The following is a 144,179-nucleotide window of genomic DNA, read 5'->3' as shown; positions in this document are numbered from 1 at the left end:
TCCCTGGAGTCTCCTGGGACCTAACCCTAAATATAACTGAAACCCTAACAATAACCCTCAACCGAAACCTAACCCTATCTCCAAACCTAACCCTATGCTTGACCTGCACCATCCCATGGGCCCTCACTTCAGCCCTCCAGGGAGATCACCAGCCTGGAGTAGCTTCGGCCCTGGCGGCATTCCTGGACCAAACCCTAACCCTAGCTAAGGCTCTCTCCCCATGGGGACCCAATACCAAAGTCTGACAATACCATGCACATGGGGTCCAAGAGCGGTGCAGGATCACTTGGCACAGAACCTGGAACATCAACATGTCATTTCCAAGGCCCGGAAGAAGCTGCCCAGGAGGATTCCTGCTGCCAACCCGACCAGTGGCCCATACAGTTGTGTGGCCTTGGAACCCAAAGACTAATCCTGACTGGCACCTTCCCATGTGTACTCCACTCAGCCCGTCGGGGAGACAACTGCACTGCTCTGGGTTCAGCAGCTGGAGCCTCCTGGGACCTAACCCTAACCCTAACTGTAACCCTAACCATAACCCTCACCCTAACCCTAACCGTGTCTCAAACTCTAACCCTACACTTGATCCGCACCCTCGCATATGCCCTCACTTCAGCCCTCGAGAGAGATCACGAAACTGGTGTCGCTTCAGCCCCGGCGATGTCCCTGGACCAAACCCTAACCCTAGCTAAGGCTCTCTCCCCATGGGGACCCAATTCCAAAGTCTGACAACAGCAAACACACGGGTTCCAGAATCGGTGTAGAAATACTCCGCATGTAACGTGGAACATCATGTCATTTCCCAAGCGTGACTGCAGCTGAAGGAGAGGATTCCTGAGCCTACCCGAAGAGTGGCACATACATTTGTCTGGCTTTGGAACACAAGGACTAATCCTGACAGGAACCCTCCCTTGTGCAGGCCACTCAGCCCTTCAGGGAGACAACTGCACTGCTCTGGGTTCAGACCCTGGAGCCTCCTTGGACCTAAACCTAACCCTAACTGTAACCCTAACCATAACCCTCACCCTAACCCTAACTCTATCCCTTACCTACACTTGACCTGCACCCTTCATGGGCCCTCGCTTCAGCCCTCGAGGGAAATCACGAGACTGGAGTCACTTCATCCCTGGTGATGTCTCTGGACCGAACCCTCACTGAAGCTAAGGCTGTCTCCTGATGAGGACCCATTCCTAACTCTGAAAACACCATGCACATGGGTCCCAGTAGCGGTGCATGATCAATTTGAGGGAATGTGGAAAATCACCATGTCATTTCCAAAGCCCAATTGGATTTGCACGACGGGGCTCCTGACGCCCTGCTGAAGAGTGGCCCACACAAGAGGCTGGCCCTGGAAGCCAAAATCTAAGCCTGACCGGCAGCCTTAACCTATACCTAACCCTAACCCTAACCCTACACCTACCCTAACCGCTACCCCTACCCCTAACTTTAACCCTAACCCATTTCAAGTTTCCCCACTGGTGCCCCAGGTAGAAATAGACAATTGGGAACAAATTAATGAATGAACACAGATTGAACATCTGTGTTTTATTTTTATTTATTTATTTTTAATGTTTTTAAATGTTTTTATTTATTTTTGAGACAGAGAGAGACAGAGCATGAGCAGAGGAGGGGCAGAGAGAGAGGGAGACACAGAATCCAAAGCAGGCTCCAGGCTCTGAGCTGTCAGCACAAAACCCGACATGGGGCTCGAACTCATGGACTGTGAGATCGTGACCTGAGCTGAAGTCAGACCCTTAACCGACTGAGCCACCCAGGTGCCCCGAACATCTGTGTTTTAAATGGACATCTGTGTTAAATGAACACAGATGGAACATATTTGATATTGAAAGGGATTTGATATTTAAACGTATTAAGTTTGTTGGTTTAAGATAGACGTCTTTAAAGTTATCATTAAGTAAATAAAACTTTTTTTTAAAAAAAATTTTTAATGTTTATTTTTTGAGGGAGAGACAGAGTGTGAGCGGGGGAGGGACAGAGAGAAAGAGGGAGGTACAGAATCCGAAGCAGGCTCCAGGCTCTGAGCTGTCAGCACAGAGCTTGACATGGGGCTCAAAACCACAAGCTGTGAGATCATAACCTGAGCCGAAGTCAGATGCTTAACTGACTGAGCCACCCAGGCGCCCCCATAAAATTTTTTTCTACCTAATGTTTTCTGAAGGTCAAATAAGGTCTTGTTATCTCTGTTACAATTTGTCAGCAAAAAAGGTGACTTATAATGATGGTTAATTTTGTCTGTCTCAAAGTTTTCATGGGTAATTTTTACGATAGCTTTCAAAGTTTTTGGTAACCTAAAATGTTAAAGTTTTGCTTGCATGATAAATTGAGAATTGAGATTGAATTAGTTGGATATCAGGCGAGATAAGAGGCTAATTACTAATTACTAAATGTAGGTTTGTGCTTCTGACTTGTTGCAGAGAAACAAAGGATATTTGGATATGTGAGGAAACATGCTTAATAGATTCATAAGTTTGTCATCTAAAGAAATTCTGCTGTAACGTAGAGTTCACATTTGGTTACTACTTAGTTTTCAGTGGAGACTAAGATTTCTAAGAGTTAAAATTCTGCTAAATGTAGTTAACACTGATGGAAATAAGAAAAGGAACTCTGTAGAGAAGTAGGAGATATGAAAGAAAGATATAAGAAATTGAAATATATTTTTGGTGAAGGTAAAAGAAAGTAACCTTGTCCTAAATGAGACTGGTTATTTAAAATTTTTTTTTCAACGTTTTTTATTTATTTTTGGGACAGAGAGAGACAGAGCATGAACGGGGGAGGGGCAGAGAGAGAGGGAGACACAGAATCGGAAACAGGCTCCAGGCTCCGAGCCATCAGCCCAGAGCCTGTCGCGGGGCTCGAACTCACGGACCGCGAGATCGTGACCTGGCTGAAGTCGGACGCTTAACCGACTGCGCCACCCAGGCGCCCCGAGACTGGTTATTTTAAAAGAAATGGCTTGGGAGAAAATCTAAATGGAAAGGAAAGTTGTAGAAGGTCTATGTGGGGAAATCTTTGGAAAGGAATTTTATGTGTGGTCAGGATGGGCTAAGGTTAAAATAATTGGATTTTAGGGGCACCTGGGTGGCTCAGTCAGTTGAGCATCCGACTTCAGATCAAGTCATGATCTCACAGTTCGTGAGTTCGAGCCCTGCATCGGGCTCTGTGCTGACAGCTCAGAGCCTGGAACCTGCTTTGGATTCTGTGTCTCCCTCTATGTCCTCCCCTCCTCCCCTTCTCAAAAATAAATAAACATTAAAAAATTTTAAAAAATAAATGGATTGTAAATTGCACCGTGTTAAGATTCAATTCCTCCTCCTTTGATCCAAACAAAGGCTTGGAAAATAATAGCAATACCCTTGGTGTCGGCCTCCAAATTCTCCACATTTGTGTTGTTTCTGTTTAGCAGAGAATGGATGCCTCTGCCATATGAGGAATGGATGATATATAAAGGGCTTTTACTGAGATACATGGGAGCCATCTTACTAAACTTAGCCCGTTGTATGCCGAAATTGATATCCACATGGCTGGAACATATGTGTGTGGGCATTGCTAAAAAAGGCAGGGAAATAGACCTTGGCTTTGGCCCTTTAATCCCCTCCCTCAATGGTGGGTGATCAATATGTAAGTTCCTGTTGGGCAAAAATAAAATTAGTGCATTCTATGACAACCAGGGAAGTCTCGCTTGGTCACAGTCCATACCCCCAAGGTCCTGCAGACAGGAAACGGAGGGGTAGGAGAAATTGGGGAAGAAAAGGTCAGCTCTCAGGGGTAAGGTCAAGCCTGGGTAAGAGTGGCTACTCCCAGCACCTCACAAGACTGACAGGGCTTTTGGCTGCCAGTCACATAGCCAGCCAAAACACGGGGTCAGAAGATCAGGTTTCTCCTGGCCGGCTATAGGAAATTGAGATAAGGGACGCCTTTCTTCCTTTTTCTTATAGATGGATAATTCCCCAACCAAGGCCATTATTCCTTTGGAATGCATTATGATTCATTTCCTATTGCACAAAGCCTTGGCCCCAATACAAATTGGAGGAGAAAACATGGCTTCAGAAGGAAAATATCAATGATAATACTATCCTACAATTGAAGTTGTTTTGCAAATGTAAAGAAAAATGGGGAGAATCCCCCTATGTTCATTGTTTTGGGGCTTAAAAAAATCAAAATATATGTAAGCAATGTAAGGTGGATTCTGATTTAATGGCAAACCTTTCTAAAGCCCAGCAATCAAGAGGGGAAACAATTAAGGGCCCCTTACCTGTATCCAAAGCAGACCTAGAGAAGGAGGACAGAAAGTCTTCCACCTCAACCTCCTCCTCCTCGGGTCCTCAATCTATATAAAAAAATTCAACTCTGCTCCCTGCTACCCACCTTATCCAGGCATGTTTCCCTTACAAGAAGCTAGAATGCCAGAAGGGGAAACCATTACATTATAAGATTTAAGACAGATAAAAAGAGATCTAGGTAAATTTTCTGATCAGATAAAAATGTACAGACTTTTCAGAATATTGCGTATGTTTTTAAGTTGACCTGGAAAAATATAATGCTTTTGTTAAATCAGACTCTTAAGACAGAAAAATGTGGGGTTCAGGTAGCAGCTAAGAGATATGGAGATGAGCAACTCATTAATTACCATGGGACTGGAGGTCCTATAGGCAACTTTCAGCTCCCTACTACTGGAGCTCAGGCAGTTCCACCCCAAGATCCTAATTGGGACCATGACCATCCCAATGGGGAATGATATTGCTCCACCTCCAAGCTTATGTTTTAGAAAAATTAAAGAAATCTAAGATGAAGCCCTTAAATAATGCTAAATTAGCCACTATTTTACAAACACAAAATGAGAGCCTGATGGCCTTCCTGGAGACGTTGAGGGAAGCTCTCATTAAATATATGGGTATCTCCCCTGACACCTCTAAGGCTGAGATGATTTTAAAGGACAAAATTGTCACTCAATCAGCCCAAGATATTCAGAGGAAATGCAAAAATTGGCTGTTGGTCTGGAAGGGACACTGAAGGAGCTCTTATGAGCTACCAATTGGGTATATTACAACTAAGATTAAAAAAAAAAAATCTTGAGGCCTTGGTCATGGCCTTATGTACCATGTCAGTACTATGTAATACTAGACTTCCAGAGGTCCTGGCACCAAATGCCACGTATGTGGCCATAGAGGGCCCTGGAAATAAGACTGCCCTCAGAAGAGACAATGAAGTCAAAGCCCTGTAAGCCATGCTCCTTGTGTGGAGACAATCACCGGAAGCCTGAATGCCCCCAGGGACCTCTATCTGCAAGGGCTCAGATAACCAGTGTCCCTGGAAGGGATTGATGGGGTCTGGGCTTTTCGGGATGGCTCCCAGAACCAATTGTCTATTGGAAGCCCAGAGCCTCAGGTAACTCTGGAAAATTCAGGTAACTAGGAAGCCGATTCAGTTTCTTCTTGATACTGGAGCCACCTTTTCTGTCCCCCTTTCCACTCCAGGCCAACTATCCAAATGCCAGCATTACAATTAGAGGCATCTCTGGAAAACTTCTAACTAAATATTTTTCTCAGCCCCTGGGATGTATGAGGGAAAACCTAATTTTTTCTCATTCATTCCTCATAATGACAGAGAGCCTTACTCCCTTGCAAAAAAGGACATTATAACTAAATTAGAGACTATAGTGCTACAAACTCCAGGACAGATAAAAAATTATGTGAGTTGGGAAATTACTGTATATTGTAGGCTGTGGATACCAGGGTTCAGAAAATAGCTCTCCTGCTATATCAACTATTCCCCCCCCCCCCAGGGGAGTTCTACCAGACATTTATTTTTTTATTATTATTTTTTTCATTTGTTTATTTTTTATTTTTTTATTCTTTATTTTTTTTCAATATATGAAATTTATTGTCAAATTGGTTTCCATACAACACCCAGTGCTCATCCCAAAAGGTGCCCTCCTCAATACCCATCACCCACCCTCCCCTCCCTCCCACCCCCCATCAACCCTCAGTTTGTTCTTAGTTTTTAAGAGTCTCTTATGCTTTGGCTCTCTCCCACTCTAACCTCTTTTTTTTTTTTTCCTTCCCCTCCCCCATGGGTTTCTGTTAAGTTTCTCAGGATCCACATAAGAGTGAAAACATATGGTATCTGTCTTTCCTTGTATGGCTTATTTCACTTAGCATAACACTCTCCAGTTCCATCCATGTTGCTACAAAGGGCCATATTTCATTCTTTCTCATTGCCACGTAGTACTCCATTGTGTATATAAACCACAATTTCTTTATCCATTCATCAGTTGATGGACATTTACGCTCTTTCCATAATTTGGCTATTGTTGAGAGTGCTGCTATAAACATTGGGGTACAAGTGCCCCTATGCATCAGTACTCCTGTATCCCTTGGGTAAATTCCTAGCAGTGCTATTCCTGGGTCATAGGGTAGGTCTATTTTTAATTTTCTGAGGAACCTCCATACTGCTTTCCAGAGCAGCTGCACCAATTTGCATTCCCACCAACAGTGCAAGAGGGTTCCCGTTTCTCCACATCCTCTCCAGCATGTATAGTCTCCTGTTTTGTTCATTTTGGCCACTCTGACTGGCGTGAGGTGATATCTGAGTGTGGTTCTGATTTGTATTTCCCTGATAAGGAGCGACGTTGAGCATCTTTTCATGTGCCTGTTGGCCATCCGGATGTCTTCTTTAAAGAAGTGTCTATTCATGTTTTCTGCCCATTTCTTCACTGGGTTATTTGTTTTTTGGGTGTGGAGTTTGGTGAGCTCTTTATAGATTTTGGATACTAGCCCTTTGTGCGATATGTCATTTGCAAATATCTTTTCCCATTCCGTTGGTTGCCTTTTATTTTTATTTTTTTTTAAACGTTTATTTATTTTTGAGACAGAGAGAGACAGAGCATGAACAGGGGAGGGTCAGAGAGAGAGGAAGACACAGAATCCGAAGCAGGCTCCAGGCTCTGAGCTGTCAGCACAGAGCCCGACGTGGGGCCCGAACTCACAGACCATGAGATCATGACCTGAGCAGAAGTCGGACGCTTAACCGACTGAGCCACCCAGGCGCCCCCTGTTGGTTGCCTTTTAGTTTTATTGGTTGTTTTCTTTGCAGTGCAGAAGCTTTTTATCTTCATAAGGTCCCAGTAGTTCATTTTTGCTTTTAATTCCCTTGCCTTTGGGGATGTGTCAAGTAAGAAATTGCCACAGCTGAGGTCAGAGAGGTCTTTTCCTGCTTTCTCCTCTAGGGTTTTGATGGTTTCCTGTCTCGCATTCAGGTCCTTTATCCATTTTGAGTTTATTTTTGTGAATGGTGTGAGAGAGTGGTCTAGTTTCAATCTTCTGCATGTTGCTGTCCAGTTCTCCCAGCACCATTTGTTAAAGAGACTGTCTTTTTTCCATTGGATGTTCTTTCCTGCTTTGTCAAAGATTAGTTGACCATACGTTTGTGGGTCTAGTTCTGGGGTTTCTATTCTATTCCATTGGTCTATGTGTCTGTTTTTGTGCCACTATATCAACTATTAAAGGAGACTCAATCCCACCTACTCTCCCAAGGAAATAAACTGGGGTCTAACTAATGGATACTGACTCCAGCCCTTGGGATGTTTATGAACAGAGCAGGGGTAATTACTGTTGCTGAGCTAACAGAGCTAAAAAAATCATTAAACCACTGCCTCAGGCCCTTCATTTAGGGAGGGATAAAACTTATCCAATAGCACAAAGGATGTTTACTAAAAAATTTGTCAAGGACAGTTCACCACATAGTATCAACCTCTAAGATATGATAAATGACTGCCTTGACTCTTTCTCTAATTAGGACTCCCAGCTCCTGGAAAAGTTTTACACCTCAAAAGAAAACAAACTGTCTGCTTATACTCAGCAAAGCTATAAATAACACCTCATAAGCATTAGATGCTTTAAAAAAATTAAATAAAGTTAGGGCCAAACTCTTGGAGAATAGGGCCATCATTGATTACTTACTGCTTGTCCATCACCTGGGATATGAGAGATTCCCTGACATATGTTGTTTTAATATAACCAGTAATTCTCACAGAGTCTTAGAACTGATAGATGACATTTGGGCATAATTGGACAAAGTTAGGGTCCCTTCTAGATTGTTTGACTGGTTTGGGGACTAGGAACATTATCTTTTTAAATTTTTTTAAATGTTTATTTATATTTGAGAGAGAGAGAGAGAGAGAGAGAGAGAGAGAGAGAGAGAGAGAAACATGAATAGGGAAGGGGCAGAGAGAGACACACAGAATCCGAAGCAGACTCCAGGCTCTAGGCTGTCAGCACAGAGTCTGACATGGGGCTCAAACTCATGAACCATGATATCATGACCTGAGCCAAAGTCAGACACCCAACCAACTTAGCCACCCAGGAGCCACTAAGAACATTATCTTAAGTTGCCATCTTGTTGGTCAATATAATTTTTATGTTTTTCTCTTTGTGTCTGCTAATGTTTATGCCACCTCATGCCTGCCAGCCTTCCTGTAGAACCATACCGTGGGCCTCTCGACTGACCCTTGAGTAGACTCTAACTGCTGTACCCCCCAACACCATCCCTTATCAGCCTAAAGAAGCCAGAACGGTTATCATCCCTGTTCCCTAACAGCAGTTACGGGCCCTCTTCCAGGGGGAAATATGGATAGACAAATAGTTAACATTAGTCAGGAAAAGACAAGGCACCTTCAGAAATGCAGACTTCAGTTGCAAATGGGAAGCTAAAGCAGCAGATGGGGTTCTCCCCTTATAAAATCCTTTATGGGTACCCTCCCCCCATTATCAAGGGCATAAGGGTGGGATATAAATAAAAGTAGACAATCTAACCCTAAGGCAACAGTTGTGGGCCCTTGGCTCTACCTTAACCACCTTACACCACTGGGTTAGAAAACAAATCAACAAACGGAAGCAGAAATTAGCAGACTTATGGAACTCTTGGAGCAATATATAAAACTGGGCATCCTGGCTCCTCCCTTTAGCTGGTCCTCTCCTAATACTTTTCATAGCCCTCCTGTTTGGTCCTTATATTCTTAATATGCTAACCAGATTTGTTTCCTCTAGCCTGAAAGCTATAATACTCCAGCTGATGCTCCAGTTGGACCATTCTAGCTGTAGCTATTGTCCTTTAAATGGTGAAAAACCCTAGTTGTCACATTCCTCCCTTCGACATCCCTGTCTAGCAGGAAGAAGACAGAATGGTCTTCACCCCACCTCCCGTGGCAGCAAAGGTTTCCCTGGCCCTCACAAACTGATTTTCTCTAAGTCTACTACAACAACTTGAGAATCAAGAGTGGGGAATGAGGAGGAAAGCTGATAAACGCAAATAAAAAGGGCCAGCCAGATGTCCAAGGCCGGATACTCCCCTTACATGCTTTCGGCCTCTGCAATCTTACTTGCCTTTTGCATCAGCCAGCGTCCAGGAACCAGAAGTTTGACTATACTAGTCTTATCCAACCCAGAAGCACATATGTATACAAGATCAGTAAAACCTGAGCCAGATGCTCAGTCTTTCGAGGTGACTCTGCAGGGCTGGCACCAGTGTGAAATGAACAGTCTTTTCTGATTGCCCGAGTGCTTGTTGCTTGTCTCTTCCTGGGCGCTGAGTATTTGCTGTAACATAGGTTGTGTGGCAAAGTGTTCTGACCTAAGTAGCTTTAGAAATTAATGGAATCTCTAAACTAAAGGAAAAATGTACTTAACATAAACAGTGGACTCTATAAGATTTTTTCCCTTCTGGGTGGATCTGAAAATCCCACATCTGTAATCTGGAAAGGAGCAATGAATTATAGAAATGGCAGGTGGTGGGAGCCAGGTATCTCACCGCAGGAGTGGGGAGTTACAGACTAGCAAAGGCAGAAAATCACAATGTCCATGTGATGATGGAGAGTTTGGGGACATCAGTATAAACTCATCTTTAATTTAATATAGGTACAGACAGTTCCACATAGAAACCTTTATAATTAGGTGTGTATATATAGGTTGGAATACATACATACATTTCTTTGCATTGTCCACTGAGCACATTTAGCTCCCACATTTAAGTTTTTTTCATACCATTCCCTAATGAAAGGAACAAGGGCTCCTTGAAGAAATTGCTGACACCAAGACTGAGACAATATAGGAGCCATGATAATCTTGAATATTAGAAAGTAAGGAAGTACCAAGGAAAACCCCACAAAGATGGAAATATGTCAAATGAAAACATGAGCCAATGGAAAGTGCTCTCAGTGGCTAAACAGGAATGAACCAAGGAGCAAACACTATACTGCTGGAGTATACAACAGCTTAAAGTGACTACCCAGGTGTCCACACCGGTAAAAATAAATGATTAGTTAAAAAACAAACCACAGGCCTCAAAGTGGACTCACTTATGTTCAGAGACCCAGGTCAGCAAACCAAGATGTACTATCTAAACTAACTGCAGTTTCACACACATGCCCCAGGTAACCTGGAAAACGTACTGAATGGCCTCTTCTGGTTCCCTTAGGGTGGCGGCCTTGCCTAAAACAATGCATCCTTTGCTAATAATTTCCTTTTTTCAATTCTCCCACTGTCTTTAAAAGCCTTTCCTTCCCTGTAGCTCAAAGGAGTTCCTTTTTGTTTGCTAGATGGGATGCTGCCTGCTTCATTAATTGTTCAATGAAGCCAATGGGATCTTTTAAATTACTCAGTTGCATTTTTATCAACAGATTACACAGGTTTGTTTTACAAATGGGTTCAATAGACCTCTCCTATAAAATTCCACGTAATAGGTGTAGACATACAGCCATCCATCAAGGAGGCAAAGCTAACTCCCCTCTCCTACAGTATAGGCTCCACATAGTGTATTCCTGCTCAAGAAGACTCATCATACACACATGGGAAAGAGTAATTCATGGTGAAGAAGTCTGAAAAACACTGCCTCAGCCAGGTGACCATAGTGAACACAGTGATAAGTGGCCTCTAGAGTGTATTCCCTTGATATAAAGTGATGACAGAGCACTTTACCTCTGTGATCTGCTTCCTCAAAACCCATAACCCCAGTCTAATCATGAGGAAATCACCATCTAAATCCCATTGCGGGACTTTCTACCAAATACCTGAGCAGATCTCCTAGAAACTTCCAAGGTCACTGAAACAAGACAAGTCTGAGGGACTGTCACAGCCAAGAAGAGCCTAAAGAGACATGGTGACCACATGTCATGTGGTTCCCTGCATGGGATCCTGGAGCAGGAAAACGTAGAGCAGAGGGAACCTGAATCAAGTATGGACTTTAGTAAATAATAACATATCAACATTTATTCGTTAATTGTGACAATTCTGTAGAAAACTATAAAGAGAGTAGATATTAAAGGTCAAATAAAAGAAATGTATTGCATCACACTGGACACCTAGAGGAAATGGGTGGATTCATAGTAAATATACATGTTAACAAAATGGACCCTAACATAAGGAAGAAACAAGCAGACCAATTAACCATCCAGGGACCTCTTTCTTCCTCCTGCTGGTTCTCCTTCCACTTTTCTGGAGTTTTCCTCTCCAGGGACAGAGAAGGAACAGGAACAGAGCTGTTCTGGAGGTCCCCTTGAGACCTAATGCCACCTACTGTCCTCTCCCCAGCTATGGCCACTGTGCACAGGGAGTCTCAGGGACTGTTGATCCCCATGTGTCAAGATTTTGGATTGCAAGGGACTGGACACACTTAACTGCAGTAAAATAAGTTAATATTTTTAAATGGTGGAAAAAATTAATGCTTGTAAGTGGCAAGAGTGGATTTGGATTTGGCAGATCCAGGGGCTCACAGTCTCATTTGGATCTGGCAGACCCAGGGACTCAAAACTCTCCATCCTGCTAAGTGCCTTTGGGGAGGCCCCATTCACAGGCACAGTCTCTCTCACTGCATCTGGGGCCTCCAGCAACTCCACGCTGACACTCACTCACTGTCCATTCTACTGGAAAGGGATTCTTTTTCCCTTGGGTTCCATGAAAAGTCATGGCTTTAAATGTCTTTGGCCACATTCTCATCCTTGAAGCTATCAGAGCACCCAAAGGCTGGAGCATGGGTTTGGCTAGATTTGGATAATATGCCCATCTTCAAGGTGGGTGGAATCTGGGGGCTGCCCTCTGGAGCTGCTTGGATGGGAGGCAGGGGGAGATACAGTTCCTAAAGGAAAGCCATAGTGCTGGACTTAGGCATGAGAACAGATGTTGGGGCAAGGAAAGCAACAGATTCCACACCCTTAAGGGCCCACTGCACGGTTGTAGAATCTGAAGACCAAGGAAGAAAGGGTTTCACTTAGAGTCAGGGGCTGCAGCTGCCCATCCAGTGCTCTTGTCCTCCCACAATGGCAAGACACTCTTCCACTTGCTGAAAAAGCAACTTTACTGTTGGTGATAAACTCAAGGCTCCTGCCTTGGGCATTGGGTCCTCACATCTCAGATACTGGAAGGCACACAGACCTCAGTTGCGTCCCTGGGAGGAGGGAGCCCAGGAGTCACAACTGCTCCCCAGCCACATTAATCACCCATCCTCAAAAAACAAAGTGGCCCATTTTACAGTCTCTTCTCTCTCCTTTACTAAGAGCGGAGACCAAATGTGAGGATGGTAAGGAAATTATCGCTCAGTGAAGCAGTGGGAAACCCAAGGACTATTCCACAACACAAATCCACACTTGGCAGGCCACAGGCCCTGGGTCATGCAAGTGGTTCTCTGAGACCATGCAGCTTCAGTGAGAAACTGCTCACTGGGAGACACAATCCTTGTTAGGGATTAGGGTTAGAGGATCAGGATTGGTGGCCAGAAGTCTGGGTTAGAGACTTGATATCCTTGATTCTTAATGAGTATGCATGTTAAAGGTTTACATTACAATCGGGAGGCCAAAGGACTGCAGGGCCATTCTGCTTTATGGCTGTTGTGGTCAGGGCCACATTCAGCATTTGAAGGATTATTATCTCTCTTGGCAGGCTAGAAGGCTGTGATAGAGGAGGTGTTTTTCTCAACCACACAGATGTTAGGAATGGAAATATCCTGAAGGGTTGTCTACACTGCCCATGGGCCTGTTAAATTGCCAGGAGCATAGCCGCTCAGTAATTGGCCATGGGGGTTGTCAAGACCCTGGCTGGCCCAAGCTGGAGGACCACAGATGCCTGCCTGGATGGCCAGAGACCAAATACTGTCCTGTCTGAAACCTGACTACTGCTGCCTACTCATATGGGATGAAGGACCCAGCCAGTCCCAGGATGGCCCCACCAGCCCTCAAGAAGTCTGCATGTGGGGGCTGGAAGTTTGCTGCACTCTGTCCTGTATAAATCGACATGTCTACTGAGTGCCCTCATGTGTTAAGGCTGTACTGGAACCTGGAGATGCCCAGAGTGTGGCAGCAGCACCCTTTCTTGGAGGGAGGGTAGGAGGAAACCCTGCATGACTTTTGAGGCCTTCCACAATTCTTGACCCTTCTACAACACTTGAGGTTGTGTTATATTTGAAATAGGCAGTGTCCAGACAGGCATTTCATTTTTCTTCTAAAAGAGCCCAGTACTGGGGAGAAGACAGGCAATGGCCCAGCCCAATCCCTGCCTCATGTGTGACCCTGGGTGAGTTCTGTCCATCCTGGAGGCCCAGAGAGATGGAGAGAGAGAAGGGGGAAGAAGGCTAGTTATGACTAACTATAATCCTAACCCTAACCCACTGACCCTAATCCTCTAACCTCTAAATGTAACTCCCTAACCCTTGACCTATACCTCTAACCCAGACTTCTGGCCACCAATCCTGATCCTCTAACCCTAATCCCTAACATAAGTAATTCTTGAGTCCCCACAGCATTTGGGGGAGGTTAGTGGGAAGGGAAGGGAAAGTGAAGAAAAGACAAATTCTACTTTTTGGCACTAAAATTGCAGTGAAGCAGGAGGTAGCTATGATCTTTAACTGTGATAGGAAATAAACTGGGAGAGAGCTGGAAAAAAGAAATCACTGAGGGGTTCTGACAGTAAAATGAAGAAATATCTCTTTTCATATCAAAGTTTCTTGAAATATTTGATTTCTTTGCTAAGGCTTTGAAATGCATACTCTATTGTGACATTTGTGTGACATTTATTATGGGGAACTCAGTATAAAGAATGGGGAAATAGAAAGGAAACCCAGAACCTAACCCCTAACCCACTACCCCACCCAGCCCAAACCTAAACCTTAATCCTGAATATTTAGCCTCAAATGCCAACAGTGCCAAGGGTGAGAAATCCTGGTCTAGGCAAGACCCTTCTGAGTATTCTTCCAAATCGCCTGTGAATCATGAGATTTTTCCAGTCTGTCTGGTAGGTACAGGAAAAATCCCTTGCCCTGTGTGAGTGTAGGATACTGTTCACTGTAATCTTTTGTGGATTCTTTCTCAGGCATTTGAGTAGTTTCCTAAGATCTCTAGAGTCCTCTCTCCAGGGCTCTCCTCTCCAATACCCAAGTCTACAAAGACTATGTGTCTTTTTTTTTATTTATTTATTTTTGGGACAGAGAGAGACAGAGCATGAACGGGGGAGGGGCAGAGAGAGAGGGAGGCACAGAAGCGGAAACAGGCTCCAGGCTCTGAGCCATCAGCCCAGAGCCTGACGCGGGGCTCGAACTCACGGACCGCGAGATCGTGACCTGGCTGAAGTCGGACGCTTAACCGACTGCGCCACCCAGGCGCCCCAATGTGTCTTGATCTCCATGAAAATCTCAGTCACGTCTCTACTTAGGGAATCTTCCAGGCTCTTCCTGGGTTCCTCCTCACTGTATAATTGTCTGGGTACCCTCTCAACATAAGCTGGGGCAGTTGCTGTGTTCACCTCTTTGAAGAATCACTGCCTTACATTGCCTAGAGTCCAGTGTCTTAAAAACTGTTGTTTCATATATATATTATTTTCCTCTGTGGGGTTATTTCAAAACAGAGGATAATTACAGTCCTAGTCACTTGCCTAGAAGTGAAATCTGTAAGGGGCACTACTGAATTTAATGTTCTCTCTGTGTGCATGAGACCTTCAAAATTTTTCTTTATGCTGTTACAAAATTGGAATGGGAATAAAAAGGTATATCAGGGTGTCAGCCTGTGCATATGAATTTTCTCAGAGTATTGTCATTGTTTTCCTTCTCTTTGGAAAAGAGATGTAAAAAATCACAACATAGCTCAGATTTAGGTAATGTTTTGGTTTAATAAGCAGCATGAATCCAGCATAATTTTGCACAATGTACCCTGACCAAAAGAATGTTTTAACTTGCCCAAAAGGTCTTTCTCCATAAGGTAAAGCAGTTGAATTGATATTACAAATGAATCTAGGAGGAAATTGGCTGTCCTAACTGGAACCACTGATCTTCCCAGAAGCTGGGAACTTTATAGAAACTTCTTTACCTATATACTTTTAGGATTATATTTTGCCAGTGAAATGAACTCATGTGAGACTTGGAAAGCAGAAAGGAAGTAGAGGCCAATACTTTCTGAAGGTCAGGGCAGTCAGACACAAAGATGATAAAGTGCCTGGTGTGCCCCAGATTTTTCTCATTCTCTTCCAGTCCATATCCACTTCATCCTCCTGTCTGCTGATCCTGCTGACCAACTGGGACCCCAAGCCAAGTACTTCACATCAAGCTTCCTGAGGCTGTAGCTTCCATAAATCTTTCCACACCATCCTCTTCACACAATTGCTTTGTCAAAAAGATATGTAGGGATTCTCAGGTTTTCCAGCAAGTTTCAACCTGCCCACTAGTGCTAGTGCTTCAAGTAGAAATGCTTAGTACTATTCCTCTGGTTCCCTTGCGCCTCCCTTCCAGATCTTCCCTTGCCAGTTTTTTAGACACTTGTATAAGCTTAAATCCTGTATTAAACCCCCTGCTTCTTTAATTGTCTTGATTCAGTTTTCCTCACTGAATTCAAATTGACTCATAGATCAACCATCACCACCACCACCACCACCCCACCTCATTTATTACTCTTAAAAAGATGGAGCAGTCAGTAACAGACCTGCTTCTAATGTAGAATACTGTAGTAAAGTCTAATGCTGCTATTATTTTTGTTACAACCTTCAAGATACTCTAAGAAGCAATCCAATTTCTTTATCTATCTCAAGGCTAGGAAAGATAGGTACTAGCAGAGTTAAGCAAGGAGGAACCATTATCTGATGTAAGCCATAACCATTAATTCAGAAGGAAACATATGGATTGTGGCAACATTTGGCCTTACAGTCAAGGGTTTGAAGTACAGAGAAAGAGTTATTTTTGTGCCACTTCTTTCTCTGTTAATAGCCAAATAAATAGCCATGATTTTTTTCTGTAAATGTCTGATTAGGGATGTAATACTTCAGTTGAAACCTAGAGGAAGCCTGGGGAAAAGTTAAATGGGTTGTTTAGAGTTGCCTTAGTCTAAAAAAACAAACAAAATTCTACCATTCCTGACTTGTTACCTAGGTTCAAATAGCTGATTATTGTTTTGTTGTGGCCAAACTTCTTGTACATTTGATCTTGGCCCTTCTTTTTTTCTGTTTAGCTATCCCTGTCTGTCATAACGAATGATTGTCTCCCACCACCTTTTGCCTTTCTTTGAGCCATCTCATTCAGAGCCAATCATGCAACTTTAGATAGAAAGATTTTTTCAGAATTATGTTGAATTAGATTAAAATCCCCGTTTTTGTTTTCAATTATGTCTCAACCATGGTTTAAGGATGATATTTGCAGAGGTTGTGTGGTCATTTCAGTATCTTTCACTGGTTTCAGTATGGTATACATATACATTTTTTAAAACTTTTTCTGTGTCTTTTCATTTTGAAGAAACAAAACATAGCTGAGACAATGCCCTTTATGAAAGTTTCCAGGTCACATTTCTTCTTCTTTGTTTCAAGTTTTTATTTAAATTCTAGTTAGTTAACATATAGTGTAATATTGGTTTCAGAAGTAGAATTTAGTGGGGCGCCTGAGTGGCTCGGTCGGTTAAGCGTCCGACTTTGGCTCAGGTCATGATGTCACGGTCCGTGAGTTCGAGCCCCGCGTCGGGCTCTGTGCTGACAGCTCAGAGCCTGGAGCCTGCTTCGGATTCTGTGTCTTCCTCTCTCTCTGACCCTTCCCTGTTCATTCTCTGTCTCTCTCTATCTCAAAAATAAATAAACGTTAAAAAAAATTAAAAAAAAAAGTAGAATTTAGTGATTCATCACTTACATACAGCAGACACCCAATACTCATCACAACTGTCTTCCTTAATACCCATAACCCTTTAGCCCATTCCCTACCACCTTCCCTCGATTAACCCTCAGTTTCTTCTCTATAATTAAGAGTTTCTTATGGTATTTTCCCTCTTTTTTCCCTCCCCCTTCCCCTATGTTCATCTGCTTTGTTTATTAAATTCCATATATGAGTGAAATCGTATGGTATTTGTCTTTCTCTAACTTATTTCTTTCCCTTAGCATACTACACTCTAGCTCCATCTGTGTCATTGCAAATGGCAAGATTTCAGTTTTTGATGGCTGAGTAACATTCTGTTATACACACACACACACACACACACCCCACATCTTCTTTATCCATTCATCAGTTGATGGACATTTGGGCTCTCTCATAGTTTGCCTATTGTACATAATGCTGCTATAAACATTGGGGGGCATGTGCCTTCACATCTGTATTTTTTATCCTTTGGGCAAATACCTAGTGCAATTTCTGGGTTTTACGGTAGTTCTAACTTTTGACGAACCTACATACTGTTTTTAGACTGGCTGCACCAGTTTGCATTCCCACCAACAGTGCAAGAGAGTTCCCCTTTCTCTGCATCCTTGTCAAATCGGTTGTTTCCTGTGTTGTTAATTTTAGCCATCTGCCAGGTGTGAAGTAGTAACTCATCATGGCTTTGATTTGTATTTCTCTGATGATGAGTGATGTTGAACATCCTTTCATGTGTCTGTTAGCCATCTGGATGTCTTCTTTGGAAAAAATGTCTATTCATGTCTTCTGCCCAATTCTTAACTGGATTATTTGTTTTTTGGGTGTTGAGTTTGATAAGTTATTGATTTTGGATACTAACTCTTCATCAGATATGTCATTTGCAAATATCTTCTCCAATTTCATAGGTTGCCATTTCGTTTTGTTGATTATTTCCTTCCATGTACAGAAGCTTTTTATTTTGACGAGGCTCAAAAAGTTCATTGCTTTTGTTTCCCTGGCCTCTGGAGATGTGTCTAGTAAGAAGTTGTCATGGCTGATGTAAAAGAGGTTCTCCTCTAGTATTTTGATGTTTGGTGGTTTCCTGTCTCAAATTTAGGTCTTTCAGTCATTTTGAGTTTATTGTTGTGTATGGTGTAAGAAAGTGGTCCAGGTTCATTCTTCCACATGCTGCTGTCCTTTCACAACGCCATTTGTTAAAGAGACTGTCTTTTTTCCATTGGATACTTTTTCCTGTTTTGTTGAAGATTCATTGATTATATGGTTGTGGGTCCATTTTTGGGTTTGCTTTTCTGTTCCACTGATCTTTGTGTCCGTTTTTGCTCCAGTACCATACTGTCTTGATCAATACAGCTTTGTAATATAACTTGAAGTCCAAAATTGTGATGCCTCCAACTTTGCTTTTCTGTTTCAGGATTGCTTTGGCTATTCGGAGTCTTTTCTGGTTCCATACAAATTTTAGGATTGTTTGTTCTAGCTCTGTGAAAAATGTGGCTAGTATTTTGACAAGGATTGCATTAAATGTGTAGATTGCTTTGGGTAGTATTGACATTTTAACAATATGTTTTCTTCCAATCCATAAGCATGGAATATGCTCAATTTCTTTGTGTCATATTCAACATCTTTCATAAGTGTTCTATAGTTTTCAGAGTACAAGTCTTCAGCCTCTTTGGTTAGGTTTGTGCCTAGATATCTTATGGGTTTTGGTTCAATTGTAAATGGGATCTGTTCCTTGATTAATCTTCCTGCTGCTTCATTATTTGTGTATAGAAAGAAATGCAACAGATTTTTGCACATTGATTTTTGTGTCCTGTGATTTTGCTGAATTTGTGTATCAGTTCTACCAATATTTTGGTGGATTCTTTCAGGTTTTCTACACAGAGTATCATGTCATTTGCAAAAAGTGAATGTTTGACTTCTTCCTTGCCAATTTGGATGCCTTTTATTTCTTTTGTTGTCTGCTGAGGCTAGGACTTTCAGTACTATATTAAGTAACAATGGTGAGAGGGGACATCCTTGTCTTGTTCCTGACCATAGAGGGAAAGCTCTTTTTCCCCACTGAGAATGACATTAGCTGTGGTCTTTTGTGTATGGCCTTTATGACGTTGAGGCATGTTCCCTGTATCCTTACTTTGTTGAGGGTTTTTATCAAGAATTCAGGCTTTACTTTATCAAATGCTTTTTCTGCATCTATTGAGAGGATCATTTTGTTCTTATCCTTTCTTTTATTAATGTGGTGATTTATGTTGATTGATTTTATGAATATTGAACCATCTTTTATTCCTTGTGGCCCAAGAATAAATACCACTTGATCATGGTGAATAATTTTTTAATATACTTCTGGGTTCAGTTTGCTAGTATCTTGGTTGAGAATTTTTGCACCCATGTTCATCAGGCAGATTGGCCTATAATTCTCCTTTTTAGTGGGGTCTTTGTCTGGTTTTGGAATCAAGGTAATGCTGACCTTGTAGGATGAGTTTGGAAGTTTTCCTTCCATTTCCATTTTTTGAAAGAGTTTGAGAAGAATAGAGTTAATAGACTATTAATTCTTCTTTGAATTAAAATTTCCTGAAAAATTCTTGGAAATTTCCTAGAAAATTTCCTCTTCTAGCTCCTTTAGGTGTAAGTTTGGTTTTGTGTTTGGGAATTTTCTTCCTTCTTGAAGTAGGCTTATACTGGTATATACTTCCCTCTTATGGCTGCTTTTGTTGCACTCCAAGGCTTTGGACTGTTGTGTTTTCACTTTCAGTTGCTTCCATGTTTTTTTTTCCTTCTTTAATTTCCCAGTTAACCCATTCATTCATTCATCATTTATTTATTTATGTATTTATTTATTTATTTGTATTTTTAAAATATAATTTATTTTCAAATTGGCTAACATACAGTATGTACAGTGTGCTCTTGGTTTTGGGGGTAGATTCCTATGGTTCATCACTTACATACAACACCCAGTGCTCATCCCAACAAGTGCCTTCCTCAATGCCCATCATCCATTTTCCCTCTCCCCCACTCACCCCCGTCAATCCTCAGTTTGTTCTCTATATTTAAGAGTCTCTTACGGTTTGCTTCCCTCCCTCTTTGTAACTATTTTTTCCCCTTCCCTTTCCCCATGGTCTTCTGTTAAGTTTTTCAAGATCCACATATGAATGAAAACATATGACATATGTCTTTCTCTGACTGGGTTATTTCACTTAGCATGATACCTTCCAGTTCCATCCACATAGCTGCAAATGGCAGGATTTCATTCTTTCTCATTGCCAAGTAGTACTCCGTTGTATATATAAACTATATCTTTATCCATTCATCAGTTGATGGACATTTAGGCTCTTTCCATAATTTGGTTATTGTTGAAAGTGCTGCTATAAACAGTGGAGTACATTGTGCCCCTATGAATCAGCACTCCTGTATCCTTTGGATAAATTCCTAGTAGTGATATTGCTGGGTCATAGGGTAGCTCTATTTTTAATTTTTTGAGGAACCTCCACACTGCTTACCAGAGTGGATGCAATAGTTTGCATTCCCACCAACAGTGCAAGAGGATTCCCGTTTCTCCGCATCCTTGTCAGCATCTGTTGTTTCCTGAGTTGTTAATTTTAGCCATTCTGACTGGTGCAAGGTGGTATCTCAGAGTGGTTTTGATTTTTACTTCCCTGATGATGAGTGATATTGAGCATATTTTCATGTGTCTTCTGGCCATCTGGATGTATTCTTTGGAAAAGTGTCTATTCATGTCTTCTGCTCATTTCTTCACTAGATTATTTGTTTTCCAGGTGTTGAGTTTGGTGAGTTCTTTATATATTTTGGATAGTAACCCTTTTCCAAAAGGTCATTTGCAAATATCTTTTCCCATTCCATCAGTTGCCTTTTAGTTTTGTTGATTGTTTCCTTTGCAGTACAGAAGCTTTTTATCTTGATGAGGTCCCAATAGTTCATTTTTGCTTTTAATTCCCTTGACTTTGGAGATGTGTTGAGCAAGAAATTGCTGCGGCTGAGGTAAAAAAGATTGTTGCCTGCTTTCTCCTCTATGGTTTTGATAGTTTCCTGTCTCACATTCAGGTCTTTCATCCATTTTGAGGTTTTTTTGTGTGTGTGTATGGTCTAAGAAAGTGGTCTAGTTTCATTCTTCTGCATGTTGCTGTCCAGCTCTCCCAGCACCATTTGCTAAAGGGACTGTCTTTTTTCTATTGGATACTCTTTCCTGTTTTGTCAAAGATTAGTTGGCCATACATTTGTGGGTCCAATTCTGGGTTCTTTATTCCATTCCATTGGTCTGTTTTTGTGCTAAAACCATACTTTCTTGATGATTACAGCTTTGTAATAGAAGCTAACGTCTGGGAGTGTGATACCTCCCGCTTTGTTTTTCTTTTTTCAATATTACTTTGGCTATTTGGGGTCCTTTGTGGTTCCATACAAATTTTAGGATTGTTTGTTCTAGCTTTGAGAAGAATGCTGGTGCAATTTTTATTGGGACTGCACTGAATGTGTAGACTGCTTTGGGTAGTATTGACATTTTAACAATATTTATTCTTCCAATCCATGAGCATGGAATGTTTTCCTATTTCTTTGTGTCTCCTTCAATTTCCTTCATAAGCTTTCTATAGTTTTCAGCATACAGACCTTTTACATCTTCAGTTAGGTTTATTCCTAGGTACTTTATGGTCCTTGGTGCAGTTGTAAATTGGATCAGTTTCTTAATTTCTCTTTCTGTTGCTTCATTATTGGTGTCTGGAAATGCAACCGATTTCTATACATTGATTTTGTACGCTGCGACTTTGCTGAATTCATGTATCAGTTCTAGCAGCCTTTTGGTGGAGTCTTTTGGGTTTTCCATGTAGAGTATCATGTCGTCCATGAAAAGTGAAAGTTTTTCTTCTTTGCCAATTTTGATGCCTTTGATTTCATTTTGTTGTCTGATTGCTGATGCTAGGACTTCCAACACTATGTTAAACAACAGTGGTGAGAGTGGACATCCCTGTTGTGTTCCTGATATCAGGGGGAAAGCTCTCAGTTTTTCCCCATTGAGGATGATATTAGATGTGGACTTTTCATATATGGCTTTTATGTTTAGGTATGTTCCTTCTATCCTGACTTTCTTGAGGGTTTTTTTAAGAAAGGATGCTGTATTTTGTCAAATGCTTTTTCTGCATCTATTGACAGAATCATATGGTTCTTATCCTTTCTTTTATTAATGTGATGTATCACACTGATTGATTTGTGAATATTGAACCAGCCCTGCAGCCCAGGAATGAATCCCACTTGATCATGGTGAATAATTATTTTTATATGCTGCTGAATTCGATTTTCTAGTATTTTGTTGAGAATCTTTGCATCCATGTTCATCAGAGATATTGGCCTGTAATTCTCCTTTTTGTGGGGTCTCTGTCTGGTTTGGGAATCAAAGTAATGCTGGGTTCATAGAATGAGTCTGGAAGGTTTCCTTCCGTTTCTATTTTTTGGAACAGCTTGAGAAGGATGGGTATTTACTCTGCTTTAAATGTCTGGTAGAATTCCCCTGGGAAGCCATCTGGCCCAGGGCTCTTATTGTTGGGAGATATTTGATAACTGATTCAATTTCTTCCACTAGTTGTGGGTCTGTTTTCTTTTCTTCCCGTTTGAGTTTCAGTAGTGTGTGGGTGTGTAGGAATTTGTCCATTTCTTCCAGGTTGTCCTGTTTGTTGGCATATAATTTTCCATAGTATTCTCTGATAATAGTTTGTATTTCTGAAGGATTGGTTGTGATAAGTCCATTTTAGTTTGTGATTTTATCTATTTGGGTCCTATCTCTTTTCTTTTTGAAGAGTCTGGATAGGAGTTTATCAATTTTGTTTATTTATTTATTTTTTAAAAAAACGGCTCTTAGTTTCATTGATCTGTTCTACTGTTTTTTTTTTATTCTGTATTGTTTATTTCTGCTCTGATATTTATTATTTCTCTTCTTCTGCTGACCTTGGGATTTCTTTGCTGTTTGGCTTCTGATGCCTTTAGGTGTGCTGTTAGATTTTGTATTTGGGATTTTTCTCGTTGCTTGAGATAGGCCTAGACTGCAATGTATTTTCCTCTAAGAACTGCCTTTGCTGAATCCCAAAGGGTTTGACTGTCATGTTTTCTTTTTCATTTATTTTCATATATTTCTTAATTTCTTCTTTAATTGCCTGGTTGACCCATTCATTATTTAGTAAGATGTTCTTTAACATCCATACATTTGGAGGTTTTCCAAACTTTTTCCTGTGGTTGATGTCAGGCTTCATAGCATTGTGATCTGAAAATGTGCATGGTATGATCTCAATTATTTTATATTTATTGAAGGCTGTTTTGTGACCCAAAGTGTGATCTATCTTGGAGAATATTCCATGTGCACCAGAGAAGAATGTGTATTCTGCTGCTTTAGGATGAAAAGTTTTGAATATATACACCAAGTCCATCTGGTCCAGTGTATCATCCAGGACCATTGTTTCTTTATTGATTTTCTGCCTAGATGATCTGTCCATTGTTGTAAGTGGAGTATTAAAGTCCCCTGCAACTACCATATTCTTACCAATAAGATTGCTTATGTTTTTGATTGTTTTATATATTTGGTGCTTCCAAATTGGGTGAAAAAACATTTATAATTGTTAGCATTGGGTGCATAAACATTTGTAATTTTTAGCTCTTCTTGATGGATATACCCCATAATTATGATATAATGCCCTTCTCCATTTATTATTACAGCCTTTAGTTTAAAATCCAGCTTGTCTGATATAAGTATGGTCACTCCAGCTTTCTTTTGACTTTTAGTAGCATGATAGATGGTTCTCCATCCCCTTACTTTCAATTTAAAGGTGTCCTCAGGTCTAAAATGGGTCTCTTGTAGACAGCAAATAGATGGGTCTTGTTTTTTTATCCATTCTGATACCCTATGTCTTTTGATTGGAGCAATTTAGTCCATTTACATTCAGTGTTATTATTGAAAGCTATGGATTTAGAGTCATTGGGTTATCTGTAGGTTTCATGCTTGTAGTGATGTCTCTGGTCCTTTGTGGTCTTTGCAACATTCCACTCACAGAGTCCCCCTTAGGATCTCTTGTAGGGCTGCTTTAGTGGTGATGAACTCCTTCAGTTTTTGTTTGTCTGAGAAAACCTTTATCTCTCCCTCTATTCTGAATGACAAGCTTGCTGGATAAAGGATTCTTGGCTGCATATTTTTCCTATTCAGCACATTGAATATTTCCTGACACTCCCTTCTGGCCTGTCAAGTTTCAGTAGATAGGTCTGCTACTCCTGTTATGTCTATCCTTGTAGGTTAAGGCCCATTTGTCCCTAGCTGCTTTCAGATTTCTCTCTTTATCTTTGTATTTTGCCAGTTTCACTATGATATTGTCGTGCAAAAGATCGATTCCTGTTATGTCTGAAAGGAGTTCTCTGTGTCTCCTGGATTTTAATGTCTGCTTCCTTCCCCAGATTGTGGAAGTTCTCAGCTATGATTTGTTCAAGTACACCTTCGGCCCCTTTCTCTCTCTCTTCTTCTTCTGGAACTCCTATGATACGGTTGTTACATTTCATTGACTCAGTTCTCTAATTCTCCCCTCATGGTCTAGAATTTTTTTATCTTTCTTTTTCTCAGCTTCATCTTTTTCCATAATTTAATTTTCTATTTCACTTATTATCCCCTCTGCCTCTTAAATCCTCACTATCACCACCTCTAGTTTATTTTGCACCTCAATTACAGCATTTTTAAATTTATCATGACTATTTTTTGGTTCCTTGATCTCTGCAGCAATATATTCCCTGCTGTCTTCCAAGCTTTTTTCAAGCCCAGCAATTAATCTTATGGCTATTAATTATGGCTAAATTCTTGTTCAGTTATATTGTTTGTATCTGTTTTGATCAATTCTTTAGCTGTCATTTCTTCCCGGAACTTCTTTCGAGTAGAATTATTCTTTTCATCATTTTGGCTACTTTTCTGTCCCTTATGTGTTTTAAAAGCTCATTGTGTGTCCTGCACCTGCGAGCACTACTATATTAGAGAGGAGTCATGCACTGCCCAGGGCCTGACCCTTCAGGAGGTGTTTTTTGGAGTGTGTTACTTGCTCTGTGTTGTTGTGACTTTGGTTGCTTTATCTCCCTACTTGTAGTGATGTTTGGACCCTCCACCAGCTGTGCTTTGATTTGTTCATTGAAGTAACCCTGGAAAGAAAACAAACAAAAAAACACAAACAAAAGCCAAAAACAAACAAAAGGAAACAATGAAACAAACAAACAAAAAAATCACAAACAAACCAGAAAACCCAAAAACACCATCTACAAAAAACAACGGGGTGACGGTGGTGTTGATGAAAGAGGCCTTATCCCTTACCAAGAGAGAAATCACAGGGGCAGGGAAAAAGAAAAGAAAATTGACCAGGCAGAGAAACTATATGGCTTAAATCAGAGAGAGAGAGAGGAAAATAAAGGAGACATAGAATGTGTATAAAGAGAATAGATTATATATGTCTGCTTTAACAAGCCAACAACCAGAATACCAGACTAGAGAAGGGAAGAAATAAGAAGGAGAAAAGGAAGGGGGGATATATATGAATTGTCCAATAATTAAATTAGAAAATGCAAAACTGCTGGGTGCCTTGGTACTTACTGGTGGCAGTGCTGGTCTGGAGGAGGGGTCGTCTGGTTCATCAGCATCTATCCCGCTCCAGTAGATGTGCAGTTACCAGGTGCAGAGGGGTGTGGTTTCATGTAGGCAGGTCCTGCCTCCACTGTGGACCTGCTGTCTATTCCCTGAAGCCCCACCTTGTTGGTGATGGGGAGAAAAATGGTGACACCCCAGTCTCTCCTCCACGGGCCAGGTTTCTCAAACCACTCTGTTCAGTCCATCCTCAGAGTGCCACAGTCACAAACAAGGCAGTTTGTTCCACTCCGCTGACTCCCACACCTCCCTGGCACTCAGCTGGGATTTAAACCCCGATGTCTTAAAGGGTCTTGCTCCGTGTGCGTCCAGGTTCCAGGGAAGTGCCACTACGTGCCCACTGATATATGGTCTCTGGCTGGTGGGCGCAGGCAGTCTTTGTCCTTCGAATGGTTATATACCTTCTCCCCACAGCTCTCCATGCCTCGAGGGGGTTGCTTTCTTTCACTGAGGACTGTGCCTCTGAACTAGTTACCAAGCCCAGGGCTGGCTCCCCTCCTCCCCAGGTGCATGAATAGGGCAACCAGCCCCAGTCTGGAGAAAGCCCCACAGAGATTGGATCTTGGTTTTTCTCTTGTCCAGATACAGTCCTACACTTCCCAAGCCTCTCTCTCTCTTCCCTTTGCCTCTACGCAGAAGGGGATCCCTCCCATCTGTGTCTGCACCACCTGTTTTATCTCTCCCAGTTTGCAGTCACACACCTATGGCCCTCCAGGTTGTCTCTGTGGGCCCCTGGAGACGTCTCTGTCACTCTGCAGCCCTGACTCTTGGAATTCAAAGTCTTTTGGCCTCAACACTGCTGTGTTTGAAACAAGGGAACTTTGGGTCCCCACACTTCTCCGCCATGTTGGATCTCCTCCTACCCATTCATTCCTTAGTAGGATGTTCTTTAATCTCCATAGATTTGTAGCCTTTCGAAATTTTTTATGGTTGACTTCAAGTTTCATAGCATCGTGGTCTGAAAATATGCATGGTATGATCTGTTGTAGACTCTGGGTCTGGAGTTCTCTCTTGTCCAGCAAGAAAGCAGGACACAGGATTAAAAATGTGAGAGAGGCTAATGTCCAGGAGGAAACAGCACCAAGTAAGGGTCCTTTCTCCATTTTTATTAGGATCAGAAGGCTTACAAACATGGTGATGGATGTGCACAGAGACAATGAAATCATGAACATTAATTCATGGGTGTGAGGGAAAGGGGGTTTTGAAGATATGCAGTAAGGGTTTGGGTCAATATAAAACAAAATCTTGGTTTACAGCTGAGGTGAGGCCCCACCTCTGTTTACCTAAACTGGCCTAGGGGACATGAAAGAGCATGCTACCCCAGGGTCAACAAGGCACCTTTCTTTTGCTAATTAGTTCCACTCTGGGCAACTTTGCTCTGCTACGGTCCATAGCCCTATTTACCTGTTTACCTAATTTGGCCCTTCCTTCCTGTGAAAGCAGCTTTCTGCTATTATACTAAGTTGGGGTGCAATTCCATCCTGAATACCTAATCTTTTTTACCTCATCTTGGATGTTTTCATCCTGAGATACCCTATTCCTATACTTTTGTCCTATACTGGGGGCCTTCGCCCTGCTTGTCCTATACTGGGGGACTTTGCCCCATTTACCTAATCTTATTTATCTAATCTCATTTACCCAAACTTGGGTGTGTACATCCTATGGCTATTTCTTTATGCTTTGTTACCCATAGGTGCAAGCTCAGGAAATTCCTAAGCTTATTCCCCACAATGATCTAAATATTTTTGTACTTGTTGAGGGCTGATTTGCGACCCAGTATGTGATCTATTCTGGAGAATGTTCCATGTGCACTCTAAAAGAATGTGCATTCTGCTGCTTTAGGATGAAATGTTCTGAATATATCTGTTAAGTCCTTCTGGTCCAGTGTGTCACTAAAAGCCATTGTTTCCTTGTTGATTTTCTGCTTATATTGTCTATCCATTGTTATAAGTGGAGTATTATAGCCCCCTACTATTATTGTAGTATTATTATTGAGTTTCTTTATGTTTGTTATTGTTTTATATATTTGGATGTTCAAGTTGGGGGCATAAATATTTACAACTGTTAAATCTTCCTCATGGATAGACCCCTTAATTATGATGTAATGCCCTTCTTCATCTGTTAGTCTTTGGTGTAAAATCTAGTATAAGTATGGCTACTCTGGCTTTCTTTTGATGTTCATTTGCATGATGTTTCTCCATCCCCTCACTTTCAATCTGCTGGTGTCCTTAGGTCTAAAATGAATCTCTTGTAGGCAGCATATAGATGGGTCTTGTCTTTTTTAATCCATTCTGATACCCTATGTCTCTTGATTGGAGCATTTAGCCCATTTACGTTCAGAGTGATTATTGATAGATATGAATTTTGTGCCATTGTACTACCTGTAAAGTCATTGTTTCTGGAGATTTTCTCTGTTCCTTTCTAGTCTTTGTGGCTTTTGGTCTTTCTTTCCCTTTAATATTTCTTGTAGTGCTGGTTCAGTGGTCAGGAATTCCTAGTTTTTGTTTATCTGGTTAACTTTTGATCTCTCCTATTCTGAATGCCAGCCTTAGTGGATAAAGTATTCTTGGCATATTTTCCCCATTCAGCACACTGGGTATATCATACCACTCCTTTCTGGTCTGCTAAGTTTTTGTGGAATGATCAGCTACTAATCTTGTCTTCCCTTGTAGGTTAGGGATTTCTTTTCCCTTATTGCTTTCAGTATTCTTTCCTTATCTCTGTATTTTTTAAATTTTACTATGATATGTCTTGGTGTTGGCCAGCTTTAGTTGATTTTGATGGGAGTTCACTGTGCCTCCTGGATTTGGACGTCTGTTTCCTTCCCCAGATTAGGGAAGTTTTCAGCTATAATTTGCTCAAATAAATTTTCTGTCCCCCTTTCCTTCTCTTCTTCTGGGACTTCTATGATATGAATGTTATTATGCTTTATGGAGTTTCTGAGTTCCCTAAGTCTACATTTATAATCCAATATTTTTCTTTCCCTCTTTTCAGCTTCATTATTTTCCATAATTTTATCCTCTATATCACTTGTTCATTCCTCTGCTTCTTCCATCTTTATGGTCATTAAATCCAGTTGATTTTACACCTCAGTTATAGCATTTTTTATTTCAGCCTAATTTTTAGGTCTTTTATCTCTGCTGTAAGGGACTCCCTGGTATCTTCTATGCTTTTCTCAAGCCCAGCTAGTACCTTTATGATAGTTGTTTTAAATTCTGGTTCATACTACTTTTATCTTTCTTGATTAGATCCTTGTCCATGATCTCTCTGTGTTCTTTCTTTTGGGACAAATTCCTGTCTTGGCATTTTGTCTAGGTCTCTGTCTTCTGTATGTTAGGAATGCCTGTTATGTTTCCTACTCCTGACAGTAATGGATCTATTAAGAAGATGTCATATACTGTCCAGGGCCTGGAGCTTCAGTGTTTCTGGTGCATGCTGGGTTCACTCTGCTGTTGTGTTTTGGCTGCTGTTTCCCACCGTTAAGTTCTCTGCAGAGTTTCTCCGCCTGTGTTGGGGAGTGTTTGGACCCTGCCCACTTGGTGGGTTTTAATTAGGTGTGTTTTGGTCTGCTTGTTAAAAGAGGCTAGATCCTATTTCTCTTAAGGGCTGAAGCTTTTTTTTTTTTTTTTTTTTAAATTTTTTTTTTTTTTTCAACGTTTTTTATTTATTTTTGGGACAGAGAGAGACATAGCATGAACGGGGGAGGGGCAGAGAGAGAGGGAGACACAGAACCGGAAACAGGCTCCAGGCTCCGAGCCATCAGCCCAGAGCCTGACGCGGGGCTCGAACTCACGGACCGCGAGATCGTGACCTGGCTGAAGTCGGACGCTTAACCGACTGCGCCACCCAGGCGCCCCAAGGGCTGAAGCTTTGAAACACTCTATGGCCAGCAGACTTGGTGTGTGTGTGTGTGTGTGTGTGTGTATTTGTGGTCCTCTGGGGGAGGGGCCCACCGCTGCTCTCACAGCACACATGCCCTAGTAAAAAAGCACCTGCAGAACACGGGGGTGGGATGGGGTGGCGGGGCTTGGCGCAAGCTGCCTAAGACTCCACTGTGGGCACTGTGCTGCTTACTGAAGTCTGTCCATACTGATGGGCAGGGGTAAAAATGGCATCATCCCACTCCTCTCTCATCCCTGAGGAGTTCATGCCCACTGCTGTTCATGAAGCTCTCACGGAAGAGTAAATAATCTCCCCTCATGTGTCCCAGGTATCCCTCAGATCCCTGACTTCACCCTGTGTCTGAGCTGTCTGCCCACCCAACAGCACAGTCCTGTGTTTTATCTGCCCACCCAGCAGCACAGTCCTGTGTTGTACCCCAGGTGCACTGGTTAGGTTTCAAAACTCCAAATTTTAGCCTGCACTGATCTTCTAGGGGAGAGTCTTGCTGTGCTGCGGCTGGTGGTGTGTCCCAGAAGGGCAGTTGCACAAATGCACAGGGGCCTGGAGTTTATGGTAAAGTGCAGCAAAAAGCCAACATCCAAGTTAGCTGCCCTCAGCAGGTGCCTCTGCTATGTTAATGAACTCAATGGTACCTAATGACTCTGCTGTCTGTGGAGAGACAGTGCCACGTCTCCTAAATGCACTCCAAGAAGGGGAACTGTCTCTCCCGGTGCCACCCAGAGGATTCTCAGACCATGCTGTCCATTCTTGGGCCTCTGCCCTCCTCCACAGGAACATCTCTATGCCCACCAAGCTCCACCCTGGTGATGGTATGCACTTCTAAGACTTCAGACTTTGAGCTCTGTTGCTTATAAAAACTTGGGATAATCAGGTCCTCTCATTTTCCCCATCAATGATTTTGGGGAATTTTTTAAAAGTTTATTTATTTTGAGAGAGAGAGAGAGAGAGAGAGAGAGAGAGAGCACGCAAGGCAGGGAGGGGCAGAGGGAGAGGGAGAGAATCCCAAGCTGGCTCCATGTTCAGCACAGAGCCTGATATAGGGCTGATCCCATAACCTGGGATCATGACCTAAGATGAAACCAAGAGTCAGATGTTTAACCCACTGAGCCACCCAGGCACCCCTGGGGAATTGTTTACCTTGTGCACTGCACATGCACTCTCACTCTCCTTCTCTCCTCTCTCCCTAATCAGGGGTTCTGCTTCTCTGCAGCACCCATGATTCTATTCTCCCCCAGATCCCATCTCTACATCTACCTTCCTCAGTGTGGCCTCTTTTCTCCCACTAGTTGTGCAGTTTGTTCTCTAAGTGCTCAGATTGATTTCTTGGGTATTCAGAATGATTTGATATTTATCTGTGCTCAAGTGATGAGGCAAGCACAGGGTCCCCCTATTACTCTGCCATCTTAACTCCTCCTGGGCCACAATTCTTAATGTATTTTTAGCATAAGTGAACTATGATAAAACGTCATCAGATGAAATTAGATTCAAGGAGGAAAGCTCATTGCAGTAGTCTTAAATTTTATTAATGCCTTCAATTTGTGCGTCATTTAAAACAAGATATGTGCTTTCAAAAGCATTCTTATACATAAATAGACCAATGAACAGTTAAGTAATTTATCCCTAAAACATGCACATCATTTTTACTCAGGTGTGTATAAGAAAGGGAAATAAGCTTTTAAGTCTTTTTCTTTGGATTAAAGACATTTGGAAATTATTATTCAGGAATGCCAAATGTTCTCCTGGAAGAAATGTGTTTTCCAGTAGGAAATGCTGATGTAATTAAAAGGCATTAGTGTTGATAAAGAAGACCAAGAAACACTTGTGCTATGTGTGATCACGAAGAGTTCCAGTGGGCCTAAAGTATATGTCAAAGAAATGAATCAGAGAGCACGAATGAAAAGGTGTATGCAGATGGAAGAACAGGTAGCATGAGTCAGATTATGTGACACGTATATATTCAAGGCACGTGACTAGGATTACACAGATGGCTAGGTTTTACAGACTACATTGTTCTTTCATTTGGAAAATAGTCAAATGTAATATAATTTCCATTTACTGGCATTTATTGATAAATAAATGCAATTAGATTTAGGGCAGCAAATGTCCTTTCAGATACACACCAAACTACATAATAGCTAACAGATGCCAGTGTAGCCAAAGCAGTATGATCACACTCCAGTTTTCCCACACTGCAGTTAAATGGATGTTAAACTTTCTGATAATGTTTCTATACACCATAATGTCTACTCTCAAGTTTCACAAAAGAATTCTTCAAAACTAGTCAGATTAGAGAATTTATTAATCCACAAAGGATACTAAAACTAGTATTCAACAGCAGTCAAACCCAAACCCTAGAGTTGGCAGTTGACTATATTCAGTTTGGGCTTCTCCCAGACTGGAAAAAATTACCCACACTACCTCCTCTTCATACATCTCTAAAACACTAGCACATCCACTGTGGTTCTTTTATTTTTCTCTGGTGAGCCAGAAGAATTTGCCTTTCCACCTCCTATACTACCCATTCTATTAACCGTACAATTGCCCTAATTGTCCACCAAAGAGAAAGAAATATATAAAAAACCACAACCTTCAACAATATTTAAACCATCATCTTTTCAAATCAACTGCAATGGGGGAAAGAGAGGATATCAAGCTCTGCAAAGTTTGTGAATGGTTAAAACTTTCTTCCTGAAAGTGAATACTAGGAGGACAAGGTTACATCTGTGTGTTTCTAATGGGCTAGCAAAATGTTCCCCATATGACTGAAAGAAAATGTTTAAAACTTTACCTGCATGGGCTCCTGGAAACAAGCAGCACCAACAAATTAATTACAATTCCCCAAGTAACAACAATTCTCCATTTATATTGTTTTCAAGCACCTAAAACTCTTCAATAGCAAAAGACATTAGGATGAGATGTTAGCAATGCTTTCTCTTGAATACTGTTGTGTGCACAAAGTTCATCCAAAGTCTTAGTAGACAGTGTTTAAGACTGGTGGTTTCTACCTTGGTGATAGCTTTGTGCAATTGCAAACAAAAATGTTTCTCTAAGCAGATGACTCTAGTTAATGAACTAAAGAAACAAAAGCCTTTTTAAGGCTACTGCTGCAATAAATGGTTCAATCTGAAGTGCACTGGAATAAACTGGACAAAGATAAATCTGGAAGCATACAACAAGATTAAAAAAAAGAAATAGAAGAGAGTTGAAGAGACTGGCAGACACCATCTGTCAGTATTCAAAGGCTTGAATCACATGGATTGCTTTTAACTCCTTTTTCTCTCATATCCTTGGTTAATGATAACTTTTCCTTGTTTTATTTCTTCACACAACTTGGCCATGTAAATCCACCACAGAGAGGTGACACAATGATATAGATGAACACCTAGAGGGAGAGGGAAGGCAATTTGTTTTCTTGAATCTATCATAGGCTCATAAATAAGATATAAAGCAAAGCAAAAACCTATTAACAGATATTAGTTCCATTACAGTAGCAGTTGTGTAATAATATAATACACCAACCAAGTATTTTCAAAGGTAGAAGGGGAATTAAAATGATCCTTTTTATTATAGCTCTCACACGTTTGAATTCCACTATACTTTCTTCATTGGGAGAGAAAGCACTGGAGTTGTTTCTCTTCACTAGGAACCAGGCAGAATCAAGCTACATGAGTTAACTCTCATGAAACATCATCAATTATCAAGATCGCAAATTATCATAATTCTCCTGAAGTATGATTTTATTATGAGCACATTTTTAGGTTTTACACATGCATTGCTTTTCATTATTAGGATGATTAGAAATATTTAAAAGTATAAGGAGAGATTCTACATCTACATAATCTATGAGCAAGAATGTTATGAAACTTTTAGTGAATAATGATATAATTACAATTACCGAATCAAAGGAAAGCTGACGATACAAGTAACAGTAAAAACACTAGTCCTATTGTAGATGTGTTAGCTTTTTAACTGTATTGTAATTTTAAAGTATGATTTTTTAATGGTATATGCTTGTTCACATTACTAAATTCCAAAGATATATTTATTTTAAAAATTAGGTTCACTGCATTAATTTAGTCATTTGTCTTTCTTTAAAATTTCAACTTTTTTGAGATCTTTAAGTGGCTGATTTCATTACTCAGTGCCTGGAAAAAAATACATTTATGAATTCCATGCTCACTTCCAAAAGTCAGCAGAGTGTTTTTGCCTACTCTATAAATGTCAGGGAGGGGGATGGTTTATAGCAAATTCTGGCTATTAATGAATAGTTTAAACTCTACACACACACACACACACATACACACACACACACACACACACACACACACAGATATTCCAATTTGACATGAAGTTGACTATTTGCCACAGACGAAATATAAGGATTTTTAAAGCTAAAGTACAATATATTAGGTGACAACAGCTTTTGGGAAAGACTGATACTGCATTAAGAGCGGTGCTATGCATGTAGTAAGTAATCAATAAATACAGTCTGAATTTAACAATAATCTAGCTTTATAAATCAATCTAAATTCCCAGACCCAAGCAGAAGGAAGAAGGCTAAACTAAGGAGCCTAGAATGTGCCACCTGAGTATCCTGAGCAAGGAAACATTCAAGGCCATGGCACAATTTCCAGTAGAACATCAACAGATCGATGGCTGCCCTTCTCTGTTAGGTAGATCCAGCTATCTAAACTGGAGGTCTTTCAACAGGGGGTCAAGGAAAAGTGGAGCTGATTCAGAGGAATCTGCTCAGAATTAACTTTGGCCTTCTGCAAATGGCAACAGGATAGGGAGAAAGGCTGCTTTGCCCAGCCACAAACTACCTTCAATGTAAAGCATCTTCCTCCCACTCTCCTGAGAGCAGCAAGTCTCAAACTTTTGGTTCAGAACCTCTTTATACTCTTAAAATTTATTGAGGATTCCAAATAGCTCTTAAAATAAAAATAATAGACCCATTAGAGATAAACATAACTATTTTTCTCCAAGGTCAGTTTTATGTGTCAATTTTGCTAGGCTACAGCACACAGTTACCCAAACACAAATCTAGGTGTTACTGTATTTTGTAGATGTGATTAAAGCTCATATATCAGTTGCTTTTCAGTAAAGCAGATTATCCTACATAATCTGAATTAGCCTAAATCAACCAGTTAGAAGTCCTTAAGGGCAGAGCTGAGGTTTCCTTGATGAAGAAATTATGCCTGTGTATTACAGCTTTGTTCCTGCCCCAGAGGTCCAGCCTGCCCTTCCTGACAGCCTGCCCTGAGGATTTTGAACTTGCCTAGCCGTTCCCACCATAGCATAAGCTACTTCCCTGTGATGCATATCTTAATATATATCCGGAGAAATTCAAGGAGATGGTACATCTGTTACAAGGACAATTCCATGGAAAAAAAAAAGTTATACTAAGAATAATAAGAGTTCTTAGAAATTTAAAGCATGGCTATGAAAAATAAATACATAGAATGAAGAGAGCTGAAAAGAAAATTAACTTGCAGGAAGAGTGAACTGAATGATTCTTTCAGAATGCAATGCAAAAAGGAGTTTAAGCATATTAAAATGGTTACCAGACATTTAGGATAGTTCAAAGAGGTCCAATTTATTTTTACATAGGGGTTACAAAAGGAGAACAGCATATAGACTCATTTATATTTATAGACAAGAGAAATACTAGATAAGAGAACTACTAAATAAACATTATGAAACAGAACTCATAATGCATTAAAGGAATACTACATAATAGCCATTTAGTATTTTATCCCAGAAATGAAAGGATAATTTTAAGTATGTTTATTAATGTAATTCTTTATATTAATATTAAATGTAGATAGTCATATTATTAATTCATTGGGAACAGAAATATCATTTCCCAAAATTAAATGCCTATTCCTGACTAAAACTTTAGGCAATCTAGAAACAAAAATAAAATTATTTAACTTGAAAATAAAAATCTAACAAGAATTCATTACTATTACTCTTAAAAATGAAATATTAGAAGCATTCCTATTAAAACCAGAAACTAAAGATGCCACTGACACCATAATTATTCCACATTGCTAGTAACTTTAAATCATATATATATATATATATATATATATATATATATATATATATATACCTATCTGTAATTACACAGAATTATATATAATGTGCATGTATAAATTTGATGAGGTTGAAATTATTAACAGATGGTATCATAATTTACCTATAGCAGGGGCCAGCACATTACAGCCCATGGCTTGTGAGCTAAGAATGGTTTTTATATTTTTAAAGGTTTGTTTTTAAAAAAAGGATATGTGACAGAGACTACATGCAGCCTAAAAAGCCTAAAATATTTACTACCTGGCACTTTACAGAACGTTTGCTGACTCCTGACAGAAGAATCAGAATACAGAATAAACTGACCAACTACTATAACTAATAAGAGTTATGGAAAGTTGCCAGACACAAAAACAGATTAGGAAAGAAAAGAGAAATAAAGAAATGGAACATGCAATCAACTAGAAAATAGAAATGTAATTAGAAAATATGGAGTCAATTACAAAATGTATTTTTTTAAATACAAAAGGAGAGAGAGGGAGACACAGAATCCGAAGCAGGCTCCAGGCTCCGAGCTGTCAGCACAGAGCCCAACACGGGGCTCGAACTCACGAACCGTGAGATCATGACCTGAGCCGAAGTCGGAGGCTCAACCGACTGAGCCACACAGGCGCCCCACAAAATGTAATTTTAAAAGAACGCCATTTCAGTAGTGACAAAAACATTAAATATCCAGGAATATTTGGAATGCCTTGCATGACTCCTTACATATAAACATTCTCAATAGCAAGATGAGATGTAAGTAGAATATTTTGGAGTGAATTCATAGCAAAGCCTCTTCTTGCTCATGTGTCTTACCACGGAAAGTTATATGTAGCTCATTTCAGAGTGCTAACAACTGAGAAAGAATTCCAGCTTCGAACTTCTTAAAGTTTGAAAAATAAAGTAACACACTATAATGCCAAAAACTTACGATTGATACGATGATGATGATGATAGTGAGCTTGAGATTCTTCATACACATGGCTCGTGCAAGATTTCTGCTGGTTGTTTTGAAGGTCACAGACTAGGGGAAAAAAACATGAATTATTTGATCCCTGGCACTGACTGCATGACTGATTTGTAGTAATTTCTGTAAACATTTTACTTTCATTAATCATGTTGAATCAAGAATTTATTACTGTCATCACAGGTAGAGACTAGCCATTCATAATCACTAGTTCTCAGAAGCAGGACTCTGTCAGGTATACAGTAAGCAGTATGAGCCCACTGGAAAAGCTTCTCCCCTTTTTCTTCTCCACCAAAGTAATATGCATGGTGCCAAGCATCAGAAGTGGTTCTTCCTGCTAGTGTGAAAGCCTTTTCCTCTTTACGCTTTTCCAGTAAGAAAGGTTCCCTCTAAGTCAGTTGTTTGCAAACACATTTGCCTGTTCTGCCTAATATAATCGTGGGATTTGAGCCATAAAAATCTGTTCAATTTCCACAAGAAGGTTATGTATTTACTTGTATGAGGCCCAAAACCCAAGGAACTTTGCTTCATCCATTATCCATTTTCTTCTGCAAGAGTGACTTCTCAATAATTCCCACCAGGACACAAACAGTTTAAAACAACCGAACAACAAAATTCCCTAATAGCCCAGCAATTCCACTCCTAGGTATATACCAAACAAAGTTGTATGCTCAAGTTCACCAAAAGTGGAAGAAACATTTCAATTATACATATACTTCAGATACTCAAGAAGGTAGAGGAAAGTATGCATCTGCAAAGGAAACATGTGGAAGATCTAAAAAAAGAACCAAATCAAACTTGTAGAGACAAAAAATATATGAGGAGGGAATAATAACAGATTACAAACCACAAAAGAAACGTAATAGAAAGTATCCGAAATGAAATGCAGGAAAAAAAAGGCTGAAAAAATGAACAGATCAATGGGACAAAATAGAGAATCTAGAATTAGAATGGAATCCCAACAGGTGAGCATGGATAAACAAATTGTGGTAGGTAAATTTATACAATGGAATAGTATAAAACAATAAAATAAACTATTACCACGTGCAACAATGTGGATGAATCTCATAGGCCTAACAGTGAAAGAGGCCAGAGAGAAAACAGTATATAACATATGAATCCATTTCTATACATTTAAAAACAAGCAAAACATCATCTAGAGTGAAATAAGTCATAAAATGGCTACTTCTGTTGGGGATTATTAATAGGAAGGAGCATGAGGCAGCTTTCTGAGGTATTGGAAATGTTTTTTATCTTGACATAAGCAGTGGTTACATAGGTATAGATATATGTGTAAAAGACTACTGAATGGTACACTTGCCGCACTTTATCCTATATAGGTTATTCCTCCATAAAGAGAGACATCTGTTAGTTAATTAGTATCTTTCGTTGTTCCGGGTCACACAGCCAACAAAATTAAAGACTTATTTGGAAAGTACAAACTATACTAACACTGGCCAAACACAGACTGTTCTAGCTAAATATAGGGCAATCTTCATAGATTAAGAATTTGGTCTGCAGATCTGGAATCAGATACTTCTTTGCCCCACAGCAATGGGTGACAAAGTGAGCCATTATAAAAACCTGGTATTCTGACTTGCTGTATGGCACCGCCCTTCCTCCAATTTCCATGTGCTTTGACTGAAATAAAACTATTATCCTCCTAAGAACTATTGTTAATAGATGTCTCTATAAAACTAACAGTAACAGTAAACATTGAAATAACTCTTATTTTGCACCAGATACTGTGTTAGGCATTTTGCATGCATTACCTGCTTTAATGAGGTACATCTCCATTTTACAGATGATGAGGACTGAGGCATAGAGAGGTTAAGTAATTTGCCTAAGATCACAAAACTGCTAAGTGGCAAAGATGTGATTCATCCCAGGCATCCTGACTGTGGAGCTTGTGCTCCTAACCACTACGATCTAGCTGCCAGTAAGAATAAACACGATCACTTACTGATCCATTTCAAGGTGTAAACTACTCTATATTTAATTTTGTAATTGTGTAGACCTAAAATTTAACTGATCTCTGCCCTCCATCTACTCACATCTATTCACTGTATATCTATCATCTTTTCCTCAAAACCTTCATCCACTTTCCGGATGGAAAGTGCAAAGACACATATAACTGTAGCATAAGTAGGGCTCATTGGCCCTTCCCAATATCAAATGACTCTTGCTTGATACAATGAAGGCTCAACCTGCCATGGTCAGCAAGAAAGAGACTGAACTGTTCAGTTTTCATGATTCATGCTGGATCACAACTGGCCTGCATATTTGTTTCATGTTTCACAAAATGTATAGAAACTGGTATATGCTGCTGAGCTAAATTATAAAGGCACCAATCTAAAGCTTTACAAAACTGTTTCCATACTGTATATTGAGTATATTCCCCAAACCAAAATTTTCTTAATGGCTTCTAATGGCTTGTGGCTTTTATTCTATACCTATACCTCATTATTATCCTCATCATCACAACATTATCACATAATGGAGGTTAGAAAGGAAAAAAATTGCAAATTATTAAATTTAACATATTTCCCTATTATGTTAGCCATCAACCACAGTTTCTCTACTTTATTTAGACCCTGAAAAAAATATTACCATATCCCATACTTACCGAATCCACAAGATTTTCTGTTTTATCTATCAATAATTCCAATCTTTCTCCTCGCTGAGCTACCAAATCTGAAAATGTTGGGAAAAAAACCCAGTAAATATCATTTTATATTATAAATCTTCTATTTTTGTTTTTAAGACAAATATGATTTTAATTGTAGTTGGTATTCTTGACAACTCATTTACTACAGGAGCACCTTTAAGTAATAAAAGACTTTAGTAAAGCTGACCAACTAAAGTAGGGATTGGCAGATTTTGTTTCTGTAAAAGGCCAGATACTAAATGTTTTAGGCTTTCTGGGGCAAATGGTCTCTGCTGCAATTACTCAACTCTGTCAGACATAGACAATATGTAAACAAATGGGCATGATGGTATTCCAATGAAACTTTATGTGGATTTGATCCAAAGGCTATAGTTTGTAAAGCTCTAAATTAAGGGTATGATTTTGAGAGTTTTCAAAAATGGAGCCCTCAACATGAGTGGGAGTTGGACACTTCCAGAATTTCAGTGTGAGAAGTTCCACAGATGCTCTCTCCAACAAAACAACTATAACTTGAAAAATTATGAAAACAAACCACAGCTACCACCATTTAAAGTGTCCTATGGGCATACAGCAAATGGGAGAAACATACACAAGAAAATTAACTAATTCTTAGTAAAAACAGTGAGTCTACAGCATTTGAACCATGACCTGCCCCATCTTTCAGCACAATGACACAGAAGTTCTAGTCCTGGCAAGTAAAGCCAGGAGGCTCTCTTTCCCTCCAGGTCCCAGTCAAAGGCTATGCTTTCTCCCCACAAGGGACAAGCCATTAACATTTCTCCTCCTATCCCACGCTACCCCTAGTTCCATAATGCAAAAGCTCTGTTCCAGCAAGGCACACCTGATAGGCCTGGGTTCCTTTCCTTCACCTACTGCCACACATAGGGCAGAAGCTCTATTGGAAGCTTTATTAGATTACACTGGAGTAATTTATGGCTGGGGGACCTCTTACCAAAGAATACAGCAATTAGCCTGCAATTAGTGGAGGCTGACATCTGGGTGTGACAGCAACAGAGGCAGACCAGCTATCAGCCTGACAGGGAGATTAGGAAAAGAGACACTCGAAGAGGATTGTGTCATTCCAGGGTGACTGCATATGCTCAAGGCTATTCCCTCTGAGAAATGACATTAGAGGCTGCACACTGTAGGAGAACTCAAGTTCAAAGAAAAAGTGCAGCCCAGTCACTAAGCAAATAAACAACAAAACAACAAACTCTGGAGGATGGGAATCAGTACCCAGAGTTGCTATGATACATTACCTAAAACATCCAGTTTTCAACAAAAAATTATGAGATATGAAAAAAAGAGGAAACTGTGATCTACAGGGAAAAGAGCAGAGGTTGGAAACTTACCTGGGGGGGGGGTGTCAGCTATTGGACTTAGCAGTGGAATGATATTTAAAAATCAGTAACAGAAGGAAAGCTTATGGGGTGAAGCAAAAGCAGTTCATAGAAGGAAATTTAAAGCAGTAAACATCTACATTAAAAAGAAGAAAAATGTTATGGACTGAATCATATCCCCCCAAATTCATATATTGAAGCCCCTAACCCCTAATGTGATGGCTTTGGAGATAGGGGCCTTTAGGAGATAATTAGGTTTAGATGAGGCCATGAGGGCTTATGGTAGGATTAGTGCACTTGTAAGAAGAGACACCAAAGAACTTACTCTGTCTTACTTTCTACCATGTTAAGACATAGTGATAGGGGCCATCTGCAATCTGGGAAGAGAGTTCTCACCAGAATCTGACTAGGTAGAATATGACTAGGAAGGCACCTTGATCTTGGACTTCAAGCCTCCAGAATTGTGAAACAATGAATTTCTGCTATTTAAACCACAGAGTCTACAGTAATGTTTTTATAGTAGCCTGAGCAGAGTAAGAAAAAAAGATTTCATACTAATTAATAACCTTTCTACCTTAATGAATTGGAAAAAGGAAGAGCATACTAAATCCAAAGCTAACAGAAGGAAGGAAATAAAAATTAGAACAGAAAAATTTAAAACACAGTAGAGAAAAACACTAGAGAAAAATCAGTGAAACCAGAAATAGGTTTTTGGAAAAGATCAACAAAATTGACAAATCTTTGCATAAACTGACCAAAAAAAAGAAAGGAGAGACAACTCAAATTACTGAAATAATCACTATCAACTTCACAGAAGTGAAAGGGATCCTAAGAGAATGCTACGAATAAGAGTATGTCAATGCATTAGATAACTTAGATAAAATGGGCAAATTCCTAGAAAGACATAAACCATCAAAACAGACTCAAGAAGAAACAGACAATTTGAACAGTTATAATAGACTGAATAATTATAATTTTTAAATTTGAGTATAGTTGACCCACAATGTTACATTCGTTTCAGCTGCACAACACAGTGATTCAACTTGTTATGCTCTGCTTACAAGTGTAGCTACCATCTGTCACCATATACTACTATCATTGACTACATTCCCTATGCTCTACCTTTCATCCTTATGACTTGTTAACTCCCATAACTGTATCTCCCACTCCCCTTTCCCCATTTTGCCCATCTCACACCATCCTCCCTTCTTGCAGCCATCAATTTTTTGTCTATATTTATGAGGCTATTTCTGCTTCTTTGATATATTCATTTGTTGTTTAGATTCCACATATGACTGAAATCATATGGTATCTGTCTTTCTCAGTATGACTTATTTAACTTAGCATAATACCCTCTAGCTGCATCCATGTAGTTACAAATGGCAAGATATCTTTTTTATAGCTGCATAATATTCCATTATATGTACATACCACATCATTTTTATCCATTCATCTATCAATGAGCACTTAGCTTGCTTCTATATCTCCCTTATTGTAAATAATTCTGGAATAAACATAGGTATGCACATATCTTTTCCAAATAATGTTTTCATTTTCTTTGGGTAAATACTCTGAGGTGCAATTATTGTATCATATGGTATTTCGATTTTTAATTTTCTGAGGAACTGCCATACTGTTTGGACAGAGGCTGTAACAATTTATGTACCCACAAACACTGCATGAGGGTTTTTTCCCACATCCTCACGGGTACTTGTTGTATCTTGTGTTTTTGATACTAGCCATTCTCACAGATGTAATATGATATTTCATTGTAGTTTTGATTTGCATTTTCCTGATGAGGAGTGATGTTGAGCATCTTTTCATGGGTCTGTTCGCCACCTAGTTGTCTTTGGCAAAATGTCTATTCAGGTCTTCTGCCCATTTTTTAATCAGGTTATTTGACTGGGGTGTTGAGTTGTACAAGTTTTTAAAATATATTTTAGATATTAAACCCTTATCAGATGTGTCATCTGCAAATATCTTCAACTAAGTACATTGCCTTTTTGTTTTGTTGATGGTTTCCTTCTCTATGCAAAAGCTTTTTATTTTGATGCAGTCCCAATAGTTAATTTTTGCTTGCTTCCCTTGCCTCAACAGACCTATTTAGAAAAATGTTGCTAAGGCAATGTCAAAGAAATTACTTCCAGTGTTCTCTTCTAGGATTTTTATGGTTTCAGGTTGCACATTTATTTCCTTAACCCATTTTCAGTTTACTTTCATGTATGGTTAAAGAAAGTGGTCCAGTTTCATTCTTTTGTATGTAGCTGTCCAGTTTTCTCAACACCGTTCCTTAAAGAGAGTGTCTATTCGGAGTCTTTTGTGGTTCCACACAAATTTTAGTTTTAGTTGTTCTAGTTCTGTGAAAAATACTACTGGTATTTTGATAGGGATTGTATTGAGTCTGTAGATTGCTTTGGGCTAGTATGGACATTATAACAATATTAATTCTTCGAATCCATGAGCATGGGATAATAGCTTTCTGTTTGCTTTTGTTGTCTTCAATTTCTTTCATGGACCTTTTTCTAGTTTTCAGATTACAAGGCTTTTGCCTCCTTGGTCAAATTTATTCCTAGGTAGTGTATTTTACTGTATTTTATTTATTTTATTTTGGTACAACTGCAAGTGGAATTTTTTAAATTTCTCCTTCTGCTACTTTAGTTATAAGCATACAAACTACTGATTTCTGAGTATTATTTTTGTATCCTGCAATTTTACTGAATTTATTACCTCTAGTACATTTTGGTGGAGTCTTTAGGGTTTTCTATGTATATCATGTCATCTGCAAAGAGACAGCTCAACTTCTTCTTTTACCAATATGGATGCCACTTATTTCTTTTTACTGTCTGCTATGGCTAGGACTTCTAGTACTATGTTGAATAAAAGTGGTGAGAGTGGACATTCTTGTCTTATTGCTGATCTTAAAGGAAAAGCGCTGCAAGTTTTACTATTGACCATGATGTCAGCTGTGGATTTGTCATATGGCTTTATTATATTGAATTATGTTCCTTCTAAAACCAGTTTGCTGAGAGTTTTATAGTGAATGGATATTGAATTTTGTCAAATGCTTTTTCCCCACGTATTGAGATGACTGTATGATTTTTATCCTTTGTTTTGCTGATATGGTGTATTTCATTGATTGATTTATAAATGTGTAACCATCCTTGCACCCCCATAATCAATCCTACTTGATTGTGGTAATGATCCTTTTAACGTATTGCTGGATGTGGTTTACTAATATCTTGTCGAGGATTTTTGAATCTATGTTCATCAGGGATACTGACCTGTTTTCTTTTTCTGTGATGTCTTTGTCTGGTTTTGATATCAGGGTAATGCTGGCCTCATAGAATATATTTGAAAGATTTCCTTCCTCTTCTACTTTTTAGAATAGTTTGAGGAGAATGGGTACTAACTCTTCTTTAAATGTTTGGTGGAATTCCCCTGTGAATCCATCTGGTCTTGAACTTTTAATTTTTGGTAGGTTTTTAATTCTGATTTAATTTTGTTACTAGTAATTGGTCTTTCAGATTTTCTTTCTTCTTAATTCAGTTTTGGAATATTGTATGTCTCTAGAAAGTTATCCATTTCTTCTAGGCTGCCCAATTTCTTGGCATGTAATTTTTCTTTTTTTTTTTTTTTCAACGTTTATTTATTTATTTTTGGGACAGAGAGAGACAGAGCATGAACGGGGGAGGGGCAGAGAGAGAGGGAGACACAGAATCGGAAACAGGCTCCAGGCTCCGAGCCATCAGCCCAGAGCCTGACGCGGGGCTCGAACTCACGGACCGCGAGATCGTGACCTGGCTGAAGTCGGACGCTTAACCGACTGCGCCACCCAGGCGCCCCAGCATGTAATTTTTCAAAGTAGTCTATTATAACCTTTTTATTACTTTGGTGTTGGTGATTACTTCCATTTCATTTCTGATTTTATTTATATGGGTCCTTCTCTATTTTTCCTTCCTTCCTTCCTTCCTTCCTTCCTTCCTTCCTTCCTTCCCTTTCCTTCCCTCCCTCCCTCCCTCCCTTCCTTCGAGTGAGTGAGTGAGTGAGAGAGCACACACAAATGGAGGAAAGGGGCAGGGGGAGAGAAATAATCTTAAGCAGGCTCTGTGCTCAGCAAGGAGACTAATGCGTGGCTTGATCCCACAATTGTAAGATCATGACCCAAGTCAAAATCAAGAGTTGGACGCTTAACTGACTGAGTTACCCAGGTACCCCTTTATTTTTTAAATTAAAATAATTTTATGCATTTGAGTTATTTCAGTATTTAATAATATAATTTTACTTTGAGAGCCATTTAAGGCCTTAACTGTGTGACAGGTGGTGTTTAGCCATCATATAGACTGTTTTGTTTAGTAAACAATCAGGTAATTAGTAAAAGGCATATTTATAGAAACAAGAAAAATATAGATTAATATATAGTATATATATTACATACCAACATGGTTCACTGGCTTTCTATATATATATATATATATATATATATATATATATATATATATATATATATATAAAACAGAGCAAATTACAAACCCAGGGTCTACCAGTGCTGCCAGTATAAAGTTTTTTAGATGTCAGGCTTGAAGCATCCTCAAATGGGAGTTGGAACAAACAGCAGGAATCAGAAGGGTTTTTCTGGTTTGTAATCCAAATGTCTGTGATGATCTTTTTGAACGGCCCATTTTAAGAAGGAATTATTAGTATAAATTGGGGAAAGGAGAATGAAAAAGAAAGGTACAACCATCATAAGAGAAGTTTGACGTCTTTCGCAGGTTCACAGGAATGAGAAGGCACATTAGTTTGCTCATTAGTTTCCTGTGAAGGGGTACAGGTTTTATTTTGGATATAGGAGCCCATGAAAAATGCCCCTATAGCTTTACTGCAGTGGGTGACATAATATGACCCAGTATTGCCCCTCCACAGTGATAGGAGGAACAAAGGCAAGAAGGAGATGGCAGGTAAAATTAAATTTCCTTATAACCTTCAGCCCATTGACAGATACTTAAGGCAAGCAAGCATAGCATTTCTCCAGGAACCCCCTATGGTCCTAATGTTAATGTTTTGCTAGAGGGAAAAACAACCTTAGCTTGACAATAGCAAGGCCTCAGGTATCTTAGGAGTCCTCTTTAGCATATCAAAGTCCCTCTGGAGGCCTCCCCTTTGACTGTACCCCCTCCCCAACTCCATAGTATAAAACCAACCATTCTTCACAACCCCAATGTAGCTCTTTCTGCCCATGGGTCACCTTTTGCACCATAAATGAATGAATGAATGAATGAATACATTTTAATTCCAGCAAATAACATACAGTGTTGTATCAGCTTCAGTTGTACAATATAGTGATTCAATAGTTCCATATATTACTCAGTGTTCATCAAGATAAGTGTATTCTTAATCCCCTTTACCCGTTTCACACCACTCCCCACCTACCTCCCCACTGTTAATCTTCTGTTCACTATAATGAAGAGTATGATTTTTGATTTGTCTCTTTTTTCCCTTTGTTCACTTGTTTTGTTCATTAATTATACAAGATTGAACTCATGGTATTTACCTTTCTCTGACTAGCATATTTAACTCAGTACTATACTCTAGATTGATCCATGTTATTGCAAATAAAAAGATTTCATTATTTTTCATGGCTGAATAATATTCCTGTGTGTCTAACATTTGCATCCATCCATTCATCTATTAATGAACACTTGGGCTGCTTCCATAGTTTGGCTATTGTAAATAAGGCTACTATGAACATAGGCATGCATATATACCTCTGAATTAGTGCTTTGTATTCTTTGGGGGAAATACACAGTAGTGCTATTAAGTAAGGCAGCTCTATTTTTAACTTTCTGAGGAGCTTCCATATGGTTTTCTACAGTGGCTGCACACTTTATTCCCACCAATAGTACAAGAGGGTTCCTTTTTCTCCACATCCTTTCCAGCACTTTTTTGTTTCTTGAGTTTTTAATTTTAGCCATTCTGACAGGTGTGAGGCAACAGCTTATCATGGTTTTGATTAGCATTTCCCTAATGACAAGTGATGTTGAGATCATTTCAGGTGTCTGTTGGCCATCTGAATGTCTTCTTTGGAGACATATCTGTTCATGTCTTCTGCCCATTTTTTAATTAGAATATTTGGCTTAAATTTTTAGTGTTGAGTTGTACAAGTTCTTTCAATATTTTGGAAAAAACCTTTTATCAGATATATCATTTGCAAATATCTTCTTCCATTCATAGATTCTTTTAGTTTTGTAGTTTCCTTCACTGTACAGAACCTTTTCATTTTGATGAAGTCCCAATAGTTTATTTTTGCTTTTGTTTCCCTTCCCTCAGGGAAAATTATCTTGGAAGATGTTGCTACAACTGTCAGAGAAAATACTGTTTGTGCTCTTCTCTAGGATTTTTATAGTTTCAGGTCTCACATTTAGGTCTTTAATACATTTTGAATTTAATTTTGTGTATGATATAAGGAAGAGGTCCAGTTTCATTCTTTTGCATGTTGCTGTCCAGTGTTCCCAACACCATTTGTTGAAGAGACTATCTTTTTCCCATTGCATATTCTTGTCTCCTTTGTCAACGATTAATTGATCTGATAATTGTGGGTTTATTTCTGGGCTCTCTGTCCCATTCCATTAATTTGTATGCCGGTACCATAGTGTTTTGATCACTATAGCTTTGTAATGTAACTTAAGTCTGGAATTGTGACATCTCCAATTTTTTCATTTTCAATATTGCTTTGGCTATTGGGGTCTTCTAGCTCTGTGAAAAATGATGGTGGTACTTTGACAGGGTTTGCATTAAATGTATAGACAGCTTTGGGTAGTATAGATGTTTTAACAATATTTTTTTCTTACAATCCATGAGCATGGAATGCTTTTCCATTTCTTTGTGTTATCTTCAATTTATTTCATCAAAGTTTGATAGTTTTCAGAGTACAGGTCTTTTCACCTCTTTGGTTAAGTTTATTCCTAGGTATTTTATTATATTTGGCGCAACTGTAAAAAGAATTGTTTTGTTAAGTTCTCTTTCTGCTGGTTCATCAATTAATGTATACAAATGCAATGGATTTCTATACATCTATTTTGCATCTTGCGACTTTACGGAATTCATTTATCAGTTGTAGTTTTTTGATGGAGTCTTTAGGGTTTTCTATACAGAATATCCCATCATCTGCACACAGTGAAAGTTTTACATCTTCCTTACCAATTTGGATGCCTTTTATTTCTTATGTTGTCTGACTGCTATGTCTAGGACTTCCAGTAGTATGTTGATTAAAAGTGGTGAGAACAGACATCTTTGTCTTGTTCCTGACCTTAGGGGTAAAGCTCTCAGGATTTCACCACTGAGTATGATGTTAGCCATGGGTTTTTCATATACGGCTTTTATTACGTTGAGGCATGCTCCCTCTAAACCTACTTTGCTGAGGGTTTTTATCATGAATGGATGTTGTACAATGTCAAGTGCTTTTTCTGCATCCTTTGAAATGATAATATGGTTTTTATCTTTTCTCCTCCTGATGTGATGTATTACATTAATTGATTTGCAAATACTGAACCACGCTTGTGGCCCAGGAATAAATCCCACTTGCGTGTGGTGAATGATTTTTTTGATGTATTGATGATTTGGTTTGCTAGTTATTTTGTTGGACTTTTGCATCTATGTTCATCAGAGATACTGGCCTGTAGTTCTCTTTTTTTGATGGCGTCTTTATCTGGATTTGGTATCAGGGCAATGATGGCCTCGTGGAATGAATTTAGAAAATTTCCTTCCTCTTCTATTTTTTAGAAAAGTTTGAGAAGAACAGGTATTAACTCTTCTTTAAATGTTTGGTAGAATTCCCCTGGGAAGCTGTCTGGTCATGGGCTTCTTTGTTGGGAGTTGTTTCATTACTGTTTAACTTCATTGCTGGTAACTAGCCTATTCCAGGTTTTTTAATGTTTATTTATTTTTGAGAGAGACAGAGCACGAGTGGGGGAGGCACAGAGACAGAGAGGGAGACACAGAATCTGAAACTGTCAGAATCTGAGCTGTCAGCACAGAGCCCGACATGGGGCTCAAACTCGAGAATGGGAAGATCATGACCTGAGCCAAAGTCAGACGCTCAACTGAGCCACCCAGGCACCCCTAGTCTGTTCAAATTTCTATTTCTTCCTGCTTCAGCTTTGGTAGGTTATATGTTTCTAGAAATATATCCATTTTTTTCTAGGTTGTCCAATTTGTTGGTATGTAATTTTTCATAATATTCTATTATAAGCATTTCTATCTCTGTGGTGTCAGTTGTTATTTCTCCTCCTTTATTTGATTGTTTATTTGCATACTCTCTTTTTTTATGAGTCTGGCTAGATTGATGAATTTTGTTGATCTTTTCTAAGAAGCAGCTCCTGGTTCCTTTGACCTGTTCTATTGCCTTTTTTTTTTTAAACTTTCTATTTCATTTATTTCTGCTCTAATCTTTATTACTTCCTTCCTTCTGCAGGTTTTAGGTTTTGTTTGTTTTCTTCTCTAGCTCCTTTAGGTATAAGGGTAGGTTGTTTACTTGAGATTTTTCTTGCTTCTTGAGGTAGGCCTCTATTGCTATAAACTTCCCTCTTACAACTGGTTTCACTGCATCCCAAAGATTTTGGACTATTTTATTTGCATTTGCATTTCTCTCCATGTGATTTATCATTTCTTTGATTTATTGGTTGACCCATTCATTGTTTAGTAGCATGTCATTTAACCTCCATGTATTCGTGGTCTTTCCAGATTTTTTTCTTGTGGTTGATTTCTAGTTCTATAGCATTGTGGCCAAAGAAAATATATGGTATGACTTCAATATTTTTGAATTTGTTGAGACTTGTTTTGTGGCCTAATATGTGATCTATTCTGGAGAACGTTCCCCATGCACTTGAAAAGAATGTGTTTTAGGATGGAATGTTCTGTACATATCTGTTAAATCTATCTGTTCCAGTGTGTCATTCAAAGCCACTGTTTCCTTCTTGATTTTAAATTTGGATGTGTCCATTGATGTAAGTGAGGTAGTAAAGTCCCCCACTATTATCATATTACTATCAATTCGGTCTTCTACGTTTATTATTAAGTGTTTTATCTATTTGGGTGCTTTCATGTTGAGTGCATAAATGTTTACAATTGTTGTATCTTCTTGTTGGATTTTCTCCTTTCTGATTATATAGTGTCATTCTTTGTTTCTTGTTACAGTATTTGTTTTAAAGTCTAGTTTGTCAGATAGAAGTACTACTACTCCAGCTTTCTTCCGACATCCATTTGCATGATAAATGTTTTTCCATCCCCTCACTTCTCATAACCTTTTTCTTATCAGCTACTCTGTCACCCTGTACCTTTTGATCGTTTAGTCCATTTACATTAAAAGTAATCATTGATAGATATATATTTATTACCATTTTGGTACTTGTTTTGTGGTTGTTTTTGTAGTTCTTCTCTGATCCTCTCTTTTGTCTTTCATGGTTTACTGGCTTTCCTTAGTAATATACTTGGGATTCTTTTCTCTTTATTCTTTGCATATGTATTACTAGCTTTTGATTTGTGATTACCATTAGGTTTGTATATAACATATGCATATAGCAGTCTGTATGAAGTTGATGGTCATTTAAGTGTGAACCCATTTCTCACTCCTCTTCCCCCCACCATGTTTTACATATATAGCATCATATTTTCCATCCTTTTGTGGATCTCTTGACTGATTTTTACAGATATACTTATTTTTATTGCTTTTGTGTTTCCTACTCTTAATTACAGTCTTTCCACTCAGAGTCACCTTTAATATTTCTTATAGGGCTGGTTTAGTGGTCATGAACTCTTTTAGCTTTTGTTTGAGAAACTCATTATCTCTCCTATTCTGAATAATAGCCTTGCTACATAAAATATTTTTGGCTGCAGATTTTTTTCCTTTCAGCTCTTTGAGTATATCATGATACTCTTGTGTGGCCTGCAAAGTTTCTGCTGAAAAATCAGCTGACAGCCTTATGGAATTTCCTTGTGTGTAATGGTCTTTTCTCCTGCTCCTTTTAAAATTATCTCTTCATTACCACTTTTTGGCATTTTAATTACTATGTGTCTTGGTGTGGACCCCCTCGGCTGAATTTTGGGAAGGGATCTCTGTGCCTCCTGCATGTGGATAGGTTTCTTTCCCCATATTAGGTAAGTTTTCAGCTACTGTATCTTCACATAAATTTTCTGCCCCTCCTTTCTCTTCTTCTGGGATACCTACAATGTGAATATTATTATGCTTGATAGAGTCGCTAAGTTCCCTAAGACCATTCTCATTTTGCATAACTTTTTTTTTTTTTTCTCTCGGCTGCTCAGCCTGATTATTTCCCATTGTTCTGTCTTCCAGGTCACTAATTCACTCCTTGTTTTTTTCTAGCTTGGTATTTATTCCAACAGGGATATTTCTAATTTCATTTACTGTATTCTTCACTTCAGATTGGTTCTTTTTTTATCTCTTTTTTAAGGGTATCACTGACGCCCTCCACTCTTTTCTCAAATATGATGAGTATCTTTATGATCATTACTTTAAATTTTCTACCAGGCATATTACTTATATCCATTTTACTTATGTCTCTTGCTGTGGTTTGGTCCTGTTCTTTCATCTGGGATATATTTGTCTTTCTCCTCATTTTCTCTGTGTCTGTTTCTGTGTGTTAGGAAAGTCAGCTACATATCCTACTCTTGAAGGTGTTGCCCTTACAAAGAAGAGGTGCTGTAGTACTCTGCAGTTCAGTGTCCCTTGTTCCCCAGGACCTGGTGCTTCATGGGATATACCAATGTGTGCTTCATGCACCCTGCTGTTGTGTCCTGGCCGCTTTTTCATTCAATTGGTGCATCTGCAGAGGCTCTCTTTGCCTGCTGTGGGCAGTGTTTGGTCTCTGGTCAGGGTAGGCTGTAAAGTTTTAACAAGGTGCACACCAGTCTGCTTGCAAAATGAGACCTGCAGCCACCACGAGGACCAGGACCAGGTCAGCCTAGGCAGATCTGCAAGGCATACAGGACATGTAATTTTAATAAGGTAAGTCTCAAGCTCCCACAAGGCCTGCCACCACCGCTGCTGCCCCCACCTCCAGGACCGAGGCCCTGAAAAACATGTGGATAGGAAGATGCAGTGTTGATGAGGTTTGCACTGCTCTTCTGAGGGAGGGGATCCACAGCACTGAGAATGAGGCAAGTATGACTGGGAAGGGTAGATCCAACAAAGCACAGGGAGAGCAGAGTTTCATGTGAGCAGGTTAGGTAGTAAGTGTTGGCCCCACACTTGTTCCCACAGATGCCCTGTGTTTATGCTGGGGGGTGGGGATGTAAGATGGTGCCTGCCGGCTACTTTGTTCCTATAGAAGTCTATCAGCCATCCCTGCTTCTCTGGGACATGCTCTGAAATGAGCAAGCTACTCTCCCTCCCATATGTCCCAGGCGTTTTCCAAACTACTGCTTCTATGCTGTATCTCCACAGGCTGTTCATCGTGCTGTCTCTATAAAGGTGGGGACTCAGTTTACGCTCACCCTTCTAGGCTCTCCCAGAACTGAGCCCCCTGATTTTTAAAATTCCAGGTGTTAAGTCCCACTGGTTATAAGAACTCATGAAATTTGGCCCTTCTAGCTTTAAGAGCCAAACATTACATGGATTTGTCTTCACCATGCAGGCTTCCTGGTATAATAGTCTATTTCTCTCCCCTCTTCACACCCATGGCTTGCCCCACCGCCACCACCATGGATGGCCATGGTCCATTTTGCTCTCCACCATTCTTACCCTCTTCAGTGTAGCCTCTTCTCTACCTTTAGTTGTGGAGTTTGCTCTGCCAGTCTTCCAGCCATTTTCTGGGTTATCTACACCGATGTGACTGTTATGTAGTTGCATCCATGGGCCAAGGTGAGTGTAGGGTCCTCCTATTCAACAATATCCCTAGCTTCCTTCCTTTTCTCTTTCTTTATTGATGAGTCTGGCTAAGGGTTTGTCAATTTTGTTTGATCCCTTCAAACAATCAGCTCTCAGTTTCATTATTTTTTTTCTATCGTTTTTTCTTTTTTTCTAGTCTCCATGTCATTTATTTATGCTCTGATCTTTATTACTTCCTTCCATCTACTCACCTTGGGCTTTGTTCTTTTTCCAGTTCTTTAAGGTGTAAGGTTAGATTATTTGAGCTTTTTCTTCTTTCTTGGAATAGGCTTGTATATTATTTACTTCCCTTTTAGAACGGGTTTCATTGTGTTCCAAAGATTTTGGACCATTGTGTTTTCATTTTAATTTGTCTCCATGTAGTTTTGGATTTCTTATTTGATTTCTTCATTGAACCATTGGTTGTTTAGTACCATACTGTTTAGGCTTCACATGTCTGTGTTTTTACCAGTTCTTCTCCTTGTGACTGATTTCTACTTTCATATCATTATGGCTGGAAAAGATACATGGTTAAGATTTCAATCTTCTTAAATTTGAGACTTGTTTTGTGACCCAACATGTAGTCTATTCTGGAGACTGTTCCATGTACACTTGAAAAGAGTGTATACTGTTTGTTGAATGGCATGTTCTTTATATATCTGCTAGATCCATCTAGTCCAGGGTGTCATTCAAAACCACTGTTTCCTTATTGATTTTCTGCCCAGATGATCTATCCAATAAAGTAAGTGGGGTGTTAAAGAACCCTAATAATATATATTACCATCAATTTCTCTCTTTATATCTGTTAATATTTGCTTTACATATTTAGGTGGTCCAATATTGAATGCATAGATATTTACAATTTTTATATCTTCTTTTTGGAGTGATCTCTTTATCATTATGTAATGCCCTTCATCTCTTATTACAGTATTTGTTTTAAAGCATATTTTGTCTGATACAAGTACTGCTACCCTGGCTTTTTTTTTTTTCCACTTCTATTTTTTTGGTAAATATTTTCCTATCCTTTCACTTTCAGACTGTATACATCTTTAGGTCTGAGGTATCTCTGACAGGCAGCATAGAGATGGGTATTTTTCTCTTTTCAATCCATTCTGCCACTCTAGATCTTTTGATTGGAGCACTTAGGCCATTTACATTTAAAGTTATTATTCACAGATATATACTTATTTCCACTTTTGTTAATTGTTTTCTGGTTGTTTCCGTAGTTCTTCTCTGTTCCTTTCTTCTCTTGCTCTCTTTCTGTTTGACGAGTTTCTGTACTGTTATGTTTGGCTTCCTATTTTTGTGCATCTCTTATAGCTTTTGAGTTTGTGGTTACATTGAGGTTCATATATAATATCCTTATACAGCAGACTATATTAAGTTGATGTTCAAACACATTCTAAAAAAACACTATTTTTTTTTTACCTCTCTCCACATTTTGTGTATATGCTGTCATATTTTACATCTTTCTATTCATAATTTTCTTATTTCTAATTACGGTCTTTTCTTCTTCACTTGAGGAAGTCCCTTACACATTTCTTGTAAGGCTGGTTTAATGGTAATACACTCATTTAACTTTGGTTTGGGAAATTCTTTATCTCTCCTCAATTCTGAATGATAACCTTGCCAGATAGAGTATTCTTGGTTGCAGGTTTTGGTTTTTTTTTCCTTCCAGCACTATGAATGTATCATTCCACTCCCTTCTGGCCTGCAAAGTGTCTTCTGAAAAATCAGCTGATAGCCTTATAGAGTATATAGAGTATCCCTTGTAGGTAAGTTTTTGCTTCTCTCTTGCTGCTTTTAAAATTCTCTCTTTATCTTTAATCTTTGACATTTTAATTATTATGTGTCATGGTATGGACCTCCTTCAATTCATCTTGTTTGGAATTCTCTGTGCTTCTTGAAACTGGATGTCTATTTCCTTCCCTAGGTTAGTGAAGTTTTCAGCTCTTATTTCTTCAAGTAAGTTTTCTGTACCGTTCTCCTCCTCTTCTGGGATCCCTAGAACGTGAACATTTGTTTGCTTGATATTGTCCAAGAGATCCCTTAACCTACTCTCATGTTTTCAAATTATTCTTTTCTCTTTTTGCTATTCAGTTTGGGTGCTTATCATTACCCTGCCTTCCAGATTGCTGGTATGTTCTTCTGCATCCACTAATCTATTGCTGATTCCTGCTAGTGTATTTTTTCTCATTACAGCTATTGTATTCCTCAACTCTGATTGGTCCTTTTTTATATTTTATACCTCTTTATTGAAGGTTTCACTAAGTTCTTCCACTCATCTTCAGCCCAGTGGGCACCTTTACAGTCAGTACTTTAAATGTTTTATCAGACATGTTGCTTATCTCCATTTCATTTAGTTATTTTACTGACATTTTTGTCTTGTTCCTCTTAGAGCATGTTGCCCTGTCTCCCCATTTAGCTTAACTTTCTATGTTTGTTTCTATGGATTATATGGACCAGCTACTTCTCCTAAAATTGAAGGAATGATCTTGTGTCTGGTTGTTCCCTGTGTAGACTGTGTGTGCTTGGTGATTTTTGCTGGCTGGCTGGAGCTGTGGCTGGCATGGGTTGGGGGTCGCAGGGTTCTCCACACAGTGGGCACCCTAGCAGGAAAGCTAAAGCTGAAGTAGCTGCAGGCCAGTACAGTCCCTGGGCTCTCCACACAGCAGGTGCCCTGGCAGGACAGCTATTGCTGAAATGGGTGAAGTTCAGGGTATTCCAAGTTGCCCAAGGCGGGGCGGGGTGGGGGGGGGCGGGTATGCCCTGCAAGGTGGCTGGAGCTGAGGCCGTGTGTGGGCTGGGAGGTCCATGGGCTCTCCACACAGAAGGTGCCCTGACAGGATTAGCTGAAGCTGAAGTGGCTGAAAGATGGGAGGGTCCTGGGGATCTATGCACAGAGGCCATCTTGGCAGGACAGCTGAAGCTGAAGTGGATATAAATCAGGATGTTCCAGGACTCTGCACAGCCGGTGCCCTGGAGGGGCAGCTGGAGCCAAGACAAGGTATATGCCAGGGGGTCTTGGAGTGCTCCATGCAGTGGGCATCCTGGCAGGATGGGTAAAACTGAAGTGGATGTGGGCCAGTGTGATGTCTGGGTTCTCCCTACAAAGTATGCCCTGGCAGAACAGGTGAAGCTGAAGTGGCTACAGCTGACATGTCCTGGGGTGCTCGATGCAGGGATGCCTTGGCTTGGTGAATGGAGCTGAGGCTGGCATGGGCAGAGGTGTGCCAGGGTGCTTCATGCAGGGGTGCCCTGGTTGAGGCAGCTGGATCCAAAGCAGACATCAGCCAGGAGGTTCCAGAGCACTCTGCATCAAAGGTTCCCGAGCAAGCTGTCTGAGGCCAAAGTGGTGAGGTCCTGGAGTGTTCTGGGGTGCCTTGCACCTGTGTCACCTTGGCACAAAAGCTGGAGCTGTACTGAGCACTAACCAGGGGTGTCCCAGTGTGCAGCATGCGCTACTCTGTGGCCACCTTGGTGGGATGGCTTGGGCTGGTGTGGTGTGGCGTGGGCTAGAGGCCTGGGGCTCACTGAGGCGGCAGGTCAGTTTTCATGCCAAGACTGTGTACTGGTCTGTGCTTTCAAGGTGGAGCGGGGGACACAGACCATGTCTGTCAGTCCCTCCCACCCGCAGAGTATGCCAGCAGCTCCCTCACCATTTGGCAGAGTTCTAGGGCTGGCTCTTTTATGTGCTAGTTTCCCTTTTAAACTGAGTTTTCCCTGTACCCCAGCTATCCAGGGCTGGTGTGCGTTAGGGAACCTGGGTCTCAAGAAGTGGCAAACTAGTTATGGCATCCAGACCTTGCTGGGTCAGTGCTTTCAAGGGGAAGCAGGAGCATAAACCATGTTGCTCACCAGTCCCTCCTCTGACCCAGAGATTTCCAGCAGCTATGTGGTGTTTGGTGGAGTTCTAAGAGTAGCTCTTTTATGAGCTAGTTTCTCTTTTAAACCATGCCTTTTTTTCTGTGCCCAAGGACAGATGACTGCTCCTGGTCCCTCAGTACTATCTCTCCCCACTGCAGTTCACAGCGTCAGGGGTGGGGATTCCCTTCACTGCTGTGTCTCCATCTCTCTTGCCATTGTCTTTTGCTGTTCTATCTTCTGTTGTACAGAAGCTGTTCAGTTAGCCCTCAGTTCGTCCTCGGGAGGATTTGCTCTGTAAATAGGTGTAATTTGGTGTGTTCAATGGAGGAGGTGAGTTCAGGGTCTTCCTACATTGCCAACTTGAACTGGAACTTCTGAATCAGTAATTTTTAAACTTTGCCCAAGGAAAAGCCCATGACTAGATGGCTTCAAAGATGAATTTCAAGGCGACTTAATACCATTTTTTCAAAAACTCTTCCAAAATAGAAGTGGAGGGAATACTTCTCAACTCCTCCTATGAGGCCAGTTTTACTCTGATATCAAAATCAGACAAAGACATCACCAGAGAAAAACAGATCACTATCTCATGAATATAAGACATAAAACCACAGTAAAATATTAGAAGAAATCCAGCAATATATCAAAGGGATTATACCTCATGATGAAGTGGCATTTATTTCCACTATTAAAGGTTGATTTAATATCAAAAAACCAAATATTATAATATGCTGTATTAACAGAATAAATCCGAAATCCATATGATCAACTGGTGCATAACAGCACCTGGCAGAATCTAACATCCTTATGTATTATTCTATGTATATAGAAAAACATAAGGAACTCACTAAAAAACTATTAGAACTAATAAAAAGTTCAACAACGTTGACAATACAAAATCAATATGCAAAATCAACTGTATTTCTATACATGAGCAATGAAACCATCCAAAAATGATAGAGAAAAAATCCATTTACAATAGCATCAAAAAACTAAAAAATAAAATACTTAGAAACAAGGCAAGAAGTATGTTGGAAGAGAGATACTATTAAAGGGAAATTATTCTGATACCTGTCAAAAATGGTAAGGAAAATTTTATTCAAGATGACTACAATAGGGATCAAAACTATCAAAATAGGTTAAGAAAGATTGAGCTCCACCGTAAATATAACAAGAAGTGGGGTGATGTCAGCATCACGGCAGTGTAAGACATCCCTCTATTTTGTTCCCTCTTTTAAAAAACTAATTAGGCATCCATCCTCAAACAAAAGCACCTATGTCGAAGTTGTCAGATCCAACACCATATGCCAAAGACCTGAGGGGGTCTCATGCACCCATACATTGGTAACAGGCAGACAGACCTAAGTGCAGGCTGTGGAACCAGCAGGACCAGTGAAACTGCCCTAAGCCCTCTTGGCCACAGTTGGAGAAAACCTGAAGAGTACTGACTTAGGCAGGTACTCATGGATAAGACATAATTTATAGAAGGCCAGCTTTGCCAAGAGGAGATTTCAGCAGGGGATTGGAGCATAAAATATAGATATTAAGTTTAGATGCACTGGAGAGGGTAAGAGGAACTTTGCCAGCACTGATCATCCCCAAGGTAACACAACATTGGGCTGAACTAGCTGGTGGCAATCTCTCTACCAGGGGAAAGGAAAAACAGTGAGTGAGTACCTGGCTACATCAGCTATGTGACAAGCTACTGGCGAAACTCACGTCTCTTCAGCAGCACCCAGAGTACTGAGGCAAGAACTCCAAGACTGTGGGCAGGGAGGAGACTGGGAAAGAGGTGAATAAAAATATCACAGGACACAAAAAGAACATACTTCCTAATGACTGTGCTCAGAACTTAAGCAGGAAGTCCACCCACAAACCTCTTGGAGACCCTCACCCAATGATTCCTCCCCACACACCAGTCGCAAAGTCACCTCCTCCCACTCTGTGGCCAGCTCCTAATGCATGCTCCCAAGTGCAATGGCAAGAGTGAGCTCCAGTAAAAGGAGTGCTCTCAGAATATCAGATCAGGATCTGAGGGCAAGGGAGAAACCATAAACTCAAACTGTAGTGTCATTTTCTGGAAAACAATAAAAAGGTTTCTAGCTGCCAGCATGGTGAATTTTAAGACCAGAAAAGACATAAAAGCTTAAGAATTCTGCCACAAGAGTAAGAAACATGTAGCAGGAATATCCAGACAAAGTTGCAGAAAACCCCAGATAAGAGGATGACGAATGCTATTTCCTACCTGAGGGTAACTAGCAAAGACTTTAGGAGGTGTCTGCTACTTTAAAAGTGAAGGCAGCCACACAAAAGTTCAAGGAACATAAAGAATCAAGGAAATATGTCAACACTGTAAGATAACAACCATCCTCCAATAACTGAAATCAAAAGCATGAAATTTTGCAATCTAGCTAATAATTCAAAATAGCTGCTTTGAAGAAACTCAACAATCTGCAACCCGCCCCCCCCCCCCAAAAAAAGGAAACAAAAAACAAAAAAACCCCGGAAAGATAATCAACAAAATCAGGAGGGGAGCCTGGGTGGCTCAGTCGGTTGAGTGTCCGACTTCGGCTCAGGTCATGATCTCACAGTTTGGTCTGTGAGTTCGAGCCCCGCATCAGGCTCTGTGCTGACAGCTCAAAGCCTGGAGCCTGCTTCAGATTCTGTGTCTCCCTCTCTCTCTCTCTGCCCCTCCTCCTCTTGCACTCTGTCTCTCTCTCAAATAAATATTAACAAAATCAGGAAAACACTACATGAATAAAACCTGAAATTTAACAGAGAGATAGAAATCATGACAAAGAATCAAATTCTGGAGCTGAAGAATTCAATGAATGAGATGAAAAATTCAATAGAAAACATCTACCTCAAAATAGACCAAATGGAAGACATAACTGAGCTAGAGGATAGGAACTTTGAAACAACACAGAGGATAACAAGGAGAAAATAATGTAAAATAACCAAAATGCCTACATGATCTATGGGACTCCATCAAATGTACAAATATTAGAATAACTGGGGTTCTAAAAAGAGATGACAGGGAGAAGAAGACAGTAAGCTTATTTAGAGAAATAATAGTGGAAAACTTCCCAAACCTGGAGAGAGACCTGGAAATCCAAGTTCATGAAGTTAAAAGATCACTCTATTATCTCAACACAAAAAGACCTTAAGATACATTATAATAAAACTGTCAAAAATCAAAGATAAAGAGAAACTCTCAAAAGCACTCAAAGAGAAAACAAGATTGTAATCTACAAAGAAATTCCCATTAGGCTATCAATGGATTTTGTAGCAGAAACCCTAAAGGCCACAAATGAATGTGGAATAACATATCCAAGGTGTTGAAAGAAAAAAACTTGCCAGCCAAGAATACTCTATACAACAAATTTATTCTTCAGATATGAAGCAGAAATAAAGATATTCTCAGACAAATAAAAGCTGGGGGAGTTCATCACCACTAGACTTGCCATACAAGAAATGCTGAAAGGAAAAGACACTAATTAGTGGCATGAAAACTTACAAAAGTATATAATACACTGGTAAAGGTTAAGTATACAGATTTAGAAAACTCTAATTCTGTAACAGGATGGTGTGTTAAACACTTAACTATAGTATAAAGATGAAAGGAAACGAGTATTATAAATCTCTACAGCTACTATAAATTTTTAACAAATACACAATATAAAAAGAGGTAAATTATGACATCAAAAGTATAAAAGGGGAATAAATAGGTAGTTTTGTATTCAAAGTTAAGTTGCTATCACCTTAAAATGGACTATTTTATCTATTAGATGGTTTATGTAAGCCCCATGGTAACTGCAAAGCAAAAGCCTAGAATAGATTCACAAAAGATAAAGGGAAAATGGAGCACACAATCCCAAAACATCACCAATTTTAAAAGGTAGGCAGAAATTCTGGACAATATAGATGGACCTAGAGAGTATTATGCTAAATGAAATAAAGACAAATACCATATGATTCAAATAAAGACAAATACCATACCATGGAACCTAAGAAACAAAACAAACAGAAACAGATCATAAATAATTACAACTGGTGGTTGCTAGAGGGGAAGGGGAGGGGGGGATAGGTGAAATAGGTGGAGTGGATTAAGAGGTGGAAAGTTCCAGCTATAAAATAATTAACATGGATGAAAAGTACAACATAGGGAATATAGTCAATAATATCATAACTTTCTATGGTGACAGACTGTAACTGCACTTCTTGTGGTAAGCATTTCATAATGTATATAATTGTTAAATCACTATGTTGTATACTTGAAACGAATACAATACGGTGTGTCAACTATTTTCCTTTTCTTTTTTGACAGAGGGAGAGAGCGTGCATGCAAGTGGGGGAGGGGCGGGGAGAGAGGGAGACAGAGAATCTGAAGCAGGCTCCATGCTGTCAGCACAGACCCCGATGTGGGGCTCGAATCCATGAACTATGAGATCATGACCTGAGCCAAAAATCAAGAGTCAGACGCTTCAGACACTTAACCGAACGAGCCATCCAGGTGTCCCTCAACTATATTTCAATTAAAAACTACATATATTTTCTGGGATACACACACACACACACACATACACACGTATGTATGTACGTATATATGTACGTACATAATATGTATGTATATATATAGCCTGGGGGGAAATAATAAATAAAAGGAAAAAATTAAAAAGTAGGCAGAAATGGAAGGAAAAAGGAACAATGAAATTATAAAAACAACCAGAAAGCAGTGAATAAGATGGAATTAGTAAGCTCTTATATTTCAAAAATTAACTGTAGTAAGTTCACCAATCAAAAGGCACAGAGTAGCTGGATGGATTAAAAAAAAAAGATCCAATAATATGCTGCTTACATGAGACTCACTTTAGATTTAAGTACACACATAGGCTTAAAGTGAAGGGATGGAAAAAGATATGTCATGCAAGTGGAAACCAAAAGAAAGTGGGGATAGCTATACTTAGACAAAATAAGACTGTACAGAAAAACAGTAAAAAAAAAAAAAGACAAATACAGTCATTATATAATAATAAAGTGGTCAATTCATTAGGAACATATAACAATCTTAAATATACATGCACACAATATCAGAGCACCTAAATAAGATTTTTAATACTAACAGATCTGAAGGGAGAAAGAGATAATACAATAACAGTAAGGGACTTCAATACACTACTTTCAACAATGGGTAGATCATCCAAACAGAAAATCAACAAGGAAACACTGGACTTAAACCATACAAGTGGTCATAACAGACATACACAGAACATTCCATCCAACAGCAAAATACACATTTTTCTCAAGTGCACAAGGAACATTCTCCAGGATATACCGTATGATAGGACATAAAACAAATCTTAACAAATTTAGGAAGACTGAAATCATACCAAGTACCTTTTCCAACCACAGTAGTATGAAAATAGAAATCACTAAGAGGAAAGCTGGAAAATCTATAAATATGTGGAAAGTAAACAGCACACTCTTGAACAACTAACGGGTTAAAGAGATAAATCAAAAGGAAAAAAAAGAAACCTCTGAGCAAATGAAAACAGAAACATAGGACACCAAAACACATAGGATGCTACAAAAGCAGTTCTGCGAGGGAAGATTATAGTGATAAATGAATATGTTAAGAAAACAAACACCTCAAATAAACAACCTAACTTTACCCTTCAAAGAACTAGAAACAGAAGAACAAACTAAGCCCAAAGTTAGTGGAAGGAAGGAAATAAAGTTCAGAGTGGAAATTAATGAAATAGAAACCAGAAAAATAACAGAAGAGACCAACAAAACTAATAGCTGTTTTTTTAAAGATAAAATTGACAAACTTCTAGCTAGACTAAGAAAAAAAGAAGATTCAAATAAATTAAATCAGAAATGAAAGAAGAGACATTACAACTGATACTACAGAAATACATAGGATCATAAGAGATTCTTATGAACAATTATATGACAACAAACTGGATAACCTAGAAGAAATGGATATATTCCTAGAAACATACAACCTACAAGACAGAATCAGAAAGAATTAGAAATTATGAACATTCCAATAATGAGTAAGGAGATTAAATCTGTAACCAAAAAGCTTCTAACACAGAAAAACCCAAAACCAGATGGCTTCACTGGTGAATTCTACCAAACATTTAAGGAAAAAATAATGCCAATCCTTCTCAAACTCTTTCAAAAAACTGAAGAGAAAGGAATACTTCCAAACTCCTTTTACAAGGTCAGCATTATCCAGATGAGGACACAACAGGGAAATAAAACTATAGGCCAATATCCCTAATGAACACAGAGGCAAAAATTCTCAACTTTTTTTTTTTTTTTTTTTTTAATTTATTTTTGGGACAGAGAGAGACAGAGCATGAACGGGGGAGGGGCAGAGAGAGAGGGAGACACAGAATCGGAAACAGGCTCCAGGCTCCGAGCCATCAGCCCAGAGCCTGACGCGGGGCTCGAACTCACGGACCGCGAGATCGTGACCTGGCTGAAGTCGGACGCTTAACCGACTGCGCCACCCAGGCGCCCCCAGAGGCAAAAATTCTCAAAAAAAAAATTAGCAAATTGAATTCAAACTACATTAAAATGATCATATACCACGACCAACTGGGATTTATCTATGGCATACAAGAATGGTTTAACATACACAAATAAACAGATGTGATATATCACATTAATATAATGAAAGATAAAAACTTATAATCACCTCAATAGATGCAGAAGAAAACATTTTACAAAACACAACATCATTTCATAATAAAAACCCTCAACAAATTGAGTATAGAACATATTTCAGGGGGCGCCTGGGTGGCGCAGTCGGTTAAGCGTCCGACTTCAGCCAGGTCACGATCTCACGGTCCGTGAGTTCGAGCCCCGTGTCAGGCTCTGGGCTGATGGCTCGGAGCCTGGAGCCTGTTTCCGATTCTGTGTCTCCCTCTCTCTCTGCCCCTCCCCCGTTCATGCTCTGTCTCTCTCTGTCCCAAAAATAAATAAAAAACGTTGAAAAAAAAAAAAAAAAAAAAAAAAAAAAGAACATATTTCAGCATAATAAAAGTCATATATGACCAACACACTTCACCACATATATATATACATATATATATACACACACACATATATATATATATATATATACACACACACACAGAATATTATTGAGCCATAAAAAAGAATGAAATTCTGCCATTTGTGACAATATGGATGGATCTTGAGGGCACTATGCTTAGTGACATAAGCAGACAAAGATTATATACTACTTATACATAATGCAAGAATCTAAAAATGCTGAATTTGTAGAAACAGGAAGTAGAATGAAGGTTACCAGGAGCTGGAAGATGCAGAGCAGGGAGATGTTAAAGGGTACAAACCTGCAACTAGAACATGAATAAATTCTGGAGATCTAGTGTACAGCATACTGAGTATAGTCAACAACACTGTATTATATACTTCAATATTGCTAAGAGACTAGATCTTAAATGTTCTCACTGCAGAAATGACAATTTATATGACGTGATAGAGGTGTTAGCCAAAAGCTAAAGTGGCAATCATACTGCATTATTTAAAATGTATTAACATGTTGTACACTTTAAACTCACATGATGTTTATGTAAATTATATCTCAGTAAAATAAAAAAAACAAGGACAAGTAGGGTTTTATTAACCAACAAGTAGAGTGAAGGGGTGGTCAGTAGATGAAAAATTACTGGCAGAAATCAAGGGTAGGCCTAAACTGGCCTAAAAGTATCTTCCTAAAGGCAAGCCAAGGACTTTACATCAAAGGTAGAGGATGAGGAACTTGATCACCTATCAAGGGTGATCAGATATCAAGGGTAAGGGATTGACTTAGCAGGATTCTTTGGTTAAGACTCAGGTAGACATGGGACATAGCCTAAGAATGAGGCCTGGACAAACAGAGGGTTGAGAAGAGATGGTCTAACATTCGGTCAAGCAGAGAGTCTTTGTCATGTATGATCTGTATGCCAAAAACTATAAAACATCGTCAAAAAAAAAATTAAAAAGACCTAAATAAATGAAAAGACATCTCATGTTCATGGATCAGCTTAATATTGTTGAATTTGGCAGTATTTCCCAAATTGATCTACAGAGTCAACACAATCCCTATGAAAATTCCAGCTACCTTTTTTTTTTCAGAAACTGCAAAAAATTCTTATGGAAAGGAAAGGTACCCAGAATAGACAAAGCAATCCAGAAAAAGAGGAACAAAGTTGGAAGAGTCATAATTCCTGATTTAAAAACTTACTACAAATCTGCAATAATCATGACAGTGTAATACTGGCATAAAGACAGACATAAAGATAAATGGTACAGAACTAGGAGTACAGAAATAAACCCATACATCTATGGATTAACTGATTTTTGATAAGGGTGCTAAGATCATTCCACAGGAAAAGAAAACTCTTTTCAGCCAATGTTACTGGGACGACTGGATATATACATTTGAGAGAATTAAGTTGGACCCCTTCCTTACCTTATACACAAACATTAACTCAAAAGAGATCATAGACCTGGGGCGCCTGGGTGGCGCAGTCGGTTAAGCGTCCGACTTCAGCCAGGTCACGATCTCGCGGTCCGTGAGTTCGAGCCCCGCGTCGGGCTCTGGGCTGATGGCTCGGAGCCTGGAGCCTGTTTCCGATTCTGTGTCTCCCTCTCTCTCTGCCCCTCCCCCGTTCATGCTCTGTCTCTCTCTGTCCCAAAAATAAATAAATAAAAAAAAAAACGTTGAAAAAAAAAAAAAGAGATCATAGACCTAAAGGTAAGAGCTAAAACTATAAAATGTTTAGAAGAAAACACAGGAGTAAATCTTTGTGACCTTGGCTTAGGCAATGGATTGTTTTTTAGATATGACACCCAAAAGACAAGCAACAAAAGAAAAAAAATAAATTGGGCTTCAACAAATTAAAAAACACTTTTGTGCTTCAAAGGTCACTATCAAAAAAATGAAAAGATAACCCATAGAATGGGAGAAAATATTTGCAAATCATATCTGATAAGGGCCTAATACCCAGAATATGCAAAAAACTCTTACAGCTCAAGATTAATAAGACAGCCCAATTAAAAAATAACAATGTGGGGGGCACCTGGGTGGCTCAGTCAGTTAAATGCCCGACTTTGGTTCAGGTCATGATCTCGGTTTGTGAATTTGAGCCCCTCATTGGGCTCTGTGCTGACAGCTTGGAGCCTGGAACCTGCTTCAGATTCGGTGTCTCCCTCTCTCTCTGCCCCTCCCCTGCTCATGCTCGCTCACTCACTCTCTCTTTCTCTCAAAAATAAACAAACATAAAAAATTTAGAAAAAAAGAAAAAATGACAATGGGGTACACCTGGGTGGCTCAGTCATTTTGGTGTCCAACTCTTGATGTTGGCTCAGGTCATGATCCCAGGGTTGTGAGATCGAGCCCTGTGTCGGGCTCCATGTTGAGCATGGAGCCTGCTTGGGATTCTCTCCCTCTCTCCCTTTGCCCATCTCCCCTACTCTCTCTGTGTCTAAAAAATAAATAAGTAAATCAAAATAAAAAATATAAAATATAAAACGATAATGGATAGAATAGAATAGAATAGAATAGAAATTTGAATAGAAATTTCTCCAAAGATCTATAAATACAAATGGCCCATAAGCACATGAAAAGATGCTCAACATCATTAGTCATATGGGAAATGCAAACCAAACCACAATATGATACCGTTTCACACATACTAGCTTGGCTATAATAAAAAACACAATAATAAATTTGGGCATGTGGAGAAATCAGAATGCTTGTACACTGTTGGGAATGTACAATGGGTGTAGCCACTTTAGGAAAGTTTGGTCTTACTCAAAATGTTAAACGTAGAGTTCCAATGTGACCCAGCAATAATAGTTCTCAGTATTTCCCCAAGAGAACTGAAAACATAGGCTCAAACAAAAACTCATACACAACTGTTCACAGAAGCATTATTTATAATAACCAAAAAGTGGAAACCACAAAAATGTCCATCAACTGGTTTCAATACAATGGACTATAACATAGCCATAACAAGGAATGAAGTACTGATACATGCCACAACATGAATGAACCTCAACATCATTAAGATAAGTGAAAGAAGCCAAGATACAAAAGGCTACGTATTATATGATTCCATTTGTATGAAATGTCCAGAAGAGGAAAATCGATCGAGACAAACAGAAGATTAATTGTTGCTTAGGTCTGGATGTTGAGAGCGAAAGAGAAGTGACTGTAAATGGGTATAGGATTTCTTTTAGAGGTGATGACAATGATCTAAAGTTGATTACAGTGATAGCTGTGCAACTCTGAATATATTATAAACCATTGAATGGTATGATTTAAATAGGTGAATTGTACGCCGTGTGATTTTTATCTTAATAAAGCTGTTTAAAAAAATCAAACTGAGATTATTAGAAATGCTTTTGCTAAATTTTAATTGGATATCTCTGTAATTCTAAAAATAAGTAAGTCATTTAAAAGTTGACTTAAAAGGTTCATTTTCTGAGAAATTTATGCATTTGTAATAACACTGTAGCAGTTGGATGCTTCACTTTCAGGAGAAGTAAATACATCTGACAACCAAAAATAGAGGAAAAGTAAGTATTAGTAGTTCATTCCATAGGTTCTGTAGTTTGCATCCAAACATACAACTAAAACTAAAATCAATGGTAGGAAATCACTTCAAATAACCAAGAGACAAAACATATCAAGAATTGCATGTTTCTCCCTTTTAATGCTTAACATCACTGATCATCAGGGAAATACAAACCAAAACTACAATGAGATATCTCCTCACATCTGTCAGAGTGGCTAAAATTAACAACTCAAGAAACAACAGATGTTGGCGAGGATGTGGAGAAAGGGGAACCCTTTTACACTGTTGGTGGGAATGCAAACTGGTGCAGTCCCTCTGGAAAACAGTATGGAGGTTCCTCAGAAAGTTAAAACAGCTCCTCTACAATCCAGCAATTGCACTACTAGGTATTTATCCAAAGGATACAAAAATACTACTTCAAGGAGATACACGCAGCCCAATGTTTATAGCAGCATTATCTACTATAGCCAAATTATGGAAGCAGCCCAAGTGTCCACAGACTAATGAATGGATAAAGAAGATGTGGTTTATGTATACAGAGGAATGTTACTCAGCAATCAAAAAGAATGAAACCTTCCATCTGCAATGATGTTGATACAGCTAGAGAGTAAAATGCTAAGCGAAATAAGTCAGTCAGAGAAGGACAAATATCATATGATTTCACTCACATGTGGAATTTAAGAAACAAAACCAATGAGCAAATGGGAAAAAAAAGGAAATGAGAGGCAAACCAGAAACAGAATGTCAACTATACAGAACACAGTGATGGTTACCAAAGGCAAGGTGGGTGGGGGAATTAATATAGGGATTAAGGATTGTACTGTGGTGATGAGCACCAGGTGTTGCATGGAAGTGTTGAATCACTATATTGTATACCTAAAACTAATATTACGCTGTATGTTAACTAACTGGAATGAAAATAAAAATTTAAAAAAAAGTTCTTCCCTTTTGACTATTAATCTCATTCCTGGGAATAGGCACAAAACCATATATAACAGTACTATTACTGTAACACAAACCTCTAAATCAGTGCTACCTAAGAGTGTTTGCTACTGCTTCAACTATCTCTAATCAGAGTTCAGTCCAACTGACATATTCATAACAAGATGTTCTCAATGAAGGAAGCACAGCACTGACTTACATGTTGGAGCAAGCTCTTTATCTGGTTGTAAAACAGTATTCTGAATACCACTTCTCTAAAGAACCAAAGGTCCAAAATAAGGACATGATTTGTAACCTATAATATAACCCAATTACATACGATATGAGCAAAAAGTAGACTCATGATAGCTAACAGTAATTCAGCTTTTACTATATGCTAGGCACTGTACAATATGCTTCACAAATATTCTCTCCTTTATCCTGGTAACCGTAGGTGCTATCATATCCTTTTTGCAGATTAGGAAACAAAGTTCAGAGAAGTTAGAGGATTGACCAAGGACTGACTGGAGGTAGAAGTGACATCAGAACTCAAACTCCAGCACATAGGACTCCAAATCTTGGTCACTGTATTATACTGCCCAAACAAAACTGAATATAAACTATTATTATAATATGTATATATGGATTAAAAAAATTTAAAAAAATGGAAATAAATCTTTAGAATGGTGAGACCAAGAGTAATCTTTTTAAAAATGTCTTTACAGTTTGTACCTGTTCTAATAATAAATGTAAAAGTAATTCAAATACTAAATCCAAAATTACAAGTAAACTGACATTTATGAAATTTAACAATCTCAATTAAATATCTTATAAAACAATAATATAATCAGTTTCATTCAATTTTATACAAGTTATCGTCTGAGATATTCCCCTTAGAAAGAGTGGATCTCAAACTTGAATATGCATTAGAATCCTCTGGAGGGCTTCTGAAAACACAGATTGCTAGGCCCCACTCACAGTTTCTGATTCAACAGGTCTGGGGTGGGTCCCAAAAACTTGCATTTCTAACCAGTTCCCAAGGCATGTTGATGCTACTGGCCCAGGGACAGTTTGAGAACCAGTGTTTTTAGAAAAATTAGCATCATCCCAAATCTAAATACAACTGCATAATCAATTAAAAAATAAACTGAGCCTGGATGGCTCAGTCGGTTAAGCATCCGATTTTGGCTCAGGTCATGATCTTGTGATTCACAAGTTTGAGCCCCGTGTTGGGCTCTGTGCTGACAGCTCAGAGCCTGGAGCCTACTTCAGGTTCTGTGTCTCTCTCTTTCTCTGCCCCTCCCCTGCTTGCACTCTGTCTCTCTCAAAAATAAAGAAACATTAAAATAAAATAAACTTGATCAATTTCTCTGGATTAGTTTAATGTGCTGAACAGCTTGAGAAAACACAGGCTGACTGAATTTCTATCATAGTTCGTCCTCTGAAGAATACAACAGTTTTTCTGGACCAATTCTTTCTTTCTCTCAATCAAGAGCTACAAACTTTCTAAGGAAGTCAAATAGTTATACTTTAGGCATCTACTGATAACATCAGCTATCTGGGTATCTCTAGCCAAAACTGATTAATTTATTCTTTATTGCTGAACTTTTTTGTAAGAGTCTCAGAAATTAGTATTGCTAAGTCAACTAACAAATTAGAATGAAGAACAGTTATAGTACTAAGAAAAAACCATTCATATAGCAGGCAGTATCATAAGTAGGTAATACCCATATCTTAGCCAATAATTAGTTTCCAATAGTAAGAATATGGAAGTATTATTTCAGCCTTTCTAGAATAATTTGATCCCAATCAAGTAATCTATTATCATTTTTGCCCACATGCATGTGAACTATGCCATGAAACATACCTATGTTTCTGACCATGATTCCTTTCAGTTCATCCACTTGGGCTTGAGTCTCCACCACTTTGTCTATGCCCTTATTCTCAGAATGATGCTTCTATAAGAAAATAAGATTTAACTTACCAGACATTATTTACAATAGGAAAACAAAAAGAAGAGGAATGACATTGAGGAATGTTATTAAATTATGCTGGTATTGGGGCACCTGGGTGGCTCAGTCGGTTAAGCGTCCGACTTCGGCTCAGGTCATGATCTCACGGTCCGTGAGTTCGAGCCCCGCGTCGGGCTCTGTGCTGACAGCTCAGAGCCTGGAGCCTGCTTCGGATTCTGTGTCTCCCTCTCTCTGACCCTCCCCCGTTCATGCTCTGTCTCTCTCTGTCTCAAAAATAAATAAACGTTAAAAAAAATTAAAAATAAAAAAAATAAATTATGCTGGTATTGACACAAAGGATACATGCCATTTCATTTAAAAATTGTTATCAGACCTAGGGAAAAATATAGGCAGCATAAAAAAGTGACAATCTAGGGGCGCCTGGGTAGCTCAGATGGTTAAGCGTCCGACTTCAGCTCAGGTCATGATCTCACAGTTTGTGAGTTTGAGCCCCGTGTCGGGCTCTGTGCTGACAGCTCAGAGCCTGGAGCCTGCTTCAGATTTTGTGTCTCCCTCTCTCTCTGCCCCTCCCCAGCATGCACTCTCTCTCTCTAAGATAAATAAACATTAAAGATTTTTTAAATAAAAAAGTGATACCATGTGTTATAGTATAAAAATATCACCTTATTTAAATAATATAAAGGTATGTATATTATAATATATCAATATACATTCTGCCTTGGGACAGAAGTATGTGGTTCTATAATCTATGCTCACACAAGAAAGGAAAAAAGAGGACTGTAGTTGGGGCAGGGGGAACAGGACAAATAAAAGCACCCCAAATTGTTCCCCACTTCTTCGGTATGATGAAGTAGAGACTGGCCCAGCTTCTGAGCATCTGTTCTTTTATCTGTTGAGATCTGAGTATACATCCTATTTTCATTGGCTTCTTATAGGATCTAGAAATCTAAGACACTGATAATAGTATATATATATATATATATATATATTTTTTTTTTTTTTTCCTCCCTCACTCTTCCCTTACGCCCAGCACCTCCTCACTGCTAGACCCACTACCGCTCCTCTCTCCAACAGTATATATTTTGAAATTATTATCCATAGCTATCCATGGAGTGCTTAATATACAATATTCTGGTCACTTCACCATGCTAAATGCTTCAAAGAAGAAACATTATTTAATCCACCCAAAAACTCCATGATGAAGATGCTTTTATTATTATCTCCATCTGTAGATAACAATCCTGGCACAGATTCATTCATAGGTCACCCACAGATTTGGAGCTAATGATGAACTGGCTAAGTTGAAAGTTTTGCTGCCAGTTTACCCTATTTACCTTTGTGCATTGGTATATTTCTGGTTGGTGATGTTTTACATGATTTCATATATTTGATTGTTTTCTAGTGGGAAGTATGAAACAAATGAACTGACTGAATAAAGATTTATAACTATTTAAAGGAACTTCATCCCCAGAAGAATGCATATTTATAAGTGTAATACTCAAAAAGAATATTTAAAAAAACACTTAAAGCAGAAGTGAAAAGGAACACATTCAATTATAATAATTCTTTTTTCTCTCATTCACAACACAATCATAGAACATATGTCTTTGCACTCAAATAGTTTCATGGATAAAAGGGAAGCATTTATAAAGGTCTCAACATCATTAGTCATCAGGGAAATGTAACTTAAAACCACAATGAAATATCACCACACACCCACCAGGATGACTAAAATTAAAAAGATAGACTATGGCAAGCATTGGCAAGAATGTAGAAACATTAGAACTGCTGGTGGGAATGTAAATGGTACAACCACTTTGGAAAAAAGTTTGATGGTTTATTACAAATTGTGGTATATGCATACAATACTATTCAGCAAAAAAGAGACCTACTTATTTATGCAACATGAATGAGTATCAAAAGCTTTACACGGAGCATGCAAGACACACGAGAGTACATAATGTATAATTCCCTTTACAGGAAATTCTAGAAAAGACAAAACTAATTCATAGTGACAGAAAATAGAGCATAGGGTGCCTGTGGCAGAGTGTGGGGGAGGGGACTGACTGCAAAGGGACATCAGGAACTTTTAGAGTAATGGAGATATATCTTGGAAAGGGTGGTATTTCACAGGTGTATATATATGCAAAACTTCACCGAGCTGATGATTAGGTATTCATATAGATCAGCAGACTTGAAAATGACTAAGTTGAGCTGTTCAAAAATTACAATTGCTCATGGGAGGGTAGAAGGTTAATGTATGAGTTAAAGAGGTCATTTGGCATATTAGTGGATTTATGCACTAGACAGGTAGCTAAAGTAGATGGTATTTAATGTCCTTCCTCATTCCTAGATACTCTGAACACTAGAATAGAGAATATCACGTTATTTAAAATTTTTCTATCTGGTAAGTTTTCTTATGTTCACATTTAATGGCAAAATCAGAAAAATATATTTGCAGGTCAAGGTCTCCTTTATTCAAAGTGCCTTAAGGTAATAAAGAAGATAGGAATCAAAATACTACATCCTAAAAATATCTTACCAGCTGTGCAGCCAAAACACTTGAGAACTCGCTATTCATGGCATATGGGAGTGCTGTCTGTGCTCTTGAACCATATGTTGTCTGGAACCTCTTCTTTATCTCATTCAGAAAATTAAATGCTCGGGAACGTTCAAAATCCTGAAAAGAGACCAACACAGAGTTCACATCAGAAAGTAAACAAAGATGATATGGATGATTAACAACAACCATAAGAACAGCTAACATTACTGAGCAATGATTCCATGAAGAGGAACTAGCACTGACCTCATTTTACAGTAAGGAAACAAAGGCTCTGAAAAGGTAACTTGCCAAAGGTCAAACAACTAGTAAAAGAGCTGAAAGTCCAATCCAAATATTAAACAACTAGTAAAAGAAAGAGCTGAGAGTCCAATTCAAATGTTTGATTACTTCCTACTAAAGATAACAGGATCTAAGTTAGCTTCTTGAGAGCAAGAATTGGGCTTTACTTCCTTCATATCTTTCACAGCATCTAATAAGAAGGCCCAGCACAAGAAGATGCTTAATAAATCCATAATAATACTGCAGTCTTTCACACACAAAGATAACACTACTGATAAATACTTCAAATTGGGTTTTTTCAGTAGTGATGGTACACTTGAAAAGATCAAGTGATGTACTCTTGTCTGGTCCCAGCCAAAAAGTATTTACATATGTATAAAATTACAACTCAAGAAACAGAAAACTCAACTCTGATGAACCCAAATTTAGTGATATTTCTCATATATTCCAATAAAGATTAAACCCTGACCTATGGCAATCGTGCCAATTCCATGCCTCTTGTCATTGAACAATTTAGAAATAAGTATGTAACCTACTCCCAGCCAATGAGCAATTTCAGATATAGCTGGATTTTAAAAATAATTTTAGAAAACAATGGGGCGCCTGGGTGGCTCAGTTGGTTGAGCATCCAACTCTTGATTTTGGCACAGGTCATGATCCCAGGGTCATGGGATCGAGCCCTGCATCAGGCTCTTTACTGAGCATGGAGCTTGCTTAAGATTCTCTCTCTGCCCCTCTCACCCCTTGTGCCCTCTCTCTCTCTAAAATGAAAAAAAAAAAAAAAACTACTGTGAAACCAGGGATAAAAATCATTGTGATGGTCACTATGGTTGACACTCATCTCCATTTCACCCAAGATGATTATTAGTCTATGCCAAGGGTTCGTAAGCTGGGGTCAATGGTCCGAATTCAAGGGGTCCATGTACTTGAATAGAAAGAAAAATGACATTATTTTCAGTAAGTTTTAACTTAAATTTCAAATCTGAGTGTAGGTAACAAACCAAAACAGTACCAAACAGTATCTGTCACTCTGTCACCAACAGAAATCTTTTTTTCACATACCATTAGTTATAGATATCTCAAAATCTCATTTATATCATCGCCATTTCAAAATTATTATTAGTCATTAGACCTCTGACTCGATCTTGTTACTTAACGAATTCATAAAGAAGCATATACATTACTCTATCAATTTTTAAAATACTCTGAATACTGTATTTCAATATAATTGGTTTTGTTTCTAATCACGTATTTCATACACTTAAAAACATCCTAGGAGGGGCCTATGAGTGTCAAAGGAGTCTGTGGCACAGTAAAGATTAAACCCTGACCTATGGCAATCATGCCAATTCCATGCCTCTTGTCATTGATCAATTTAGAAGTAAGTATGTAACCTACTCCTAGCCAATAAGACATGAAAAGAAGTTCACTTCGAAAGCAGGGAGAGAGGACAGTGTGCTTTGGAGAACTTCCCTCATTCTTACAATAAGAGATTTGAGAAGACATAGTCCCTCTTCTCTGAATACAAAATAAATAAGCATGTGGCTGCATGCAACCATAAGGAAATGTATCTAGGAAGAAGCTGACACCAAGGATAGCAGAGGAGAGAGAAATGACCTTGATGGCATTGTTAAGTTACTGAGCATTTTGGTCTAGAACCTACAAACTCTAAAAACAGCCTACCAATGTGAACTACAGGTCTACAAAACTGATTATGATATACTGTGATTTTGTTTTCTGAAAGTCTATATACATTAAAAAATTCATTATTGATTGAATAAAATAACCTATTTAATATTTCAGATAAATAAATTTTGGACTGGATACAAAAAAGTCACGATTATGAAGACCAATTCTCACTGCACAATAGGATAAATGTTGAAGCTGCAAGAGATTAGTTAAGCTAAAACTCTACCAAAACTGAGCTGATATGCATGTACCCAGACATCACCTCTTCTTGTCATTTGCTGCTCCATATGATAAATGCAAAGTATAGAAAAAAATGTATCTATGGACACCTATATTCACATCATGTTTACCTACCATAAATATAGATAATTAAGAACTGACTCTATTAACAGTATACATACTTAAATAGCAACATGTCTTCAAGTTACTTACATCATCAGTGATACAAAGATATACAATCCTGTCTTGGCAGATGTAATGAAACAAATAACTGTAGGATAAAAGATATAAAACTTACTGTGGTTATGAGCAATATTGCTTTCACTTCCATCTTCTATGTATAAGCAAATTTAGTACTGCCAATGTGACCATATCATTTACCGATACTATCTATTCTCCCTCTCCCCCTCCCCTATACACCTGTTTCTCTCAAGTCAAACTGATAAGAATAAATAAGACATTAAAAGAAAGTCTCTACCTTAACTACATAGCACAACAGTATGCACATTACCTATTAAAATGACAGCTGCAAAAGCACAACTGGACTCTTAAGGCCTGAACAAGGGATGACATCTTAGGAGGGACACATCATTAAGATCAACCTCCAATGGGTTATCAGGTCTTCCTTGCCTTCTTTTACGATCTCAAAGCAAACACTTTTTCTACCAAACACTCAACATTAACATTTGTTTGGCATCTACTTGGAGCCAGTTACTGGGCTGGGTGCTGAGGATACAAATAGGCAAAACCATCAGTCCCCGCCTACACCAAGATCACAGTGCAGGGAATTACAGAGCAACATGGTAAAATAGGATGAGGAGAGGCAGTACACGGTGCTCTGGCAACATAAAGGAGACACCTACAGAGTTTAGCAGAGGGTAACGGGAAAGACATCCTGGAGCAAGTGATGTGTAAGCCAAGACCTGAATAGTAAGTAGGAGATGGCAAGGTAAAGAGCAAACAGAGTGTTCCAGAGTAGAAAACCAATAAACATAAAGGCTTGGAGATAAAAAAACAAAAACAAAAACAAAAACAAAAACACATAATGGGTTTAGTAAAGTCAAAAGAGTCCACATGACTAGAGTCCACATGACTAGAGTATGAAATGGAAAGACAATTTGGCTGCACAGATGAGGCTATGGAAGTAAGCAAATACTAGGTTATAGAATATGTTACAACCTCACTATGCTTTATCCCCAGAATAATGAACAAGCATCAGAGGGTTTTAGCCTGAGGAGAATGTGGTAAGATCGGCCACGTAAAAGGATGTTTTGGCTAGAACACGGAAAACAGACTGAAAGGAGGACCTGACAGGAGACTGCTGTAGTAGAGCAGGTAAGCAAATGAGGAGGGAAATAAACTAAAGTACTATGGGCAATGGAAAAGAAAAGAGAAGAAATAGAACAGAACTTGACAACTGGCTATTGGAAGTGAAGCAGAGGGATAACTCAATTTTGCCTCCTGGATTTTACCTTGGGCAAGTGGATAGATAGGAGTACCTCTTGAATTATACTTTTAATGTCCATATAGAAGCTTAATATGAATAACAAGGAGGTATGGGGAACTCAGGCAAAATGTCTTCCTCCACTACTCTAAAACCGTTCACATCAATTCCATCAATGGCTTCCACATCGCCATGTCCAGTGGCTCTCTCTGAAACATGGTAGTGTTGACCACTTCCTTCTTCTGAAAAGTGTTTTCTCTCCACTAGATTTCCTAACACCAGGCTTGCCTGGTTAATGTGGTAGTCTCTTTCCCTCTCTATTGATGTTTTCCAGCATCTTCAGCTCCCTGCTCTTTTCTCACACACTCCCTGGATGGTGGCATCCACTGTCATGTTTCGTTGTTGTTTGTTTTCAGCTACCACAATTATGATGATGATTCTCACATCTAGATCTGACCTACTTCCTGAGCTCCAGGCTTACATACACTACTGTCTACTAGACATACCCAAATGGACATACCAGTGACAACTTAAACACAATGTTCAAAATGGAAGTCATCAGTTTCCCCACAAAATTTGTTTCTCCTAAACCACATTAGGGAGTAACTTGGTGCAAAGACCACAAAAAGTTACAAGGTATGGTCCCTGCCACCGAGGAGCCTACCGTCAGGGGACAGAGAAAAAAATAAAGATTGCAATTATGATACAGAGTGATAAGTGCTACAATATGAATAAACAAAGGATGCTATGGAGACAAGCAAAAGGGAGGCACTTGGTCTGGTCTTGGAGTTCAGAGTTTCTAGAAAAGGAAATATCAAAGCTCAGAAAGACAAAGTCAGATTTTTAAAAAAGATAAACATTTTCCAGTAAAAGGTAATAGCTGCTGCAAAGAATAGGAAGAGAGAAAAAACTCAGCACTGAAATGAAAATAGCTAAGTATGGCTGGAGAACAAAACCAAAGGCTAAAGTAGTGACAGATGAGACCAGAGAAGGAAGCAGTGGCAGATCTTGAAGAATCTTCCTAGTCACATTAATAACTTTACCGACTGCACAGAGTAACTGCTGAAGAAAAGGGACATGATCAGAACTGCCCTTTTAGGACTAAAGTAATAATGAAGAAAATAGTTCATCTGGGACCTGTAAAATTAGCAAAAGTTTACCAGGGGGCTAGGAGGAGGAAGACAGTCCAAAAGCATGAAAAAATATACATATATACATATATAACAAAGCCGGGAATAATACAGCTAGGACAGGGTATGGCAAGGAGTCCTATAGAGATAAGGGTAGAAAGGTCAGGAATGGACAAAATTGTGAAGGCAGAGTTCGGCCTTTACTCTAAAAGCAATGGGTTTTAAGCCAGAAAGTGTAATCACAGGAATATGCAAAACAGATTAAAGGAAGGAGCAACCAGAAGCCAAATGGTTAGGAGGAAGCTATTAAAAATGAAAAACAATAAAGGCCTAAACTACCACTATGACAAGTGGGGACAGAGGAAATGGAATGGATTGAAAAATGTCTTGTAGGAGAATGGCAAGGATTTGGTGAGAAAGTCAAATATGATTCTTAAATTTTAGGCTTAGCCAACTGAATGGCTGGTGATGTTGTTAAAGAAGAAATAGCAAGAGGAAGATCAGATTCAGGCAGAAATGGTTGTAATACAGTAAAAAAAAATGGACTTTTTTCTTCTGGTGTACAATAGTTAAAGATATTTTTAATAGAGATGATGGAACATGATTATAAGAAAGAAACAAAGACAGAAGATTAAAAGGAAAAAACTCAGTGATGGAGCCTCACTCTAGAGAATACCGGGCAGGGGTAGATTAGGAAGCAGGTGGGGAGGCATGGCAGGTGCATAATGTTTCCTTCTTGTACTATAACCATATTTTCACTGGATTACATACTCTAGCTTCCCTTGTAGTTAGATATGGCTATGTGACTAAGTCCTGGTTGATAAACTGCGAGTGGAAGGTATATCCCCTACTTCCCGGTCTTGCCTCTAGAAGGTCTGAATGTGCTTTTCCTGGGCATTTTCCTGAGAACTGACTCGGAACACAGAGACCACAAGCCTAATAAGTCTGACAAAATTATAAAGCCAGACTCACAAGAAACTGGGATCACTTGACCCCTAAGACCACGTCTGGACTGGTAAACTATACCAGCGGGCAGCAGACTACAAAACCTGTATAGTTCCCAAAGATGACACACTCTCTAACACCCATTTTGGATGTGGCCAGATGATAACGGACCAGGAAGAGCCTCGTGGAGAACAAAGCCAAGATTCAGGGAGAAAAGACAAGGGAGTTCTTCCAATAAAGCAGAACCACTAACCACTCTAGGATCAGAACAGGAAGTCTTTGAAATGGCTGTGAAGTAGTTATTTGAATACTGCTAGGAAGCAGTGACCTCTACGTGTTTCTCATTGTTCCCTTTTCTAAATTGGAGTTTGTAACTTCCACTGTGGTGATGTTGTTCTTCTTCTACAATTGTCTATTGGGTTGGCAGGGGGAGCAGGGGGAACATATGACTTCTCTTTTAGTTTACAGTCAGTAGGTCACAGGAGCCACACCTGGGCCTGATGGAGAAGACTGCATGTCACCCAGACTCTCTGAGCCGGACAGTGACCAGGAGTCTTTCAGGCCATCTCCTGCAGAGAGGATACGTGTTATAGGTTTGGGAAGAAAAGTACACACAGATATTTGAGTGGCCCAAAAGAGCAGAATGGAAGACTGCACAAGTTGTCTCCTAATATCCTCTAACTTCTAGAGCAATAGAATAGAATTTTAGCTGAACATACAGTTGCACAGCTATAAAGGACAAATTCTAACCTCCCTTCTAGCTAGGTTAGCTACATAACTATGTAGAGAAAAATAAAACGTAAGCAGAAACTTCTGAACAATAAAACATCGGCCTACTTCTGGACTTGGCCTTTAAAAACACTGGGCAACTGCAGGGAGTTAACAAGACTAAAGGAGCTGCCTTGGCCACAGCTAATCGAAGACACTAACTCGTAAAGGACAGAGCCACCCCACCAGCCTGGAAGCACTCATCGCTGGGATACCTCATTTAAGTAACACCATAATTTGGGGTATCTCTCTTACAGTGATTTAGAGTAGGTCCTAAATTATACAAGGAGGTAGCTCTGGAAAGCAATAAGAACCTCCTTCTGAGATAAGAACTAAGGAAATCAGGATGAGTTAAATAACAAAAGTTTTTTTAAGTACTGATGAGGAAGGTGGAGGCACTTTTTATCCGATTACTAAGATTTCCCATCTGTGCCCTCCCCAACCCATTCTCCAACTGCCCACCAGACTCTAAAGCAAAACCTGACCATGTCACACCCAGCTGAAAACCTTCAACACCTTCCCATGGCCCACAGAGTAAAGTCCAGTCTCTTAACATGGCCTATGAGGCCCTATATGACTTCTCTTCTACCTATCTCTTAGCTTTGTTTTCACCAGGCTGGGTGCCAGTCACAGAATACCACCTGCAGTTCCCTACACATGCCCTATGATCTCATGACTCCGTATTTCTCTACCAGCTGTTCGTTCTATCTAGAATGCGATCTCCCTACCTGCTACCTCCCACCATCTACTTCAATTATCTATGGATTTGACTTTCTCCTCCATTAAACTCTAACCTCTATGAGGGCAAATATTGTGTGATTTCTTGTTGTATCCCCAGCACCAAGCCCAGTGCCTGGCAATAGTCAAGTGCTCAGTAAATATTTACTGAAAGAATGAACAAAGGAATATCATCTCTCTTATCTGTTCCATGTTGCACATATCCTAGAGTTCTATAGCAAAGTCATTTTTACAAGTAACATTGCCATATCTTTCTTTAAAATAGTAATATAACTTCAATAAAATAATTTAAATTTATAACGAATAGAAGCAAACCATTTTCTAAGTTGGTAAAGGTTATTGTTCTGTCAGCTTATTTAAACTATCCACCAAGAACCTCATTTTCCAGTTTTCTACTATGCTGATTATAATACAATTTACTTCTTTCACCCTCTACCCATGCAGAGCAGAACTCACTTGCCATGTGAGTACGTTAGTTTGTTATTTTCAGAAGGTATCTTAGCCAGAATCTGCTCTGTCACCTCCAGGAAGTTTCCTCCACACCAAGCATGTTTGGCAAGGATAGTCGTTCCCCTGGCAACAACTGCAAAAAGAATGGCCATGGCTTCAATCTATCAAAAGGAAAAAAGACACACAAAACTTAGAATATTTCTGACATTATCTTTCAAAAGAAAACTATCATATACCAACACCTACCCAAGGCCAGTATTTTTTCAATACTCATTTATTTTTTTAATTGAAGTATAGATGACACACAATGTTACATTAGTTTCAGGTATACAGCAGAGTGATTTGACAATTCTATAAGTTATGCTATGCTCACCACAGTGTAGTTACCATCTTTCACCATGCAAAACTATTACAACATATTGACTATAATCCCTATGGTATACCTTCTATTCCTATGACATTGATTCCATGACTGGAAGCCCGTATCTTCCACTCCCCTTCACCTCTTTTTGCCCACCCCTCTCCCCTCTGGCAACCATGTTTGTCCTCTGCTTTTATACATCCGATTCTGCTTTTTGGAGTTTTTTAATGCATGTTTTTTTACATTCCACATGTAGGTGAAATCATACATTTGTCTTTCTGACTTATTTTACTTAGCATAATACTCTCTAGGTCCATCTATGTTGTTGCAAATGGCAATGGCTCATTCGTTTTTATGCCTGAGTAATAATATTCCTGTGTGTGTGTGTGTGTGTGTGTGTGTGTGTGTGTGTGTACGTGTGTACACCACATCTTTATCCATTCATTTACCAATGGATACTTGGGTTACTTCTGTATGTTTATTATTGTAAATAATGCTGCAATAAACATAGGGGAACATACACCCATTGAAATTAATGTTTTTGATTTCTTCGGGTAAATATCTAGTAAAATTACTGAATCATATGGCATTTCTATTTTTGATTTTTTGAGGAACCTCCATACTATTTTCCATTGTGGTTGCATCAATTTACATTCCCACCAGCAGTGCACAAGGGTTCCCTTCTTTCCACATCCTAGCCAATACTTATTTCTTGTCTTTTTGATAGCGGCCATTCTGACAAGAATGAGATAATATCTCATTGTGGTTTTGATTTGCATTTCCCTGATGTTAGTGATGTTGAGCTTCCTTTCATGTGTCTGTTGGCCATCTGTATGTCTTCTTTGAAAAAATGTCTATTCAAGTCCTTTGCCCACTTTTTAATTGGATTATTTGGGGTTTATGGTGTTGAGTTATGTAAGTCCTTTGTATATATTAGATATTAATCACTCACGAACCTATCATTTGCAAATATCTTCTCCTATTCAGTAGGATGCCTTTTAGTTTTGTCAGTAGTTTCCTTCGCCATGCAAAAGGTTTTTATTTTGACATAGTCCCAATAATTTATTTTTTATTTTTTCCCTTGCCTCAGGATACATATCTAGAAAAAAATGTTGCTAAAGCTGATGTCAAGGAAATTACTGCCTATTTTTCTTCTAGGAGTTTTACAGTTTCATGTTTCACATTTAGGTATTTAATGCATTTTGAGTTTATGTATGGTGTAAGACAGTGGTCCAGTTTTCCCAGCATCATTTGTTGAAGAGACTGTCTTTTCCCTATTGTATATTTTTACCTCTTTTGTTGAAGTTTAATTAACCACATAATTGTGGGTTTATTTCTGGGCTCTCTATTCTGTTCCAATGATCCATGTGTCTATTTTTGCGCCAGTACCATATTGTTTTGATCACTGCAGCTTTGTAATATATCTAGAAATCGGGGATTGTGATACTTCCAGCTTTGTTCTTATTTCTCAGATTGCTTTGGCTATTCAGGGTCTTTCGTGGTTCCACACAAATTTTAGGACTATTTGTTCCAGTTCTGTGAAAAATGCTATTTTGATATGGATTGCACTGAATCTGAAAATTGCTTTGGGTAGTATGGACATTTTAACAATATTAATTCTTCAAATCCATGAGCACAGGGTACCTTTCCATTTGTTTGTGTACCTGGAAACAGTATTGACCAAGGTCAATAACACTAACACTAACATTAATGTAAGACACTTAAAAACAGGCTTAACAAAAAGGTCACAGTCTTGTACAAACTTACGACCCTAAACCATGTTGATATGCACAGACATATAGAGATACACCAAATATGTACATGTGTGTGTATACAACGTAATGTATGTCACACACACACATTGATAGGGTGCATTTACAAATTATACAACACAATCAGATATCACCACTTGAAAAGCAATTACCATAAGCAAAGGGACATAAATAGAGGTGTTTCATCCTTTTTTTAACTGAGGCACAATTAACATACAGTGTTATATTAGTTTCAGGTGTACAGTATAATAATTCAACAATTCTGTGCATTACTCAGTGCTCATCACCATAAGTGTACTCTTTTTTTTAAAATTTTTTTTTAATGTTTATTTATTTTTGAGACAGAGAGAGACAAAGCATGAACGGGGGAGGGGCAGAGAGAGAGGGAGACACAGAATCGGAAGCAGGCTCCAGGCTCTGAGCTATCAGCCCAGAGCCCGACGTGGGGCTCGAACTCACAGACCGCGAGATCGTGACCTGAGCCGAAGTTGGACGCTCAACCTACTGAGCCACCCAGGCGCCCCTCCATAAGTGTACTCTTAATCCTCTTTATCTATTTCACTCAACCCCCACCCCCCCCCCCCCACCCTCTGACAATCACTAGTTTGTTCTCTGTATTTAACAGTCTGGTTTTTTGTGTGTCTCCTTTTTTCTTTGTTCTGTTTCTTAAATTCCACATATGCAGTAATCCCATCCTGAAAATTTATCCTAAGAAAATAGTTCAACAGAAGTTTGACTCTAGATTCACAAAAAATACATAATAACAATAAAAATAGCTCATATTTATTAAGTGTTTACTGTGTGCCAGAGACCATTTTAAACACTTTACAATTATTAACTCACTCAATCCTTTCATCAATTAAATTATACACTATTATGATACTTATACTAAACTGAGCAAACTGAAGTATAGATGACTTACACAGTTTTCCCAAAATTACAGAGCTAGTAAGTGGTAACAGCTGGAATTTAAACCCAGGTGGTATGGTTCTAGAACCCACAATCTTATCCCAAACTATGTAGTGCCTCTACTTTAAAGGCATCATCCATAATAGAAACAAACTGGAAACAACACAAACCTTCTATAAGAGGAATGGCTCTATAAATTATGGTAAGGTCTTTCATAAACAAAACATTTCTAAAACAATATACAGCATGAGTTTAGGTCTATTTTTCTCATATAATGAATTTGTACTATTTTTTCCATGTAACTTCCTCATCATTTCTCTTATCTATAGAATAAATTTATAAAAAGAGATGACAAAGTACTTTTCTATTCTAACTCTTCAACTTAATGTTTTTTGTTAACATGTTCAGTTTCATCCAACAGGCCAGTGGTTCTTAAAATGTAGGTTAATGAGTTATCCTGGGCAGAAGAATGACAGTCACTATTAAAAATTCAAATTCTTGGCATCATCACCTGAAATTCTGATTCAGTAGGCTTGAGGTGACACCATGGAAATACGTATTTAAGACAAGCCTGTCTGGATGCAGGTGATTCACACAACCATATTTTGTGAAATACAGCAACAGACCATAAAAATGCTTGAGGTCAGGGAATCCTCAGACTCCTTCCTGGAATCTCACACTAAAAGACAGCACACAGAGAAGAAGTACTCATCTGTCACTTGAGCTAAACACCTCCAGGGTCTCTTCTTCACTCCACTCTCTAAATAAGGGTATTCCCCCGGGTTGTGTCCTTCGCCATCATCTTCTTTCTGGATTTCTCTTTACACATATGTATCAAGTTACAATTTCCAAATCACTTTCTTGTATATTATATCCCTTGATCCTAAAAGCCTCAACTGACCCTATAACATGCCTCAGGTACTGCTTCACTTCTTAAAATCACAACCTACACACTATCTCTGCTTCTCTAGTTCTTACCTCTTCAACTTACTATAATCTGGGTTTTGCCCTAAAGAGTCCACAAAACCATGCTTGCTAAGATCATCAACAGCCTCTATGCTACAAAATTCAGTGGACACTTCTCTATTATCACTTACTTGACCTCTTAGGAACAGTCAACATTGCTGACTAACCCTCCTTCTTGAAACACTCCTACATGTCTGGATGCTCCTTGTTTTCTTTTTGAGCCCTCCTCTTCTAGCTAACTTCTAAATGTTGACTTTCCATGGGTATTAGTTCTACGCTCTCATCCCAAGAAGAGCTCATCTACACCTGTTATTTTAAACATGATTTATTTGCTGAAGACATTGCATATAGAAAAAAAAAAAAACAAAGGCACAACCAAAGTTAAGGGAAAACCAAAGACAAAATTCACGGCACAACAAATAGTTGAGAGAAAAGTAGATGAACAGGGACCCACAAAGAAGACTGAGGAGGACCAACTGAGAAAGTCAGAGGAAAGCCAGAAGAGTGTGGTGGCCTGAAAGCCAAAGGGAAAGCAAGTTTCAAGAAGGAACAAGTGTCAGCTACTACCTGTGTTCACTGATGCATAGTAGGGAGACTGTAAAAGAGCCACTAAAATTCAATAAAGAAGCAAGTCATTAGTCACAGAGATATGTAGTAGAATGGAACAAAACCACAAAGAGAAACAGAGACAAGAAATTATATGGTCCATGAGACAGATGAAAAAGTAGCAGCTTCAGTCCCTTAGCAGCTTCAAGAAGTAAACTGAATTTGGCAACAATACAAAAAAAGTCTACTGTCTTAGTGGACCAGAAGTTCATTATGAACTGACATCAGGTAATTGCTTAAAATTCTTACATAATCCTAAATTACATTAAGAAACAGTGTCTTGATCTTTTAAAGTACTATTACCATTATACTCTGTGCTGGTTAGAATACATGTGGAATACTGAACTCAACTTTGAGTATGGTATTTCAAGATTGGATGGAAGGGCAACATTATGGTTAAGGAACCTGGACATGCTATCATTTGAAGAATGGCTAGAGAAACTAGGAACATTTAACATTAAAAAAAGATGACTTAGAACGTGACAGCAGCCTTGAAGCTTACATGAAGTACAGTCACCTAGAACAGGGAGTGCATTATTTGGAATATAATTAGGAACAAATGTCTGTTAAACATCAGGTACACAGCCACAGAAATTTTTACTTTCTTCTCATGTGTCAATAATAGGAATTTCTTACTCTCTTCTAGACTGTTAAAAACCTCACCTATTATCAAGTCTCATCTTCCCCCACTGTAACTCTCTTGCAATAGAATCTTTAATGTCTTTTTCAGCTTTTTTTTCATTTTTTAGAGACAGTGAGCATGCATGTGGGGGTGGGGGAGGCAGAGGGAGAGAGAGAATCTTAAGCAGGCTCTAGGCCCAGCACAGAGCCTGACGTGGGGCTCAGTCTCATGACTGAGATCATGACCTGAGCCAAAATCAAGAGTCAGACACTTAACTGAGTGAGCCACCCAGGAGCCCCATCTTTCTAAGTTTTTAATTCCAGTTTAGTTAACACATAGTGTAAAATTAGTTTCAGGTGTACAATTCAGTGATTCAACACTTACATAAAACACCCAGTGCTCACAAGTGCATTCCTTAATCCCCATCACTTGAACCAGTAATGTCTTTTTTTTTTTTTTAACATTTACTTATTTTTGAGAGAGAGAGAGAGACAGTGTGAGCAGGGGACTGGTAGAGAGAGAGGGAGACACAGAATCCGAAGCAGGCTCCAGGCTGTGAGCAGTCAGCACAGAGCCCGATGCGGGGCTCTAACTAAAGAACTGTGAGATCATGACCTGAGCCGAAGTTGGACGCTTAACCGACTGAGCCACCCAGGCACCCCTGAACCTGTAATGTCTTCATGAGTATTGGGATAATAGAAACAGCTGTAAAAGAATACTGCATTTAAAGTGAGAAAACCTGGCTCTGCTAATTATTAGCAGTATGTGAATGTCTAATAAATCCTAACATGCTATATAAATATAATATTCAAGAAAAAAAGAATGAAAAAGATAAGCCAGAGAGAAAAGAGAAGGGGAAAAAAACCCAATGATGAAATATAAAGGAAAGCCCTGTCTCAACACAGTTCTCTTTCTCATTCCTTTCTGGGTCCCAGAGCCGTTATCCCAATTCTACTTCCTTCCTGCTAAGAGTCCTGTATGAGTTTCCTGTGGCTTCCTTGACAAAGTATCAAAAGCTGCAAAGGCTTAAAACAAGAGAAATTTACTGTCTCCTACTTCTGGAGGCCAGAAGCCCAAAATCAAGATGTTGGCAGGGCCAGGCTCCCTCTGAAATGTGTAGGGGAGAATCTTATCTCTTCCTAGCTTCTGGCAGTTTGCTGGCAATCCTTCACATTCCTTGCCTTTTAATGCAGCACTTCAATCTCTGCCTCCATAGTCATATGGCATCCTCCATGTGTACCCATGTCTTCACACAGCAGTCTCTGTGTCTTTTCTTATTAGGACACCTATTCCAGTAAGTCCTCATTTTAACTTACATCTTAATTACATCTGCAAAGACCATCATTTCCAAATAAAGTCACATTCATAGGTACCAGTGGTCAAGATTCAACATGTCATTTTTGAGGACACAAAACATCTTAGAAACTCACTGTTCCCCCCAATCATTCCTACTCTCTCTTCTACATGTACTCACATCATCCCAACTTGCCTCCCACTTCTCTCCGAGACCATTATCCTCTTTCCTTACTCACATTATAGGCCTGTCTTTAGGGTGATGGGCCATAAGGGCAACCTCCAACAGCCTGGAGTTAGAAAGACCTGTTTCTACTGCCTAGAAGATTCCAAGGAAAGGTCATTTTTGTTTCAGTTGCTGGGATTCCAAAAAAGGATATGCTATGGAGGAATCCAACTGAGAATTCTAGATGTAGTTTTAAATTGTGGTGAAGGTCTTTAAGTCCATTAAATTAAAGATTAAGTAAGATGTTACCAGTTGGCGTAACAACTGAAATGCCCTGAATAGCATTATTTATAAAGGAAAAGGCATCAAGTTTCAAATAATCTTAAAAAGGAATTTTTGGAATATATCCATTAGTAAGTAATGGATTACCTGTATTAAAAACAAAGTGCTTCCCATACCCCATCCAGAAAAAAAATAAAAATAAAAAAATAAAAACAAATTGCTAACAAAATAGCACAGCAACAATACAAACACTGCTCCTCAGTGGAGGCATCTTCAAGTAGAGGTTGAAGACTGTTTTAGAGAACTGAGTAAAGAAAAAGGCCAAGTCAATTTTTCTCACATTCAAGTCTATGTGTTCTGACAAATTTTTTAACGTTGATTTATTTTTGAGAAAGAGAGAGAGACAGAAGGAGGGGCAGAGAGGGAGACAGAGGATCTGAAGCTGGCTCTGCGCTGACAGCAGAGCCCAATGTGGGGCTCAAACTCACCAACTGTGGGATAATAACCTAAGTCAAAAAGTCAGATGCTTAACCAACTGAACGACCCAGGCACTCCTAATTTTTTAATTCTATATTTTTATTTTGATAACATCAAAAAATTTATGTAAATATTCTGGATCTACACATACACCTTATAAACGAGCAATGGCACACAATTCCATGCTGCATTTGCATTATGAAGGCCTAAGTGCCAAGAAATTCTCTAAAATGACAGTGCCTAATTTTTAATGTCTTGGAAGCATGTGTCTGGCCGCTCTTAGGCTACCAAATCCTAAAATCATAATGACAATAATGACTCAAGAACTCCTGTATTCTTGTTGTGTTTTTTAATCAGTTACAAAGACATAATTTATCTTTTGCAGTAACAATTTACAATTGAAATCTATCTGCATAATAAAAACCTTTTATTTGAAGAATTAAGACTTGACATGCTGAAGATGACAGAGTAGCAGAATAACATTAACAATTATCTCAGGCTAAGGAGAAAATAATACTTAAAGATATGTCTGAACCAAGCAGAAACCAAATGATACTATAATGTGTTTTATGAATAAAGGATGTGCAACTGTTCAAACAAAAAAGAAGTGGAATAATTAACTTCTGACATAGCCCATGGTTATAGTCAGTGTAAAATCAAAAGAACACATTCTGTATCATTATTTATATTATTGCAAGGGGGTGTGTTATGTTAATCCCTGCAACAGTTCATTAGCAGAATGTTCCACAGGAAATACATAATGGCAATTAGATTTTTTCCACCCTTTTATACTATTAAATTGGCTCAATAAATTAAATGGGAGAGGGGCATGGAAAGTGCTCAGGAAAGGATGGGAACTCATTCTAGGGGGGAGCTATGGAACAAGAGAAGCTATAGAAGTGAGATCAAATTAGGGAAGGTAAACTAGCCTGATGAGATGGAATGGTCCACATTTGGTGGTTGGGAAGGACTAGGGATAAGTCTAATGACCTTATATAAAGAAGGCCTTGTATAAGTTAAGTAATTAATGGATTGGATCAAATAGTTTTTCTATTTCAGTTCAACACATATGTCCTAAGGGTTTACTATATGGCAACCAATGTAGTAGACACTGGTGGCATGAAGGCCATTAAGAAAGGACCTCTATACTCAAGGGAGCCATAGTATAATTGGAAAGAAAGACATAAACAAATAAATGAAATAAAGTATAACCAGTGAATAATCTAAAAATGTACACAATTGTTCAGATTTCTTAAAGTTTTGTGATTATTTCACCTGGGTGAAGAAAAAAAACAACAGGTGTCAGCCTATGTATTAGGAGTTTCCTCAGCATAAAGAAGATGTGGTATATATACACAATGGAATATTACTCAGCCATCAAAAATAATTAACCAATGTGGATGGATCTGGAGGGTATTATGCTAAGCAAAATAAGTCAGAGAAAGACCAATACCATACGACTTCACCCATATGTGGAATTAAGAAACAAACAGATGAACATATGGGGGGGGGGAGGAAAAAGAGAGGGAAACAAACCATAAGAGTCTTAAAGACAGGAGAACAAACTGAGGGTTGATGGAGGGAGGTGGGAGGGCTCGATGGGTGATGGGTATTAGGAGGTCGTTTGTTATGACGAGTACTGGATGTTGTACTTAAGTGACGAATCACTGGATTCTACTCCTGAAACCAAAAATGCACTGTATGTTGGGGCACCTGAGTGGTTCAGTTGGTTAAGTGTCCGACTTTGGCTCAGGTCATGGTCTCATGGTTCATGAGCCCAAGCCCTGTGTCTGGTTCTGTGCTGACAGCTTGAAGCCTGGAGCCTGCTTCGGATTCCTTGTCTCCCTCTCTCTGCCCCTCCCCTGCTCTCGCTCTCTCTCTCAAAAATAAACATTAAATTTTTTTTTTTAAATAATGCACTGTATGTTAACTAGAAATAAAAATATGAAAAGGAAAAAATACATGTAACTCAGATTTTTAAAAAAGCATTTCATTAACATACTGTTAAAATTATTTCTCTTTGGAAGAAAGGTCAAAGTCTATTTTATCATTACTGGCTTTCCAGTGCCCAGCACAGTGCCTGGCATATAATTTTCCCACAAATATTTGTTAAATGAATGAATACTGAGCATGTTTTGGTTTAAACAACAGATAACTTTATATTCAGTAGGACCTGGTAAGAAGGATATTTTGATTACTAAATTATCTCCTTAAGTAAGATAAAGCAGTTGAGCTGCCTTAATCTAATCTAATCCCCAACTCTTCTGTCCTGGTCTTAGGAGGAAATAAGCCAATGGCAGATAAACTACCAATTCTGATGTAATAACCTTAGAGGAGACAGAAGAATGATGAACAAATATTGATATGGCAGAGGAAAATGTGTTTATGAAAAGCCTGGAGTCTGGTCACAGACGTGGTGTATTCTTCTTGGCGTTACAAATATTCTTTCAGGGTGATGTTCTGAACCCAACCCAATCCCTCTGACTTTCTCAGGATAGAAGCCTACCCTGCTAAGTCAACAACCTGTTCTATTTTATATTAACTACCACCACTACCACATCACATCATCTGGATTATTCCTGTCCCCCCCCCCCCACACACACACAAACACGTGAACTAATGAGAGTAGCAATCTCGTATGTCTTGTTTCTAGCTATATCCTTTGAACTTGGAAGAGTATCTAGAACATATTAGCTGTTCAATCAATATTTGTTAGACATATGAATGGGTCTGGTCTCAGCCACAGCTATTCAAAGGGAAAACATGTCTCTGGGATCAAGTGTGGGGCAATGGAGGTACAGGTAGTTGAGAGCAATTAATAAGACAGAAAGAAAAGGGCTTGACAACTGGTCGTTTGGGGCGGGGGTTATGGGAGAGGGAGATATAAAGCATTTACCGAAGTGTCCAGTACATGGCCAGAGTTTGTTAAATATTGGCCAATTATAACAACATACAGGTCTGACACTGTGGAAATAGATCTGGGTAGAGATACAGAGTACCTACCCGAACTGAGGCAGAAGAGGAATGTCAACAATGGGTGGTGAAGAAACGGCACGCGGAAGGATAGAAACCCACGAAGGAGTTCAGAAGTAGGAGATGAAGCAGAAAAGTGACGTCATCAAAACAAGGGCGTAGAGACGAGTCGTCAAAAGACTCAAGAGAGGTCTTTTAGAATACGAACTGAGGGAAAGTTAACATTTTCCTCCTCCTGTAACAACTTAAGTGACGCATTCTGACACTCTTTAATTCGAGGCCTTTTCAGAGGCAGAAAACGCACTTCGCCAAAACTGAACCTACCCGACCATTCGAACCGTCGACATCAGAGAAGCCCAAGTCACCCTTGCACTGCTTCCTCAATCCACCCCAGCACCTTCCAGTCCACACCTCTACCCTCCCTCCGCCGTCGTCTCCCCGCCTCCTGCCGAGCGTGCCCCGTTCCATTTACCTGTCCGGGCACCCCCTGAGAGCGCGTGGGCTCAGGACAGAGGGGCGCAAGTCAGAACCGGACCGCCGATTGCCCGCTCCCAGAGGAGGCTGGGACCCGACGCCGCCGGCTTCCGCGTAAAGCGCCCCGCCCGCGCGCGGCCTCCTGGGAATGTGAGCGCTCCTCCAATGGGAGTGGGCTGGGGGGGCGGGGTCTGCTGCAGTCCCATCCCCAACACTTCCCAGCAGCCGCACTGCGTTCTGGGAATGGTAGTTCCAATTGGCTTATAGCCCGGTCTGTTGCACAGTTGGTAGGTAACTCGTCATCAACAACATCAAGCGCTGATTCTCCGGCAAAAGAAAAGAACGCACAAAAGGAAAGGGCCACAAGGAGTCCACCAGTATTGAGTCTGCGAGATAAACGAAGAGCGAAGCTTACCCCGCCATCTCCCTGCTTAGTGTCAGCAGTTAACGTCTCCTGTTACTTCACAAATAAAATAGAATTAGTCTCACAGGAACTCTCTACTTTCGCCACGAAATTTTGTGACCTCCTTAGACCCTCAACAATCTTTTCTCCCATGCTTTTGTAGTAATAATAATAATAACTCCTCTCCTTTGATCTAAGCTCCCCCGTCCTCTTTTCATTCGTATTCCAGTCTTGCCAACTCAGAGTCTAACTCCACTGATGAGCCCTTCTGTCTCGTGACTCTTCAACGGCTCCCTGTTTATTCCCTCTTTATTATCAGCATTTAAAGACTGGCAGAATTTCTCTCCTCTAAAACATTACAAAGTCGCCTTTCTCAATCCCACACCCCCCCAAACCTGTCACCACACACAGACTTAACCTGTGGTCTTTTTCCCACCTCTCTTTTCTAGTCAAAATTCTCAACTGTGTTGCTAAAACAATTGTCACTTTTCAACAATTCCCATACTTCAAACTTGCAGGAGTTTACATTGCTTATTTCCTCCTTCTTTAAATCCTCTGTCTTAGAATGGACTTCTTTAACAAAATATAATAAACTGGATGGCTTAAACAACAGACATTTATTTCTCAGTTCTGGAGACTGAGAAGTTTCATACCGGAATGCCAGTCAGTTGGGTTCTGGCGAGAACCTGCTTGCTGACTTGCAGACTGCTGCCTTCTTGCTGTATCCTCACATGATGGAGAGACATCAGCTCTCTGACACATCTCTTACAAGGGCACCAATCTCATTCATGAGGGCTCCACCCTGCTGGCCTAATTACCTAGAAAGGCACCACCTCCAACTAGCATCACATTGAGGAGCAGGGCTCCAACATATAAAAAGGGGATCACAAACATCCACTTAATAGCGCCTTCTATTCTTTTATCTCTAAGATGGTGTGCATTCCTTGTTCCCCTCCCAGTTCTGTGGCAGCTCATCATTTTCCTTTGAAATGTTCATATTCTATAGTGCTCCATCCTACACTTTTTTCTCATTCTTCACAAGTTTCTTGGGTGATCTTACCATTCCCATTGGTTTGGTTGTCATCTGTATGTTGATGATTCCTACATATAGGGAGCCCAGAAAAGACTCCTGTAACCCAGACTGAAATACCTAATGACATATGGGCATCTCTTTCAGGTGCTTAAAACTTAACATAGTCCTCAGTTGACCTAAGACATTTCTACTCTCCCCTCTCCCATAACCTGTTCCTCCTTCTCCTCTAATCCCATGTCAGTGAACAGCACAACCATGCAATCAGTTGCCACACCAGAAAGCTGGCTATCATTTTGAGTGATTTCACTCCCTCAAAGTTCACATCCATACAATCATCAAGCCATACTAATTCTGTCTCCTAAATACCTCACTTCTCAAGGTTCAGTTTTCTCATCTTTAAAATAAGGATAATAATAGCACCAGTTTTCATGCTTTGTTGCAATGATTAATGAACAAGAGTGTGAGGCAGAGAGTAAGCACTCAAGGACAATAAGTATTTATCAAATAAGCATGGTGTTTGTCATTGGTTCTCCTTCATTTGGTCTTACATAATGGTAAGTAGCATTTACTTTTATTTAGTTTATATTCAGGGAGATAAATAAAAGGAAAAAATGAGAAATGGTGAGATATTTTGTGCAGGTTACCTCTATTCCATTCCTCTGTATTTTTCCAAGCATGACAAAAGTATAGTACTGGTCACAAGGCACTATACATGTGGTTCCAATCTAATACGTGCAGGATATGCCATTCCTTAGTTATTGTTATCAGCTCTGAGTGGGTTATAGACAAATTGAAGTACATTCAGAGAATCATGACTAAAATTATCAGAGCACTAGAAATCAGAAATAATGTCTCTGTACCTATAGTATCTCCTTTACCATCTCCCCACCTGCCCCTTCTTGTCACTTGAGATTGCTCTATCTAAAACAAAATCTGATCACTTTGAAATCCTACTTGAAACCTTCATTGGCTCCTCATTTTGTAGAGGATAAAGTCTAAGATTGTCAACAGAGAATTCAAGGCCCTCTGTGATCTGGCCTCTCTCTACCCCTCCTTCTTCATATTCCGCTTCTCTCACCTACACACTCTGTGTTAAAGCCTGCTCCTCTATGATGGCATTCACTCATTCATCCAACCATCCATTCCTTCCATTAATATGCACTAAGTGCCCACTATGAGACAGGCCTGTTATGTATTCTGGAGATACAGCAGTGAACAAGACAGACAATGTCCTTGCCTACGTGGAATTAATACTTCAATACCATGCTCTTTCATGCCTCAGCACCTTTGCACATGCTGCCTCTCCTATCTAAATCTTATTTATTCTTCAAGACCTATCTCAAATACCATGTCTTCATTTTATCTTTTTAATGTTTATTTTTTAGAGAGAGAGCATGAGCGGGGAAGGGGCAGAGAGAGAGGGAGACACAGAATCCGAAGCAGGCTCCAGGCTCTGAGCTGTCAGCACAGAGCCTGATGTGGGGCTCCAACTCACAGACTATGAGATCATGACCTGAGCCCAAGTCGGACGCTTAACTGACTGAGCCACCCAGGCGCCCCTCGTCTTCATTTTACATCAAAGTATATGTTGCTTCTTTCAGCTTTATCCACCACCTGCAAAGTTATGCTTTTCATATTAGTATTAATTTTATTCAGTACCTATTCTTTGTGAGAGAGAATAGTTTCTTAGAAAGAGAATGAGTTTTGGAGCCAGACAATCCTGAGTTAAGAGCTCTGTGAACTTTAAATGCTGCCTCATTTAGAGATTTTAGGGCTCTATCAAAGCCTCAATTCTTACTCCATTTTCTCTCATAAAGTAATATCTGTATTCCAAAATTTGTATTTCTAGCACAAGCCTTTATATTGGGAAATCAGGGAAGGTCTCTCTCAGGAGGTAACATTTAAGCTGAAACCTGAATGTCAAGAAAGAATTGGCCACAATAAGATAAGAGAGAACAGAAATAAAGGCAGAGTGGCTGGAAGGTAGTAGAAGTGAGAGAAGAGTGGTAGGAGAGGAGATCACACCAGCCTTCTTTCTGCTCTTTAAATATGTTGAGCTCCTTCCCATTTTATGATCTTTGCACCAGCTCTCTCTGCTTGGAGTTCTATTGCATCTTATTTTCTTATGGCCAGAGGGTCTTGCAAGGCTGTGTAAGCCAGGAGAAGGAATTTGGATTTTATTCTAAGTATGATAGAAAATCATTAGAGATGTTCAAGCAGAGCAGTGACATGATCTGATGTATGGGTTTAAAAAAAACTTATCTAGCTTTATTTAACATGCCAATATACTATCTTGGTAATAAATTAATGTCTACAGTTTTAAAAATATGTTGGGTAGTTTCCAAGAAAAATGTTCCTGCATGTGTATACTAACGTGCATACAGAACCATTTAAATAGATGGCTTTATAATTTTATAATTTTCAATTCAGAAATTCTGTTACCATCTCATCAAGTTGCTGAAGAATAGAATTTCTTCTTTATAATCCATTATTTTAGACAGTTTGAGTTTATGGAGCAAAGGTTTCAGTTTCCATTTCAATTCCTGCAGCTGCCAAGCCTGGAATTATAGAACTGATGGCTTAGATAACCTAATCCAGTCTCCTAATTGTACACATGAAAACTCTTCTGGTCTTGACAAAGATTACAAAGCTAAGAAATGATAGAGTCTGGATTACAAACCGGCTTTCATGTACTAGATGCTCCAGAAATATCTGTTGGGCTAAAATAAAATACATATATTATACAGAGCTCTAGTGGTATCTGGGAGACCCTGTTTTTACATTCCGCTTAACAAGATTGCATCCTGATGTGTTATTTTGTGGTTCACAAATCGAGTAACTGTTGTGTTGGCATCAAAATCATGCACGATGTTGCAATGTATCACTGATCACCAGTGCTGTTTATGCTTCTTTTCTCCTGGATATTTGGTCTTGGGCAAATTTTCTTCTTGTTCTATGCTCAAAACAGACCTACCTCAAGAGTGCCTGTTTGCCTTTGAAATTCACAATCAGCAGAGGGAGCTAACACATTACCAATATCTACAAAATCATTGGCATTTGAGTATGGTACAGTTCATTTTTTCTTTGCAGCTCATTCCAGTCAGTCATCACATATCCTAGTCTATTTCTCCGAGGCATCAGTGGTTCCAACACCAGCTTTGGCAAAGCAGCTCTGAGGTGTCTTTCCCACACAGGAATGAAATTTCTCATGATATCGGGAACGTGCCATTTATTTACATCTGCAGTAGAACAATGCTTCTCATAACGTACCAAACACTTTCAACATCCAGTTTTTGATGATTTATTACTTCTCGGTCTAATGGCTATACATAGCCATGGTGCTAGTAGTCAAAAACAAAATAAAACAAAACAAAAAAACATATAGAGTTGTTTTAATTTAAACCTCCAGTGTCTGTGTGCAACTATCAGTAACAGAATGTTCATTTTCTCTCTAATTGCAGGAGCCATTTCCCCAAAAAACTGCCGGATGTCAGTGCACTGTTTTAAAGTTTTTATTTATTTGAGAGAGAAAGAGAATAAGTTGGGGAGGGGAGGACAGAGGATCTGAAGCGAGCTCTGTGCTGACAGCAGAGAGCCCAATGCAGGGCTCAAACCCACGAACACTGTGAGATCATGACCTGAGCCAGAGTTGGAAGTTTAACTGCTTAACTGACTGAGCCACCTAGGCGCTCCCGGGCATTTTTGTTAACTTTATGTACACATGGGAAATTTACATATACAAAGGGGTTTTTCCAATTTCCATATAAGTAACTAATTTCTTGCTTCTCCCAGCACTATAACAAAGAAAAGCTGATGACCTTTGTGTGTTTCTTTTTCTCCAGAACAACATTTTTCTGTCAGAGTGTGCCTCTAGTTTGGTTGTAGATTATAGAGGTTCATTAGATGTGACCCATGAATACATCTACTCAGATTTGACCTCTCATTTTCAAAAGAGTCTTAGCAGTTACTTTAGATGCTTCACTTTTTAGGTGAAGTGAGATGACATTGTGATAATGCTGGAAGCATTATTGCCAGTCATAAAGAGTCTACATCAACTCCCATCTGGAGAACAATTTCATTAGCCTTTTCTAAAAACCACTGAACCTCCATACATAGAAATTCCAAATTTTGTGACCATTTCACTTTTTTACTTTTATCCACAAAATTCTAGTTCTGGAGAAATTGGGAGCTCACTAAATTTTCTCTTTAATGGCATGACTAGCACCAAATGGTGTGTAACAGAAACTACACACTGCTTCACAGAACACTAACATTCAAAAAGGGACAAGACCAAGGGCAAGCCTGAGTCTTGGTACAGAACATGGAAGTGCAACACTGGCAAGGCAACTCATTTTCTTAAGTTTTAAAGTTTCTAAAGCAAAGGTGATGTCAAATTACAAGAAGGGCTAATTTGAATTATCTTTATAACCAATGCAAAAATAAGGGATACTAATGCCTTTGAGGTAGATACTGCTGCTATCAGGTAGCAAGTGATTAGGTTTAAGGCATAAAAATGATGGAATGGAGGAAAAGAAAACACTGAGTTGAAATCATCCTCCTTTAAAATTCTGATGGGAAATCAAGAACATCTCCAGTTCTGAGTTCTAAGCATAAAATCCAGATATGTCACATCTTTTGGCTTGCTTCTCATATGATGTAAGGAATCTACATTCTAATGGAATAGCAAACCACAAGCCTACTATCCCTAGGGAAGAGGCCTGTAATTTGGCATTTGGTTTTTTACGTCTTGGCTCATTCCCAGTTGTTCAAGATTTTGACTCCTCAGGCCTTCATCATGTAACCAATTATTCATTGGTGGAAGGGGCTTGGGATTGTTTCGCCACACATAAAGTGACCTTTGTCATTTTATGATAAGAGAACACTGAGGACATGTAGCTACATATTTCCTATTCTCCAACTCTTCCTTGGTGAGGTTGAAGACGCCCATATAAATTATCCTCACATGTGCAGGGGTAGAAATACATCTGCAAGGCATGATCATATTGGAAGTGCATGTTTTCCACCTTGGAACAGACCAAGTATGTTCTCACCTTTGAGTTTTTGCATCTGCTGTTTACTCAGCATTTGATGCTGAATCTCCAGATATGTGCACATGTCTTTCTTGTAATTCAGTTCCCAGCTTATATGGCTCCTCCTCAGATGGACTCTCCATGACCAGTGATCATTAACATTTTTCTGTTTTATTTTCTTTACAAAATATATGATCAAAATAATTTTTCAATGTTTACTTCTTTACTGTATGTTTGCCCCATTAAATTTTATTTACTTATAGAAAATATAAGTTCCATATAGGAAGAAAGTTTAATGCTCTTGCCCACCATTGTATCTCCTTAAGGTGACACAGAGTGAGTGCTCAATTACAGTTTGTTGAAAGCATGCATACTAACAAGAAGGACTAATACTCCTCTGGTACCAAATAGTATTACTATGGTAAATATATATTACTGCACTCTATCATTATAGTAATGCTGTGAGCTATTATTATGGTCAACCTCATTTTCCAGATAAGGAAATGGAGGCTCTAAGCAGCACAGAAACTGACTGGGGCCAAGGTTTGCCTATGGAGGTCTTGGTTTCCTGACCCTGTGGCTCTTGTGTAAATTTCAGAACCTCTTTTTTTTTTTTTTAATTTTTTTTTAACGTTTATTTTTATTTATTTTTGAGACAGAGCATGAATGGGGGAGGGTCAGAGAGAGGGAGACACAGAATCAGAAGCAGGCTCCAGGGTCTGAGCTGTCACCACAGAGCCCGACCCGGGGCTCGAACTCACGGACTGCGAGATCATGACCTGAGCCGAAGTCGGCCGCTCAACCGACTGAGCCACCCAGGCGCCCCCAGAACCTCTTTAAGAGGGAACACAAGGAGTGGGTGGGCAGTCAGTGTTGATTGCCAATATCAGTCCTTGGTGGGTACACAACGTGTTTGCTTCCCTGCCTCTCTTTAATTAGTGTTCCTGCCTCCAGGGCTGCAGCACTTAAAAGGGGACTTTTCTGACGACTTTGCTGGGGTGGGGGAAGGGAGCGGGAAGCGCTCATTTCACAGCAGAATGATTGGAAGACAGTAATTCTAGCGAGGGGCGAAGTTTTTTGAAGTACACCGCCCAGGGACCTCGGCAGAAATACCCAAGGGCCTCAGAGCTTAAAGCGGGGAGGAGGATGCGGTTGAGGGACAGGGAGGGGGAGGCCTGGCGTCGCGTCACTGCTGGCGGCAACGGCTCTGCAAAGGGTGCGCTGGAAGGACAAGACAGAGCCTTCACTGTAGTTCTTCTCTTCCCTCCATAGGGGAGAGGATTCAAGGACCGCTCTTCTTAGATAGAGAACGTGGTGCTCGTGACCCGATTTGAGAAAGTGCCGGAAACGGGCTGGACCGGAGACCTTAGAGCAGCAAGGCGACTTAACAGCCCCGGTTAGCTTTGCTTTTATTCCGTCTCTTTTACTGCTCCCGGAAAACACAGGGTTTCATCTCCCTCCCCACCGGGTTCACATGGAACATTTCTCCGAAAGAACAAGTAGACTGGGGTTAGGAATAAGGGGAAAGCACCGCTGGAATTCACCCCTAGAGTCTAATACAGTAAGGCTCAAAGGGGTTGTTCGAAATCACCCTGGAGTTAGAGGCTGCGGAGCCGGGACTAGAACCATAGGTGGCTGCCTCCTGAACCCTTGCTCTCCCCAACATATCTTAAGGATTTTTTTCCTTCCCTCTACAGCCTGCAACTTTTTTTTTTTTTTTTTCAAATCTGTGCCTGCACTGGTTCCCTGTAAGGATAAAAACAAAAGCTTTAAATAGCTCTCATGTTAAGGTAATGGTTTTCATGTTATGCTTTAGAGTATTAGAAACATGTGTGAGTACATATGTAACACAAAATCAAGGGATATATATGTTGTATATTATATATGTTATAGTATATATAATTTGTCCATCTTATTCACCTCTGGAAAATAATTCCGTAGAGTTTTAGAAGCTCTAAAAAAGTGGCTAGAATTCATTCACACATCTTGTGGCTCACAGGAACACTCTCAACTCTACATTGAAGGTAATTGGTACATCTTCACGCAGCCGTGCAGACCATGAACTTTGTTGAGAGATGTAAATTCTTTTTGTAATAAGACTAAGTTTCTAAGTATAATGGTAAGTCATATGGAAATTTAAGAAGATTGAGGAGCGCCTGGGGGGCTCAGTTGGTTGAGCATCCCACTCCTGATCTCACCTCAGGTCATAATCTCAGGGTTATGGGATCAAGCCTTCTGTTCGGCTCCGTGCTGAGCTTAGACCTGCTTGAGATTCTCTCTCCCCCCTGCTTCTCTCCCCCACTTGCATGCTCTCTCGCGCGCGCTCTCTCTCTCTCAAATAATTTTTTTTTTTAATTTAGGAAGATTGAAGCAACATACACGCTAATGGCTTCTATTTAGTAAGCCTTTATTTTGTTTCTTGCTTTTATTTTTTTAATTTAAATCCAAGTTAGTTCATATAGTGTAATAATTCAAGGGTAGAATTTAGTAATTCTCACTTACATACAGCACACAGTATTCATCCCAAGTACCCTCCCTAATGCCCATCACCAATTTAGCCCATCCCCCCCACCCAGAATCTCTCCAGCAACCCTGTTTGTTCTCTGTATTTAAGAGTCTCTTCTGGTTTGCCTCCCTCTCTCTTTTTATCTTATTTTTGCTTCCCTTACTCCTATGTTCATCTGTTGTGTTTCTTAAATTCCACATGAGTGAAATCATATGATATTTGTCTTTCTCTGACTTATTTTGCTTAGCATAACACCCTCTAGTTCCATCCATGTTGTTGCAAATAACAAGATTTCATTCTTGTTATTGCTGAGTAATATTCCATTGTTTGTGTGTGTGTGTGTGTGTGTGTGTATATGTATACACACATATATAGGTGTATATTGTTTGTATACATGTATACACACACACACACATATATATATACACCTATATGTATAAGTGTGTATATGTGTATACATATATGCATGCCACATCTTCTTTATCCATCCATCAGTTGATGAATGTTTGGGCTCTTTCCATAATTTTGCTATTGTTGATAATATTGCTATAAACATTGGGATGCACATGCCCCTTCAAATGAGCATTTTTGTACCTTTGGATAAATACCTAGTAGTGCAATTGCTGGGTCATAGGGTAGTTTTATTTTTAATTTTTTGAGTAACCTCCATACTGTTTTCCAGAGTGGCTGCACCAGTTTGTATTCCCACCAGCAGTGCAAAAGAGATCCTCTGTCTCCACATCCTCGCCAACGTCTGTTGTTGCCTAAGTTGTTAATGTTAGCCATTCAGACAGGTGTGAGGTGGTATCTCATTGTGGTTTTGATTTGTATTTCCCTCATGATGAGTGATGTGGAGCATTTTTTCTTGTGTCAGTTGGCCATCTGGATGTCTTCTTTGGAGAAGTGTCTATTCATGTCTTTTGCCCATTTCTTCACTGGATTATTTGTTTTTTGGGTGTCGAGTTTGATAAGTTCTATATAGATTTTGGAGACTAACCCTTTATTTCATATGTCGTTTGCAAATATCTTCTCCCAACTAAAGGCTGGTTGCCTTTTAGTTTTGCTGATTGTTTCCTTCACTGTACACAAAGTTTTTATCTTGATGCGGTCCCAGTAGTTCATTTTTGCTTTTGTTTCCCTTGCCTCCAGAGACATGTCAAATAAGAAGTTGCTGCAGCCAAGATCAAAGAGATTATTTCCTGTTTTCTCCTCTAGGATTTTGATGGCTTCCTGTCTTGCATTTAGGTCTTTCTTCCATTTTGAGTTTATTTTTGTGTATGATGTAAGAAAGTGGTCCAGTTTCATTCTTCATGTCGCTCTCAAGCTTTCCCAACACCTTTTGCAATAGAGACTTTTTTCCATTGGATACTCTTTCTTGCTTTGTCAAAGATCTGTGGATCCATTTCTGGGTTCTCTATCCTATTCCATTCATCTATGGGTCTGTTTTCATGCGAGTATCATACTGTCTTGGTCATTATAGCTTTGTAATACAGCTTGAAGTCTGGAATTGTGATGCTTCCAGCTTTGGTTTTCTTTTTCTTTTTCTTTTTTTTTTAATTTTTTAACATTTATTTATTTATTTTCAAGAGAGAGATAGAGACAGAGCACAAGCAGGGGAGGGGCAGAGTGAGAGGGAGACATAGAATCTTAATCAGGCTCCAGGCTGTGAGTTGTCACCACAGAGCCCGACATGGGGCTTGAACCCATGAACCATGAGATCATGACCTGAGCCGAAGTTGAATGCTCAACCAACTGAGCCACTCAGGTGCCCCTGGTTCTCTTTTTCAACATTACTTTGGGTATTCAGGGTTTTTTCTGGTTCCATACAAATTTTACGATTCTTTGTTCTAGCTCTGTGAAGAATGCTGGTGTTACTTTGATAGGGATTGCATTGAATATGTAGATTGCTTTGGGTAGTATCAACATTTTAACAATATTTGTCCTTCCTATCCAGGAGCATGGAATGTTTTCTCATTTCTTTGTATCTTCTTAAATTTCTTTCATAAGCTTTCTATAGTTTTCAGTGTATAGATCTTTTGCCTATTTGGTTAGGTTTATTCCTAGGTGTTTTATGGTTTTTGGTGCAATTGTAAATGGGATCAATTCCTTGATTTTTCTTTCTACTATTTCATTATTGGTGTATAGAAATGCAACTGATTTCTGTACATGGATTTTATATCCTTTGCTGAATCCATGTATCAGTTCTAGCAGTTTTTTTTTAATTTTTATTTTTTTTATTTTTATGTTTTCAACGTTTTTTATTTATTTTTGGGACAGAGAGAGACAGAGCTGAACGGGGGAGGGGCAGAGAGAGAGGGAGACACAGAATCGGAAACAGGCTCCAGGCTCTGAGCCATCAGCCCAGAGCCTGACGCGGGGCTCGAACTCACGGACCACGAGATCGTGACCTGGCTGAAGTCGGACGCTCAACCGACTGCGCCACCCAGGCGCCCCTGTTCTAGCAGTTTTTTGGTGGACGTTTGGATTTTACATGTAGAATATCATGTTGTCTGTGAAGAGTGAAATTCTGACTTCCTCCTTGCCGATTTGGATGCCTTTTATTTCTTTGTGTTGTCTGATTGCTGAGGCTAGGACTTCCACTACTATGTTGAACAACAGTGGTGAGAGTGGACATCCCTGTCATGTTCCTGACCTTAGGGGGAAAGCTCTCAGTTTTTCCCCATTGAGGATGATATTAGCTATGTGCCTGTCATATATGGCTTTTATAATGTTAACGTTGCTCCTTCTATCCCGACTTTCTTTAGGGTTTTTATTAAGAAAGGATGCCGTAGTTTGTCAAATGCTTTTTTCTGCATCTGTTAAGAAGATCATGTGGTTCTTTCTTTTATTAATGTGATGTATCATGTTGATTTGCAAATACTGAACCAGCCCTGTAGCCCAGGAGTGAATCCCACTTGATTTTGGTGAATAATTCTTTTAATGTATTGTTGGATCCGCTTGGCTAGTATCCTGTTGAGAATTTTTGCATCCATGTTTACCAGGGAAATTGGTCTGTAGTTCTCCTTTTTAGTGGGGTTTTAGTCTGATTTTGGAATCAAGGTAATGCTGGCCTCATAGAATTAGTTTGGACATTTTCCTTCCATTTTTTTTTTTTTTTTGGAATACCTTCAAAAGAACAGGTGTTAATTCTTGTTTAAATGTCTGGTAGAATTCCCCTGGAAAGCCATCTGGTCCTGGATTCTTGTTTGTTGGGAGATTTTTGATTACTGATTCACTTTCTTTACTGGTTATGGGTATGTTCAAATTTTGAATCCTACTGAAGACCATGAACTGGGAGACTACAAACAAGGGTAAAACCATGTGTTCACAATCTAGGTGGAGGTGTAAAATAGACAAATACATATGCATGGTACAATAATGATTGGTATGGGAGATATTTTATGAACAAATTAGGCACAAGAAGGAAAGGAAACACAACATTTTATTTGTTGAACATAATTTTTTGAGTTCTTGCTATGTCCAAAATACTAATGGCACAGAAAACAGTTTCTGCCCTCTTGGGGATTACATTTTTTTGAGTTCCTACTGAGTGTCAGGCAATGTTTCTTACATTGTTTATTTTTGAATATACATGGTTTCAGTTAATATTCCAATAAATCTGGGTGGTATAATTTTGAAGTCTATCTCTTCAAATTTCAGCAATAACTAGAATTTTTAAAACAATCTATAGACATCTCCTTATGTAGATATATAAAAGAACATGGTGACAAATGATGAGAAATTTTAGGTTTAAAGAGGTTAAATACTTTGTTAAAAGTTAATAGCAAAGCTGAAATTCAAATCCAATGTCTATTTTGATTCCAATGTCCCCTATATACCTTTATACAATGCAGCTTCCTGTGGGGCCAAGCCCAAACTGACTTCACAATCAAACCACATTTTAAGAGATGAGTGGGACAAAAGTGCAATAGAGAAAAAGATTATTGCTTATGTAATAAATCCCGCAGAAGGAACCTATTTTTCAGTCATTAAGGTAGCATGATTCAGTTGTCCAGACATAATGAGAGAGTTATTCATACAATTTTAGCCTGTCAAATTAGAAAGACCTACATTTAGGACTATTTTTTTTTTGAAGTTAACACCATGACTTTTATTTTTACCTCCTGCAATTAAATAGAGCACTTCAGTTCAACAAAGTTTTACTGAGGCATCATGTACCAAGAAGTATGCTAAATACTAGAAATACATGTTCTCAAGGAATTCAAATACTATACGTAATTGATTCATTAAAATACATGCAAGTATAAGAGTCATCGTGTCCTGGATTTTGTAACAGTTCTGGTTTTAATACAATTCATATGACTTCACCTTTGTGACTTTCATCTGTAAAATTATGAGGTTATATTAGCTGATCTTTAAGAAAAATTTTTATGATCTTGTGGTATTGAAATCTATCAAAAAGTTTGCTTTTATAAAAAAAATTTCTTTAATTTTTTAGAATTTATTTTTGAGATTGAGAGAGAGAGAGAGAGAGCATGAGCAGGGGAGGGGCAGAGAGAGAGAGACACACACAGAATCTGAAGCAGGCTCCAGGCTCTGAGCTGTCAGCACAGAGCCTGATGTGGGGCCCAAACTCGTTTACTGCAAGATCATGACCTGAGCCAAAGTCAGAAGCTGAACTGACTGGGCCACCTAGGTGCCCCAAAAAATTTGCTTTAAGTGATTGCTTTTGTCTTTCAAATTTTGCTGCATTCTATTGTTTGGTACTTGATACTGAGGAATAACACTGTTATCATTTGCTTTCTCTTGGTTGGCAGGTGCTGGCATTGATAACAGATAGAAATTGTACCACATTTGTATTGCCCAAGGAGGGCCATACTTTAAGAAACTCTCTTCATTATATGATCATTTTGAAATGAATGTAAATGCCCATTCACCAAGAGTTTGGATATTGCTTCACAGAATCACCAGACTAAAATGTTAATTCCTTAAAATCAGTAATATATATAGGGCTATATAAGAATCACTTGAGGGTGTCAGCTGTTAATATAGATTCTTGGCCTATGAAATCACATTTCTTTTTTATTTTAGAGAGAGAGAGAGTGCACACTCATGAGCTGGGGAGAGTGGCAGAGGGGCAGAGAGAGAGAGACAGAGACAGAGACAGAAACAGAGAGAGACAGAGAAAGAATCTTAAGGAGGCTCCATGCTCAGTGCAGGGCCCGATGCAGGGCTCAATCTCACAAATTATGAGATCATGACCTGAGTTGAAATCAAGAGTCAGACACTTAACCAATGGAGCCATGTAGGCACCCCAACGAAGTCACATTTTGAAGGGTGGAAGAGGATCGGTATTTGTAGCAAGGGACCTAGATGATGCTGATAAGCTTAGAAAATACTGGAAAAGACGATGAAAAAGTGTTTAATCCCCCAATCTCAAATTAGGATCTGATTTAATCTGCAATTTAATCTTTAATCAATTAATTAATTAATCTGTAATTAATCTGTAATTTAATCAAATTTAATCTGAAAAATCTAGGATCAGATTTTTCAATCTGTAGTAGTGCCTACCGCAGTTAACAACACAAGCAGTTAGAATGTTATTTAGTAGATATAACCTAAATTTTTCATTCTGTAGTTTCAAGTCATTTACTGTCCCTAGCAACTGGTACCCTATAATTCTAGGCTTAATGACTCTAGGATATACTGCTATCAAGGCCTAATTTCCGTTGCCAGTTTGTAAAACCAATGCAAATGGAATCTGTCACTAGACAGAGACCGTGTTTCATTGTTTTCAAACATTATTCAAAGCTTACTTTCATTTGATGAGTCATACAAGGTTTTTTTAGTTATACAAGTAATGCATGATCAGTAATAGAAAAATCAGAACATGCAAGTAGGTAATAAGGAAAATATAAAAATCATCCTTAATCCTACCATTTAGGATATATATCTCACAAGACTTTCTATATACATGTATAGATGTGCATATATATACATGTATGTATGTACATGTACACGTGTGTGTATATATATACATATATATACATGTATGTATGTGTATAGAATTACTTTAAATGTTTTCTGAGTGCTTATAATTTATAAGATTGTATAGGAAAGCAAAATTCATTATACCATGGAAAAGATCACCAGTAAATCAATCACTTATAAAATTATTTCTCCTCAAAAATCCCTCCCTGTTTAGCAATAGCCTCTATACCCTCCATCATATCATTGGTCCTCTGTTGACTAATGAATGTTAACAATGTGAAAATTACAAATTAATTGCAAGGTGAAATTATACATCTTACAAAAGATACAGGATTTCATAAAATTGAAAGTGGTGTTGGATACCTGCTTTAAAAGGCCACAGCCACAGATACATGAATTAGATCACTCAAAAATTGAAGTGAAGAAAATCTATATGGATGATGAGTGATATGGATTTTGATACCAAATTGATGAGGGGTCTTTAGAAGAAAGGATGAGTTGTTCAAATGTTTTGTCAGAAGTGATCCTTTTTCTGCTAGGAGAATAAAAAGTGTGGTAAAGGATACTGTATCACAGTAGTTCTTTTATTGGAGCAATGCCCCAAATCCCCCAGTTATTGTATTCTTTGTCCATTTTAAAAATTAGTGCATAACTTCAGTTAAAACCTAACATCTTTTAAATATGAGATTAGCAAGCATATTTTCACAATTTTTGGCCTATTTTTCTAGGTGAACTCCTGAAGAAACCTTGTTTTTTTCCATTTGTGATGAAATTTTCTTCCCCTTTTTAGGTCGATTCTCTTCAGTATCATTTTTTTTTTTTTTTAAATTTTTTTTTTTCAACATTTTTTATTTATTTTTGGGACAGAGAGAGACAGAGCATGAACGGGGGAGGGGCAGAGAGAGAGGGAGACACAGAATCGGAAACAGGCTCCAGGCTCCGAGCCATCGGCCCAGAGCCTGACGCGGGGCTCGAACTCACGGACCGCGAGATCGTGACCTGGCTGAAGTCGGACGCTTAACCGACTGCGCCACCCAGGCGCCCCTCTTCAGTATCATTTTAAGTACTAGTTGTCCTTAGATAATGAAGACTTCCTGTGTATAAGTGTGCATTGTATTGTTTTTGTTTTATTGAGATATAAGTGACATATAATATTATATTAGTTGCAGGATACAACATAATGATTTGATATTTGTATATGTTATGAAATGATCACCACAATAAGTCTAGTTAACATCCATCACCACACATAGTTCCATTTTTTTTCTTGTGATGAGAACTTTTAAGATCTATTCTTTCAGCTACATTCAAATATACAATACAGTATTATTAGCTATGGTCACCATGCTGTACATTAAATCCCCAGGACTTATTTATAACTGAAAGTTTGTACTTTATGACTACATTCACCTATTCAGCCTACCCATATCCCTCACCTCTGGGAACTACCAATTTGTTCTCTGTATCTATGAGTTTGTTTGTTTCTTTGTTTTTAGATTCCACATATAAGTGAGATAATACAGTATTTGTATTTCACTGTCTGACTTATTTCACTCAACATAATGGCCTCAAGATCCATCCATGTTGTGCAAATGGCAAGATTTTCTTTTTATGGCTTAAATATATAATATTCCATTGTGTACATATTCACCACATTTACTTTTCCATTCATTCATTGATGATATTTTAGGTTGATTCTGTGTCTTAGTTATTGTAAATAATGCTGTGATGAACATGAAGATGTATATATCTTTTGAGTTAGTGATTTTTTTCTGGGTGAACTCCTAAGGAAACCTAGTTTTTTCCATTTGTGATGAAATTTTCTTCTTTTGGATAAATAATCAGAAGTAGAATTGCTGGATCATATGGGTCTATTTTTAATTTTTTGAGGAAACTCCATACAGTTTTCATAGTGACTGCACCAATATACATTCCCACCAACAGTGCACAAGGGTTCTCTTTTCTCTATATCCTTGCCAACACTGGGTATTTCTTGTCTTTCTATAATAACCATTCTAGCAGGTATGAGGTAGAATCTCATTGTAATTTTGATTTGCATTTCCTTGATGGTTAGTGATGTTAGTCATTTCATGTACCTGTTGACCATTTGAGTATCCTCTTTGAAAAAACTTCTATGGAGTTCCTCTGCCCATTTTCAATTGGATTATTTGTTGGTTTTGTTTGTTTCTTTTTGGTCATTGCTTTATATGAGTTACTCATATATTTTGGATAATAATCTCTTATCAGATGTGTGGTTTTCAAATATTTCCTCCCATTCCATAGGTTTCATTTTCATTTTGTTCATCATTTCTTCTATGTGCAGAAGCTTTTTAGTTTGATGCAATCTTACTCATTTTTTATTTTGTTTTTGTGCTTTAGGTGTTATATCTAAAAAATCATGTCAAAATCAAGGTCAAGGAGATTTTCTCCTTTGTTCTCTGCTATGAGGTTTATGGTCTCAGGTATGATACTTAAGTCTTTAATCCATTTTGAGTTATTTTTTAATGGCTGGTGTAAGATAGGACTATAGTTTCATTCTTTTGCATGAGAATATCCAATTTTCCCAGCACCATTTATTGAAGAGACTGTCTTTTCTCCATTTAGTGTTATTGACTCCTTTGTCAAATGTTAGTAGACTAGATAGATAGACATGTTTATTTCTGGGATCTTGATTATGTTCCATGGGTCTATGTGTCTGTTTTGTGCCACTACCATACTGTTTTGATTATAATAGCATTGTAATATTGTTTGAAATCAGGAGGTGTGATGCCTCCTGCTTTGTTCTTTCTCAGGATTTTCTTGTCTATTTAAGGTATTTTGTGGTTCCAAATGAATTTCAGGATTGTTTTTTATTTCTGTAATAATTGCCATTGAAATCTTGATGGAGATTTCATTGAATCTATAGGTGGTTTGGGGTAGTATGAGTATTTTAATATTAAATCTTTCAGTTCATGAACATGGAATATCTTTCTATTTATTTGTATCTTCTTCAATTTCTTTCATCAGTGTCTTATAGTTTTCAATTTCTTTTCTTTCTTTTATTATTATTATTTTAAATATCATTTATTGTCAAATTGGCTTCCATATAACACCCAGTGCTCATCCAAACAAGTTCCCTCCTCAGTGGTCATCACCCACTTTCCCCTCTTCCCCAAGCCCCATCAACCCTTAGTCTGTTCTCGGTATTTAAGAATCTCTTATGGTTTGCTTCCCTCGCTCTCTGTTTGTAACTTTTTTTTTTCTCCTTCCCCTCCCCCATACTCTTCTGTTAAGTTTCTCAAGATCCACATAGGAGTGAAAACATATGGTATCTGTCTTTCTCTGTATGACTTATTTCACTTAGCATAATATTCTCCAGTTCCATCCACGTTGCTACAAATGGCCAGATTTCATTCCTTCTCTTTTCCAAGTAGTATTCCATTGTATATATAAACCACATCTTCCTTATCCATTCATCAGTTGGTGACATTTAGGCTGTTTCCATAATTTGGCTATTGTTGAGAGTGCTACTATAAACATTGGGGTACAAGTGCCCCTATGCATCAGCACTCCTGTATCCCTTGGGTAAATTCCTAGCAGTGCTATTGCTGGGTCATAGGGTAGGTCTATTTTTAATATTTTGAGTCACCTCGGTAATGTTTTCCTGAGCGACTACATCAGTTTGCACTCCCACCAACAGTGCAAGAAGGTTCCTGTTTCTCCACATCCTTGCCAACATCTATAGTCTCCTGATTTGTTCATTTTAGCCAGTCTGACCGGTGTGAGGTGATATTTCAGTGTGGCTTTTATTTGTATTTCCCTGATAATGAGTGACGTTGAGCATCTTTTCATGTGTCTGTTGACCATCTGGATGTCTTCTTTGGAAAAGTGTCTATTCATGTCTTCTGCCATTTCTTCACTGGATTCTTTGTTTTTTGAGTGTAGGGTTTGGTGAGTTCTTTATAGATTTTGGATACTAGCCCTTTATCTGATATGTCATTTGCAAATATCTTTTCCCATTCTGTTGGTTGGCTTTTAGTTTTGTTGATTGTTTCCTTTGCAGTGCAGAAGCTTTTTATCTTGATGAGGTCCCAATAGTTCATTTTTGCTTTTAATTCCCTTGCCTTTGGAGATGTGTCGAGTAAGAAATTGCTGTGGCTGGAGCACCTGGGTGGCTCAGTTGGTTAAGCGTCCGACTTCGGCTCAGGTCATGATTTCCTGATTTGTGAGGTCGAGCCCTGTGTCCGGTTCTGCTCTGACAGCTCAGAGCCTGGAGCCTACTTCAGATTCTGTGTCTCCCCTTCTCTCTGCCCCTCCCATGTTCATTCTCTGTTTCTCAATAATAAATAAACGTTAATAAAAAAAAAAAGAAATTGCCATGGCTGAGGTCAAAGAGGTTGTTGCCTGCTTTCTCCTCTAGGGTTTTGATGGTTTCCTATCTCACATTCAGGTATTTCATCCAATTTGAGTTTATTTTTGTGTATGGTGTAAGAAAGTGGTCTAGTTTCATTCTTCTGCATTTGCTGTCCACTTCTCCCAGCAACATTTGTTAAAGAGACTGGATACTCTTACTCATTGGATACTCTTTCCTGCTTTGTCAAAGATTTGTTGGCCATACATTTGTGGGTCCAGTTCTGGGTTCTATATTCTATTCCATTGGTCTATGTGTCTGTTTTTGTGCCAGTATCATCCTGTCTTGATGATTACAGCTTTGTAGTAGAGGCTAAAGTCTGGGATTGTGATGCCTCCAGCTTTGGTTTTCTTCTTCAGTATTACTTTGCCTTCTCAGGATCTTTTGTGGTTCCATTCAAATTTTAGGATTGTTTGTTCTAGCTTTGAGAAGAATGTCGGTGCAATTTTGATTGGGATTGCATTGAATGTGTAGATTGCTTTGGGTAGCATTGATATTTTAACAATATTTTTTCTTCCAATCCATGAGCATGGAATGTTTTTCCATTTCTTTGTGTCTTCTTCAATTTACTTCATAAGTTTTCTGTAGTTTTCAGCATACAGATCTTTTAAGTCTTTGGTCAGGTTTATTCCTAGGTATTTTATGATTCTTTGTGTAATTGTAAATGGGATAAGTTTCTTGATTTCTCTTTCTGTTGCTTCATTATTTGTGTCTGGAAATGCAACCAATTTCTGTACATTTATTTTGTACCCTGAGACATTGCTGAAAGCATGTATCAGTTCTAGCAGCCTTTTGGTGGGGTCTTTCGGGTTTCCATGTAGAGTATCATGTCGCCTGCGAAAAGTGAAAGTTTGACTTCTTCTTTGCCAATTTTGATGCCTTTGATTTCATTTTGTTGTCTGATTGCCGATGCTAGGACTTCCAACACTGTGTAAAACAACAGTGGTGAGAGTACACATCCCTGTTGTGTTCCTGATATCAGGGGGAAAGCTCTCAGTTTTTCCCCATTGAGGATGATATTAGCTGTGGGCTTTTCATATATGGCTTTTATGATGTTTAGGTATGTTTCTTCTATCCTGACTTTCTTGAGGGTTTTTTTTAAATTTTTTTTTTTTCAATGTTTTTAATTTATTTTTGGGACAGAGAGAGACAGAGCATGAACGGGGGAGGGGCAGAGAGAGAGGGAGACACAGAATCGGAAACAGGCTCCAGGCTCCGAGCCATCAGCCCAGAGCCTGACGCGGGGCTCGAACTCACGGACCGCGAGATCGTGACCTGGCTGAAGTCGGACGCTTAACCGACTGCGCCACCCAGGCGCCCCGAGGGTTTTTTTTAAAGAAAGGATGCTGTATTTTGTCAAATGCTTTTTCTGCATCTATTGACAGGGTCATATGGTTCTTATCCTTTTTTTATAAATGTGATGTATCACATTGATTGATTTGTGAATATTGAACTAGCCCTGCAGCCCAGGAATGAATCCCACTTGATCATGGTGAATAATTATTTTTATATGTTGTTGAATTCGATTTGCTAGTATCTTGTTGAGAATTTTTGCATCCATATTCATCAGGGATATTGACCTGTAGTTCTCTTTTTTTGTTGTTGGGTCTCTGTCTGGTTTGGGAATCAAAGTAATGCTGGCTTCATAGAATGAGTCCTGAAGCTTTCCTTCCATTTCTATTTTTTGGAACAACTTGAGCAGGATAGGTACTATCTCTGCTTTAAATGTCTGGTAGAATTCCCCTGGGAAGCCATCTGGTCCAGGACTCTTATTTGTTGGGAGATTTTTGATGACTGATTCAATTTCTTCACTAGTTATGAGTCTGTTCAAATTTTCTATTTCTTCCCATTTGAGTTTTGGTAGTGTGTGGGTGCTTAGGAATTTGTCCATTTCTTCCAGGTTGTCCTGTTTTTGGCATATAATTTTTCATAGTATTCCTTGATAATTGCTTTTATTTCTGATGGATTCGTTGTAATAAATCCATTTTCATTCGTGATTTTATCTATATGGGTCCTCTCTTCTCTTTTTGAGAAGCCTGGCTAGAGGTTTATCAATTTTGTTTATTTTTTCAAAAAACCAACCCTTAGTTTCATTGATTTGTTCTACTATTATTTTAGAATCTATATTGTTTATTTCTGATCTGATCTTTATTATTTCTCTTCTGCTGGCCTTGGGGTTTCTTTGCTGTTCTGCTTGTAGTGCCTTTAGGTGTGCTGTTAGAATTTGTATTTGGGATTTTTCTTGTTTCTTGAGATATGCCTGGATTGCAGTGTATTTTCCTCTTAGGACTGCCTTTGCTGCATCCCAAAGCATTTGGATTGTTGTGTTTTCATTTTCATTTGTTTCCATATATTTTTAGATTTCTTATCTAATTGCCTGGTTGACACATTCATTCTTTAGTAATACATGCTTTAACCTCTATGTTTTTGGAAGTTTTCCAAACTTTTTCCTGTGGTGGATTTCAAGTTTCATAGTATTGTGATCTGAAAGTGTGCATGGCATGATCTCAATTCTTTTATATTTATTGAGGGCTGTTTTGTGACCCAGTATGTGATCTATCTTGGAGAATGTTCCATGTGCATTCAAGAAGAAAGTATATTCTGTTGCTTTAGGATGTAGAGTTCTAAATATATCTGTCAAGTCCATCTGGTCCAGTGTATCATTCAGGGCTTTTGTTTCTTTACTGATTTTATGTCTAGATGATCTGTCCATTGCTATAAGTGGAGTATTAAAGTCCCCTGCAATTGCCACATTCTTGCCAATAAGATTGTTTATGCTTGTGATTAATTGTGTTATATATTTGTGTGCTTCCGAATTTGGTGCATAGACATTTATAATTGTTAGCTTTTCCTGATGGATATACCCTGTAATTATTATATAATGCCCTTCTTCATCTCTTGTTACAGCCTTTAATTTAAAGTCTAGTCTGTCTGATATAAGTATGGCTACTCTAGCTTTCTTTTGACTTCTAGTAGCATGATAGATAGTTATCTGTCCCCTTACTTTTGATCTTAAGGTGTCCTCAGGTCTAAAATGGGTCTCTTGTAGACAGCAGATAGATGGGTCTTGTTTTTTATCCACTCTGATACTCTATGTCTTTTGATTGGAGCATTTAGTCCATTTATATTCAGTGTTATTATTGAAAGATATGGGTTTAGAGTCATTGTGTTATCTTTAGGTTTCATGCTTGTAGCGATGTCTCTAGTACTTTGTGGCCCTTGCAACATTTCACTCACAGAGTCCCCCTTAGGGTCTCTTGTAGGGCTTGTTTGTGGTGATGAATTCCTTAAGTTTTTGCTTGTCTGGGAAAACCTTTACCTCTCCTTCTATTCTGAATGACAGGCTTGCTGGATAAAGGATTCTTGGCTGCACATTTTTCCTGTTCATTCCATTGAAGACTTTGTGCCATTCCTTTCTGGCCTGCCAAGTTTCAGTAGATAAGTCTGCTACTACCTTTATGTGTCTACCTTTGTATGTTAAGGCCCATTTATCCCTAGCTGCTTTCAGAATTCTCATTTTATCCTTGTATTTGCCAGTTTCACTATGATATGTTGTCTAGAAGATCAATTCAAGTTACGTCTGAAGGGAGTTCTCTGTGCCTCTTGGATTTCAATGTCTGTTTCCTTCCCAAGATTGGGAAAGTTCTCAGCTATTATTTGTTCAAGTACACCTTCAGCCCCTTTCTCTCTTTCTTCTGCTGGAATTCCCATGATATGGATATTTTTCCATTTGATTGAATCACTTAGTTCTCTAATTCTCCCCTCATGGTATAGAATTTTTTAGCTCTCTTTTTCTCATCTTCCTCTTTTTCCATAATTTTATCTTCCAATTCACCTATTATCCCCTCTGCCTCTTCAATCCATGCTGTGGCTGCCTCCATTTTATTTTGCACCTCATTTACAGCATTTTTAAACTCATCATAACTAGTTTTTTAGTTACTTGAACTCTGCAGCAGTAGATTCTCTTCTGTCTTTTATGCTTTTTTTCAAGCCCAGTGATTAAATTATAACTATTATTCTAAATTCTTGTTCGGTTATATTGCTTATATCTGTTTTGATCAGTTCTTTTTTTTTAATGTTTATTTATTTTTGACAGAGAGAGAGAGATGGAGCATGAGCTGGGGAGGGGCAGAGAGAGAGGGAGACACAGAATCCAAAACAGGCTTCAGGCTCTGAACTGTCAGCACAGAGCCCGACGCGGGGCTCGAACTCACAGACCGGGAGATCATGACCTGAGTCGGAGTCAGACACTCAACCGACTGAGCCACCCAGGCGCCCCTGTTTTGATCAGTTCTTTAGCTGTCACTTCTTCCTGGAATTTCTTTTGAGGAGAATTCTTCCACTTCATCATTTTGGCTAGTTTTCTGTCCCTTATGAGTTTTAAAAGCTTGTTATGTGCTCTGCACATGTGAGCACTGCTATATTAAATGGGAGTCATATGTTGTCCAGGGCCTGGCCCTTCAGGTGGTGTTTTTTGGAGAGTGTTACTTGCTCTCTGTTGTGACTTTGGTTATTTTATTTCCCTACTCGTAGTGATGCTTTGGACCCTCCACCAAGTGTGCTTTGATTTGTTCCTTGAAGTAGCCCTAGAAAGGAAAACAAACAAACAAGAAACAAAAACATGCAAACACAGAAACAAATCAAACAAACAAACAAACAAAACAATCCAAAAGCAAAAAACTGGAAACACCAGCTACAAGTAAAGAAGAGGGTGGAGGCGGTGCTGATGGAAGAGCACATACAAAGAGAGAAATGACAGGGGAGGGGAAAAAGAAAAAATAAACATTGACCAGGCAGAGAGACTAAAGGGCTTAATCCAGAGAGAGACAAAGGAAAATAAAGAAGGTGGTTGGGAAAAATAAATGAAGATAAAGTTACCCAGACAGAGAAACTACACGGCTTGATTATTCCAGAGAGAGAGAGAAAGGAAAGAAGGAGGTGTAGAACAGGTATCAAGAGAATGGATTAAATATATCTGCTTAAATAAACCAACAACCAGAGTAACCATACTAGAGGAGGGAAGAGATAAGAAGGAGAAAATGAAGGAAGAATGTATGCAAATAACCAGAATTGTCCAAGAATTAATCCAGGCAATGCAGTAGCACTGGTCTGGAGGAGGCAGCCATCTGGTTCCTCAGCATCTATCCCACTCCAGTAGATATGCAGTTACCCAGCAGGGAGGGGCATGGTTTGGTGTGAATGGGTCCCACCTCCACTGTGGGCCCCACAGTCAGATCCCTGAGGCCCCGCCTTGGTAGTGGTGTCCCAAATCACTCCATTCGAGCTGTCCTCACTGTGCTGTCTCAGACGTGGCAGTCTGTCTCACTCCACTGACTCCTGTGCCCGGCACTTCGCTGGGATTCAAACTCCCTCTCCATGCACCCCGGCCCTGGGGAAGTGCCTCTCTGTGCAGCCCGATATGTGGTCCTGGCTGGTTTTGTCCTGTCCCACAGCTCTTCAAGCAGGGGACCACTTTCTCCTACTGTGGACTATGCCCCTGACCTAGCCACCAAACCTGGGGGTGGCAGACACAAGCAGGTTTTATCCTGTTCTGCAGCACCCCAGGGAGGGAGTTTCTTTCTCCTGTGGGCTGTGCCCCTGATCTACCACTGAGCCTGGGGCTGGCTCCCCTGATATAGATAGATATATAGATATAGATATATCACACTTTCTTTATCCACTTATCTGTTGATTGACACTTGTGTTGCTTCCACATTTTAACCATCGTGAGTAATATTGCTACGAGCATTACTATGCTATGAGCATAAACTATCTCTTTGAGACCTTGCTTTCAACTCTTTTGGGTATAGATCCAAAGTGGAATTGTTGGTAAATGTACTTCTATTTTTAATTTTTTGAGGAACTGCCATATTGTTTTCCACAGTGGTAGTTCCATTTTACATTCCCATCAACCCTGCACAAGATTCCAATTTCTGCACATCCTTGCCAACACTTATTTTCTGTTCTTTTGGAATTAGTCATCATAACAGGTGTGAGTTTTTATTTGCATTTCTCTAATGATTCATGATGTTGAACATCTTTTCATGTTCATGTTGGCCATTTGTATATCTTCTTTGGATAAAATGTATGTTCAATGGCTTTACCCATTTTCGTATCTCGTTGTTTGTTGTTGAATTTTATGCATTCTCTATATATTCTGGATGTTGATCCCTTATCAGATATATGATTTACCAAATATTTTCTACCATTCTGTGAGTTGCCTTTTCACTCTGTTGATATTGTCTTTTGATGCACAGAATTTTAAATTTTTATGAAGCCTAATATGTCTATTTTTCTTTTGTGTGTCTTTGGTGTCATATCCTAGGGAACCATTGTCAAATCCAATGTCATGAGGCTTTTTCCCCTGTTTTTTTTATTTTTTAAGAATTTTTAATGTTTATTTATTTTGAGAGAGAGAGAGAGAGAGAGAGAGAACGAACACGAACGGGGGAAGGGGCATAGAGAGGGAGAGAGAGAGAATCTCAAGTAGGCTCTGTGCTGTCAGTGCAGAGCCCAACATGGGGCTCAAACTCACAAACCATGAGATCATGACCTGAGCCGAAATTAAGAGTCAGACACTTAACTGACTGAGCTACCTAGGCATCCCTCCTCTATGTTTTTTTTTCTAAGAGTTTTATAGTCATGTCATGCATTTAGATATTTCATCTATTTTGAGTTAATTTTGTATATAATGTTAGGGTCCAACTTCATTTTTTTGCATGTGGATATTTAGTTTTCTCAGCACCATTTATTTAAGACTGTCCTTTCCCCCACTGAATGGTTTTGATGCCTTTGTCAAAAATAATTTGACTGTATGCATGAGAGTTTATTCCCTGGCTCTTTATTCTATTCCGTTGGTCTATATGTCTTTCTTTATGCCAGTGTACCACACTGGCTTGGATTTGCATTTCCCTGATGATTACTGATAGGTACCTTTTTATATACTCGTTGGCCATTTATGTATCTTTTTTGGAGAAATGTCTATTTCGTTCTTTAGGTCATTTTTAATCTGGTTATTTGTATTTTTTGCTATTGAGTTGTTTAGGTTTCTTATATATTTTATATATTAACACTTTATTAGATGTATGGTTTGCAAATTCAATAGGTTGTATACTCACTCTGTTGATTATTTCCTTTGCTTTGCAGAAACTTTTTGGTTTGATTCAATTTGACTTGTCTATTTTGCTTTTGTTACCTTTGTTTTGGGGGCCTGTGATAGTTCGTTTTATTTGTTAACTTGACTACACTATGGAAGACCCAGGTAGCTGGTAAATCATTATTTCTGGGTGTGTCTGTAAGGGTGTTTCTAGAAAAGATTAGCATTTGATTCAATAGACTGAATAAAGAGATCTGACATCAACAATGTAGAGGGGAACATCTGATCTTTTAGCGGCCCAAGTGGAACCAGAAATGAAAATTCTTCTCAAGCTGAGATGCCCATCTTTTCCTGCCCTTGGACATTGGGGGTCCTGGTTCTTGGGTCTTTGGACTCTAGGATTTATAGCAGCGGCACCTTGGTTCTCAGGCCTTCAATGTCAGACTGGGAATTACACCATTGGCCCCCCTGGTTCACAGGCCTTCAGACATGGACTGAATTATACCACTGGCATTCCTGGGTCTCCAGTTCATAGACATCAGCTTAGAGGACTTCTTGGCCTCCATAACTATATGAGCCAATTCCTATAAGCAATCTCCTCATATATTTATATCTATAAATCTAAATGTAAGTATATATCATCTATATCTATGTCTATGTCTATATCTATATCTATATCTATATCTATATCTATATCATTATTTTATTCTGTTTCGTTGGAGAACTGTGACTAATACATGGTCATGTCCAAAAAAATCATCGCACAGACTAATGTCAAGAATTTTATCCTACGTTTTCTTCTGGTAGTTCCATAGTTACAGGTTCTACATTGAATCCTTTAATTCAGTTTAAGTTAATTTTTGTATGTATTATATAAGGGTCCAATTTCATTATTCTGCATGTGGATATCCAGTTTTCTCAGCACCATTTATTGAAAAGATTATTTTATCTCTTTGTGCATTTTTGCACCCTTATCAAAGATGAGCTGACTGTAAATGTACGGATTTATTTCTTGACTCTCCATTCTACTCTGTTGATATAGATGTCTGGTTTTATGCCAATATCTTAATGTTTTAATTACTATAGGTTTGTAATACCTTTTGAAAGGAGGAAGTCTGATACCTCCATCTTTGTTCTTCTTGCTAAAGCTTGCTTTGGTTATTCAGGGTCTTTTTTAGTTCCATATTAATTATAGGATTGTTTTCCTATTTCTGTGAAAAATATAATTGAAATTTTCATAAGGATTGCATTTAATCTATATATGGCTTTGGGTAGTGTGGACATTTTAACAACATTAATCTTCAATACATGGATATAGAATATCTTTGTATTCCTTTGTCTTCTTCAGTTTCTATTATCAATGTTTTATAGGTTTCAGTGTACAGGTCATTTATCTCCTTTGTAAAATTTATTCCTAAGTATTTTTGATATTATTGCAAATGAGATTTTTTCTTAATTTCTTTTTTGGATATTTGGTTGTGTATAGAAATGCAACTGATTTTTTGTGTTGTTATTGTATCCTGAAATTGTACTGAATTTATTAGTTCTAACAGTGTTTAGGTAGAGCCTGTGGATTTTCTATATATAAAATAATATCATCTGCCAAAAAAGTATATTTTTACTTCTACCTTATTTGGATACCTTCCATTTCTTTTTCTTGCCTAATTTCTCTAAGTCTTCCAATACTATGTTGAATTGGAGTGGTGAGAGTGGGTATCCTTGTCTTTTTCCTGATCTTAGAGGAAAAGTTTTCAGCTTTTGACTATTTGGCTGTTGACTATGATAATTAGCTATGGGCTTGTCATATATACCCTTTATTATGTTGAAGTACATTGTTGATTAACAACCTCAGGAACTTCTTGGGTATAATCTGAAGCCAGCCCCTGTATGTGGAGGACAGGGAGAGACCAAAGAAAGATGCAGACTACTCCAGATTGTTATGTGGCAGATTTAATAAGTAATGGAATTTATATATGAGGCTTCTCTGAAGTGGCCGCAAGATGAGTAGATCTCCTCAGCACCTGCCAAATCCTAAAATTTTATATAGATGCCTTAACTGGGTTCAGTCACATATACTGTCCATATCACTATCCCAAGGCTATATATTTGGGAAAGGTTCTGGGAGTGAAGAAGTCAAGCAGAATGCACAAAGGACTGGGGAGGGGATGAGGAGCCCCTGATTGCTGGGGCCCAGCTCATGGGTAAACCAGTGGTCACGTCCTCTCAATGACCTCCCCCAACATACATTCCTTTGATACACAATTTATTGAGAGTTTTTGTCATGAAAGGATGTTTAATTTTGTCAAATGCTTTTTCTATATCTATTGAGATGATCACATAATATGTACTCTTCATTCTGTTACTGTAGTGTATCACATTTATTGATTTGTATATGTTGAACCATGTTGCATGATAGGAATCAATCCCACTTGATCATGGTATAGGATCTTTTAAATATGCTATTGAATTCAGTTTGCTAGTATTTAGTTGAGGATTTTTACATCTATGTTAACCAGGGATATTGACCAGTAATTTTATTTTCTTATAGTGTCCTTGTCTGGCTTTAGTATCAGAATAATGCTGGCTTCATAAAATGAGTTTGGCAGTGTTCCATCCTCTTCAATATTTTTTGGAAGAGATTGAGAATTGGCATTTATTCTCCTCTGTTTGGTAGAATATACCAGTAAAAGCCATCTAATCTTGGGCTTTATTTGTTGGGAGATTTTGATTACTGATTCAATCTCCTTATTCATTATTCACTATCAAAATCTATTCAGATTTTCTATTTCTTCATGACTCAGTCTTGGTAGGTTGTATGTTCCTAGGAATTTATCCTTTTATTCTAGGTTAATAAATGTGTTGGCCTATAATTGTTCATAGTAGTCCAATATGATCCTTTATATTTCTGTAGTATCAATTACATTGTCTACTTTTTCATTTACAGATTTATTTCTTTGAATCTAATCTCTTGTGTTCTTAATAATCTAGCTAAAGGGTTGCCAGTTTTGTTTATCTTTTCAAAAAACAGCTCCTAGTTTTATTGATTATTTTTTATTGTTTTCGAATCTATTTCTGCTCTAATTTTTATCATTTCCTTCCTTTTGCTAACTTTGGGCTTAGTTTGTTTTTTTCTAGTTCCTTGAGGTGTAAAATTAGGTCATTTATTTCAGATTTTTTCCTTAATGTAGGCATTTATCACTGTAAGCTTCTTTGTTAGAACTTATTGCATCCCATAAGTTTGGTATTTTGTGTTTCCGTTTTCATTTGTCTTAAGATATTTTTTGATTTCCCACTTGAATTCTTTGATCCATTGGTTGTTTAGGAGTGTGTTGCTTGATTTCTACATATTTGTGAAATTTCCAGTTTTCTTCTCATTATTGATTTATAGTTTCATATCACTGTAGTTGGGAGAGATACTGATATGATTTTAATCTGCTTAAGTTTATTAAAACTTTTTTTGTGGCCCAAAATATGATCTGTCCCGGGGAATGTTCCATGTGCTCTTGAAAAGAATATGTATTCTGCCATTGGATGGAATGTTTTGTATATATCTGTTAGGTCCATTTGTTCTATAGTGTTATTCAAGTGTTCTGTTTCCTTATCCATTTCCTATATGGATGATCTGTCTATTGTTCAAAATGGGCTATTGAAGTCTCCTACTCTTATTTTATTACCACTATCTCTGTCTTCATTTCTGTTAATATATTCCTTACATACTTAGGTGCTCCAATGTTGGTAGGTTATATATGTGCAATTGATATATCCTCTTGATGAATTTACCCCTTTATCATCATATGACCTTCTTCATCTCTTCTGAGAGTTTTTAACCTAAAGTCTATTTTCCCTGATAGGAGTATAGCCACCCCTGCTCTCTTTCAGTTATATTCATGGAGTATCTTTTTCCATCTTATCACTCTCAGCCTATATATGTCCTTAAAGTTTAAATGAATCTCTTGTAGTTAGATCCTATGGGTTTTTAAAAATCTTTTTAACCACCTTGTCTTTTGATTAGAAAATTTTAATCAATTTAGGTTTTTTTCACTTGTAATTTCAAAACAAGTTTATTGTACACTATGTATCAGGCACTATGCAAAGTGTTGGGGACACAGAGATAACAGCCCCAGCCTCAAGTTCACAATGCCAGCAATCAATCTATTTTTACAGCAATGTTTGAACTGTCTCAATTTTTACAGATGAGGAGAGCAGCAAAGTCTGGCTAGAAATAATATCCAGTTAACCATGTAGCTGGGGAATTCAAATCTAGGCTGTCAGTATCCTTTCAGCTACAGCATAAGGCCTCTTAGATAACACTTATGATGCTCCTGGTAATGTTCTAGGCACTTTACAGATATCAACTCATCTAATCCTCTCAACAGTCCTAGGAGATAGGTACTATTATCCCCATTTTACGAATGAGGAAACAGGCACTGAAAGACTAATTTTTCCACAGTCACAGAGCTATTTATGGGCAAAGCTATGATTTCAACCCCAGAAATTCTGGCTCTTTACTACACTATACTGCCTCTGGGTAGGTTTTTCTTGTTTGTTTTTTTGTAATTTCTTTTTTAAAGGGGGGAGGGGGAAAACAGCTCTTAAAGATAGCACCCTTTTAAGCAGAGAAGCAGTGTACTCATATTGTAGCAAAGTCATGGAAAATGGATTTGGCAAAGCAGCCAGTTTCTAGAGATCTTTGATTGACCAACTGATCATTCTGAAGTCCTGTAAACCAATAGCCATCAACCATTTTTTCCTACAACCCATGGTAAGAAATAATTCTATATTGCAACCAAGTACCGGCAGATGCATACATACACAAACTTTATGTTAGGGATTCATGATTATATGCTGAAAACTTAAATTTCTTAAAAGAATACTTCTCATTTCCTGTGCCATGCATGCTGAGACTTTTTATTCTATTTCATTTTTTTTAGCATTTATTCATTTTCGAGAGACAGAGAGAGATAGAGCCTGTGCAGGGGAGGGGCTGAGAAAGGGGGATATGTAGAATCCAAAGCAGGTTCTAGGCTCTGAGATGTCAGCACAGAGCCCCATGCAGGGCCAAACCCACAGGCCATGAGATCATGACCTGAGCCAAAGTCAGATGCTTAACCAACTGAGCCATCCAGGCACCCCAATTTCATTTAGTTTTTTAAAGGCTGATTTAACCCCTTAAATTTATTTCATGATCCACACGAATGGGTGATAACCCAGTATGAAAACACATTAGGCACAACATGAAACAAGTAGCAGTGACACACACACTCAAAAACCAGTGATGTGCTTTGAAAGGAAAAATTAAGCAGCAGTAGAAATGATCAGGGAAAAGGAGACCAGGTGGGAGAATACAACAATACAGGAAAGTGAATGGGAATGGAGAGAACATTTCAGAAGATTCTGTTTAAGACAGAATACTCTGAACTTACTTACTGGATATGCAGGGAAAGGGAGAGGGCAGAACCAGAGATAATCCTGTGATTTCCAGCCCAGGTGGCTGAGCAAATGAAGTACCTTTAAAAGGAATGGGGATTTCAGGGGGAAAGGCAAGTAGTACACTTTTAAGGTTAAGAGAAAAAAACAAAAGACCCAAGAGTTAGAGAAGTTCCACAAGGGAGCAAATTAAAAGTGGTTGATGCGACTGAGATGGAAAGATGACTGAGAAAAAGCACTGGATTTAATTAATAAGAGTAAGAGGTACTTTGAGTGAGTGGTAGGAGGAGCCAAATTCAAACAAGTTAAGCAGGGAGTGATGGTAAGAAAGTGAAATAAATTTAAGTTTGTCCAAACCCCTCTCTGAAGGTATCTTGTCCCAGAAACGTTCATTGGATTAGTAGTCGCATGGCTCTGGCTCATGCTTGCTTGCTTGTTTGCTCTCTGTCATATTTTTGTGTGCGTGTGTGTATGTGTGTGTCCATGTGCATGCTCTGGGCTCTAGGTGTCCTAGAAGTCCCAAGCTAAAATATGCTTGTTTGTCTCTTCTGTACTGTCAGTACCTGGTACCAGTGCCTGGCTTGTCCCCACTCCCTGCCACAGCCCTGGTCTGGATGTGAGAGCCAAGGCAGTGAGCATTTACTGGGCAGTGAAGTGGGCACTGAGTATAATCAGGAGATGCCTTCTCCAAAGAGCATGTCCATGCAATCACCAAGCAAATGGAAGTGGTAAAAAGGACCTTTTGCTGCTTACTGCCTGGGGAAGGTCTTCATGGACTCCAAACCTGCTTCACAGATCAAAGTCCAAACCCAGCCAAGACTGCTGCCACAGTGACCTCTGCCCCAGAAGTAACCAACTTAGATTTAAAGTAATTATTGCTGCACCAGTTTGCATTCCTACCAACAGTGCAAGAGGGTTCCCATTTCTCCACATCCTCTTCAGCATCTATAGTCTCCTGATTTGTTCATTTTGGCCAGTGGTTTATATACACAATGGAATACTACGTGGCAATGAGAAAGAATGAAATCTGGCCTTTTGTAGCAACGTGGATGGAACTGGACAGTGTTATGCTAAGTGAAATAAGTCATACAGAGAAAGACAGATACCATATGCTTTCACTCTTATGTGGATCCTGAGAAACTTAACAGAAGACCATGGGGGAGGGGAAGGAAAAAAAAAGTTAGAGAGGGAGGGAGCCAAAACATAAAAGACTCTTAAAAACTGAGAACAATCTGAGGGTTGACGGGGGGTGGGAAGGAGGGGAAAGAGGGTGATGGGTATTCAGGAGGGCACCTGTTGGGATGAACACTGGGTTTGTATGGAAACCAATTTGACAATAAATTTCATATTAAAAAAAAGATTTAAAGTAATTATTGATAGGTAAGGACTCATTATTGCCATTTTGTTAATTGTTCTTTGATAGTTTTATAGTTCCTTTTTTACTTCCTCTCTTGCTGTCTTCCTTTGTGATTTAATTGTTTTTTTGTAATGGTATGCTTTGATTCCTTTCTCTTTACCTTTTGTGCATCCACTAGAAGTGTTTTCTTTGTGGTTAGTACTAGGATTACAAAAATATCTTACAGTTTATTTTAAGCTGATACAGACCTTCCTTCAGAGGCACCTGGGTGGCCCAGTTGGTTGAGTGTTTGACTCTTGATTTCAGCTCAGGTCATGATCTCATGGTTCATGAAACAGAGCCCTGCATCAGGCTCTGTGCTGACAGTGCAGAGCCTGCTTGGGATTCTGTCTTTTCCTCTCTCTCTCTCCCTCTCTCATTTCCTCTTTCTCTCAAAATAAATAAACTTTTAAAAAAATTTTACTTCAATTGCATACAAAAACTCTATACTTTTACTCCCACACCACATTTTATGTTACTGATGTCTCAATTTGTCTTTTTATAATATGTGTTCATTATCAAAGTATCATAGGTCTAGTTGTTTTTAATACCTTTGTCTTTTAACTGTTATACTAGAGTTAAAAGTCATTTAAGCACCACCATTACAGTATTAGAGTATTCTGAATTTGACTATATACTTATCCTTATCATTGAGTTTTATACTTTCATATGTTTTAATATTATTAATTAGCATCCTTTCATTTCAACTTAAGGAACTCCACTTAGCATTTCTTGTAAGGCAGATCTAGTGGTGATAAACTCCCTCAGTTTGTTTTTTTTAAATCTTTATCTCTCCATTTATGAAGGACATCGCTGCTAAGTATACTATTCTTATTTGGCAGGTTTTTTTTTCTTTCAGCACTTTGAATGTATCATCTCACTATTTCCTGGTCTGTAAGGTTTTTGCTGAGAAATCCACTGATGGCCTAATGGTGTTTCTCTTGTATGTGATGAGTTTCTTTTTCTTTTACTGCTTTCAAATTTTTCTTTTTATCTTTGAATTTTGAGAATTTGATTATAATGTGGTTAACCTTGTTTGACTATTTGAGCTTCATGCATCTGGATGTCCATGTTCCTCCCATTATTTAGGAAGTTTTCTGTCATTATTTATTTAAATAAACCTGCTCTTTTCTCTCTTCTTCTATGAGTCCCATAATGAATATATTAATTCATTTCATAGTGCCCTATAAAACCAAAAGGCTTTTTTCACTTTTTATTGTTTTTCTTCCCTTCATTGGATAATTTCAAATGATCTGTCTTCAAGTTCACAAATTCTTCCATTTGACAATTTTGATATTGAAGCTCTCTATTTCATCTTTCATTTCTTTTATCATTTTATTCAGCTCCAGAATGTTTGTTTTTTAAAATAATTTGTTTTTTCTTTGTTGAAATTCTTTTGTTCATATATTGTTTTCCTGATATCATTGCATTGCTTATGTTTTCTTGTAGCTTTCTGACCTTCCTTAAAAGAATTATTTTTAATTATTTGTCAGACTACTTGTAGATCTCCATTTCTTTGGGGTTGGTTACTGGGAAATTATTGCACTCCTTTAGTAGTGTTATGTTTCCTTAATTTTTCATATTCCTTGAGTTCTTGCATTGCCATCTTTGCATTTGAAGCAGTCACTTCTTTTGGTCTTTACTGATTGGCTCTAGTGGTCTCTTAGACCTTTCCTATGGATCCTCTTGTTCCTCTTAGGGGAGGTTCTTAGGATTGTATGCCCTTTCTCAATCCTGCAAGACTGGACCACGTGCTGAGAGCCTCCCACTTATTTTCCTTAGGCAGGGCCCTGAAGCATTCAAGGTTATGTGTCTTCTCCTAACACAGTACAGTTGCGCCACCTCTATGTGCTTGTGCACAATCTGTAGAGGCTTGAGTATGTATTTTGTGGGGGTTATGGAGGGGACCAGCTCTGAGGGGGTAAGGGATGCATGTAGATCTAGGTTGCACTTGTGGAATAATTGGAAGAGACTGCAGGTGATGTATCTTACAAGGTTTGTTTGTGGGGTTCCTGGCAGATTATGCAAGGTAAGTAGTAGAATCTATGCCTCTTTGTTGACTTCAACTCTCCAGTTACTCTGAGTCCCCATCCCTTTTCCCTGCTCCTTGCTGCCCCTGACTACTCAGCTACTAAGTGTTATGGGCAGGATGAGAATGGAGCAGCTAAGGAAGTCAAATACTCACTTTGCCCCATGGGAGAAATCATAGGCTGAGAGGGTCCTCTTGGCACTGAGCTGTTTGCGGAGGGTTTATACAGGTAAAGTGAAACTTTTTGTTATCCTCTTCAGTGAGTCTATTCTCAGATATTTTGGCTCCAACAAGGTGCTAGAACCTCTCTGTGGATTTCTGTACTTCCACAAAGGTATTCTTATCCATGGGTGGTTGTCAAAATTTGTTTCTTTGTGGGAGATGAAGGCTAAAACTCCTATTCTACCATCTTGCTGACATTTCTTTCCTGAGGAAATAAAACCAGATTTGTCTTGGGGTGCCTGGGTGGCTCAATTGGTTGAGCATCTGACTCATAATTTCAGCTCATGTCATGATCTCATGGTTTGTGGGTTCAAGCCCTGCATTGGACTCCCTGATGACAGCACAGAGCCTCCTTGGGATTCTCTCCCTCCCTCTTTCTCTCTGTTTTTCCTGTGTGCACTTTTTATCTCTCTCTTTTTCTTTCAAAATAAATAAATAAATAAATAAGCCTAAAAATTTAAATAAAACCAGGTTTGTCTCAGTCAAACATCATGTTCTTTGAACTCTGTAGCACTACCTTATTTGCTGATTATATCCACTTAAAATGTGCATATTAAAATTAAACATGCATTTTTCATTTTATCAGGTTTATCAATAGCTTTCAACATAACTGACTCTTCCCTCTTTTAAGTCCTTTTCTATCTTGGCTTCCATTAAGATACATTTTCCTGGTTTCATTCCTATTTTTGTAGCTACTTTCCAGTTTCTGTTTCTAGATTCTTCTCCTCTACATGGCCCTTCAGTATTGGATACTCAGGACTCTTCCTGTGCCTTTTGCTTTTCAATTCTACACAGTTTACTGAAGAAATGTCTGTCATCCATTCTTATGACCAACTGTCATTAATATGCTGATGACTCCCACATTTGTATCTCCAACATCCATCATTTTTTCAAACTCAAGACTATATCCAACTACATACTCTACATCTGCATACATCTGTTACCTCAAGTTCAGTATGCACAAAATTGAACTAATTACCTTTTTTTTGCCTCAAACCTGGTCATCTTCTGGGATTCTCAGACTTGATAAATGGTAATACTGCCAGCTCAGCTATTGAAGCCATAAGCTAATGAATCAATCTTATCTCCTCCTTCTTCACTCCATATATACAATGAATCAAAATGTCCTGCTAATCCTACTTTCTTAAAAATCTCTCCAATTGATCAGCTTTTCTACATCTTTACAACCATAACATACAAACCACAAAGCTATTAACAATGCCTGGTTGTGGTGTTTCAATAGCATCTTAACTAGTTTCTTATAAGATCTTATGCTCCACACTAATATTTTATCTACATACCAAAGAGTAAAAAAATTTTAATGCAAATTTGACTACGTAATTGCCTTGATTTCCATTGTTTTTTGCAGCTCCATAATTACTAAACCAAACTTAACGTTGCCAGGTCACTGCCAACTTCTCTCCTATCTCATATCCTACTTTCTACCCCTCAATTTATTCCAGGTATACTAACCTTCTTTCATTTCCTTAAACATACCAAGTTATCTCCTGCCCCAGGCATTTGGCCATATTAGTCTATCAAACCAACCCCTCCTTCTTATTCTTTAGATCTCTTAACTATCCATTTTGGTTCTGGTCCCTTGAACACTGGATTATGTCCTTCATTATACACTTCCTTAGCACTCAGTGCTCTCACTACTAGTAATTACATGGAATTGCTTAATTCCATGTAATTATTTAATTATGTGCTTCTTTCTTTCTTCTTCTAAAATATAAACTTCATGAGGGCAGAGATAATGATTATATTGTTAAATATTGTGCCCTCACTACCTGGAATATTGTTAAACTGCTGGAAAAATAATACATATCAATGTATTACAATCTATTCCACTAATAAATAAAACTATTTCAAATTATTTTTCATTATAGATCACTAATGTCTTTACTCCCTTATACTGAAACATAAAACTGAGAGATATAGATATTATAACTATGTCTATGACTTGGACATATTCTTCATTCTCTATTACAATCCTATTATAAAATGTACCTGAACTGCCGACTCAAAATTTTTAATTTGTATTATATACTGCTTGAAAGTCATGCATTATTCATTCAATGTCAAAATGCCCAGAAATACTTTTAATTCTTCCTTATTTCCTACTGCAACTTTTCAAATCCTGCTGGGTCAGGCAGTGTTGACTCATCTTAGAAAAATATACTCATTTGACTTCACTTACTTTGACTTTCAAATAGGAGTTCCTTATATTACAAAAGAAAGAAAGGAAAGAAAAGAAAATGAAAGAAACATTTTCTCTTCTCCTCTCTTGGATACAAAACCAAGATACAACTACAACTCTATGTGTTGTCTATAAGAGTCTCACTTTATTATAAAGACACAGATAGGTTAAAAGAAAATATATGGCAAGCAGTATACAATATAAAAAATAATCCAAAGAAAGCTGGAGTAGCTATATTAGTATCAGATAAAATAGTCATGGGACATTTACCAAAACAGCCATACTTTGGGCCACAAAACAAGTCTCAATAACTTTAGAAATAGTGAAATCATGCAAAGTATGATGCACAGTGGAATTAAATTAGGAATCTATAACTATAAGATATCTCAAAGATATCTAAATGTTTAGAATTAAAATCATGTTTGTACATAACACATGAGTCAAAGAAGAAACCATGAGTTAGAAAATGTTTTTAACTGGGGCACCTGGATGGCTCAGCCAGTTAAGCATCTGACTTTGGCTCAGGTCATGATCTCCCAGTTAGTGGGTTTGAGCCCTGCATAAGGCTCTGTGCTGACAGCTCAGAGCCTGGAGTCTGCTTTGGATTCTGTCTCCCTCTCTCTCTGCCCCTCACTGCTCATGCTATGTCTCTCTCTGTCTTTCAAAAATGAATAAACATCAAAAAATTAAAAAAAATATTTTTAACTAAATTAAAATGAAAACATGGCATACCAACATTTGTGGGTTTTAGCTAAATCAGTGTGCTCTAGGGAAATTTATGTTATTAAGTACTCATTATATATTAGAAGAAAAGTATTTAAATCAACAATATAAGCTTCTACCTCAATAACTAGAAATGGAAGAGTAAATAGAGAAGGGGGATCAATGAAATTGAAACCAGAAAAACAGTAGAGAAAATCAATGAGATCAAGAGCTGGTTATTTGAAAAGATTCATAAATCTTAATATGATCAAGAAAAAAGGCTGAAGAAACAAATTATGACCATCAGGAATGAAAGAAGGAATGTCACTGCAGATCCTACATATATGAAAAGGATAGTAAAGAAAAATTATGAACAACTTTATGCCAAAAAACTTTATAGCTTAGATGAAATTGACAAATTCCTCAAAAAATCAAATTTTGAAACTGACCAAAAAAAAGAAAATATAAGTTTATATTTTATAAAGACATTGAATTCCAAACTTAAAATACTACAGGACCAGATGGTTTCACTGATAAATTCAATGAAACATTTAAGGAAGAAATAATATAAATCTTACACAAACTCAGAAATTAGAAAATACTGCTCAAGTATTCTAAATCAAGTTTTTGGGCCAGCATTACCCTGATTTTAAAACCAGACTAAAGGGGTGCCTGAGTGGCTCAGTTGGTTGAGCATCTAACTTCAGCTCAGGTCATGATCTCACAGCTCGTGGGTTCAAGCCCCATGTCATGCTCTGTGCTGACAGCTCAGAGCCTGGAGCCTGTTTTGGATTCTGTGTCTCCGTCTCTCTCTGCGCCACCCCCTGACCCTGCTCACACTCTGTCTCTATCAAAAATAAATAAACATTAAAAAAATTTAAAAAAACAGACTAAGATATTGCAAGAAGAGAAAGCTACAGAACATCCCTTAAGAACAAAGATACAAATGTACTTAACAAGATATTATCCAATTGGATCTAGCAATATATATAAAGGATAATCCATTACATCCAAATGGGATTTATTCTGGGAATACAAGGTTGTATTAACAATTGAAAACAAATTGTTGTAAAGTAAATGACCATAGGGAGAAAATAAGAGAGAGGCAAACCAAGAAACAGATTCTTAAGCATAGAGAACAAACTGACGGTTACCAAAGGGGAGGTGGGTGGGAGATTGGGTTAAATAGGTGATAGGGATTAAGGAGTGCATTTGTGATGAGCACCAGGTATTGTATGGAAGTGTTGAATCACTAAATTGTACACTTGAAACTAACTGTTAACTAAAGGGAATTTAAATAAAAACTTAAAAACAGAAAATATTATAATTCACCATATCAACAGAATAAAGGATAAAAGCCATATGATCATCTCAATACATTTGGAAAAAGCATTTGAAAAAAATCAAGATTAATTCATGAAAAAAAAGCAAAAGAACCCATCAAAAACCACAAAAATCTTAAGGTTACTTCCTCAACTAGATAAAGGGCATATTTAAAAAAAACAGCCTTATTGTTTTACTCTTAGAATTGAAAACAAAGCAAGGATGGCCACTCTTGCTATTTCTTTTCAACTAGCCACTGCAATGAGATCAGTATAAAAAAATTAAAGACATGAAGATTGGAAAGAAGAAAACAACACTATCTGTATTCACAAGTGACATAATTATATACATGGAAAATCCTAATGAGTTTCCAAGAAAACTATTAAGTATACAAGTGAGCAAGATCACAAGATGTAATATCAACATACAAAAGTCAATTGTATTTCTATAACAAATAACAATTAGATATTGACATAAAAAACAGTTACATTTAAAATAGCATCTCCACACATGTATTACTTTTTTATTTTTTATTTTTTTAAGTTTATTTTGAGAGAGACAAAGCGTGAGCTGGGGATGGACAGAGAGAAAGAGGGAGAGAATCCCAAGCAGCCTCTGCAGAGTCAGCTCAGAGCCCGATGTGGGACTCAAGCCCATGAAACTGTGAGACCATGACTTGAGCCAAAATCAAGAGTTGGAGACTTAACCGACTGAGCCAGTCAGGCACCCCAAACATGTATTACTTAAAGTTACATTTAACAAAGTAAGTGCAAACCTGTACAATTAAAACTTCAAATTTTGCTTACAAAAATAGAAGAAAAATAAATGGAGAGATATATCATATTCATAGATTAGAAGAATCAGTTGTGTCAAAGTGTCAATTTTCTTCATATTAATTCATAAGTTTAACTCGAGCTGATCAATATCCCAACAGATTTTTAAAGGATATTTACAAGCTGATACTAAGATTTATATGGAAATGCAAACAATCTAAATGCCATAAAGAATTTTCTAAAAAAAAAATTTACCTGATTTTAAGACTTACTATAAAACTACAGAAATCAAGATAATTTGGTGCTGGCAAAAAGATATTCCTTTAGATCAATGAAACAGAATAGAGCATCCAAAAATAAAGCCACACAGTTATGGGTAGTTGATCTCTGACAAAGGTGGCAAATAATTAAATGGAAAAAAGATAATCTTTATAGCAGGTGGTGCTGGAACAACTAGATGTCCACATACAAAAAAATAAAATAAAATAAAATAAAATAAAATAAAATAAAACAAACTTGACACCTCATGTCATATAAAAATTCACTTTAGATGGACAATAGAAAAAGACACGAGAAAATCTTTGCAATCTTGGGGTGAGTAAAGATTTCCTAGGACACAACTGTAAAACACAGGTCATAAAGGAAAAGAAAACACTGATTAACTGGACTTCTCCAAAATTTTAAAGCCTTTAGTTTTCAAAATATACTGTTAAAATAAGACAAGAAACAGATTGTGAGAAAATGTTTGCAAAACATATCTGACAAAGGATTTATATTGAGAATATACAAAGAATTTGCAAAACTTAATAATAACAAAAGGAAAACAACCTGCAGAAAAATGGGCCAAAAATTTGAATAGGCATTTTATAAAAAAAGATATACAGGCCAATAAGCACATGAAACGATCCTCAGCAAAACTAGTCACCAGAGAAATACAAATAAAATCACAAGGTGATACCACTGTACACCCAGTAGAATGGCCAAAATTAAAGGATGTTATGATACCCTGTATTGGTAAGGATGTAAGAAACTGAAACTCTCACATCTTATTGGTGAGACCATTAAATGATACAACCACGGTGGAAAACAGTTCAGCAGTTTCTTATAAAGCTAAATATATGCTGTCCATACAACCCTGTAATTCCATCCATAGGTATTTATCTAGTAAATACAAAGATATTTCCATAAGAAGTCTTGAACTTGAATATTCATATCAGCTTTATCCATAGTAGCCCTAACCTGGGAACAACTGAAGTTTCCATCAACAGATGAATAAACAAAGGGTTACGTCCATACAATGGAATACTACCCAGTAATTAAAAAAGAATAAACTACTGATACATAAAACAACATAAATGAATCTCAAAAACTGTCTGCTAAGTGAAAGAAGCCAGACACCAAAGGGTACATTCTGTATGATTCCATTTTTATGGAATTCAACTGTAAACTACAGTGACAGAAAGCGATGGACTTAAGGGTTGGAGGAGGGATGTGAGAATACTTTCTTGGGTGATGGAAATGTTCAGCATCTTGATATTGATGGTAGTTACATGATCATATACATTTTTCAAAACTCACCAAACTATAATAGGTACATTTACTGTGTATAAATTATTCAGTGATTAAAGGTGATTACATTACAAAAAAGAAAAAAGCAGAAATACTTTGTATAAAAAATGAGTATAATGTCTGAGATAAATAAATAAAAACTAGTACAACCTTTGGAATAAATAGGAAAATGGATACAGCTAAGGAGTGGATTAACAAATTCTGAAACTCGACTGAAGAAATTTTTCAATCAGAAAGAAAATGTAAAAGAAAACCTTGGAAATGTGTGTGATAAGAGTAAACCATTTGGGTAATGGGAGTGTCAGAAAGGGAGAAGAAAATTAAAATAGGGAAGAGAAAAATGTAAGGAAAAAATATAGGTAAATTTTCCAGAATTAAAGATAAACAACGTTTCTCACTGACAGTGCTCTTAAGGATAAATAAGGAAAAACCCACACCTAGTGATAGTGAAATTTCATAATATCTTAAAGAGAAAATTCTAAGAGCTTTTAACTGAATGAGCAAATTGCCTAACAGTGGTATACCTAGTGCATTTATCACCTGGAGATCATTTTTTAGTGTCCTCTTCCTTCATGTGACAAAATTATTTTCAATGGTAAACATAATAATATGTAAATAATTATGGTAAACATATGCAAATAATGATAAACATAATAATATTCAAATAATTATAATAATGTTGCATAATTATGTTTTGCAATATTGCATACTAATATCGCAAATAATGCAATAATAAGTTATCTTCTTGGTTTCATCTTTAGTTTATTTTTTGGTTTCTTCTTTAGCTTAAAAACAATGTCTTAAGAAAACTAAATTTCAATTTTAAGCACATTGTTTAAACTGAGTAAAATATTTCATGTGTGAACTAAAACTTTCACAATCCACATGAAACAAAATTTTGTATCTTTCAGTTCATACTATGTTACACTAGTAACAGAGTTCAAAACAAATAAAAACTCTAAGTGATCAAAGGAATGATGGAAATGAAGTACTATCTGTACTTACAACTACTGTGCTATCATTATTTTAAATCCACCATTTAAATGCAGGAATATGCAGTAATAGAGGGGTTGGTGACATGAACTGTACCTGCAGCAAGCTGGAACAATTAGAAATCATTATGAACTAACTGCCCAAATGAATGTGTGTCGTTGAGTCTGCATATGTCATGGGCCAACTGCACAATTGGGATTTCTCTGAATTAACTTCCATGTACAATTAAAGGGTAAATGATCAAAATGTACTAATTTGAAGGTTACATATAAATTGTTAAAAGTAATTCTTATAAGTCAACAATAATAATGTCAAATGCTTAGAACTTAGCCAAATAAAAGTGTTTATTTTTAGTTGGTAGAATACAGAAGGAAGTTGACAAATCTACTACATGGAGACTTTAACACATTTCTCTCAATTAGTGTAAGATCAAGGAGACAAAACAATTCAGAAGAATATAAAAGATATCAACATCACCGTTAAGAAGTTTGACATAAACTAACCAATACTGACCCAAGAAAATACAAAAATTTTGAAAGTCCTGGAATCATGAAATTGATTAAAGCAGTATTTAAAAAATATTCCTCCAATGAAAATACCTGGTCCAGATGGTTTCACAGGCAAGTTCAACTAAATTTCAAGATGATCATTCTAATTTTAATCAAACTCTCCCAAGCAACAGATAAAAAAGAACACTTTATAACTTATCTTTGAAGACAGCATAATCATAGTACCAAAAAGACAAACACATTATATAAAAGTAAAATGACATTTCTCTTTCATTTATAAATATACATGTTGAATCCTACATGAAATATTAATAACTGAATACAATGGTTGGTTTTATGCTAGAGATGCAGGAGTGGTTTAATATTAGAAAATCTACAAAAGCAATTCACCATTAAAAGATAAAACTATATGGGGGCACCTGGGTGGCTCAGTTAAGCGTCTGACTTCAGCTCAGGTCATGATCTCACAGTTTGTGGGTTCGAGCCCCGCGTCGGGCTCTGTGCTGACAGCTCACAGCCTGGAGCCTACTTCTGATTCTGTGTCTCCCCTTCCTCTGCCCCTCCCATGCTCATGCTCTGTCTCTCTGTGTTTCTCAAAAATAAATAAACGTTAAAAAATTTAAAAAAAAAGTTAAAACTTCATGATGATAGAAATCTATTACAGAAAAAGCCTTTTATAACATTTTGACTGTTGGAAGCAATGCAATCTATTTTCCAATAGATAGGAACAAGGAAGAATATAATTCTGATGTGTGCTGGCAGCCATCCTATGACTTTAATTTTTTTTTTTCAACGTTTTTTTATTTATTTTTGGACAGAGAGAGACAGAGCATGAACGGGGGAGGGGCAGAGAGAGAGGGAGACACAGAATCGGAAACAGGCTCCAGGCTCCGAGCCATCAGCCCAGAGCCTGACACGGGGCTCGAACTCACGGACCGCGAGATCGTGACCTGGCTGAAGTTGGACGCTTAACCGACTGCGCCACCCAGGCGCCCCCATCCTATGACTTTAAAAGGAGTCAGCCATAGGATAAGTCTGACAACATGAATGTCAGAATTCAATGGAGAGATTTGAACAGGAGATAATACATCTTGTATTATCAACATGTATATGGTATTTAACACTACAAAACTGGTTAAAGGAGGAGAGTAAGTGTAGGCAGGGAAGAGATCCAAGGATGGAGCCCCAATGTTTGGAAGTTACTTAGTCTTATGGGAAGCAGCTGAGACTTACCTTAAAGGGCCGGGGGGAAAAAGACAGCTCTGAATTCAGTGACTCTAATAAAAGAGCACATTCTGGGTGGGATCAAAACTTGATAACCAAAGGTTGTATAAGGGCCTAAAGATACAGATTCAGGTATGCTGATGTGGCCTCTGTAAGATTTCTCTTATTTCTGAGAGTAGAGGCCAAGATTGTCTCTGGTTGAGGAAAATATCTGTCACCTGGCTTCAGAGGGGAAATTTGGGTAGATCTGAGGATTGGAATAACATAGGCAATGTCATCTTAAAATTGAAATACAATTTTATATTAGCTTCAGGTATACAATATACTTATTCAATAATTCTATAGGTTACTCGATGCTCACGATGATAAATGTAGTCACCATACAACATTATTATAATATTATTGACTATATTCTCTATCCTGTACTTTTTATCTCCATGACTTTATTTTATGACTGGAAGTTTGTGCCTCTTAATCCCCTTTATAAATTTCAAACACCCCCTTACCCACCTCCCCTCTGGCAACCATCAGTTCTGTGTATTTAAGTGTCAAATTTTTTGTGTGTTCATGTTTTTATTTTTATTTTTTAATGTTTATTTATTTTTGAGAGAGAGAGACACATACACACAGCTCCAGTGGGGGAGGGGCAGAGAGAGAGGGAGACACAGAATCCAAAGCAGGCTCCAAGCTCTGAGCTGTCAGCACAGAGCCTGACGTGGGGCTCAAACTCGTGAACCAAGAGATCATGACCTGGGCCAAAGTTGGATGTTCAACCTACTGAGCCACCCAGGTGCCCTTGTTTGTTCATTTTTTTAGATTTTACATATAAGTAAAACCATATGGTATTTGTATTTCTCTGATTTATTTCACTTAACCTAATAACCTAAGTCCATCCATGTTGCTGCAAATGGCAAGAGCTCATTTTTATGGCTGAGTAATATTCCATTATATGTATCTCCTTCTTTATCAATTCATATTTTTTATCCATTCACCTATGGATGGACACTGGCTTGCTTTCATATCTTCCCTCTTGTAAATAATAAAAATAAATATCTTCCCTCTTGTAAACATAAGGGTGCATGTATCTTTTCAAATTAGTGTTTTCATTTTATTTGGGTAAATACCCAGTAGGGGAATTACTGAATCATGTGGTATTTCTATTTTTAATATTTTGAGGAGCCTCCATGTTGTTTTTCACGGTGGCTGTACCAATTTACATTGCCACCAGTAGTGCACAAGGCTTCCCTTTTTTCTACATCCTTGCCAATACTTGTTATTTCTTGTCTTTTTGTTACTAGCCATTCTGACATGTGTGAGGAAAAATATCTTTTTGTGGGTTTGATTTGCATTTCCCCAGTGGTTAGTGATATTGAGCCTCTTTTCATGTCTGTTGTCCATCTGTATGTCTTCTTTGGAGAAATGTGTATTCAGGTCCTCTGCTAATTTTTAAAACAGGTTATTTGTTTTTTTTGGTTTTGAGTTGTATAAGTTTTTTATATATTTTAGATATTAACCCCTTATTGGATATATCATTTGCAAATATCTCCTCCCATTCAGTGCATTGCCCTTTTGTTTTGTTGATGATTTCCTTTGCTATGCAAAAGCTTTTTATTTTGGTATAGTCCCAATAGTTTATTTTTTGTTTTTGTTTCCCTTGCCTGAGGAGACATAGCCATAAATATATTGCTAAGGCTGATGTCCAAGAGATTACTGCCTGTTTTGTTTTGGGGATTTTAGGGTTTCAGGTCTCACATTTAGGTCTTCAATCCATTTTGAGTTTATTTTTGTGTATGGTGTAAGACAGTGGTCCAGTTTCATTCTTTTCTGTAGCTGTCCAGTTTCCTAACACCATTTATTGAAAAGACTGTCTTTTCTTATTGTATATTCCTGCCTCTTCTGTCATAGATTAATCGACCACATAAGAATGGATTTGTTTGTGGGCTGTCTATCCTGTTATATTAATCTATGTGTCTGTTTTTGTGCCCATACCATTCTGTTTTGATTATTATAACTTTGTAGTATATATTTAAATCTGGGATTGTGATACCTCCAGCTTTGTTCTTTCTCAAGATCACTTTAGCCATTTGAGCTCTTTGGGATTCCATACAAATCTTAGGATTATTTGTTCCAGTTATGTGAAAAATGCTGTTGGTATTTTGACAAGAATGGCACTGAATCTGTAGATTGCTTTGGGTGGTATAGACATTTAAATGATATTAACTCTGCCCATCCATGAGCATGGTATATCTTCCCATTTGTTTGTATTGTCTTCAATTTCTGTCATCAGTGTCTTATGATTATCAGAGTAATAGGTCTTTCACAACCTAGGTTAAATTTATTCCTAAATATTTTATCCATTGTGATGCAAAAGTAAGCACAATTGTTTTCTTAATGTCTCTTTCTGCTGCTTTGTTATTAGTGTATAGAAATGCACTAATATAGTGCATTTTTGTTAGTTAATTTTTGTTAATTTTACATTCTGCAACTTTACTGAATTCATTTATAAGTTCTAATAGCTTCTTGATGGAATCTTTAGGGTTTTCTACTAATAGTATCATTTCATCTGCAAATAGTGACAGTTTTATTGCTTCCTTACTTATTTTGGATTTTTAAAAACTTCTTTTTCTTGTATGATTGCTGCAGCTAGGACTTCTGGTGCTAAGTTGAAAAAAAGTGGTCAGAGTGGACATCTTAGAGGTCATGATCTTAGAGGAAAGTTCAGTTTTTCATCATTGAGTATGAGGTTAGCTTGTCATGTATGGCCTTCATTACGTTGAGGTGTGTTCCATCTAACTCTATTTTTTAAGAGTTTTGTTTTATCATGAATAGATGTTGTATTTTGTTAAATGCTTTTTTGTCATCTATTGACATGATCATATAGTTTTTATCCTTCCTTTTGTTAATGTGATGTATTGCATTGATTGATTTGAAAATACTGAACCATCCTTGCATCTTTGGAATAAATCTCACTTGACCATGGTGAATGATCCTTGTAATGTATTAATGAATTCAATTTGCTAATATTTTGTTGGGGATTTTTGCATCTATGTTTATCACTGATAAATACTACTTTTTAAAAAAATACTACTTTTTTGTAGTGTCTGTCTAGTTTTGATATCAGGGTAATGCTCTAGGCCATGTCATTTTAAGGTCTAATTTTCAGTATTTCCTATGTAGGGTTATGGATTGAAGAAAAAATAGATATAAGAAAATTATCACTGAGTATAACTGGAAGGGCTGATTGAAAGTACATTAAGGAAAAAAACTGAACTACAAGTTTCTGTCATATGTGTTTCCAAAATTAACTGCCCTATGGTTATCTTATGTAAAATAGTAGCCAGAGGACAAAGATGAATTAGAACAGTTCCACAGGGAAACATAGAGACCCTGATATATGTTTATTTTTAATTAGACACCAGAAGGGTTAATTATATGAGGTCATTAGAAGAACAACTGCTCCAGATTATCTCTCTGATATGTACAAAAGTGGAGAGTTGCAATAGCAGATATACTCTCCCAGAAACAAAAATACTAAGTCCTACACTTTAAGTAGAACACCACTGAACTGGAATTAGTCCAAAGGATAAGGAGAGTGTTAGGAAATCAAATAAATGCAGGAGTTTTTAGTCTGAAGAAGAAATGATTCTAAGGTGGCAGGATCACTGTCTATAAATATTCAAAAAGTTGCCATGTAAAAGATGAAAGAGAATTGATTTGTGTAGCTATTGCAGGAAAATGAGCTAGTTTTTGAAGTTGCTGAGTTGCTGATTTAAGATCAACATAAGGTATAGTTCTAGCTGTTCAACAATTGAACAGTCTGCTTCATGAAATAATGATTCCTCTGTTCAAAACAATACTTAAGAAGAGGTACAATGATTCTTATTTGGGATACTGGTGAGAGTAGTATAGCATGAAGTGGCTGTTGGATGAAAGAAACTTTAAGATCTAATTTAAGATTACTTTATGAAAAAATTATTTTCATCTTATTGGATTCAACCCTGCATATTATCTGTGGGATTTGTATTCCCTTGAAGATTTATGTAATCTGCACTTTGTTTATTCTTCTCAAATTTTTTACAAAACTATTGAATAGTACCACATCATGCCTTTTCAGGGAGAAAGCAATCTATGAATGAAAACACATTGGACACAATTGCACATAATAGGTATGCAAAATATTATGAATGAATCTGTTATGAATATCCTAACAATACCATTCAGACCATATTTATCATCTCATTTACAAGAATAATATCCAGATACCCTTAATGTACCAAACCAGAAGTCTATTAAAAAGTGGAAATAATAATAATTCTTTGTTCATTTTTGTTTCTTAAATTCCACATAAGTGAAGTCATATGGTATTTGTCTTTCTCTGACTTATTTCACCTAGCATTATACCCTCTAGATCCATCCATGTTGTTGCAAATGGCAATATTTCATTCTTTTTATGGTTGAGTAATATTCCATTGTGTATATGTATATATATTCCACATCTTTATCCATTTATCTATGGATGGACACTTGGGTTGCTTCCATATCTTCCCTCTTGTAAATAATGCTACAGTAAACATAGGGGTGCATAGACATTTTCAAATTAGTGTTTTCATTTTCTTTGGATAAATATTAGTAGAAAATCCTGGATCATATGGTTGTTCTATTTTTAATTTTTTGAGGAAACTGCATACTGTTTTCCATAGTGGCTGCACCGGCTTGCATTCCCACCAACAGTGACAAAGGGTTCACTTTTCTCCACATCTCTGTCAACTTTTTTTGTTTCTTGTGTTTTTTATTTTAGCCATTCTAACAGGGATGAGGTGATATCTCATTGTGGTTTCAATTCGCATTTCCCTAATGGTGAAGTAGGTGAAGGGGATTAAGAGTACACTTATCATGATGAGCATTGAGTAGTGTACAGAAATGTTGAATCATTACATTGTATACCTGAAACTAATATAACACTGTATGTTAATCATACTTGAATTTAAAAAATAAATAAATAAAATTTTAAAATAATAAAAATGACCAGAATTTATTGATCACTATGTACTAGGCAGTCTTTTAAACCTCTTGCATGTATTGTTTGAATACAACCCTTTGAAACAAGTACTACTGCTATCTCCATTTTAAAAAAAAGGAAACATGGGTGGCTAAGTCAGTTAAGCGACTGACTCTTGGTTTCTGCTCAGGTCATGATCTGGTGATTCATGAGTTTGAGCCCTGTGTGGGGCTCTGCAGCTGACAGCCCATAGCCTGCTTGGGATTCTGTCTCTCCCTCTCTCTCTGCCCCTATCCTGCTCATGCTGTCTCTGTCTCTCTCAAAATAAATAAATAAACTTTAAAAAAAGTATCAGTGGGGGCGTCTGGGTGGCTCAGTCAGTTAAGCGTCTGACTTCAGCTCAGGTCATGATCTCACAGTTCATGAGTTCCAGCCCTGCGTTGGGCTGTGTGCTGACAGCTCAGAGCCTGGAGCCTGCTTTGGATTCTGTGTCTCCCTCTCTCTCTGCCCTTTTCCCCTTGTGCTCTGTCTCTCTCTATCTCAAAAATAAATAACCATTAAAAAAACAAAAATTAAAAACGTTATCAGTGGGCTTTACTATAAAAAATAAATAAAAATAAAAATAAGGAAACAGAAGCATAAAGAATTTATGTGTCTTGCTCAAACACAGCTACTAAACTGCAGAACCAGGATTCAAACCCAGGAAGTCCCACTCCAAAGACCCTGTTCCTAACCACTTCACTATGCCATTTACTATTACTTGATTGCAGATAGGCACATGTAATTACTTCACTCTTTTAAGTTAGATAAAAGATAAATTTGCAAGTAACATGTAAATATATTTTTATTATAAAATGAAAGCATTATTTTAATTATTTTTTTTAAATTACATTTATTTATTTTTGAGAGACAGAGAAAGACAGAGCACAAGACGGGGAGGGGCAGAGAGAGGAGACACAGAATCTGAAGCAGGCTCCAGGCTCTGAGCTGTCAGCACAGAGCCCAACTTGGGGCTCGAACTCATGGACCCTGAGATCATGGCCTGAGCCGAAGTCGGACGCTTAACCGACTGAGCCACCCAGGTGCCCTGTGAAAGCATTACTTTCTAAAAGCATTACTTTTAGAAAGCTAAAAGTTCTCTTTATCAGCTCCCCAAACTCATATTGTATCCCAATATAGCCAATATTATGTTTGTTGTATAGTATTTGAAATATTTTTAAATTTTTATCACACATATATAAATATATGTATATACACATGCACACACACAGTTTTTTAAAGGTATCAACATAAAAATGGAAGTATTCCTCTGCAACTTGCATTTTTTATTCAACAATATACCTTGAAGATCTTTTAATTATAGTACATAGAGATATCCTACCTACTTTCTTTTTAACTATTGCATAATATTCCATAATTTGAAAATATTTTTAATTTAGCCATTCCCCTGTAAGTGGACATTGGGGTTCTTTCAGATTTTTACTATTACAAATAAGGTTGTGGGAGTATTCTCGTCATGTCTGCTTTTGCTCATGCACAAATGTAACTCTAGGGTAGATACAGAGAAGTGGAATTGCTTGATCATTCAGGATGTGCATTTTAATTTTAATACATACTGCTAACTTATCCAAAAATGACTGAATACACTGACATTCCTTGTAGGAATGGTAGAAACTGTAAAAGAACAAAATAGCTCCTACCTAATCTAGAAAGTATTAAAGATATGTGGATAGATGAGTTCACATAGGAAGAGTGTAAACTATAGAATCTGGAGACCCCCAAAGTTCTATCTCCAGCATGACCTCTCAGCTGAGCACATGACTCTCATATACAATTATCAGACTGATATCTTACTTCTACATCTAATAGACATTTCAAATCTAATGTATCAAAACCAGAACTCCCGATCTGCCACTCCACTTATCCCAATCCAAATGTGTTTCTCTCTCTCTGGATTTCCTATCACATTAACTATACAACCATGCACCCAATTGCTCCAGCCAAAAACCCAGGTTCTTAGCCAGTCTTGTTTTATCTGTACCCGTACCCACTGCCCTCCAGTTTGAAACAAGACCAAGATACATCATTTTATCCATAAACATTTAAGTATATATCTTGAAAAGATAAGGATTCATTTTTAAACATAATCACAATACCATATGTAAAGATACCAGCTATCCCCTAATTGCATCTAAATATATTATCACATGTAACGATAACAGCTCTTCCTTAATATCACCAAATATCCATTGTGTCTAAATTTCCCTAGTTGTGTCCCACATTATTTTTCAACTGGTTTGTTTAAATTAAGATCCAAGAAATGTACCTAAGTCAGACTTGATTGACATGTCTTTAATCTCTTTTAATCTATAAATTATATTTCTCTTCTCCTTCCTTTTAATGTATTTGAGGAAGAAATCAGTTGTATGCCCTGAAAAATTTCCCAAACTCTGGATTTTGCTAAATGCTTCTCCCCATGGTATCATTTAACTTCTTTTTTTAAAATAATTTTTAAAAATATTTGTTTAGTTTTGAAAGAGAGAGAGAGAGAGAGCACAAGCAGGGGAAGGGAAGAGGGAGAGGGAGACACAGAATCTGAAGCAGGCTTCAGGCTCTGAGTTGTCAGCACAGAGCTGGAAACAGGGCTTAAAACCACAAACCATGAGAGCATGATCTGAGCTGAAGTCGGACACTTAACTGCCTGAGCCACCCAGGCGCCCCTCATTTAACTTCTTCCAGGGTTCCCAACTCATTAACTGCTACCACCACTCATCAGTTCCTCTGACTCCTGCATTTCCTGTAGCGAGGTATAGAGGTTTATCAGATTTAGATTCGAATTTTTGCAAGAATAAATTATAAGTTTGTATTTCCTATTGCATCACATTTGGAGACACATGAGATTTGGTTGTCTCTCTGTGATGTTGACACTGGTTAATTTGTTCACATGTTGACATCCAGATCTAACTATTTTTTGAAAATTTATTCACTTTTTGAGAGAGAGAGAGAGAGAGGGAGAGAGCAAGCGAGTGAGCAAATGAGGAGGGTGGGGTGGAGAGAGAGAAACCCTAAGCAAGCTCTGTGCTGTCACTGCAGAGACTGACATGGGGCCCAATGTGGGGCTCAAACCCACAAACTGTGAGATCATGACCTGAGCTAAAATCAAGAGCCGGACGCTCAACTGACTGAGCCACCCAGGTTCCCCTATCTATTTTTTAAACTTACCCAACCACTTTTCACCTAATATTTTTTGCAGTTTTTAATTATCTCTGCTTAG

General features: G+C 38.3%; 1 protein-coding gene across 2 annotated transcripts; it reads right to left on the bottom strand.

Annotated features, from left to right (window-relative positions):
• Positions 1-32,771: 32,771 nt before the first annotated feature.
• VAMP7 (vesicle associated membrane protein 7) lies at positions 32,772-91,278 on the bottom strand. 2 transcript variants are annotated; one of them, XM_058714681.1, is made up of 8 exons: positions 91,128-91,278; positions 80,235-80,389; positions 74,967-75,024; positions 72,546-72,683; positions 69,898-69,988; positions 39,385-39,452; positions 36,723-36,815; positions 32,772-33,095 (listed from the first exon to the last, which is right to left on the bottom strand). In XM_058714681.1, the coding sequence occupies exons 2-8, from the start codon at positions 80,378-80,380 to the stop codon at positions 33,027-33,029; spliced, it is 663 nt and encodes a 220-aa protein (XP_058570664.1). In that variant the 5' UTR covers positions 80,381-80,389; positions 91,128-91,278; the 3' UTR covers positions 32,772-33,026. The 2 variants fall into 2 exon arrangements, with proteins under 2 accessions (XP_058570664.1, XP_058570665.1); XM_058714682.1 differs by lacking the exon at positions 74,967-75,024 and having other exon boundaries at positions 80,300-80,389.
• Between the last annotated feature and the right edge of the window lie 52,901 nt (positions 91,279-144,179).

Source organism: Neofelis nebulosa, chromosome X (assembly GCF_028018385.1).
Source record: "Neofelis nebulosa isolate mNeoNeb1 chromosome X, mNeoNeb1.pri, whole genome shotgun sequence".
Taxonomy (NCBI): Eukaryota; Metazoa; Chordata; class Mammalia; order Carnivora; family Felidae; genus Neofelis; species Neofelis nebulosa.
This window is presented reverse-complemented; position numbering and strand designations above follow the sequence as displayed.

Excerpts from the sequence above, each read along its gene's own strand:
- VAMP7 (XM_058714681.1), bottom strand. The coding sequence starts at position 80,380 with ATGGCCATTCTTTTTGCAGTTGTTGCCAGGGGAACGACTATCCTTGCC. Across the intron at positions 72,684-74,966 it reads ATCTTTGTATCACTGATGAT|GATTTTGAACGTTCCCGAGC; the intron begins GTAAGTAACTTG and ends GTCTCTTTTCAG. Across the intron at positions 39,453-69,897 it reads AATCATGGTCAGAAACATAG|ATTTGGTAGCTCAGCGAGGA; the intron begins GTATGTTTCATG and ends CAACATTTTCAG.